This window comes from Pelecanus crispus, chromosome 1, assembly GCF_030463565.1.
Source record: "Pelecanus crispus isolate bPelCri1 chromosome 1, bPelCri1.pri, whole genome shotgun sequence".
In the NCBI taxonomy this organism is placed as follows: Eukaryota; Metazoa; Chordata; class Aves; order Pelecaniformes; family Pelecanidae; genus Pelecanus; species Pelecanus crispus.
The window spans coordinates 115,921,023-116,065,201 of record NC_134643.1 but is presented as its reverse complement, the minus strand read 5'-3'; the positions used below and the strand labels follow the sequence as shown (position 1 = coordinate 116,065,201).

Genomic DNA, 144,179 nt, shown 5'->3' with positions numbered 1-144,179 from the left:
TTGCAGAATTAACCTTCCACAATTAATTAGCCTTCTGTGCTCTCACCTGAAAGTAAAGTTGAATGGGATGGGATTGCTTAAGTGCAATGCTACATACATGTAGAAATATAGTTATTAGGATTGATACAAGAATACACTATCCAGATGGTCTGATTCCTATCTTAAACCGCAGGAATGGTAATTTCAGATTTGTTTATTAGGCAAAGATGACTCAGGAAAGAATGCAGAAAAAATCACTATTGGTTCCATAATCTTATTGTACAGAGCAGTATTTCAGAATATCCTCCCTGCAAAGTGTGACCCAGAAACCTATGCTATTTTTTTTATTTGTCAGACTGCTGGTTGCCATTGCACAGGTCAGTGCTTAAATAATGCATCACTTCAAGGGTTATTCTTCCTGCTTCATTTCTCACAGAGAGTAAGTTCTGGTATCATGGGAGTTCTTTGTTTATGCTATTAATCTCTATTAAGTTCACTGCTGAAAATGGAGAATAATCCTGGACTGTGGAGAAAAAAAATCTCGAAGTTTAAGTATTTTTCTGGGCTTCAGATATTTTCAGCTTTTTTTTCCCTTGAAAAATCTCTATAATGTTTATTCACTAGACTAGCAACTCCTCATACCTGATTGTTTCTTTCTACACCCTCTGCAGTCTTATTCTTTAACACCCATCTCTGCAAGCAATTCAGTTTGTTTAGAAGTATTAAGAACAGTGTGTTGCCAACACGTATTAAATGGACCAAAACATCTCATTTTCTCTTCATTTTCTTATGTCTGTCATTATTACCAGTCTCATACTTAGCCTGGACCTTTTTTATAGCTTGGGAGCTCTTTTTGTGTATTTGCATTTACTACAATGGGATCTTGGCCCGTAATTAAAGATGCAAAAAACTACAGTAATATAGGTGATGGTTAACACTAATAAAACAACCATTCCCAGAAATAGGTACCTCTTGCAGGATCATAAGAGAAGGCTAGAAAGAGAGAAACATAACTGTTCATAGGTACAAGACTTAAATCAAAGGTGCTCTGAGATACTCAGATATTATGTTCTATATGAAGAATGCGCAGGGGCTAAGAGAACATCGTAGCTTCTGTTGTATCACTAGTACACACTAAAGTGGTTTGCTATCATTTTAACATACAGAACATAACCACTGAGAATTCTTCCAGCCTTGAGTTTCTGAGCAAGCCACATTTATTGCCTGATCAAATATTGATATGATGAGAGGTCATGCTCTTTTCTGAAATCCCATTAGTAACCTGGGTACTGTGGCAGGGGGAACTCCAGCATTATTTTTAAACTTGACCACTTCAGAAATTCTTGGCTAAGATATCTATAAATAATACATATCTCAGGCCCAGCCTAAAAACATCAAAATCACTCTGAGATGCTGGTCTTGACTAAAACCAGATTGTGAATGGTGGAGAAGGTGTGATTTGCTCAGACTTCTTTTTCAGGACAGCTCACAGCATTATGGAACAGAAATGCTGATGACTTTCAGATGATCTCATTTGAGAGTTAATGTTCAAAACTGACCTTCCCAAACCTGACAGGGGAGATGAGCCCGTTGAATATTAACCAGCTTCTGAAGTATGGGCAGGGACTGCTGGGGGAAGGTCTAAGGATGCAAGGGATTGTCATCTTTGATCACAGAGTTTAAGGCTGAGTAAATGAACAGGAAAAGTAAAAAACAAATTGCCCGCTAGGCCAAGGACAGGTTTATTTATTCTACAGGCAGTGCGGAGCATGGTGCATTATAAGCGTGTTTAACAGGTTGCTTGGGAACCATCTCAGACTTTTATAACATGATATGCCAACCTTTTCTCAAATTTGTGCAATACCAGCCTGGTTGCAGCTGTTCCAAGGGCTCCTTATCTTGCCTTTCCACCTGGTCTATGAATGCAGCAGTCATTAACAACTTTACTGACCCCATGGCTCTTGCTACTAATGATAACTAATAATAAAGTTAATACGAACATTCAAAGTATTATTTGTTCTAAACACAATACCATCTATGCTCCAGAGGAATGAGAGGTCCTATTTTACAGAGCATTATTGTCACAGTCCGTTTGAATATCTCAAATTTACAGGACAATGTACTCTGTAAATTAAGCTTTATTTTATGAACTCATTAGCAAAAATAAAACCAAACAAGACAGTGTCTCAATTCCCTTTGTACAGACTAGTCTGACACCTGAATTCACTAATTAATTATTTCTTTAATTCATGAATTCTCTTGCAGGTTCTTTAATTCCTAACTCACGTCTACAAGCAAAATGGTTCCCTAGCCGACAGTGGGAGTGCTTATTCTTCCTCCTCCTCCCCTGCATTGCTCTGGGAAGCATGAAAGCCTCAGCAGCCTGGCTGCTGTTGGATCCGCTTCAAAAGCTGTTTTGGGTAAGCTGGTGTATTTATATCTTCCAGCTTGGAAGTTTCATCTATACCATACCCATTAGTTAGTGGATTCTGAAGAAACTTCCAGACAATTACTATGCAAGAACGTAGAAGGTGATACCTGCAGGAGACAGCAAGCTGCTGGTGATAATGGCTGCATAGTGACCTCTATCCCTTCCTGTCCACTGTGTCTGGCCAGCATGTTGCTCTGGCTTTGACCTAATGGTGCTCCACCCAGCATACATCAGGCCTCAGCATGAGCTGTGTGTTCGGCCAAAACCGAAGCAGGAGCTGAGTGAACAGAGTTATGCAGTCACGAGGTGTTTCAATAGCCCAGATCCTGGAAAGAGAGAACTTGCAGAGTTCATGTTTTGAATATGACTTAATGCAATGTAATGGCTAAGTAATGTAGAGAGCAAGAACATTCAGTCAGGAAAAGAGACTAACAAAAAAAAAGTGTTAGTCAAAAAAAAAGAGGACCATATTTCTCTGGGAAAATCATCTTGAATTTTAATGGAAACAAAAGTGGTGAAAATCTTCGGTGAAAACTGAAAATATTTAAGTGGAACACTTACATACAAAATCCAGGGTCTTGTCACGCTGAAACCCTGACTGAACTGTGAAGATATGATTGACCTTTTCCAGAAGTTGTATCAAATGGCATAGCTCATTCAAGTCCTGAAAGACCAGAAGATTGCCAAGAATGCTAGCTTAAAATGTCTTTGAGATCCATCATTTAGATATGTGCACATCTAACATAAACCTTACTAATTCTGTATAAACCTAGATTTTGCTCGTTCTGTTCAGTAACACTAAAGCCTGTCTTCCATGAGTCACCGACATTACTAATATTATCCATCCACCTGGACATCTTAATAAAGAAAGATAGCAAGTTATTTTGATGAGACTTAATTCTGTGAATGTAGATGCAACTGGCATTGAAGATCATTAGACTATTCAAATACTTGTGTGCTAGCTTGAGTGATCTGCTTACCAAGGTGCCCCTAAAGAATCACTAGCCAAAGAAACCCAGCAAACTCTACAGCATTAGTGCACTTATATTTACACTGTCATTACATTTCCAGAAAGAATTTGTGGGGCAGCTGGGGAAAAATGTCTGAAATCCTGTAGCTGGTAGACTGTGCTAAATTTGTAATTAATGTAAAAATGCCCATCTGGCAACCTTTGGCTTTTCAGATAGTTAGCAAGTGTGTATCTCAGAAAGTATATCATATCCTTCATTATTTTGCACGAAAAATGTAGGTAGTTGTTTGTGAACTTTATCATGTCACGTGACCTTTATGTTGTTAATGATCTTTGGAGTGGGGATTATAAGAGAAGGTACTTTATCAGAGGATAGCTCAATAATCACCACATCCTTGCTGAGTGCCTGAGATAACATTCCTGGTTTTACTGCAGTGATAGACAGTTTTTTTCTTCCAGTGGTTCCCCAGTTAAAGTACCATACTTTCCAAAGTCTAGTGGGATAAGTGTTCTATCTTACATAATTCTATTTTCTGTGCCTATGGATTGAAATGAAACAAAATGAAATGAAAACTTCTAAAAATAGGCAAAGAGATTGATGGTCATTATAATGCTTTCTCTATTCAAATGAGAATTCAGAAGGACATTCTGTTCTTCTGTAGACCACATAGGAGGGCCTATATCTAGTAAATTAGCCTCAAATGCTTTGGAAGTGTCTAAAAGATCGCCAGATAGCCACTTCAGCCTCTTCAAAACCAAAGCCATTTTAGAAGTAATATTCAAATACAGTATTCTGTAACTGAGGTATCGTAATTGACCCAGGAAATTCTGACCGAGAAAATTCTGACCCAGAAAAGCTGGAATGACAGCTGGTCGATGACTGCTCAGAACTTCTGTGACAGGAGCTGCAGGTCTCTGCTACCATGGGTAATGCCATCATACATTTTCTTCATAGACTGATTACTTACCTTTTTAAGACAAGTCCACTTTTGCCATCTCTTGACTATATTTGGAAGACCCTCTCACAGAGTAATGTCTATGCTTGTTAAAAACTTTCTATTGATTTTAGTGTGTACATATTCACAGACAGTTTGTACCTGTTTGCATTTATATGGGTGAAAGATTGTTATTTTTCCTGCAATGGCCACAGGCTGATCAAAGTAAATATTTTTTATGTAGTTAGTGGTAGCCCAGTGAGTGATCTTCCTATGAGAGAGGGGGAAGACTTGGAGTTGTTCATTGCATGATTTTGGGGGTAGGAAGAAAGAAAGGGGAAGGGGAGAGAAAGTTTTGCCAAGTTAGTGTCCTTTTTTGCAGTCTGAGCTAATTTATTCTTCTAGATTCATTACTGACTGTACATGCTAAATCTTCTCTTCCAAAGATTTGTTAAAAAAAGGTAATGTAACATATTATTTTCCATATGTACATCTTCTGGATCCACTGATGGGAGTAGCCTGACTGGAAGAAAAGCTGTTCCTGCTGCTTTGCAAAAGGTAACTAATTACAGTGGGTTTAAAAGATATAAAAAGATTTTTTTTCATTCTACTTCTAGCTCTTAACTTTAGCAAAAAATGAGCTTATCAATATAAAATCAGGTATCTCTGGTGTTTCTTCAGTTTTTCTTCTGGTTTCTAGAAAGCATTAGAATGAGTTGGTGTTCTAATGATTACTCCAGTAATCAAACCAGATGTCATTTATATTGGGAACAGAATATTTTCTTACTGTAGCCAATGAAAAATTATTTTATAACAAGCCCTGAATATATTATCGTAAAGTGTACATTATATTTAGAGATAGCACAAACAAAAAATGGCACAGTCATTACTAGGTGAGCCTTAGGATAACCTCACATAACCCACCAGAACTGTCAGTAGTATGTTTTTCTTATAAGAGTTATGTGCTTGTGCAGGGCTGGGCCCGGCTGGGCTGCCCTCGGCCTGAGCGGGGCTGAGCTGGGTTTACCAGGCGCCCCGTGGCCAAGTGCCCATGGCCCAGCCTGGCTGAGCTCCAGCTCTGGGAGTGCCACCGGGGAAGGGGCTGGCAGCCCCAGGCAGTGCCTGCCGGACAAACGGCCCTGGGGTGATACTGGGGGGCTGCAGGGGCAGCTTTCACCCCTTCCCTAGAAGCAGGAGGGAGGGAGCAGGTGGGGAAAAGAAAATTCACCATCGGCATCAGTCTCCTGAGAAGAATTTGGGATGCTGATGTCACCCTGCATCCCTCCGCTTTAAGAAAACTGTCACCATTGACCCTAGCAGCCAGAGGAAAGATGAGCATAACACATAAGAGGCATAGATAACTAGAGGGACCTTTCCAGTTATCCAACAGAGAGTTACAGCTTCAGTATCCAAAGCCTTTAAAAAATGGCAATATGAGCAAGAGCAAGTGCGAAACAAGAAACAGCTGTGTAGTCAGAGTACAACTGGATTCACTTATCTTTGAGAAATTGTCTCTAGAAATGATTTTTCAAGCAGCAATTTAATTTGGCAATTAAAATCAAAAAACTAACTAGGGCTACTAGTTCACAAACAGGTCATCCATTTTCTAGTAATCAATACCCTTTTTTGAAACCTTTGTGACTGGATCAGAGTTTCAGGACCATAACTCTTTCCCCAGGACAGCTCTCATTCTGTTCTGCCCAGGAATAATGATCTACATAGAAATCTCCTCTGTCATATTCAACCTTGTTTCCCATCTACCACTGTTGATGAGCTTGGTTGTACTTTGTTAAGAATCCTGTAGAGGAGACCACATTAAATTGTGCATAAAAACCCCACCATGCTGGAGATGTTACCATCTTAGAAAGCCTTCTGGGGTATTTCTGGGTTTCCTAAACAAGGTTCCCATGAAGAAACAATTTTGAAGCTTTATTTTTCAGTGCTGGAATGCCTCAGTGATTATAATCCATTGTACCCCCCTTCACACATTTAAAGTTGATAAAATAGCAATATTTACACAGGTAGTGGTAAAGCAGAACCTAAGAAATGCTTGCCTCATCTTCACATGCAGTACTGAAGGCGAGAATTAATGCTGCAAAAAAAGTACCTCTGTTTCTCTGAGTAAAAAACACTCTAGCTTTTACCCCTTTTTTTATCTTTCTTAAAATGAAAGATTTCAACAAAAATAATCTGAATTAATTCTTGTTAGTATGTTACTTTGTTTTCAAGGATTTGAATAGAAAGTCAGTCTTGCAGATACATAGGTGCATGCATTACTGACAGTTTCATACCCAAGGAGTTCATGCAGCCATCTGGAATGCATTTTTTTTCCTGATCTTTTTATGAAGATGCAATCATTTTATCAAGAAGCAGAATTGTTCTCGCATAGCATATGTGATCATCAGTTTCCAAGTGAATGAAAGAACCAAGTAATTTTGTAATTACTCAGAGACCAACACGTAATACTTAAAGCATAAGTGGAACAATTTCTGGTAACTGCAACTTTTCTCAGAAACAAAGTTTGTTTGCAGTAGTTTTCTAAAATTTCATAACTAACAACAAAACAGAACAACAGTGCTCTGGAGCAGGGAATCAAGGCTGTCACTTTCAGAAATATACTTCATTGTTAAATTCTTCTATTTTGTGTAACTCAAGCTGAGATCTATTATTTCTATCAAAGTTGCATAGACTCAATATAGTCAAAACCAGGGTGAAACTGTAAATTGTTGAAGCATCCCCAAAAAGCTTACATGTGTAATGTATAGCTGCCTACCCACTGGTTAATTAACTACATCCAGAACATAGCTTACTGTGGGAATGTTTCTGTGCATTTTCCCGATTCTAAGCTGTTGGTGCAATACTAGGAACAGCAGTAAAGGTGCTCTTTTCAGAGTTGCACCCTGAAACCCACGTTTGTTATGCGTGTCCTTTCTAGCTTCCAAGTAGCGGAGGAAAAAAAATGATTCATGAAGAGCAGCACTGCCCTCCGGTGGCCAGATTAATCCTTCACAGAGGTAAGGATTAGTTTTTCCTTCAACACCTGGAAGAGGTTTATTTGAAAAGCAGTGCCTAGAACAGTACTGCCAGTAAAACATATATGCATGGGATTGAAATTTCCAAGTTAGAATTTGAAATATGAATAATGAAAACCTTTTTTGTTGTTGCTGGAGTTTTTTACAGAAATCTGTAAAATATTTCTATGCAAGATTAGAAATCACTGCAAAAGAAAAGTGGAGTAAATTTGTCTTTAGTAACCTATAAACACTATAGTGTCAGTAAAGATGAGTTCACTTGCTTCATGTCTCATTCACTGTCTCATGAGTTTTATTCACTGTCTTGTGAGTTTTCAAATCTGAGATGAAGCATTTAATGGCTTGCCACTAATCTGTTTAGAATAAAATATTCAGCTTTTTGAGATCTTAATCTTTTAGTCACTGGCCAAAACACAGTGGACACTAGCTCAGACAAATGGCAAAAATATTCCTATTTGAAGCTAATGAGAAACAAAGCAGGAGAATAAAATGTGTATATTTTAACTTTGCATATACACAACTATGTTTCCATAGAAATAATGTTGCTAAGCAGTTGTTTCTGCTTAAATGTAATCCTTATGAAACCTGTTCACAGGCATTCTTCCAGTTACCAGACCACTGATGGCAGCCTTCTGAGAATGAATTTTCAAAAGCTTTGCATCCACCTTGCAAAATTTTATTATGAGAAATTTTCATATAAAACAGAATCAGAAGTCTACTTAAGTCAAAACATCTGACTGACCCAATCTACAACCTCTGCTATCCTAGGAAAAAAAAATGAATGAGATTGTTCTGAGTCAATTGTTCTTGAAATCTTCATGTTCTAACTTCTTTGTTTTCCTAACAACTCTGTTTCATTTAGGATGCTTACAACTAGTTGGAGCATTTTTTCCATTGTTTTTTGGATGTTTGTCCTGGGAATTGAACCTGCAGTGATAGATTTGTGGTTTTCAGCCAGTTCTTTCCTTCTGTTTGTAAATATATTATTACATGATAGTCCTTCCGCAGTCATTTAGCATTTGTATTTTAAGATTCCTTTAGAGAGGTGTTTTGGATTTTTTTAAATACCTTAATAAAAAGTTCCTCAGAACCAGTTAGCCGAAAACATCTAATTAATCCAAACTACTCTCTAACCTGTTTCCCCCCACCATATTTCAGGCTGAGGCCTTTACCCACTCTTGTTAATATTCACTTCTTTAGCCATATGAACATGGCTGAAATTTCTAATAAAGGAGTAATATTTACTCCTTTGCTCTTTTTATTGGCACATAATCCCTTACAAGTGTATTTTTCAAGCTCTAACATCGCTGGGTAAAGAACTGGTTGGGTGGCCGAGCCCAGAGGGTAGTGGTGAATGGAGTTAAGTCCAGTTGGCAGCCGGTCACGAGTGGTGTTCCCCAGGGCTCTGTTTTGGGGCCAGCCTTGTTTAATATCTTTATCAATGATCTGGATGAGGGGATTGAGTGCGCCCTCAGTAAGTTTGCAGATGACACCAAGTTGGGTGGGAGTGTCAATCTGCTGGAGGGTAGGATGGCCCTGCAGAGGGACCTGGACAGGCTGGACCGATGGGCCGAGGCCAACTGTATGAGGTTTAACAAGGCCAAGTGCCGGGTCCTGCACTTGGGTCACAACAACCCCATGCAATGCTACAGGCTTGGGGAAGAGTGGCTGGAAAGCTCCCTGGCAGAAAAGGACCTGGGGGTGCTGGTTGACAGCTGGCTGAACATGAGCCAGCAGTGTGTCCAAGTGGCCAAGAAGGCCAACAGCATCCTGGCTTGTGTCAGGAATAGTGTGGCCAGCAAGAGCAAGGAGGTGATTGTCCCCCTGTACTGGGCACTGGTGAGGCTGCACCTCAAATACTGTGTCCAGTTTTGGGCCCCTGAATACAAGAAAGACATTGAGGTGCTGGAGCATGTTCAGAAAAGGGCAACAAGGCTGGTGAAGGGTCTGGAGCACAGGCCTTATGAGAAGCGGCTGAGGAAACTGGTGTTGTTTAGTCTGGAGAAGAGGAGGCTGAGGGGAGACCTTATCGCTCTCTACAACTGCCTGAAAGGAGGTTGTAGTGAGGTGGGTGTTGGGCTCCTCTCCTAAGTAGTTAGTGATAGGACGAGAGGAAATGGGCTTAAGCTGCGCCAGGGAAGGTTTAGGTTGGATATTAGGAAAAATTTCTTTACGGAAAGGGTGGTCAAGCATTGGAACAGGCTGCCCAGGGAGGTGGTGGAGTCCCCATCCCTGGAAGTGTTCAAAAAACGGGTAGATGTGGCACTTCGGGACATGGTTTAGTCTAGTCTACCCTTGATTGGTTTAGAGTGGACTAGGTAGTGTAGGTTAATGGTTGGACTGGATGATCTTAAAGGTCTTTTCCAACCTAAATGATTCTATGATTCTATGATTCTATTTACCCTTATATGGTCTCCCTGGCTCCACAGAAATTCCTCAGAGGGAGGATTTTTACTCCCCTTGTTCTTCACTTAGAGACTGACTTGACTTTACCAGATCTATGCCAGTAGTAAGACCGATGGCATTCCTGACTGTGACATGAACTTGTGTTTCTTGTCCATCTAGATGCCATCTGGTTTACATCAAGAAAAAATAAACAAACACATTGCATATGATCTTCATTTTCAGACAGATCTTTAAGTCTGCCATTATCATATCACTGTCTCCTAGTACCTTAATTTTCTTGACAGATTTCCACTCCCCCCTGCCCATCTTCTCAGAAGATGTAAACTCATACTTGAAATTCTTATGCTGCAGCATCCCTTTTCTTAGCATGTTCTCTATTTTAATTTATGTTCGATGCACATTATAGACAGGATTAAGCAAAGTATGATAGAACATGCTTAGCTTTAAGCATATGTTTCCATGCTTTACTGAATCAAAGCTAAAATTATGAATCAAGTTTCATTTTCTCTTGATGATTTTCCAAATGTTGTGGCAATATGTTTCCCCCAACAACTAATTTGTTTACTATTCATGAACGTGCAAGAGATTTTAAAACTGTTCTCAAGTTGATCATCAGCTCATCCCACCTAAACACTTTTTAAAACATGGGACTAAACTTCACTGGTTTTTAAGTAGACTGATCAGTCAAAATAATGTAGAGACTTTTACTGTGGCTTAGCTTCTTCTTAAATATTGACAGGTGTTCAAAAATAAGATGACACTTTTATAAATACAGTAACTGAATGATATGCATTACATTTTGTTATAAAATTACTTTACAGGTTTTCTAAATGGAATATGTATTTAAGAAGTTGTATTTGGGTATAGATTTGAAATACCACTGAAATCTGGGATATTCACAGTGAATTTAGATTTTAATTAACTTCTAGAAATGTGTAATGCAGTGAGATTCAACTGCAAGTATGATTTTTTTATATATTTTTAAAATATAATCACCATTCTGTGATCTCCTAGGGCTTGCTTCACAACCAGCTGATATCAGTGATGGCAGCAATGGTGATGTCAGTGAGAGTGTCCCCATTTGAGTGGGCTTTGGATCAGGCCTATCAACGACAATTTCCAACTATGACCAACTGGATTTTTAGAGTTAGTTGACATAATTCTTAAAAAAGCAGTGGGCTATTCCTAAAGAAACAAATGCACTACAACCCTAAGCTTAGCCGATCCTTCCAGATATTAGAACAGGTAACCTAATTTCTGTTATCTGTCCATTTTGGGTGATAAAAGGGACATATCTACTTGCTATCTAAATGCCAGTATACAAAAAAAAGACCTGATGAAGCTGAATCCACAGCTCTAGGAAAGAACATTTTTGTTCTATTGTTCTGCAAAATTGCAAGAGGACTAAAATAGCCTGAGGATGATTATAAAATGAATTATCCTTAGCTGCACTTTCCCTTATGGCCTGATTCCAAAGCAAAGCACTTTCCTTTCATTCCCTATAAATATCTTTTCCTGTCATCCCCTGGTTTATTTTACTTTAGGGACATGATCAGCTTTTATCTGCTTTTAAAGATCCATTTCTGGTAACGGCATTTGGAACCTTTTACCTTCACTATCTCTTTAGACTTTTTGTGCCATGAAATTTGGGTTTTTCCCTTGTTAGTTTGCTGATAGTGAAAGCTGATTCATCAGCCTCCTTGATGTTTCCCATTGGGCACCAAGAGATGACCAGGCAAAAAGCCAAGTCTGAATAAAATCAACACAGAGACAAAAAGAAATTCAACAATGTTGGTTTTTCCTCAACTTTTCATTTAGCTAGAATTACATATTGACTCTACAAAGTAGGAAAGACAGAATCTCCAAAACCACTTTATTTAACAACCGAAAGCTAAGTTCTCCTTTACTGTGGATGGAGGACACACTCAACAATTAGTTTAGTCACTTTGCATACTGTGATGCCTAAGTTCAAGGGGGCAATGAATGATTCAGGGTGCTTGCAGGGCTGCCAGGCCCTGGTTCCCTATATAGTCCACTGAATTGATTCTGAATATAGATCCTGAATTTATCTCCTTTATCCATGCTACTTAACCTATGTATCTGTTCATCAGCACCAAAATCCCCTGAATCAGCTGCCTGGATACACTTTGATGCTGGTAGGCAGTACCAGGAGGCCATGTGCTATGTTCTGTGAGCAGTTCAGTGACACGGAGTGAAGGATTAATGCTCTCTGAGCTCTCTTCAGTCATGTCTGGCATAGCTGAGCCAGTGCAAGGAGCACAATTTTAATCTGATACAGCCTGGTTAAAAAAAAGAATTAAAAAAAAAAAAAAATCTCCTTTAGAGAATCCAGAAAGCACTTAGAAACCATAAAAAGTTGTGTGACTCAGAGAAATATGTCTGGGGTGCAGTTCATATGGGCTTTACCTAAATCTGCACTTAACCCTTATGAGTAATAGAAGGACATCATACATGGTCTTAGTACAACCAAAAATAAGCTGTTTCTCACTTACATTGAAAGACAGCTTAATATTCTATTACATATTATCTTTGGGTACTGCTTATGTTACAGAATGAAAAATTATGCCAAGAAAGGTGTAAAAGAGACAAGAAAAGTTAGATTAAAACAATTAATAATTTCTTGGAGAATATTAGATTTACAAAGTGAAATAAGGGATAATTTTTCATTAACATTTAATTTTATGTTCATAATTTCTATTTATTAAAGATTTTTTAAAAGTTCATGTCCACTTAAATTATAATCATCACAGTATATATAACATGCTATGAAAAATAAACACATTGATCAGAAATAGATAACATTTGATAAAATTTCTAATTTTGAATTGGTGTTAAAGACAAAAGCATACTATCACTGAAGTAACTGTAATTATTAACTGGATTGAAGTAATTGGGGTATGAATAAGAAATAATAGAAAATGAGAAAGTAAAATTTGCATACAGAAAATTTCAGGAAAACATTTGAAGCTTTCTGGTGTGTATTTTTCTGGGAAAACTCTCTGAATTTTTAGTATACGTGATAATGAAGAGAAATGTTTGGAAACTTTCAGAAGGTCTTGGAAAAGTTCATTTGACATTCCAGGAGCCTAAAATCTGTGTAGATTAACCATTCCTTATAAAAGAGGGCTTTTCAAAAGATATATCTTGAGGTGTCTGAAAATAGGCTGCTGTCAGGCAGGTTCCAAAATCATCACTACCGAAATGGTGTTCAGTGAGCACAGCGTACATGCTACAGTCAAGTGTCTGTTTAAAATCTGTAGTATCAGCTTCACTGTGCAGTGAAGCATCACTATGAAAGTTAAACAGAAGAGATGGTCAGTGTAACCACTGTAGCGCAATGCAGAAATCCTGGTGGTTCACACAGTAGTATAAAACCTCATCACTGAGAATCAAAAATCTTGTTTTCTAATCATGGAAGAAGAAAATTATGTTTTATTTGTCTGAGTTAAAATAAGAATAATGTGCAAAGAATAAGATTCAACAATAAACAAAGTGGCTGCCTCCAGATACCTAACGTGTTTTTCCCAAGGGGTGGCAAATCAATCAAGGAGTGGGATTTTTAACCAAGGAAAGACTCTGAAATTGAAAACCAAAAATGTTTTAGTTTGCCAGAAATGTTAAATCCTCTTTTGCAGTTGCAATAATGTGCAGAAGAAAAGTCACAAGAGCTAAAGAGCGACTAGTAAGTAGTTCTCTTTTCCAGAACAAGGACCAGAACTAAAGGTTTTGGTGCAACTTCCTGAGAAATGAAATTTAACTCTGTTGCTTAACAAATTATGAGTAACATCTGACATACGTTAGTCTTAACACTTTGGATTTTAATGCCTTAGAGCACATACCAGGCAGATTTTTTTTTTTATGAAGTCATGGTAAGGGCTATACATAAAGCTGGAAAGTGTATCACAGTGAGTACATGTAAGTATATCAAACAGCCTATGGGGCAGAGAAAGGAAGCATGGGGTGAACACAGATGAAAAACTGTGTAGTTTTTGTTGCAATCGTAACTATTCCACTCTTCCATGTACTGCCATATTCAATATATGAAGTTATTTTATATATATACATCAGTAGCTTCCTATGTGAAGTGTGGATAACATAGGTTAGCAAATTATCTGGCAGTAGAAGAGCAGCGATAAACTAGCTAGCATGTATAAATTGTATGATTAAATATTAAGAAAAGGCAATCTGTAAGACAGAAAGTACTAATTCAAATTATGAGTAAAGGCCCAACATATAGGGCATGAAATTAAAAGTGCATTTTAATAACCAAAGTGCTGAGTAAGATTACATAATGTTTCTGTACTATAGTGTCATAGAAGAATTATCTTGTCACATCATATATGATCTGTTTTAGTCATGTTAAGTGGTAAGGAAATGACATAAAAGAGAAGAATTAACCAAGCACCATCCACTTGTAACTCTGTTTCATTTTATCACGGGATTTTTATTGTGAAGTCATACATTACTCACACTAAAACTGTCTGCTGTTTAGGTTCAGATAAACTCTTCTGTTTATAATGCATTTCCCCTTCCAGCCCAATCAGAAATTATTTTTCATATTTTGAAGTCTGGGAATTTTCTGTTTTAACTTGATATAATTAGTTCTATTTTCAATACCTTTTGTAATGAATTTTTGTAATGAATTATGTAAACTAATGGATAGAAAGTGACAGTGGAGAAAAAAAGCCCTTAAACATGGGCAGATTAGTGCAAAGTAAGTATACAGACTATGATGAGCCCAATATTCTCTGCTAACTCTTACACCCTTTGCCAGCTGTTGCAAAAATGTAAATATACCTTTTCATAATTAGTTACTAAAAAATACAATTGAGAAAAAATTATTTTATCTTAATGAATGTTCCTGTAATTTAGAGTTGTACATTTGAAATTACTAAGCACCAGTACTTTACTGGTTCTGCTGAATAAGTAAAATACAATTTTAATTGATACATTACTTTCCATGGTAGGCATTTTAAGGAACCTAACAATTAATGAAACAACCCTGGTCATGTGTCAATACAATTGAATCTTATGTCTAATCATAGAATCATAGAATGGTTTGGGTTGGAAGGGACCTTCAAAGATCATCTAGTCCAAACCCCCTGCCATGGGCAAGGATATCTTCCACTAGATCAGGCTGCTCAAAGCCCTGTCCATCCTGGGGCATCCACAATCTCACTGGGCAACCTGTTCCAGTGTCTCACCACCCACATCATAAAAAATTGTGCCTTATACCCAATCTAAATTTACTGTCTTTTAGTTTAAAACTGTTACCTCTTTTTCTATGACTACAGGCCTATTAAAAAGTCTGTCCTCATCTTTTTTATAAGCCCCCTTTATATATTGAAAAGCTGCAATAAGGTCTCCCCAGAGCCTTCTCTTCTCTAGGGCTGAACAACCTCAACTCTCTTAGCCTTCTTTCATAGGAGAGGTGTTCCAGCTCTATCATCATTTTTGTGGCCCCGCTCTGCACCTGCTTTAATAGGTCCATGTCTTTCTTTTGCTGGGGACCCCAGAACTGGATGCACTACTCCAGGTGGGGTCTCATGAGACTAGAGTAGAGTAGAGTAGAGTAGAGTAGAGTAGAGTAGAGTAGAGTAGGGAAATCACTTCCCTCCACCTGCTGGCCACACTTCTTTTTATGCAGCCCAGGATACAGTTGGCTTTTGGAAGAGATAAGGGCTATAATTTTATATCAGAGGAAATAAAATCTGCACAAAGTCCAAAAATTATCATCTTAGGAGGCAAAAAATTCACGCAGCAGTCAACATTCAATCAATTCCAGTTTCCTTATTGAATGTTTACAGTGTGCAGACTGTCTGGAAGAATATGTATGTACATACACACTAACTGATTAAGTCAGTCTCCTTAAGATCTGCCAACTGTTAGAATTAATGCATATGGTTACTGAACCAACCAAGTCAAAAGTAGCTTTTCTAAATCATGGATGTAGATATCCATCAAGTATGGATCTGTGAGGTCACTTCCTTGAACTTGTGGGAATGATCATGCTGTGCCTTTTTGACTCTGAATTCACTAAATAAAAACGTCTTGAATAATAAGAAGCTTCCTGTAAAATTGCACTGTTTATAGTATCTTCAGCTTTTCTTTTCTATTCTGCATAAAGTTTCTAGTCCTGAATTTTCATCTGGTATTTTTAGAGGAACACAGTTCAAGCGTAGGACTCAATTTTCAGAAGAGCTCCATCTTTTAAGTGTGAATATGACATATGTTAGGTCCTGTGTAAAGTCTGAAAGCAGGTTATGCTGTTAGATTAATATAGCCATAGTCTGCTGTTTGAGATCCCAGGGTATTCTGGCCCATCAAAGGATGAGTGGAGTACAACTGACTGTTAGCCAAGTCTTCCTCCCTCATTTGCATCCTACAAAACTTGCATTTCTGTTCTCTTCAGCTGTCTGCCAGCATCCAAACCTACACTTTTCATGAAGTTTTAGAGCTAAGAAGTGTGCCATCATTATGGCTTTAGGTCAGTAAAGTGAGTTGTAAAAGTAATAAACAGAAGGAGTTTTGCCTATGTGTTGATTTTTATTCTTTTTTTGTCTTATAAAGCCACTAAAACATGGTAGGTGTAGTTGGTTGTGCTTTAGACAGGCTCTTATTTTAATCCAAATTCTAAATTCCCATAGGCAAATGTTATCCGCCTATGGGAAAAGTACATTTGCCTCCTGGTTTTCAAAGGCTGAAGAAATATCTTCATTTAAAAAAAAGGTGAGTTCAGAGCTGAACTGATAAACTCTAGTATATCACTGCTAGCTCCCTGAGCCCTTTCAGATAAGCCCCATCTGGACTAAGCAATTTAAGAACCAGAAAAGGAAGGTTAAAGAAAGCCTACCCCCCCACCGACGAACAAGAATGCCAACCTAGTACCAACAGACAAGGAGAAGGCGGAGGTACTCAACAACTTCTTTGCCTCAGTCTTCACCGGCAACCTCTCTCCTCGCCCCTCCTGAGTCAATGGACCAAAAGATAGGGACCAGGGGGGTAAAGCCCCTCCCACCATAAGGGAAGATCAGGTTTGAGACCACCTGAGGAACCTCAGTGTACACAAGTCTATGGGACATGATGAGATGCATCCCAGAGTCCTGACGGAATTGGCTGATGTAGTCGCCAAGCCACTCTCCATGATATTTGAAAAGTCATGGCAGTCAGGTGAAGTCCCTGCTGACTGGAAGAAGGGGAATGTTGTGCCCATTTTTAAAAAGGGAAGAAAGGAGGACCCTGGGAACTACCAACTTGTCAGCCTCACCTCTGTGCCTGGGAAGATCATGGAGCAGATCCTCCTAGAAGCTATGCTCAAGCACATGGAAGACAGGGAGGTGATTCAAGACAGCCAGCACGGCTTCAGCAAGGGCAAGTCCTGCCTGACCAACCTAGTGGCTTTCTATGAGGGAGTGACTGCATCAGTGGACAAGGGAAAAGCAATGAATGTCATCTCTTTGGGCTCCTGTAAAGTGTTCGACACAGTCCCCCACAACATCCTTCTCTCTAAATTGGACAGATATGGATTTGATGGGTGGACTGTTTGATGGATAAGGAATTGTCTGGATGGTCACATCCAGAGGGTTGTGGTCAATGGCTCGATGTCCACATAGAGACCGGTGACAAGTGGAGTCCCTCAGGGGTCCATACTGGGACTGGTGCTATTTAATATCTTCATCAATGACATAGTGGGATTGAGTGCACCCTCAGCAAGTTTGCAGATGACACCAAGCTGAGTGGTGCCGTTGACACACAAGGATGTCATCCAGAGGGACCTGGACAAGCTGGAGAGCTGGGCCTGTGTGAACCTCATGAGGTTCAACAAGGCCAAGTGCAAGGCCCTGCACCTGGGACGGGGCAACCCCTGATACCAATACAGGCTGGGGGATGAAGGGATTGAGAGCAGCCCTGAGGAGAAGGACGTGGGGGTACTGGTGGATGAAAAGCTGGACATGAGCCGGCAATGTGCGCTTGCAGCCCAGAAAGCCAACCGTATCCTGGGCTTCATCAAAAGAAGCGTGGCCAGCAGGTCGAGGGAGGTGATTCTGCCCCTCTACTCTGCTCTGGTGAGACCTCACCTGGAGTACTGTGTCCAGCTCTGGGGCCCTCAGCACAAGAAGGACATGGACCTGCTGGAGCGGGTCCAGGGAAGGCCACAAAATGATCTGAGGCTTGGAGCACCTCTCCTACGAGGCCAGGCTGAGAGAGTTGGGGTTGTTCAGCCTGGAGAAGAGAAGGCTGCGAGGAGACCTTGTTGCGGCCTTTCGGTACTTAAAGGGGGCCTATAGGAAGGATGGGGGCAATCTTTTTAGCAAGGCCTGTTGTGACAGGACAAGGAATAATGGATTTAAACTAAAGAAGGATAGATTTAGACTAGACATAAGAAAGAAATTTTTACAGTGAGGGTGGTGAAGCACTGGAACGGGTTGCCCAGAGAGGCAGTGGAGGCCCCATCCCTGGCAACATTCCAGGTCAGGTTGGACGGGGCTCTGAGCACCCTGATCTGGTTAAAGCTGTCCCTGCTCACTGCAGGGGGGTTGGGCTGGATGGCCTCTAAAGGTCCCTTCCAACCCAAAGCATTCTATGATTCTATGATTCTAAGAACAGTAGAAAGACTAAGTTTTGTATTTTGTAGTAAAAGTTTGAGCTATAGGGTATATCCTTTTTGTTTCTTATGTTACAAACCCATAATAAAGTCATGCATTATCATTTAAAAGCTTTCAAAAGGCTAAACAGAAAGGCCTATTTCCTCACATAAGCTTAAAAAAATAAATCACTACAATTTTAACAGAGTGCAAAACTCGCTCATCTCTGTGTGCTGCTGACTCATAAAATCAGCTTTCCAACATACCATACAGAACTACAATAGCTCATTTTCCAAGAGACATGGAATATATCTTGCATTTTTTTAATTAAATTTGCTCCACAGTTGTACAGTAAAATGCTTCAGTGCTCTTCTAGTCATTGGCTAAGTTAAGGCCAACTTTGCAAGTGCTTTACTTATTAAAATTTGGCGATAGGCTTTGTTCCTGTGCATTACTCATATCCTTTACTTGAAACATTTTAAAAGATAAAAGATATAACATGAAGCCTATATGATGTTTTCTTTACATCTGTATCTATTTCTTGCTATTTTCTTCTTTCCTTTGGTTGACAATAGCAAGATCAATCCCAAGTAACTGGGTAGATTTTACTCATGCAACATCAGATGTTTTTTCATGTCAAGCTATTCAGTCACCTTTGCCTAACATTTCTCTTCCTTCTATAATGATATTTCTTCCAGTGCAAGCTCTGAACTGTGCAATTTCTTCTGTGAAGACCTGAACCACTTTCCCTTGATCTTTCTTTTCCCTGTTTTAGCTGGTTTTACTAGTAAATTTTGTAGTTCTTTTTTTTCCTGAGATACCTATTTTTTCATTCTCATCTTTCTCACTAAAATTATTATCATTTGTATTCAGAAATACCCATAGCCTCCATGTGTTGTATAACCTGAAAAAAATACCCAGAAGAACAAACATTCAGTAGCAAGATCAGTCACTATCTTGAAGGTGCGGAATGCTTCCTTTTATTTTCCCGCATTTTTTTTTTGCCTAGCAAATTACATCCTGGAAAAGAAAGCTAAGCAATTGCTGCCTATTGTCTGAAATCAGTCTTGTTTGCTTTTATTATGGTAATGTCTAGAGATGTTGTGAGTGAGATGCTATCTTGCAACATTCTGTGTCTGTCATGATGTCAGAGGTCACAAAATTACTTCTATTCAACTTTTTTGTTTCAGTGTCAGTGAGGTTTAAGTACATATTTGCAGATAGGTGTGAGCTTATGTGCTCTTCTAAATTAAGGTCTTAGGCTCTGCTTCAGCAATCTAAAAAAACCACCCATGTAGGTGTATAGTGTAATTGTCATGGCCACACAGTTCTCTGCTCACAGCACATGTGATTAAATGCTGAAGTCTTTGCTGAAAAATTATACTGAAGGTAGAATGTACACAACTGTAGGCAGATAACTGTTGTTCTGAATTCATTAGAAATGGCATGTATATGCTCAAAAAAGAGAGATATGTCTCTGCAGCCCTAATTAATAGTGGGTAATGTTTGAGTAGATACTGGATTACTAAGCAAAAAATACATTTGAAGGGACTTTTAATGAATGCTTGTAATATATACTTTTTTTCTTTCTTTTAAAAATATACAATTTTAATAATTTATTTTTATCACGCATGTATATATATATATAAATATTTCCACACAAGCTTAGTGAAGTGGCTTACTACCCAACAGTACAATGGTTAAGAAGTTATTAACAAAAGCGAATCCTATCCCACAATGGATAGCATAGGGATTTTTCAGAAAACTAACAGAGCTGTAACCTCCTCCACTCTCTCACTGCAATATGCACTCAGAGTCAGAATGTTCTGCTAGTTTTTCATTCTGTGTTTGTTGAGTATTTTTTTCCTAGTTGTGGTTAGTCACCTAAAGGCAACTTCAAATTTTACATCCTCTAAGTTATGAATACTTCAAATTAAGGGTTTATATCAAGAGGATCTGGGGGTACAGAAGATAACTTAAAATTACTTTAGCCTAGATTCATTTAAATCCACTTTAATAAACAGATGTTCTCATAGCTAATGGAAGTTGATTATTGCCTAGGGAAGGAGGTAAACAAATCCAGGTAACTGAAAAGGGAGTCAATGGGTTGAACAAAACAAACTCTAAGAAAAATATTGCTAAAACTGTGGTCTTAGCATTATGTGTTCACTCTGCTCATAATGACAGACAGTGACTTAATCAAATTCCTGTCTGATGTGAGATGCATAAAGCGGAATGCAGAAAAATTCAAGTAATGTATACTTTGTAAAAACCACAACAAAAAAACTAAAGAAAAAAAATCAAGTCTGTTCTCTCTACTCAGTAAGCTGAAATTATCTCATTTTCTCCTGCAAGACTGTGCAGTAGAATAAAAAAAAAATTCCTTTCTATGCAAGAAAGGGGCTCCAGTGAAAGAATATGCCATATGAACAGAAGCTTTCAAATAGTACTGCAATTTCTTGCAACTTTTAGTTTTGGTTTAATAAGAGAGGGGATATGATTCTTCCTTGGGTACAGTAATGGGAATACAACCCTAAATTCAGAGTTTGTAATAGCCCTGCTTTTTATTTTCAGATGGAACAAGAACTCCCACCACCCCTTGATGAAAGAAAGAGTGCTGAAAGCCACAGGCTTGGGAAGGACTTCTAAATGAGAAGTGCTCATTTAAGGGAGCAGCAATGTGGCATCCTCTCTGGGGCTCAGCCCTCCCAGAGGAGCATTTCTTCCACCTGGCTTGCTATTGTCCACTCTGTCCCAGGCTGAGTGGCTTGTAGCAGTTATTTTCCATAGTTTCCTACTCCCTCCAACCCCGATCCCAAATAAAGATTTCCAAAAGGCTTTCTAAATAGCATAACAAGGAGAAGTTTCTAATCATAAGAACTGCAGCTATAATAATGCCGTTAACTATCAGCCTCTACCTCCACTGCGCTCAGATGCCCACTGCTGCTACCACCATGATAACAGAAAGCAATGAAAGTGCTCTTTGGTCTTCACCAGCTGTGCTAATGGAAGAATGCTTCCAGTTGCAAATACTTCGCTCCACTACCTAAAGCTATCTTCACCTGTGCCGCTCTCTCAGTAGCACATACTGGCCTGCATGAAAGATTTCTAACTAACCCCCTCTGGTTTTTGTTTGAGCGTTTTGTTGTAAGGTTATGGGCATTTCCTTCTTTGTTTTTAATATGGACTTGATGGTGAAATCAACATTTTAGGCTATGACTTCCCAGAAAACAGCTTTTGAGCTTGGTGATTGCAATAGCTTGAGGTGTGTAGATTTTACTTTAATAAAAGTGAACATGAAGTGTTAGGCATATTAAGACCATATGTATTTCCTCAGATTCCTACTCTGACACATCCAGACAGGAAGAGGAGGAAATATTTGGCTGCACTGTATTACAATGATATATTTATAAGACTAGGGTCAATATTATATTTTTTAATCTGTTTTCTGCATCCTTTTTCCTGAATACTGCTAAGATTATGGGACCTTCTGTTTGAGTTCATTTGTCTTCAGAGGCTGAAACTGTCATGTGTGTTATCATGTGAAGAGAGCCTGTAAGCCCTTGCTAAGCCTCTTAACAGTCTATGACAGCATGGAAAATAAAGTTAAATGCAACCAGTTATAAGCCAGTTACTACCCAAAACTATGAGCAATACCTAACAAACCTGCCATTCTTTGCTGAACAGTAGTTCAGCAGAATCTGGTTTTACTCTCAGGGAAAATACAGTGTTTGATGATTATGTAACATAAGTTGCACATACAGTATGCTAATCTTCTCTTTGGTAGCAGTGTGCCAATTAATACAAAATACAAAGTCTTTTTGTTGAATACTATGATCAAATATGTGAAGCTTTTTTTAACATGTGAAATACAGTTGATGTGTTTCAGCTTTTTTGTCTCTGAAAATGGAGAATACATTTCCATTAATATAAAAAAAATTGAGTATCTTATAGTCTATCATATACTTTATTCCATAAAGCAAATAAGATAAAGACCTTTTTTCTGTTCTAGTACAGATTTACCAGAAGGAGGATGAGGTAGACTTTGTGTCCCTTCATAGCATTCATCTCTTTGAACTACTGTGACATAGTTTCTTTATCAGCTGAAACTGTATACATGTTGTAATATGTATTTTACTAGTATACTAACTACTATACTAGTAAAATTCCTTTCAGAATTGTTAAAAATACATCTCCACATGCAGTCACAGAAAGCTTTATTTAGACCAAATTTCTGGATTCTTGTAGAGAACAGGAAGTATATATGTTCTTCCTTCATCCACAATATCAAGATTCACAGATTTCAGGTCTTTTCCTCTCGCAAAAGGAGAGCATATGGACTTACAAAAAACTTCTTTGAAGATGAATGAGTATTCTGCTTGTTAAAGAAATTTAGGATCAGAGCATGTGTGATTAATAATTGTCGTCTTCTGATTATTGTGAATTGTATTCTGTTAATTTAAGCCCTAATGTCTAAGCCAAAATTAATTTGTCAAAATAGCTATTTGAAGGGACTATATCTCCTGTTTCATTCAGGAGATACAGAGCTGAGACTACAAAAATGAGAGATCTCATGGAGAAGAAATTTGATCCAGGGAGTTGTATGCCTCTTTCTTTCTTTCTTTCTTTCTTTCTTTCTTTCTTTCTTTAACCAAATATTTAACTTCTGTAGTCTTGGGCATTTTAAAAATTTAAAATCACACAACTCTCTACTGTCTTTATTAAGAGTATTTACTTTTACCTGTTTCTTTGGGAAAAAAAGTTATTTAAAATTAATTAACAAAAGGAGTCCTTCAAATGCTAAGCAAAGCAATTAAACAGAGTTAGACTGTGAATACAAGAATATACTGTTATTCTTTGTAAAAAATGAAAACAAAAACTTATTAATTCAGCTTTAGGAAAGGATTGGTTTGGTTATTTGATTTTCTCTTTCCCACATCCTGCCCACCGTCCACTGTGGCAGAGTACGAAAAGGAAAAAAGGACAGAAGAAGAAAGCTTAGAGGCAAATGAACAGGAAAAGTGGCATAAGGAACATACTTCAGAAATAAGTATTTTTCGACAGAGTCTTGAAAAACACACTTTAAAAATTTCAGAGCTTTTTGAAGGTGAAATAATTTTAAGTAGAACAGTCATATATTTTCACAAAACATCTCTATCAAGTCTGACAGGGTCTACAAATTAAGAAGCAGACATACTCAGTAAATTGAATATATTTTGCAAATAAAGAGTATCTGTAGCACTTCAACAATCTGCTTTTCAGAAGTTACTGCTATCTGGTAATGTTTGGTTATTTTCTCTATATTACCTTTTGTTGCACACCATAGAACTGATTTAGAACTTATTCAGAGTAAGACATTCCGGAAAGTTAACTTCAAAAGAAGTCTTATTTCATTTTTCAGACCAAATCATATCTAATACTCTGAAAATTAACAAAATGTCCTGACTTATTTCAGCCATGATATGGGTCTGGGCCACCACTTTTACCTGCAGGCCTAGTAGACGTTAGTGTAGGAGAATGCAGAAAATTCTATCATGCAATCATTTCTACACAGTGGATAATGATATTCTTCAAACATTACCGTTGTTATTCCACAGTCTTTGTTATCTTATACAAAATACTATAAAACAGAATAGGGAAGTAGATTAACAGTAGCTTAGCACATATAAGCACCACAACATTAAGTACCCAACAGGTATCTTGTGCCAACACAGCATTAGGTTAGGCTAACTGGAAGCGAAATGGTCAGGAAATACTAGAAATATCAGAAAGACGTGAATTGGAGCTCTCCACAGGTAAAAAGGTCAGAATAAACAGCCTAACTGCAAAGTAGCCCATAATTTACAGCCTATAAACTTATGTGATTCCCTATATAGATTTAGGTAGTTTTATATAAGTGCTTAAGATAATAAAAGAAAGATCTGGCATGACAGTATTGGTCTGACCTTGAGATTTGTTAATGCAGGGGTTCATACCTTCTTGAAACTTCTCAGAACTGAGCTGTTAGTTAAGAGTTTCCTCCCTAGGAGGTTAAAATTCCCTACTACCTAAGTAGGGTTAATTGTTAAAATAATGACTTTTATATTTTAACTTTTTTCCTCTTTTTTTCTTGTCATTTAGTACCCACAGTGTCACCAACTGTCACCAATGTGTATGCTCCATATCACTGTATTAGATGTAATGGTTATCATATCTATTTCACTGTTACTTGTTTACTCAGTACCTTACATCACTAGATTAAGTAATATTCTTATTATGTATTGTACTGGGTCTGGCTGGGGTGGAGTTAACTTTCTTCACAGCAAGCTGTATGGTTCTGTGTTTTGTATTTGTGGCTAAAACAGTGTTTCTAGGTCACTAATATTTTGGCTATTGCTGAACAGTGCTTGCACAGTGCCAAGGTTTTCTCTTTTTCCCATTCTGAACCCCCCCAGTGAGTAGGATAGGGGTAAGCTAGGCAGGGACAGAGCCAGGTCAGCTGATACAAATTGGTCAGAGAGATATTCCATGCTGTATAACATCATGCTTAGCCATAAAAATACTATAAATATTTGTAACTAATCTTACCTGGGAGATATCATAGAATCATAGAACCATAGAATCGTTTAGGTTGCAAAAGACCTTTAAGATCATCCAGTCCAACCATTAACCTAACATTACCAAGTCCACCACTAAAACAATTAAGGGGAGAGTAGCAAGTTCATGTTTCCTGGCTTGGTGGCTGGATTATTTATAATGAAAGTAAAAACTAGGAATCATTAAGATTGGAAAGGATCTCTAAGATCATCATTCCAACCATCAACCCAACACCACCATGCTTACTAAACCATGTCCCAGAGTGCCACGTCTACCCATTTTTTGAACACTTCCAGGGATGGGGACTCCACCACCTCTCTGGGCAGCCTGTTCCAATGCTTGACTACCCCTTCCGTGAAGAAATTTTTCCTAATATCCAATCTAAACCTCCCCTGGCACAGCTTGATCCCATTTCCTCTCGTCCTATCACTAACTAATTGGGAGAAGAGCCCAACACCCACCTCACTACAACCTCCTTTCAGGTAGTTATCAGGATATCCTTGAATTTTTCAAGGATAAATATCCTTGAATTTTTGTAATTCTTTGCTACTGTTTGGAAGTGGAAGTGTCAACAAAAGAGCAATGGCACCTCTGTATGTCAAGATAAGTCACTGGATGTGATGTATTTGTCCATATCCAACCGTGCTGCAGAGATGGCATTAATTTCAAGAACGTCACATTCAGGAAAGGAAATTTTGAGCACCTTTGCATAAGCAGATCACTCCTGAACATTTAGGGTCCTGACTGTACGCCTCGCTTTTCCCATGTCCCTCAGGAGCGTGAACTCCACCAATGCGTGATCACTGCAGCCCAAGCTGCCTCCAGTCTTGACATCACCGATGAGCTCAGTTGCGTTGATGCTTTCCATGCAAATGTTTAGAGGTGAACATGTTTCTCATTCTTCACCAGGTCAGCATCATCCAAATTCTGTTGAAGGCTCAGTAAACATGTAAACTTGGGATCATTACTGGACTTGTATTTAAAAAATAAAGCAACACAATACATGTATATAAAGTAGGCTTTTAAAAAACACAAGGCATAAACAACTTTTTCAGACCAATGGTCCATCTATCCAGGTAATCTCATAGGATGCTCTGTCTCTCAGTGGGAGATGCCACATAAGAAGCATATAGAAACCTGGTTACTTCCAAACCTAACAGCTTTTGTTGCCCTCTTCTGTACCCTCCCTAAGTCTATTCTGTTATTCTTCAGATAGAGAGAATGGTAACTGCCCATTCAGCAGAAGCTACACTCAAGATGAGAGTGCCCTAAGGGTTTTAAGTAGCATTTTAAGTCAATTTTAATAATATCCTCTTTATTGTTGCCATTAACCCTCTTAACAGTGCCCTCAATATTTTCTTTGCTCTCCTGGCTCCCACCATGCACTGAAGATTTCAGATTACTGCTAACAATTCTCCCAGGATCTTTTTCCTGATTTATAACTGCTACTCCCAACTTTAGCATCATGCAGTCTTATTTTAGATATTTTTCCCCCCTAGACGTATGGTCTTGCATTTAGCTACACTGAAGGTCACGTTCCACCATTTTTACCCACTAACTCAGGTATGAGAGATCCTTCTAGAGTTTCCTGTCACTAGTGTATCTGACAATTAGCCAAAGCTTAAAGTCAGCAGCAAACTCGGAGATTTCACTTATTCCTCCTTTCTTTAGGTCACTCCTGAAGAAGCTGGACAAAAACCAATCCCAGCATCAGTCCTTGAGGGACTTCATTACACTCTTCACTACCTTGAAAAGTGAGAATTAAGCTCTCCCCTTTCTGTACATAAAACGGCTTTATGGCTCCCCATTAAGGGACCTATCCACCAGTTCTGTGGCAGCTTAGTTTTTTTAATACTTCTTCATGTGGAATCTTGTTAAAGTATTTTGAAAATTGAGATATTTCCACCATATCCCTTTATCTAAATGCCTAGTGACAACCCCACAGCACTTATTTCCGAAATACTGACTTAAATATTCTGCACAACTGTTTCAAAATGACACATACATTTTGTTCATCCAAAAACATACATTCAAAAACATTGACAGTAATTGTTTGCATACTTTCCCTCTTACATTTTCAGATTTAAATCAACAATCGTATATTTGTATCCTTGAGTTTATCTACAACAAAATGACTTTACACTCAGTTTCTTTCAACACATTCTTTTAAAAATTGTTTCCTAAATAATTTTGTCATTGTTACATGCAAAATTTCACATTACTGTAGAGAAATCAATGAGTTCCTTTAAGAAAGAAAAATTGTAATAATTAATGCCTGAATTACTTGTATCTGACAGAAAATATTTTTTGTACATTGTCACACCTCAGTCTATGCATTGTGGTGCTTTTCAAAATTCATGAGGCTTTTTTTACTTTTTTTTTTTTTAAAAATACTTTAGTATTTCTGGTATTTTTTACTTTAGTTTGCAGGATTTTTACCTGGATTTTATTTTTCTTCTAAGTTTCTGGCATGTCCTTCCAACATGTTCCTTAATTTTCATCTCCGTAAATCTAAATCTCACTTTGACAGACTATCTCCTAATTCTCTATATTTTTATTTTTCACTGAGGATTGATCTTTTCAGAGGATGTTATTTATTAGAAATAAGGGGAAAATTCAGCTTGTGTACTTTATTTAGCAAATGGTTGTCTCCATCTCTGTGACTTCTGAATGAGCAGGTGTATTCTGTTGACTTTCCCAGGGGCAGTGTAAATGCTTTTAACAATCCCATCTTCACTGTTTCAGAAGTGTCATGTTCTTCATGCTTTTTTAGAATTCAAAAAAATGTATCTCTAATTTTTTTAATGTTTCACATAATTCCTAACCAAAAGAAAACAAATGACATTAGACAACAGCAATAAATGCTATTTACAATTCCATTATCCTTTTATTTCTCAAATTATTACAGTTTGTACAAATATTATTGTTTGTATAGTTGTATCATTACACCATTTAATAGACATTTTATTAGACTGCTTCACCCTGAAAAATTGCCCCTTCTCTTTGTATTTGACTATTCATGTGATCACATGTGACTGCAGTGAAAATCATTGTTCTGGGAGATTATACTGTTTTCAGCCTCCACTTAACTTTTTTTTGAAAACACTGCAAAATTGCATGTGATGACACAATTTACCTTTATAATTTGTGAGTTCCTTTTCCTCTTGGATAAACTTGATTTCAAAGATAAAGTCTCAAAAATAACCCACAAGAACAAATATTACTGGGGGGGGGAGGGGGGGGGGGGGCGGGGGCCAGGGCGGACACGACCAAAATGCATACTGGTACAAGCAGGACACTAGTGCCCCAAATGAAACTCTAAACTTATTGAAGAAAGTCTTGAAGAAAGTCAGATGTTTGCTACAGTGTACACAAATATTTTAAGAAGAAAGAAAAAAAATTCAAACAAATTTAAATAAACCAGATTTATTTTTCATGCCTGTTGTTTTAGGAGGAGTCACCTATCATGATTATTCTTTGTTACTTCTGGAAAAAAAATAGAAACTCAGGTTTAGTATTTGTTATAAAAGATGTGGGACTCCGCTAATTCAGCATTTACAGATTCTGAATGTTACGTCTGCATTACCCTGCCACCCTAAATCTCTGAAAACTTGTTAGATCTATGTGTCCTTATTACTCCAGAACAGAGTCTTGGAGACCAGTTTCTAGCAGACTGCTAAAAACTTTTTGTCCCCAAGACAATAACTCTAATAACTCTAAATATATATGGGGTTTTTTTCAGTTGGTAGTAACAGAAAAACCTTGCAATATAGTTGTACCCTAACAATAATGCCTTAGAATGTATGTACAACTCAATCTAATCTCTGAATTTTAAGATGATTATTTTGTGACTGAAAATAGTTTAATTTTCCATTTATAGTTTAAAGAATTGACAAAGGTATGAGAGAAGGAATTAGATTCTTTTTTATCAACACAGTTGCCAGCTTGGTTCCACTTCTGTTATCTTTTATCACTTCTATATGTAAATGAAAAAGAACAGAGATCTCAAATCCATTTGCAAGGCTAGTACTTAATAGGACAAATTTTTAAAGGTAAATTAATTCAAAATGAGTTGCTTATGCAAAGTTGGGAAAAATCCAGGGGTTTTATAGGCAGTATAGTGATTACAGGGTTTTGACATTTCTACTGCAATAATTGACATATCTCTTAGCTGAAAATGCTGAAACTCTTGCATACTTGTATAGCAAAAGTAAGGTAGATAAATACAAGCTAAAATGCTGCTACGTTTGCAAGCTAGAATTACACTGAAGCATCCCCTTCCCATTCCCTGTCCCTCCTTTCCCATGAAGGAAAGAATATTTTACGAAATCTGAAATATTGTTCTTATCTATAAGGAAGTTTTTAAGGCCTGATTTTTGGCAACGTTGCAATTTGGTCAGTTTCTAATATTTTTTCTCGCCATGTTTCAGACTGACTTAACAGAGCAACTGTTTTTCTCTTTTTGTTTTTTTATTTTCATCAAAAGCATATAAAATCTGCCAGAGTTGATTTACATTTGTATGTAAATATTTGCATGCAGAGTAGTCCTCTGTCTCAGTTGTCCAGTTTTCATTGTTTTTTGAGTGGCAATTCTGATTTTTAAATGAAGACAAATTGAGGCTGAAAGATTGTTATAGAAAAAAGCTATACAATTTCAAGTATCATGGTTAGTACTTCATGTTCTATTTGATATCAGGTATTTTTTTCCCATTTTGCACAGACATTAAAATAAAGTCATCAATAGTTCTAACAGCAGAAAGTTCTAAAACTTTTTACCATTTAGCATCTTGGGAGCATTTAAATTGTTTTGAAAGAGATAGTCTTATTTTTGTAGCACTCACAATGGGTAATGAGGAACAATATGAACACAATGACAAAAATTTGAACTCCTGTTCAGATAGATGAGTCCAAGTATATGAACCTTTGAGAAAGTAATTAGATGCTTAGTTGACCTCATTTTCAAAATCCAAGAGCATTTTCCTCATCCTTCTGTGTTATCTGTCAGCTACTGTTAAAATAATTATAAGGAAATAAAATAAAAATAAGAAACCCATTGTACATTCTTTATTTTGTTTCTCCATCATCTTGTCAAATGTCCAACATGAAAAGTTAATTTGTGCAAGAAGCTAAATGGATTATCATAGAGGTCTAACCTGGATGCATTTCCACATGCACTTAAAATAATATAAATTATCTCGTTTGGCAGTTATTTTGTGGGTCAAGCATAGAGGACAAGAAAAATAAGAGTGATCAAATCATTCAATGAACTAACTTTTGATCTATGTTATCTTGTTTGGGGGATCTTGAAACATAGAGTACAATAGTTCACTCATCATCCCTTTCCTCCAAAACAAACATATAATTTTTGGCCTACTGTAATGCTAGGTGTAAAGTGGGATTTTTCAAAAGATTCTACACTGATGTAATTCTTCTTCTACAAGTCAGGCTCAGCTTCTACTGAAAGTTTTACTACAAATTTCAAAAGGAAAGGAGCAAGTCTGAGGCCGAATGTTTTTGGAAGGATGTGCAGGGTATTTTTAACATCAAAGAATGTCACGCTGTCAAAATGCTTTGTAATATGTGTATTTAAAGAGAGCAAGCTTATGCTTACACTTGACACATTGAGCACTAGGAAAATGCTTAGCAGTGCTTTTTTATAGCTTCTTTGGCCTCAGCTTTCTCCTCATCTTGTGCACTACTTATATGACTGAACCCCAAGGATTTCAGATATATTTCTTCCTATCTTCTCCTTTAAATTGAGTATTCTCTGTCTGACCTGTGTATCTGATTTTCCTTTGCTCTAGCTGACGTGGTCAACCAGAAATAACCCCTATGAGATGGCAACAAATGGCATAATAATGGAGATATTTGAGGGTTTGTTTCTTATGCTCTGCCTTTCAGAATCTCAGTCAGTTAAGAGTGCTCTCACATCCATGATATAGCTACACAGGAATATAAAAGTCTCATAAAACCAAATTGGATTTCATATACAGATTTCCATGGTGCTAATAATGCCAAGTTCACAGGTTCAATCCCTGCTTACTGCAGGGGGGTTGGGCTCGATGATCTCTCAAGGTCCCTTCCAACCCAAAGCATTCTATCATTCCAAAGGCTTATGGACCAACTATCTTGGTCTTTGTTGTATTGATTATATAGGTTAGAAATAGAGATAATTACTACTGCTTAGGCATTTCTTACACCTTCCTGCTACGGAGATATTTATGGCTAGGGTTTTCCAGGGCTGTAAGGGAAGAGATCCATTTTAAATATGACTTCGCCCAAAAGAGCCAGAGATTTAGCAAGATGACCTGGAGACTGGGACTTTTAAAGTGCTTAAATTTCAGAGAAACAGGTGCTATTCCCATTTTTTATAGTAAAACAATGACCTTGTAAGTACTTTCAGCTAGCTGATCTGCAGAACAGGGGATAGTAATGCTTATCAACTTCCAAGATCTGCAGTCAACAAAATGTTCAGTAATTGAAATAACACTCATGAAATATAGGTCGTAATGCATGAAATTTTCCATTTTTCATATTTTTTGAGATGCAAATTTTTGAATATATATCATGAATAACAGTTTGCTAACTAGCATGGACAACCTTGGAAAAAGTTGCTGGAGACTACACAAAAAGATGAGGATGCATTATGACAGCTGTTGACTATTTAAAAGCAGTATTTTTCCCCATAGTTTGCAGAGGTTATACATACCATGAAATGGTTTACATAAGACAGAAAGAAGTTAGACTAGCCCATAGCTAAGTCTTTGTTTCAGACCTTTTCCTTTTCTGTGTTTTGTGGCCCCTTAACTTGCAAACAGATACGATCTTTTTATTGCAAAGCTTCTTTAGAAACAAATATGTACAGACAAAAACCTGTGTGTCTAATATAGAAAAAGTAGTCTGCATTTATTCTATCATTCTAAATAAAAGCTAAGGAAGACAGAGGAGAACCATTCCCCTGGAGTTTTAATTTTCTTCTCAATGCTTCCATATTGGCCCATAAGGCACAAATCTATATGCACAGTAATATTGCTGTAATTGCTTTTATTCATAGAAACTATTACATTGTGGTAAATTTACTGCTTTTTTACAGCTACTGTTCCACACTGGTTTTTACATTAATTCAATCAGAGCAGCAATAATGTTGCTACTTCCTCTTGACCTTTGTCTTTTACTTGCTTATTTTGCCATTCAGTGTTATCACTTGAGTTAAGACCGATTCTTTCCCATGTGTGCCATACCTGTTCCTGCCTCGTTCTATTTACTTGTCACAAAGAACTTTGCATTGGCATGCTCTTTTCATTACTCAGATGGTTCATGCTATTTTCTGTTTTCTTCTGTCATCAGCCTCCACTAACTACTGTTTTATTTATTGATTGCTATTATCTTCATTTTGTTCCCACGATCCACACCTTTTTTCTGCTAATAATAAGGGGGAATATAAGGAAGCATGTGCATCTAAGGGTGCAAAACCAGCTAACTAAGGCAGTATGACTAAGTAACATTTTCTGAATGGAAGGCATCACGTTAGCTCACCTAATTTTAACTACCTAAAACCTAGACATTTACGTTAAAATATTTATTTATGAGGTTTCTTTAGCCAATGAACATTGGCTGTCTCCAGAAGAAAATTCTTCCCCTCACTGTTAGATCTCTAAAGTTAGGTGAAAGTCTTCCTTTACTCTCAGTGCTAGCTGCTAGCTCTGTGATCACTTCTGCTGAAGTAAACTGGATTCATCACAGATTTCCTTTCTGGATACTCTTAATCTGCCCCACCTTGTTTTACAATCTATTAAGAAACACATCTCTCTGATTCTGACCTAAAATAGGATTTTCTGATTCTGTGTTGGGAACTGCTGGAAAAGTAAGTGAATGTTGAGCTGCAGCTACCCAAAGTCAGACGAGGTATTGATTGATCTGGAAAGGAACCTTGATGCTGTCCTGTGGAATATTTCTGGGTGTGCTTAAGCAAAGGAAGTTATGATTTTGTTGGTGCTGGGGGGGGGGGGGTTGTGGGTTTTTGTTGTTGTTGTTGCTTTTTTTAAAAAAAAGGTCTTCCTCCAAATTGTGGGAAAGGTAATATATTCTACTTTTGCTTTCTGTGCCAATTTTTCTTTTCACCAAGCCAGTCTGAAGAATTACATCTGCTAATGACAGCAGTGCATTTTTAATTACTTTCCTGATATGGATTGATTAACATAGAGACAGAGTAATTCCCAGCAATCCATTTGGATCATTTCATTGAACAGTTAATTTTAATCCATATTTCTGAACCCTCTTCAAGGGTTGTACAAAATCCATGAGGGTTTTATGCTTTTTTCCCCTTTTTGTTATAGGCTCATTGGAAGTCAGAATTTAATTAAATTGTGAATGCATAAAACAGCATAGCTATTAGCTCATGTGATAGGAATCTAAAGCTCCTCAGAACCCTTTGTCAGAGTTTCAGTATGGTCTTCCGTATAAAGTAAATGTGTCAGTTACTTAACTGCATTCAGTTACCCATTACTGTATTATTTAGCACATCATACATCCCATCTGTTTAGTGATCACCCCTGGGAAACTTCTTTCTTGTCAGGTGTGTATGTGAAAGTTCTTGGGTAGTGTCTTAGAGCAAACACCCTTCTCAGATGACTCCATGAGCAGATCTTCCCACTACCAGTAAATCTTCCAATGTGGTGAGACCTACCAGATATCAACTCAGAGTTTTCAATAATTGTTATTTCAATATATACTTAGAGCCCCAATTTGGGGAATGCTTAGGGACTGAAGGCAGATACCAGTGTCCGGTTCCTTCCCCTATCTTCCCACCTTTGACATACCTTAGCTTAACGGAGACCTATAGTACCTAGGATTCTGAGCAGTTGTACTTTTTATATGACCCTGAAACACGGCTGTGTTTTTGGTTTGGTTTTGGAGAGGGTTGTTTGGTTGGTTGTTTTGCTGGTTTTTTGGTTTGTTTTTTAATTAGCTCAAACTATATGACTTTGTGGGGAAAATGGAGACATTGTTCATTTATACCTTTCACTTGACTAAAACACAGGTCTTTCCAAATTTGTTCAACATTTTTGTGTTCTACAGCACAGTTTTTTCATCATCTCTAGTCCAATTTAAAGAAAAGAAAATTACTCATTACTTACATCTTTAATACTGTATGCACTTTTAAAATTTTGTGATCTTGTCGAAGAACCTCAAGATAAGAAATACCATCCTAGAAAACTGAAGATTCAGCAAGGTGTCCAAGTTGGATTATCCTGGAAAAGGGTGAAAACAGGGTGTATACAAAGACTATGCAGTCCTCTGCTAAGTTATGACTCCTCTGCTGAGCTATGTCTTGCTGCGTCAAACGTGCATGAGAAGATGTTTCAAGAGAGAATAGCACATAAGTGATGTGTATTATGCCACTCCTAGTCAAGCAATATTAAATAATGTATTACACAAAGAATCAGATCTTTTTAACTACTAAAAATTCTGGTAACTTATTTAGTAAATGAGGTCCATGTTTTTCATTTCATATAAAGTTTGACAGCTGGCTGACGACTACCATTATCTTCCTCATCCGCAATACATGCACTTGGATGAGTTAAAGGTAATCAATATGCAGGTTCTGGATTTTTTAAATATGGCATTACTGAGAAGTTGTGCTTCCCTACGAGCTCCCTTTTAAACTTCTCTTTATGTTGTAATAGTAAAAATAAGCTCATAGTCTGTTTCTGTACTTTCACTGCAGATCCATTGATTTGGTTTTCTGCCTCCGTCTATGGAAGTCTGCATAGCAAAAGGGACAAATCACTTAGACATCTGAAAACAGCTGCCATAAGAAAGCTGATTTTCATTTCTTTTTGATAGGGGAGGACAAATCTGTGTGGGTAACCAAAACATTTTCCCACAAATAGCTAGCTATTAATGGAATGTCAGGCTTTAGGTATGTTTGTGATAGATGGTATTAGAGGAATTATCTGAACAAAACATGCCCTCCTTTCTATGTCAGCAGTCTTTTCACCCTGTGCTGGAGATTGATTGAACAAGAAAATAAGAGCTAGGGCATAAATTCAGAATTTAAAACGCAGTGACATCTTTGCATAATATAGTGTTTATCTTTCACTAATGATATACGATGTCAATGATACACATAATTAAATTATGCAAAATATGTCAGAGGAATCCAAAGTCCATCTGAACAAAACTCAGGTTTGTGATAGAAAATGTCTGATTATGAATAAGACAGGAATAATCTAGTATTGTTTCACGCAGCCTGGATGATTGCAGTGAGTTAACCTTGCCTGGCTGCCAGATGCCCACCCAGTCCCTTCCTCACTCCCTCTCCTCAACAGGACAGGGGGAGAAAATAGGAAAGGAAAGCCCATGGGTCAAGATAAAGACAAGGGAGATCACTCACCGATTACCATGACAGGCAAAACACACTTGGGGAAAAGTAATTTAATTTATTACCATCCCCAAGTTGCTCAGGGGGATGGGGACTGGGGGGCTGTGGTCAGTCTATAACAGCTCCTCTCTGCTGCTCCTTCCTCCTCACATTCTTCCCCTGCTCCAGTGTGGATCCTCCCCATGGGTTGCAGTCCTTCAGGATAAACCTGCTCCAGCCTGGGCTGTCCACAGGCTGCAGCTCCTTCACGAAATATCCACCTGCTCCAGTGTGAGGTCCTCCATGGCTGCAGTGAGGATACCTGCACCACCATCGTCTCTCCAGGGGACGCAGGGGGTCCCCGCTGGGGCACCTGGAGCACCTCCTCCCCCTCCCCCTCTCCCCGGGGTGCCCGCAGGGCTGTTTCTCGCACTTTCCCCTGGCTGCCGGGCAGCCTTGTGCCCCCCCCGCGCGGGCCCCCCCCGAGGCGCCGCCATGTTGGCTGCGGGGCTCAGCCCTGCCCCGCGCTGGGGCCGCTGGAGCCGGCTGGAACCGGCTGTGTCCGGCACCGGGCAGCCCCGGCCGCCCCGCACAGGGGCCGACACGCAGCCCCCGACAGCCACCGGGCACCCGCAGCCAGTCCAACTGTCACGTAATTATGTACTTCTGCTAGATGTGGAATAACCTGACATGTATAACTGAGCAAAGTGATGTATTTAGAGGTATTCTGAACGCCTGTGATAGAGTGAATGTTCAGAAAAATATAGAAACTTAAATCCCTTGTAATGAGGGTTGTCCTGGTTTGGCTGGGGTAGAGTTAATTTTCTTCCTAGTAGCTGGCATAGTGCTGTGTTTTGGATTTAGGATGAGCAGAATGCTGATAACACACTGATGTTTTTAGTTGTTGCTGAGTACTGCTTATGCTAGTCAAGGACTTTTCAGCTTCCCATGCTCTGCCAGGTGCACAAGAAGCTGGGAGGGGGCACAGCCAGAAGAGTTGATCCAAACTGACCAAAGGGCTATTCCATACCATATGACGTCATGCTCACTATATAAACTGGGGGGGGGTTGGTCGGGGAGCAGCGATTGCTGCTCGGGAACTGTCTGGGTATCGGTCGGCGGGTGGTGAGCAATTGCATTGTGCATCACTTGCTTTGTATATTATTATTACTATTATTATTATATTGTTATTATTATTATTTTACTTTATTTTATTTCAATTATTAAACTGTTCTTATCTCAACCCAGGAGTGTTTCTCACTCTTACTCCTCCAATTCTCTCCCCCATCCCATCGGGGCAGGGGGAGTGAGCGAGCGGCTGCGTGGTGCTTAGTTGCTGGCTGGGGCTAAACCACGACAAGGGGTATTAAAAGTATTGCTGAATAATCACAAATAGTTACAGAGATACTACTGTGCCACAGTTCAGCAAGTTTCAGCAGTACAAATGTAATCTGCTTTTATACACACATAAGTAGATATATATAAACACACATTTATATTCATATGTATGTGTGTGTCTCATACACAATATATACAAAACCAGTTCTTACTCTAATTCACCTAGCATGATGACTCAAAGATCTCATCCATTTGCAGGCTACAGACTGAATTTACTCTTGCTCTGTAAGGGCAATATGATTAAGCTGCCCTGAATTTTGTTTTAAAAACTTTAGTTTTAGGTAAATCATTATTTAGTGTTAGTAATGGGAAATATTACTGAATTTCTTTCATTGTGTTATAATAATACACTAAATCAAGGATGCTGCTGTCAGGCTAAGATTTTGATTGTGATTTAGAGTGCTTTAAATCTGATCAGTGGTGTTGCAGATGCCTTCAAATATCACAGTTCTCAAAGACTGGGCAGAGAATTTTTATGTCGTCCGAGAGTCTTATTTCAAGACTTTCTAATTTCTTCCCAATTTTTATTATTTCTATTTCTGTCATTTTACAGGTACCTAGAGCCTCTCTCTTCCAAAGTTTGACTCAGACAAGTTTCCCTTTCTTTCTACATGCAGGAATAGGGCTGGTTTGCTCAGATTCTCCAGTTCCACAAGGAGAGCTGAGGAATGTCATACCATAAATCTGGATTTGGGACCTCTGATCCAGAGACAAAAACAGTAGCTCACAGGACACAAAACATAAAATCAGCATGACTTTACTCTTCTGGAGCGGATTTACTCAAAAGTTCTGACAGATTAAATTTGTAACAAAAAGGTTTGGACTGGATGGTGCATTGTTTGTTTAATTTACTCTTGCTTTATAAAGGATGCGGCACTGGCCATCCACAATGCTTTAACTTTATCAAGGGCTTGCAGCTCATGGCACATTTATGCATGGCAAGAAAGTATAAAACAAGCATACATTTCATAATCTCTTCTCTGGTTAGTTCTCCAGATATGTGATCAAAGAACCACGCCTTACAAAGATTAAATTTGTACTGCTCAATTACTGTTCAGTGCTGAACACGTTGCTGAACTATGGCACAGTACTAAACAACTCATTCGCCAGCATTTCCTATATACATAAAATTACTTTTAAAGAAACTTAAGCATAATTATGAAAGATATGCTATTGTCCTCATAACTGCACTTGTGAAGAATTACCAAAAAAACTGTATAAGCACTAAATCCAACAGCAGTATTTTATATTAATTTGCACTTAAAAATATCAAATGACAAGAAGTAGTGCAAATCTAGTCACCAACCTTACATTTTGGTGGTTTTGCTTATTCTTTATCTGAGACATAATCTTAAATGCTTCCTTTCTGAAGAGATTTCTTTTCTTCATATTTCCATATCTTGTGCATGAATATGACCGTTAAAGAAAGTTGTAAAAACCTATGTCAATGAAGTTTTATGGTGTAATTAATTTACAACTGTCTCCTATAAATATCTGTTCATGTGAATTATCACCCTCCTTTTCAGGTTGTGTCTTTTGTCAGTCCTTAATTCATACAAGCTTTCAAGACAGAAATGAAGCTGAAAAAATCATCTGATAAGAAATATGTTCCTCTTAGTTTCTATGAAATTTTGTTTGCTTCTCTGCTTGCAGTTTTTGTGTGTGTTTGTGTTGGACTGATTGTACTTTCATGGTTATCAATCCGGGAGTTAGAACGAGGTGAGTAGCCAACCATTAACGTTTTCAGAAGTTCTTCAGTAGACGTTCAGACTTTGAAGCCACTGGTATTGTCATTGTAATTATATTTCATATTTCATGCTATGCTTTTAATGCTGGGGGGGGTGGTTTGGTTTTGGGTTTTTTTATGTTTTCCTCCTCTTCTCCCCTGGAAATTTGAACAAAATAAGCAAAAATACAAGCACTTGAAGCATGTCCTGAAGCCACTGAAAAGGATTTTCATGGTTTAGACTTTAGGAGAGGTCCCTGGAATGCATTCCAAGCTATAAAGCTTTGGTTATTCAGCTGTATTCATCAGCTGGAGAAAGTAATATGGCAAAGTGTGAAATTTTGCTTTTTTCTCCATGTATGAGGTTTGACTCAGAAAGACATTGATAATCCACTGAAGTCTGTGGGGAGCTTTAAGTGTTCTACAGCTCTTGGAATCTTTTTGGTTTTATATAAAAAAAAATATTTTAAAGTCATTTATTGGTGTGAGAGAGATCCTGCATTAGACAGTCAGCTCCCAGCCCTATGTAAAGTTAAGGTAAAGTCATTCTTAATATTTAGCCAATGCTCAGAATGTGATAGAATGATGCTACTGATACTCAAAGGAAACTAAATTAAAAAATTGACTTAGGATGTTTTTCAAATGGAACTGAAATTTGGTTTATTGATCTTGTGTACCTGGAGTACTGTGTCCAGTTCTGGGCTCCCCAGTACTTGAGACATACGGAGCTACTGGAGAGAGTCCAGTGAAGGATTAATGATATTGTGGAGTCTCCATCTTTAGAGATATTCAAAAGCCGTCTGTACATGGTCCTGGCCAACTGGCTGTAGATGGCCCTGCTTGAGCAGAGGGGTTGGACCAAATGACCTCCAGACCTCTCTTCCAACCTCAACCCTTCTGTGATCTAGATTTTTGATTGGAAGGAAATGTATTTAGGTCTATGGAGCCCTCACAGCTAATAGCAAAAAGGCATTTTGAAGTGGAGTGAAGGAAACAGGTTAGGCAAAAGGTTCAAGAAATATATTTTTTCATTATAGTGATTTTTGTAGCTGAAAAAATAATTCTGATACATTGAAGTTTTTGGTGCCTTCGTTAACCAAAAGTCCATACTATTTCATAATGAAGCACATGAATACTGAACTAGCTATAAGCCATATTTAAAAAAAAAAAACAAAACTGTTTTGACATGTTTATTCCTTTCATTGCTATGTTTTTCATTCCAGATTTTAAAACTTGTTCTCCCTATTGACTTTCTTCCCCACTTACCAGACTACTATCACATTCCAGTAAAATAAAATGAGTTTAAAGGTAATGATGGTATATTATTGCATCGAGTTAGAGACAGGCTTTGAATTAATTATGTAGGTTTTAGAAGAATAAGCAAGAATTTAATCATGTACAAATAATAATTATAAAACATTGTAAAAAATGATATTTGACATATATAATAAAAAAAAGGCCTTTGCTATTTAGAAACATTTGTTTAAACAGATTTGTAATTGTAAGGACAAATGTTGTAAAGCTCAAAGTGGTCTGCTGTTACTAGATGATAGTAGCAAATTGGTGTCACTAGGCTGTGCCTTCCATCACAAGATGTTTATTAGAGTATTTATTAGTTATCTGCTTTTGTGTTAAAACTCGTTTTGGATGTTAATGCCTTCAAACACAACCTAAAAATACCACTAGTATTGTAACTGGTAAGCAAAAGGCATTTTCTGTCAACCAACCACATTAATTCAGGTCTTATCTGAAAATTTCCAGTGTGTTAAGCAGTGAGGAAATATTTTTAATGTATAATGAATTGCTTTATGCATACCTTTTATGCTGTAACATATTAAAAATCAAGATTAAATTTGCATTAAAGACCAGGTATCTAGTTTCCTCATAAAACCTCCCAGCATTTCATGCATGTATTGGTAAGAAAGGTCAGGTCAAAAATAGTTTAACTAGTCTGATACTAGTGTTTCCAGTGCTGTCATCAAAACCAGCATACATTTCTATAAAAAGTGCACAGCATTTAATACAGAAAGTGTGAAGTAGTAATTCTTAATATTTTTAATCCAGAACATACAAAAACCTCATAATTCACTAACTATCATGCCTCCCATTTATCTTTGTCTCTTGTGTTAGACATAACTGGACATACCATTGCTGAATTTATCCATTCACTGTGCTGCTGGAAAACAGAATTTAAAACAGAATTGAAAGTACTGAGAACCAAGGACAAATAGTAAAATCATAGAAACATAAAAGCATGATTACAGTTGTAACTATTATAAACATTGAAAAATGTCTATTCCTTTTTTAAAATCAGCACTAGGCAAAACATCTCCGATTACAAAGCGAAACAGCTAAAAGTTATTGTGTTGATGATCTGTGTGGAATAAAATCTAATGTAATATTTTTCATTTATTTCTATATAATTCAAAACATTGAATTTTATTTTTAATTATCTAGCTCAAACAGATGGGAATAGTCATGGCTACATGGGAACATTTAAAATACTCTCTGGGACATCATTCACTCCTGCTTTGCAAAACAGATCATCAGCTGATTTCAAAGTTCTTGCCTTTGATGTTGAACAATTGGTAAGAACCTATTGGTCTCTGGTTAATTCAAGAGTCTGTGGTAGGTACATTAATGGCCTAACATGACCTGCTGTTGATAGTTTTTTCCTCTCTCCAAAATGAGATATTTCAGGTACTAAGCCTGGTCAGAACTCAATATATTCCTTATTTGAGAAAATCAGTGAGGCATCAAAGAAAAAGTTTGCTTCTGTAGTCTAGATTTGTGAAGGAAAAATTAGTTAGTATTAAAACAAATGCAGTGTGCAACTGGCTGTATTTTTAATTACTGTATTGGTTCAAGATTTCTCTTTTCCATATAGATACAGAAAGTCTTTCAAACAAGTGATCTGAAAAATGAATTTGAGAGATGTGAAATTTCCCATTTCAAGTAGGTACAGTTTAATTAAACTTTGCAAATAAACGTCAAAAGTCCTCACTTAGCTATTTCTCTCAGGAGTGCTTATGAATACCTTGCTTTTCAAGAGATCCTTGGGAACATCCTATATTATTCCTTTCACATCTTACGTCTTCCAAGTGCTGCTATGGGAAGTTTGACACCAATGTGTTTCCTTGGGCAAACTTTATTCTTGGACTCCTGTATGCCCATGCCTTGACTAAACTAGTAAGGCTGAGCCCTAAGACCAACTCAAAAACGTCTATATTTTAAAGGATTGCTAAAATCTTTTTTCTTTTTTTTTTACACAAATCTTGTTAGTTGTGCTGTGGTTGCAGGGTTGCTGGCCCTTGCCATCTAGAAGAAAGTTCATGTTAGAGATCTACTGACGTAAGCTGAGATGAATGGAAATACACTCATATGTCCCTACTGACATGGATCCACTTAACTCATATTCCTTAGGGTGTTAGCAAGTGAGGCTGTCACTTGACACCAGGTAAAGCTGCACCCTGTGTGTCCTAAAGAGTCCATAAAACACGTACAGTAAGACCTGCTTCAAAAGCTTGTTTGACCTCATTTTTCAATATCCTGTTATGTTTGTTGCCCTACTAAAAGCCAGCTGGCAGAAAAGTCCGGTATATGCAGTGCAGTCTGTAGTGTTAATTCCATCTGCACTGTTCTTAATAAGGTCCTGATTCACCAAAACGTGTAATACTGTCTCCCATTATTAAACAGTTTCAGAACACATTTCCATCCTGTCCACAACGTTATAAACTCAAGGGGAATCATATGCTTTTGTGTTGTGTTTTGTTTTATTGTTGGGTTTTTTTTACAGGAAATCTGAAGATGGACGTGAACAAAAGAAGTCAGAGACTGGGTAATTGCATATGACAAAGTTTGCGTAAAATATGGGCAAGAGACAATAACGCTATTAATTTAGAACGTTCTTCTGGAGACAGTGAATAGATGAAAAAATACATCTTTAGAGATTGGATAAGGCCCTCTAAAGGGCATATGAAGCTTCAAGACATATCTTTTCTCCAAAAACTTCCTTTAGTATTAGAAGAAAAAAAATGTAATAGTCTTGGGACTGTCAATTTAGAAAGAAAAATGGCAAAGGTAAAGACAGTGAAGTAGGTAGGAAACTAGCTGGAAAGGAAGGGATATTAATGGTTCCTAGTTTTTACTTTCATTATAAATAATCCAGCCACCAAGCCAGGAAACATGAAATTGCTACTATACCCTTAATTTTTTTAGTGGTGGACTTGGTCGTGTTAGGTTAATGGTTGGACTGGATGATCTTAAAGGTCTTTTCCAACCTAAACAATTCTATGATTCTGTGATTCTATAATATCAGTTTGTGCTGAGCTTGCTTGTGGAAAGCTGTAGACGGGGGACAGATCTCACATTATTGTTAGTAACTTAAGCTTTAAATAAAGAAAGGCCTGATGACACACTATGATAGGCAAGAACAAAACAGAGGTCAAAAGAATAAGATTCTAGAAGAACTGGAAGACATTGAGAAATGAATGATATAGTTAGGTGTCTTATAGGTGAGACCACAAAATGAAAGAAAAGCGCACATTATACGACAACAGATGATGCAGTTCTGTGATACTAGCTGTTCTTGTGATATGAATGTTTTCTGTAAATACAAAGTGGATAAATACTCAGAAGAGAGAGTTCAGTAGAATGCCCGTGCTTGCAAAAGAAAAATGGATATTAACCAACTGTGAATACATGTATGTTGAAAGTGGGAAGGAGATTTGAATTGGAGCAATCTTTTTATTGGAATAATGAGGGCTAGGAAGATGGAGTATGATCACTTTATGAAGGGTTTTATAACATCAAGGGAATGGAGTACACAGTGGTAGGAGTAGGTCACTTCCAGGATTTTGTCCTTATGAAGGTAGATCCAATCAGCACAATTTGGTTTCTGCACATAGAATGGGACTATTCTCATCAAAATTTGTGCATCAAAGATGGCGGCTTCTCTGAGGAGTTGCTCAAGACTCCGTAAGTGATGGGTTTTTAGAGTTTTTTCATCTGGTCACTTTAGGTGCCTTTTTTAGGACGAGATCAATTATGCCAAAGAACAGCTTATTTCTTTCCATCAACTACAATGAGAATCTAGATACCTGCACTGTAAACATCTATATTTGGTAAAAACAACTCCACTCCTGCATCTTGACACAAATACCACAGAAATCACAGAATATCTGATGTCAGTGAATGTTGGATCTGGATTTTAATACATCAGTAAGGATCTGTCTTCATTTCTGCTTTGAAATAATACTTGAAATATTACTTTCTATCAGACATTATTTTCTAGTTGACTCTTTTAATTTAAAAAGTGTTTACCCCTTTGGGCAGTCTCCTTGTTATTTCACCCTTGAAACTCTACTGAGTCACAAGGAGAGCAATAAAAGCTTTTGTTTGCTCAGCATGGCCTAGAGGTTATCAGAAACATGTAAGAAATTAAACAGGACAGTTTTTCCATAGATTGCAAACTGCAAACTATGCTCAGCAAAATGGCAGGATTAATCACCCCTTATCAAAAAGCACTGCTGAGTCAGTAGCAATTGGGTAGTATAAATGCTTAAGAATAAAAAAGTTTGCACATAAATTTAAGTAAATGGAGAAAAACTTTAACAAGCATCATACTTTGACACTACCTTAATCTAGCTACAAATATAAAACTTAATAATAGTATCTAGAAGGGATGGGAGGGAGCAAACAGACAACACTATGGATAAAATTCAGGCCCAGTAGAAGTTAAATGTAGTTTAACCACTGATTTCAAAATATCTGTGCTTTCAGCCCTTACTGTTGCTTTATGAGAATCCAGACAGTCACACAGCAGATCCTCACAGATGCAGAATCCACAGATGATGTTTGCTTTATAGAAATAATCACTTTGTATTATATTTTTGTAACATGAATATATTATATAATTTTCATAACACTTCAAGGTTCACCATTAGTAAGTTAAACTAGAAGAGCTGTTGATTAACAATAAATCTACTTCTTTAGTTTATTCAAATTCAGATCCATTGCAGCAATTGATATGAATGTTATTTTTGTTTTTTCCACAGTGAAAATAAGAGTAGATAAAGAAAAAAACCCTGTTTCTCCAAGGTTCAAACCTACCTGATAATTAAGAGGTGTTTCTTTATGTGTCATTTTTGCCAGCCAACACCTAAAGATACTCTGACTTTGCAAAAGGAACCTGTATTGGAATGAAATATTGTCTAGATGATGTCTTATATAAGATTTACTTCATTAGTTTGTGTAACTAATCACCTTCTCTGTTTTCTATTGCTAGTGTTGTTGTGATCTTCAACCTTTATTTTACCCAGATGGTAACAGTTGAAAAAGTAAAAAATGAGCTTGTTTTGGGTATCAACGCAAATAAAACTGATCTTACCCAGACTTTGAAAATTGATGTGAACAGTATACAAGTCACAGGTAATGTTAGTAAACACTTTTTCTCCATATACACCCTTGAGAACTACAGGTAATGTGAATGAAAACTTTGGCTCCCAAACAGCAAAGGGATTGTTACTTATACATATGGGTGCCCTCCTTCCCCATTATAGAGCTTTCAGTAGGAGCTGAAAGAACCATTTATAACCTTGTCAACTAGACAGTATGAGTCAGCACTGTGTGTGTTCACTAAGGAGGAAGTAAAGGACAAAGTAGTGATTTCCCAGTGAAAACCACTCAATTTTATCTCTTTTATGTAGCATAACATTTGTAATTTTGTTATCCCTCAAATTAAAGCAGTTAAGCCCCAACTGTGTTGTTGCATAAGTAAAAGCAATTATCATTTTGTTTTGCTAAAGAATAAGGAAAAGGGCTCAGCCTCACAGTGAGTGAAGACTCATTTATTGAAAAGATGTCAGTAAGAACAACAAACTGAATACAGAGTGTGGCTTCTGGAGAAGTACACCCAAGAAACTGACTTCGTATTCCTCTAAAGCTTAGGTAAAGTGTAAATGGAAAAAAAGGAATGTGGCTTTAAAGACTAGGTAGTTTTAAATTCTGCAAATATACAACTATAGTGATTTTATCTAAGTACTAGAAAATTTATCAAAGCCTACGTGGAAGCCCAACAAGATCAATGGGAATCCTTATTTTTACCTCAGTAAGCTTCAAAACAGACCTTCACTGAGGATGAGGATAAAAAGTAATTTGAATCCTTTGAAGTGGAAGTTGATTAGCTGACATTTGAAGACCTGCTGGAGATACTATTAAGTAGCAACTGATTGCTTTAAGAGGAGTGGGACATCTGGTGTGCAATGTCTGTTACTCTATTTTAAAAGGTGCATTTTTTGCTAAGTACTTCAGATATTCAAAGGCTAAATTCAGAGTCTTGACATCTTTATTTCTCTTTACTACTTGCACCAATATAAGAAGTAGTTCTAAATAACTGCACATCACTGTGGAAAGTGATTGCTCATTATACTTCAAAAATGCCACTGAAGAAAATTATGAAGAGCTTTTTAAAGGTTGTATATCTATTGATGAACTTTGAAGTAGTCAAACTTTTCTTTCTGTGAATCATTAAAATGACTCTTTTCACATGAGATATCATCTGTCCATTCCATCGGGGGTGCTTCAATAAAATAACAACTGTAACTAATTAACAATCATAGTCATATATGGCACTTTTCCATCCTATATTTCAGTATGTTCTGCAAGAGAAGGCTTATTCCTATTTCAGAGAGGGAGGGAACTAGAACACAGGTGTGACTTGCCTGAAATCACAGTTTTCACACTGATTAAAAGTAACTTTCTTGCAAATTATCCCAGGTTAATTTTAACTCATTTATCTGATCTAAATACTGTCCTATAAGACACAGCTCCTCTGAAAATCTCCATGGTATAAAAAGTGTCAAGACAGAGATTTCCCAGATGAAGACATTTTATATGCAAAACAATGAGTAGGGATTGAGGATTGAAAGGGATTAATATAGACTTTTACTCCTTAGGAAGATCACAGAGTTTGAGAAAGGCTGGGAACAGGGTGAGGTGATCAAAAAGAGGGAAACAGGACACTGCTAGTGATTCAAAGAGAAATTCACAGCTGGGTTTTGGGTTTTTTTTTCACCTTTCTTTCTCTGAGTTGTATAAAACTCAATACTGTGTTATAAGAGGAGTTTATAATGAACGTGCTTTCTTCCAGTAGCTGCTGAAAATCTTACTACAATGATGCCTTTAACTTCGTCAGGTCAGTATCTTTCATAAAACAGAAACTATTTTTTGTTACCAATACAACATGAAGAAACGTAAGACTTGCTGTTCAGTTGGTATAACTTAGTAAAGCTGTCTTGGCTGTAGTTAGGGCTTGACAGCTAGGGTCAATTCAGTGATAGTTAGCTGCCCTTCATCGTTTCTGACCATTTGAGAAAGTAGTGATCTGAAATCTGTACAAAAGCTCTTAACAGTGCATCAAAACAAAACTTGAGTCTCCATCAACCAGCTGAGTTGCAAGCTGACTTTTTAACAGATTTAGGCAGGTAGATGAGGCTGGAGAGTCCTGCTCTCATGCTGTGGTTATCAATATACCGAGTGTCCTGGTTTCGGCTGGGATAGAGTTAATTTTCTTCCTAGCAGCTGGCGTAGTGCTGTGGTTTGGATTTAGGATGAGAAGAATGCTGATAACACACTGATGGTTTAGTTGTTCCTAAGTACTGCTTATGCTAGGCAAGGACTTTTCAGCTTCCCATGCTCTGCCAGGTGCACAAGAAACTGGGAGGGGGCACAGCCAGGACAGCTGACCCAAACTGACCAAAGGGCTATTCCATACCATATGACGTCATGCTCAGTATATAAGCTGCGGGGAGTTGTCCAAGGGGCAGCGATTGCTGCTTGGGAACTGTCTGGGTATCGGTCAGCGGGTGGTGAGCAATTGCATTGTGCATCACTTGCTTTGTATATTATTATTACTATTATTATTATATTGTTATTATTGCAAGTACTATTTTACTTTATCTTATTTCAATTATTAAACTGTTCTTATCTCAACCCAGGAGTTTTCTCACTCTTACTCTTCCGATTCTCTCTCCCATCCCACCGGGGCAGGGGAAGTGAGCGAGTGGCTGCGTGGTGCTTAGTTGCTGGCTGGGGTTAAACCATGACACCATGCAATGTTGATTAGTAGACTTTCCTTCCACTGTCACTGGAAGTCTTATGACAGTAGGGTATGAAGCAGACACAATTCCTTGGTCTCACAAATTCACTGAGTACAAACCTGCCAAAAGTCACTCAGACAGCTGAATAATACAATAGGTGTTTCATAGCACTAGATGCAGGTACAGTTGTCGCATACAAACTGCATACAAATTGTCACATACGAATTCTCCAGGGCAGGGCACCAGACCAGGAGAATTCTTGTAAGCTAAAGAATGGCACCTATGAATATAGGAGCCAAATATTTACTGATAGTCTAATTACAGCCATAACAATGAAAGAGTTATTATTAGTCTAGTTACAGGCCTACTAACGTGTATAGTCCAAAGTGTACAGCTTATTCCCAATGTTCCAGTTAAAACTGCTAACATACAAATTTTCTCCTATCTGTCCCTTCCTCTGGTATGCTATCTCAGTGCTCTGCTGAGTTCTAAGTTCAGTGTTGCTAATCATCCTCAAAAAGAAATTGGGAAGTGGGGGGCAGGTGCCAGAGGAAGGAGAAAGGGAGTTGGGAGTTGTCAGCACCTTGGGCTGGAATGGGAATAATGTTCCTGGTGTGGATTCCTTACCCCTTGGTCTTGGGTCTGCTTGGGGTTGGTTTTGTATGTTTGCTAACACTGTCTGCTTCCTTGCTCTTTCTGTTTCAGTCCAAATTCCACAATACACCCAAGTTTTACCATATGTGGTATGTTTACATCTGCTTGGCTGCTTGGGGTTTGGCTCTGTTGATAGTAAAACCATCTTTATCCACCTCATATGTTACTTTAGTGAAATCAAGCAGTAATTGACCATTTGTGTTTTGTGCTTATACCATTGATGCCTCTGTCACTGTGCTGTGCTTTTCCTTTCATGGCTTTTGCTGTCAACTTGTGCATGCACTTTTGGGAGTGCCTGTAACAATCCCAATTTTTTCCAACAGTCTTCAAGACGTAGCTTCCTGATAATTGTTTTCTTAGAAGTACTTGCTCATGCATGCATCCATGTATTAGGTCTTTCAATGTTTCATTCCTTCTAAAACAGTGATCCTTTAGAAAATATATAGACAGATATGTAGGTAGATGCATATGTATATAACACTTTGGAAACTACGGTGAAGCTATGAATGAAGCTTCCTTCTCTAAATGTAGCTGTGTGAGAACAGTCCATCCAGCTGCACTCTCCCTGCACCTTCTACTGGGCTCTCCTCTCTTTCTGCCAGAGGAACTGTGTCCTTAAATTTGCTGACGTGGAATGCTCCATAATCCATTTAATACAAAATGGCCTAGCTTAGTTTAATAGTATGTGCTAAATCAGCATGTTTTGATAGAAAATTGTCAGGAAGTCCTCATGCAAATATGTGCACTAGTAGGTCTGGGAGAGCAGGAAGATCTAGCAAAAGTAAGTCCGTAATGGCCAATGATCAGCAACTTCTGCCAGTAGAACTGATAGATGACCAACTATAGAGAAGGCCTCACTACATCTCTCACTTTACTCCTTCTGGCCCTTCATCTTATAAACTAAGGGACAGGATCTGCTAACTGTAGTGACATGGAGACCTTTTTCAGCTGAGGGCATCATCACCCTGCTCACATATTTGAGTCTTAATGTAGAAAGTAAAAATAGTAAGCAGGATGCTAATGCAAATTCAAAGAGGGAAAAAAAGACTATTTGGGATCTGGAAATGCCAGGGGCATCCTCAGTGATTGTTATTAAAAGCACCACTAAGTGGAAGTTGTGTTGGAGCAATCACAAATAAGCATTCCATTTTTCTAGAATGTTTTGCAGTTCACTATCACTAAAACAAATCTACTTATGTACTTAGGCATTTGTTCATGTGTAAATATGTATACACGCAGGTATGTATGTATGCCTGTATGTAAATATACAAATACTAGACAGGCTTGAGGCTCCTCTCCTCACACTGTGATAACTGATTTGTTGAGCAATGTTATTTATACAAGAATGTACATACACATTTTAGTACTAATATTAAATTTGTCATAAGTTTTCTTGTTTCAACAGATCCCATGAGTCCAATTACAAGCTCCATGACACCAACTTCACCAACTTCAGGTCAGAACTTTTACATACCAGGGCAAGACAAGAAAGCATTGCTGTTACTTTAATGGGAAAAAAAAAACCAAAACAAAGTCGTTTGAAGTTATTGAAAAGCATTTGACTAGAGCTGAAAGAATGAGATTTAAAGTACACTTGGGTTCCACATTATTTTTCTTATGTTTAGTGTGACATTTGACCTTCAAGATCAAGCCACTCAAGCTGGCGTTACCATATCATTACATAAACTGGGGTTTGCAGATACAGCAAATAATGCAGATATAAGAGCAGACTAGCTGCTGCTTAGTTCTGCCCAAGCAACTGCAGAGGTGCTCCCAGAGAGCAAGCAGTAAAGTGTTAACCTTTGGTTGTGTTTGCCCAGGTTCAGGACAACTCACCACAAGCAAGTCCTCAACAACCACAGGTAGGTAACTACTTATGGAGCGAAGCACGGGGGTTATACAAAACAGTCTGAGATCTTTGAACTACACTGTTTGCATACAGCCTCTTCTAACGTCATTCAATTCTCGCATCCCATTCCTACAAATATGTGATGTGTGGGTTTACCTTTGATTTGGCTAAGGACACCTCTTCAAAGAGAAGGGAATTCTAAGACTCTACATTCTACAAAAATGGTATATGTGTTGTGTATATTGATGTATATATTGACACACATACTGACTGCTCATTTTTGTTTCCTATTATTTCTTGGGGCTTTTTGAAACAAACAAAAAAACCACCAAAACCACAACTGTTAGCAAACTCTCACATGACTTCCAATGGACAAAAAGCCAAAGCTGTCTAAATCTTTGAAATCCTCCCCTAGCCTTATTAAATGGTGACATATATATGACATTTATGAGCATTTTCAGATGGGTTTAATGTATTTACTGACATTTTTTAGTTGAGTATAGCAATTACATTGCAATTTAGGGTAATTTCCTGTTTAAGAAAAAGTATTTTACTAGAAAATGTTAATTTCTTTCTATCCAGTAGGTGGCAATGCTGTTTAGTTTTCTGAGTTGAAGAATAAAAATAGAATTGATCATGTCGTATGTAAACAAATGTTTTCTTGCATATTGGGCTTGTGCAAAACATATTCCTAGATTATTGGTTGGGTTTTTGTTCTGGGTCTAGAATGCACAGTTTGTCTCTGCTCATCTGTGGCAATTCATTTACTGGCACTGTGTTACCTCCAGCACTTGACTAAAGTATGTTTGGTTTGCTTCAATTACCAGTTGGATGCAAAATGGCAGCTCTTTTGCTTACACTGTCTGCATTGCTAACACTGAAAGTGTTTTGTAAAGCACTTTGAAATGCTACAATACATCCAAATCAATTTCAGTCTTTGTCACTTCCACTGATAACATACAATACAAGATCATACAAGCATTTACTTTATCTGATTACAGAACTAACAGTTTTATGAGCAAATAAATCAAGCAGTAATGGTTAGAGGCTGCAAGGTCAGTTTTACAAATTAATATTTTTCCTTCTCGCATAAGAAATTTTGACCTTTTCCAGTAAGCGTTTACTGTAAAAAGGAACTTTGTGAATAGTGCTATGTGAATAATTTCCATAGAATTTAATGCAATTTTCAAGAATTTTGAAATTAGTCATTATCCAAAGCTTATTTTAACTGCATGGTTTTGTTCACTTTAATAGGACCTCCTTGAATTCCACAGATGTCTAAGATCAAACCCACCTAAAGACAAAAAGAGCATGTTTGCAGTGGATGAACATTTATGCTCTAGGAAAATAGTATTAGTGAGATTCCACAATTTTAAGGATCTGCCCATGTATTGCAGAAATTTGTGAATCTGAAAAGAATAGGGTTTCTGATATTCCTGGTATTTCAAAATCCAGTCTTAAAGGCTTTCATTTTCAAGATATGCTGGCTAAAAAGGAGATTCTTTAGCTTGACAAAGTGCAACATTGTTATGTGTTGAAGTTGAGGAAATCAAATTAAATTGTATTCAACTAAAACCAGAGATTTTTTTCCCTGTTATTTAAACCAAAGTACAGTTTTCTCATGTTATTCAAGCACAAGAAATTGGAAAATGTCATTTTTTTAATTACACAAAGTAGTTTATTTGGGTAGAGGAAGGAAGTGGGAATTAATGGAAATTTTCTTCCAATCCTACTTCAACTGTAGTTTCAAAAAATATGTCACTGCTGAGAACTTCCTCCATTCTGTGCCAAATTTATCTTTCTAGTATGTGATATTTCATTCCAGGCTTCTAAAAATGCAGTTTTTAGTGGCTGATTTGATTTGTGCTAGAGCAACCGGAGGTAAGTCAATTTTCCTTTGTAGTGAAAGTGCATTACTGCTGTGCTGTTATTGCTGTTGTCCTTATTATTTCAGCTGAGTGTTTGCCTCCTGCTGAACTTTGTGATGATGGTGTAACCTGCATTAGAAAAGATTTATTTTGTGATGGAGTCTTGCACTGCCCAGATGGTTCAGATGAATCTGAAAAAAGATGTGGTAAGAATGGAAACCCCTGTAAATCAGTCTTTTTAAACATACTTAAACCCATCAGTAGGTTGTAAATAGTTTACAGGCAATAGACTACACAGTGAAGTCCAAATCAAGTCTACTAAAAATAATAACAAGAATGATTGTTATAATCTTTATCTTGTAAATGGAAAGAATTTTCTTTGAAATTCTCATTAATGAAGAATATGCTTAATTAATATTAGAATCTGGCTATATTAATATAAAGTAATATAGAAGTTATTGTTTACTATATAAATATTAAAAAGATAAATGTAAATTATAAAATAATATAGAAAGTTCATATGAAGTTTTGTATCAGTAATATCAAATAATGTTCTTTCCAAATAAATGAAAATTATGACCCTGTACAGATACAAAGTCACATTACCTCCTATCAGAAACCACGTAATGGCATACTTGGAGTCAGAAGAGGTTTCTCTTTTGATTCCAGCATTAAGATTATCATCATACAAAACATTACAAACAGCTTTTCCCAGGTTACTATGTTCACTCGGATACATTGATATTGTACATCCAGAAACTTAGATGGCGCGGGACGGGGGGTTGGGGAGCGGGCAGTGGCAGCATTTTGCAGCCAGGGCAGGCGAGTGTGACTGCTGCCACGGCAGCATGGAGCCCTGGCAGGAGCTCAAACTCTGTTTGTTGGCTGCCCACCTGCATCTCACTACACCGGGTGCTAGGGAATGGGAGTGTCTGTATGACTGACACAAATGTTTGAGTTGCTGGCACCACAGTGAGAGATGCAAGATGATGTGAAAATCTGGTCAACCAGCTTGAGCAGGGGGTTGGACCAGATGACCTCCAGAGGCCCCTTCCAATCTCAACCCTTCTGTGATTCTGTGAATATCTTACAAACCTGAAACCCATTTGGGTTTTAATAGAAAAACTTTATATCCCTCAGTGCCAGTGAGTTTGTTTGCCTTTATCTGACTGCCTAGTTTCCCTGAGCACCTTTGTGAGCAGAGCAGCCACTGCTCCATGTAGCAGGGAACACTGTGAAATTGTACCAAGGAGTCTGACTACATTGCTGCTTACCAAAGTGCACGTGCAGCTTTTTGGTGGGGGGGCATGTGTGTTAATGTTGCTCTTCAAAGTCTCAGCTCTCAGTTAAAAGTCTGTAAAGTTCTCTTTCAAAGAAATCTGGAAAGCTTATTTTCCCTTCTGCTGTGAGAACAGCCTTCTGAGCTTGCCTGAGAATAACAGTGGGGGCACTCTGGTCTGAGCTTTCAGAAACACAAAAAATGCTTGGCTCTGGTTTAAAAACAAACAAGCAAGTAAAAGACCAATTTTTTTTAAAGAATCTGCAAGCCTGATTCTAAGGCTGGTGACATGCTGACCCCTTCTGTCAGAAGTAGAATTTTCTTCAGAAAAAAAAAAGTGAATTGCAGACCTGCCCATTACCTGCATTTTTCTGAGTGCAGCCACCTCAGAAGGGAGACTTAGCTGAACTTTTTTAGGAGAATATCCATCAAAATACTTCAATAGAATACCCACTTAAACACATCCAAATGTCTGTTTAGCATAACAGCTGCATCCAGCTAGATCATAACAATGATGGGCTCTGAGCAGGTCCCTCTACAGTTGAGGAAATCAGAAGGTCCTAAAGTAGCCTCAGCTAGACCTTTGTTCCACTGCAAGCATTAAGGTACCACAACCCCAAAGAGTTATTCAGTCATTCATTTCTACCATCATACTGTTGTTTTGAGACATGGATTTTGTTTGGGGTTTATTTTGTTTTGTTTTATTTTATTTTATTTTAGATATAGCTAAATAAATGCAGAACCTTATAGTTAAAAAGTACTATTATACATCTCATCAAAATGAATGCTTTTTAGTTACTATGAATGATTAGGTCTGAGTTTACAAGTTTTGCTCACGTTTTATTAAAGATATTACAGTCAGACCTGTTATATAGGACAGAATTTAATTGATATTCATACATTGGTAGATGCAGACAAAAATAAGCTCACCTACTTGCAGTCAAAGCTATGTAGACATGACTCGGCTGTGCCCTGGAGGCTACACAGTGGTTTAAGTTATGAATTGTGCTTCAGTAGAGTTTTTCAGCTGAGGTGTAGCCTCTTACACATATGGATTTTGGATCTGATTTGCATCTCTGCTTGAATCTCTACCAAATATAAGTTGTGAATGCCCTGCTCCTTTGTAACTGAGGATATTATTTCTTAATCAGCATTTTAACAGTCACTAAAGAATACGCATAACTGAGCAGAAAATTTCAGGAATGTGAATACAAGTAAAAATAGGCAGAATGTCCACTTCAGGGAACAGAATGATTTGCCCCTGTTCATCTTCACTGATGCCTGGTATTTCCAAGCAATTCATTCAGTTACCGTTAACTTAGCAGTTTCAGCTCATAACCTTACAGAAATACAATTCTGGCTGGAGGACAAACTGTTGTTCCATGACTCTTATGTTACATTTTCAGTCTTAACATTTTCTTTCCAAAAACTCAGAGCTTTTCTAAATTTATATATTTAGGTTTCTTAGCAGACTTTGCAAAATCAGTGGAATAAGTGGCAATAAGCCATTTGCGTGTTTGGGATACCTGCCACCTCTTTGATTTTTCAATTACGTCCCATCCCTAAAGTAACTTAATACAGTCGTATAAAAGCTAAAATTGTCTAGATTTTCAGAAGTGCTTCAGTTTCACAATGAGATTTACAGCCAATTCATAATTCATGCTACAAGAGCTCTTGCACACAATGGAGTTGCTGCCCTTTAAACAACTTGGTTTGTTTTTTCTTCTTGATTATTATTCCCTCCAGTACTTCTGATTTTAGAATATGTTAGTGGTTTTAAAATATAGGATAGAAGGGTGAATTTGATAGTCTCTTCCTTCATTAGACAGAATTCAGTAAAATCTCAGATTCTCAGCAGAGATTCAGGCAAATGGACACCTTTTTTTGTTTTGTTTTGTTTTACTGAGTAAAATTATCTTGAAATGTTTCTTTCTGGCTCTGCAATGCAGTGAAGTAACAAAAGGCATTGCAAAAGTGCAGTTAGCAATTTGAATGAAAGGGTCTCTAGAGAAATGTGAAAGTCTGAACAGCATCTATTAATAATGGCTGGCATTGCTGAAAAGCAGCCATGTAGCACGTAAGTGTAAGGAAAGGGAGACTGGAGGCTGATCCCAGGAGGTGTTTCTCTCTGCAGACTCTCTTTGCCGTTATTATATGTCTAGGCTAACATTTTGTGATTACCTACCTCACAGCATCACTAGAGTACTGAGAGAGATTAATGATGCGTAAGCCAGGAAGTAATGTACTGCCCTTGGCAGAGAAGGGTCCTGTCAAGCGAAGTATGTGGGCTTGATCTGACTAGTTCAGGGAGCTTCTCCCTGCAATTCAAGGATAACAGGATTAAGCCCTCCTAATGGGCCCTGTATGCAACATAAGTAAATAGAAATGGACAGCAAGATGCATGTTGGGGAAGCAGTGAAAGTGGTTCCTACAAAAGATATCTTCTGTCTCATTTGAAGAACAACTGAGGCTTTTCCGAGGACTCCAGGAGGGCAGAAATGTAATGACTTCTGTGACCCTGCCCACCTTTGACCACAGCTGCCTCCTCCCTGCAATGAGGAAGCACTGGGAGGTTCTTCAGGGAAATAGGACCAGTCCCAGCTATGTTCCTGCTCATTCTTGAGACACTAAGCACTGATTATTGCTAGGCTGTGGATGAGCAGCCTAAGGACTTTTACCTGAATCTTTCTGTCCTGTTTCAAGTTACTCCCTGTCTCTTGAGAGATAAGAAGAAACAAATAAAAGGAAACAAGAACAGAAATGGATTGTTGTCAAGAGCAAACTTTTGTCATTAATTTTATTAGAACACTATGCTCTATCTCTTTTTATTACTGCCAGTGCTATAAACTCCTTTTTAGATCAGGATGTGTCTTGCTAACCACTTGTCAACAGTACCACTTTCTTGCACACTTCATTAATACCAAGCTGGGCCCTTTCCTTCTTCTCACACTGATTTTATTCTTCTCAATGGGAAATGGTTGTAAATATTAGACCATTGGTAAGGACAGGAAACACATGAATTAAAATGGACAGAAAAAGCACTTCTGTATCAATACCCAGCTCTAAAGCTGCAGCCTATTCTGATGAAAAGGTTATATAGAATAGTAACTCTCTCTGTCATGGACCTTTTTTCTCTATGTATTTAAAATATTTTGTGTTCTGTTTTCCTCTCAAAAGCCATGAAGATTGCAAAAGGGAATATGTTTCTATTCCAGCTCATACATTAGACATATCAACGTTTGTGAAGTTCGTTCTGCACAGTCTTTATTAACAGTGCATGCCTGAGCCTGATGGAAACAAAGCTCAATTTTCATGTTGTGTTTGTTACGGTGGTAGTCAGAAAGAATTTTACACTTATAAAATGAACAAACAAGGAGCCCTGATTTATCATTTTATATATCATTCCCCAGAGGAGGACTATGCTCAATATAATTTCCATTTAATTTTCAATATGATTGATTATTTATCATTTCAATAGTCATTATAGGTATAATTTCATTTCTGATGTTAATGAAAAGCTCTATCTAATTTCTGATTATCTGCCTCAAATTGATGAACTTGTCCTTACCTCTCCAGATAACTATGTGTGGTAGTGAATTTATCTTTATTTTAAAGCTCTATGATGCTTTCTGAAAAACTGAAAAAACCCATCATCAGACAGATTCCTAACATAATGTTCAAGAAATGCAGCAAAAGCTTCAACAGTGCTTCAGTGTCTGCAGAAATAAAATATCTGCAAGAATTAGCACTTCCCATCTTGCTGAGGCTTAGAAATATATTTTTTAAAAAATAACTTATTTTTAAACTGAAGAACATGATTGGAATGGAATAGCAGCACCAAGGAAACAAAACTAATAAAAGCTTTTTGAAAAAATACGTGATGATGGATGACATTTACCTCAGATGAATGAATTCGATAGCTGGCAGGAAACTTGGGATATCCACTTATCTCTTTGAGTACTTAGTAATATATAAGGTGAGGAACTAGTCAACCGTATCCTTTCTTGCTTTTATTCACATATCAGATTGTTTCTGGTAGTGCAAACACAGTTTTCTGATTTAAAGTAGCTGTAGATAAGAACTGTTAAGGCAAGATCATGTTTCTTACAAATGTATAAGATAAAATGAAAGAAAGAGAGTTGGAATAGTTGAATCCAACTGTTGGATTTGAATTATTTGGACTGGTTTGGACTAGTTTGGATTAGTTGGATTGTCTCTAATTTAAAAGTGAAATATCTGTACTGCTTTTCTTCTCATACAGTACTTTGAGATCAAATAGTCATAGGAATTAGAAATGGGAGTAAGTTGGTAGTGTGTTTTACTTTGTCTTCACATTGTTGCTCACGAAGCACTTCCAAGGTAATCCATGTAAACCAGTATCTAAGGTCACCCGCATTTTGGCTCTGATTCTGTTTTTCAAATGGCATTTTGACAAATGTTCTTCATTGTATCTTTACAGCTGCAGTTTGTGATGGAAAATTTATGTTGACTGATTCCTCTGGGTTTTTTCACTCTATGAATTATCCAAAACCATACAATGCAAATATTGTTTGCCAATGGATTATATTGTAAGCCATTTTCCAATAATTTTCTACATAACATTTTTTTGATTATGCGGCAATATTGTTTCCTGCACATGAACCTTATGCCTTTTGTTTGTATTCCCAAATATCCCAGCATGGAAAATATGTAATAGTATTTTCTCTTTTGTATTTATGTAACTCTTCTTTAAAATCTTACATGCCTAAAACCCATAACTATGTCTGTAATTTTCCCACTTATAAAAATTCTTAGATATGATTTTGAGAAAACTTGTGTATTATATGCATGCACAGGAACATATTTGTAAGCTCGAAATAAATCACATAAAATAATTGCAAGATATTTGTTTCAAAGTATTACAATAAATACTAGTCTTTAGGTAATAATTTTATATGCTATAATATGTAAAATAAGTTTGAAGATTGCAAGTTGGAAGCTCCTAAAAATCCCTACAATGACTGCCAATTCAGAAGTTACTGCTTTGAAAGGCAGTAATTTTTATCATGGTTTTGTAGTAATGCCCATTCTTTGATTCTGAGAAGTATTCATTTGGTAGAAGAGTTTCAAAGCAGATTAAGGAAATGGCTTTAAAATTGGGTAAGATTTGGACTTCGCACTCCCAAGGCTCCTTGGAGTGCTAGCATTTGAGTTTGTTCAGGACTTTCGTCTTCACCTTGACACTTCAGGAAAAGTCATGGTTTTCCTTCTGTTTAGTACCTTTGTTCTTTCTCATCTTCAGCAATACTATTCACCAATAATTACTGGCTACACCTGGTTTTAAAATATAGGTGTGTCAAAGGAAAAGCGCAAGATTGTATTGTTCAGAATATAAGCCTGACTTGTTCCTCAGTTCAAGGTGTCACAGAATTTGAGCACGATAAAAAATCATGTCTCAAGTGTAATACTTCCTTCCAAGCTGTTAATTTTGCTTCAAACACTGCTATAGCTGCAAGAAGCATTGTATTAGGTAGATATCTATACCAGGTATGTAGCTAATAAAAGTTTAATTTTGGAAAGAATCATGAGTAATTGCAAATAATATAGTACAGGTGCTGCAGATCTATGTAATTACAGATTGATCAATGACAAAGACAACCATCTGGTTTTATTTTCCAGTTATCTGCTTTAAATAAATCTAGCAACACGGACAGTAAAGGCCTGAAAAATTCAATGTGGTACTCAAATTTTGTCTCCCTTTAGAACAAAATAGTTTCTATGAGGGAAAAATGCTGTCTCCCTTTAGAACAAAGTAGTTTCTATGAGGGAAGCTTTTGGGTTTTCCAGTAACCGATGAGAGATATTTTGTCCTATTATTTTTATTATCCCTCTAAAAGTGTGTTAAAAGTCACCCTATACTACATCCAAGCTTTGATTTCTCTTCTGCCTTTCTTTGTCTAGAAAGATTTCCCCATTACCTTTAGGAAAAGCTTTTACATTTTCATCCCATTTGACTCATCCCATTTGACTCCTCCCCACATGAAGATACCATTTCCTCTCCTTTTAAAAGTAAGAGCAGTATGCTCAAGATTTCCCTGAAAGATTAGCTTCCTGAAAGATTACCTTTCAACTGTATGTTTTACTCTTTTAAAATCAAGGATATTTTTTCCTATGGAGAAATATATAACCAAAAAAAAAAAAAGCAAATGTAAATATTCAAATATTTACTTCATGCTTCTCTACTAATCAGTACTGATAAGTATCAGCAGATTGCTGTTGAAAAGCTCTCTTCATTGGATCTCTCAATTCCAGAAAACAACAGATAGTGGTATAGGAAGATAAGCTGATTGTGATAGTAGAGTTTTACAATTTAGCCTATCATATATGCTTAGTGGAAAGGCAATGGGAGAACTACTTAAATACAGATTACTGAAAGAACAACTGCAGCAAAATAAAACCCAGCATTTTTTACACTTTCGTTAAAGTGACTTTTGTTAGTAATCTTACTGGGTGATGGTTAGATTTGATAACATGTTCCCGAACAGTGGGTTTGAGATACTCAAATCTTCATGCAAATTGTGTTTTTGTGATAAGAGACATTATTTTGGACTTTCAGGAGACAGATTTTGATACCTTGCTATTCTTATTGATACGATGATACCATTCCTCTGACTTTAGGAAGTCTACCTGAGCAGTGAGGTGTTTTCTATTAGTAACATGTATTAAAAAGTTATTATACATTAATGAGATGCAGAGAAAAAAAAAAAACCACAAAAACTGTTCAGCTGAATATCACATTCTAGAGTTCAGAAGATTCAATTCCTAAAATATACTTAACTCCAGTGAGTAAAGGAGTATTTGTACTGTTACAAAAGGTTTATGCCCTATTCCTTTGATAATTTTACAAACTAGAAGTTAGCCAAATAAGTCATCTCAATTAATAATCTTGATTAATGTAATTTCACATTGTTTCTGAACTTAACATCATTCAAGCATGCAATGAATTTACTACAGTCCAAAAAAGATTCCTAGAAGACGACTTTCAGTTTTGATGTTTATTTTTCTCTTGTTATCTTAGAGTGCCTCAAGGGTTATCCATTAAACTGAACTTCACTTCTTTTGATACACAACAATATACGGACATTTTAAATATTTTTGAAGGTATAGGACAAAACAAGATTTTAAGAGGTAAGGTTATTTTTCAGGTAATCTTATTTTTCTGTTAATAAAATCTAAGTGCTAAAATAAGCTTTTTGAAGTGAAAAAAATTGCATGCCTGTGTTTAAGTGGAAGAACGCATCTGTGTAAAGTTACCATGTTAGACAAATGATCTTGATATATATATATCTATTCTCATGAAGTGACCAGATAAATGCTTCTCTAATATATAAATAACCTCTACTTTTTTTTAAGATCTTATTTGACCAATCTTGATAAATTGACCAGAGCCATGGTCTTGTGGGGTCCATGTTTCATTGGAAATATATTGTCAGAAGATCCTGTATTACACACAGTAACATAAAATGAAAGCATCTAAACTGAAACTGCTGGGAGAAGTACTATGATACTCCCTGAAATTCATTACAAGCATGGCATTTCTTTCCTCATACCTTGAAATATTGATGATACCTTATCTCTGTTCCTATATTCTATTCTGGAAAACTGGGATTTTGCCCATTTTTCACAAAACTCAGTCTACCCAGCTGAATTCCATCAGAGGTGGAATACAGATACTTGAAGATAAATATATAGAGATGTCAGAAAAATATATTCTTATTTATCCTTATTTTTGGAAGCAGGGAGACAATGGCAATGAGAAATAGTAACATACTCATAAAATGTAGCATGGAGAAATTCTACCCTTCCAGTACTGCTTTGAATTTGACCCCCTTCAGAATTTCAATTTAGATGCGAGAGATTGCTTCAATAATATTCTCTGCAGCAACCATTAACTTGCATGGTTTTAAGGACTGCTGTGGGGATGACCAGTCATACCACAAACACAATGTTAAAGACTGTCCTTCAGTGGATTGCCTAAAACTTTGCAGTTTGAGGGATAGATTTCCAGGTATTACAAATACCAAATATGGAGGAAAGAAGGGCTACAAGACATTTCCAGATTAAGACTGTCCACTTAAGTAAGTAAAAGTACCTGAGAAGGAGGAAGGAAAGTAATGCACATGTAATGAAAAGTGTGAAAGATTATGCCCATTGTCTTTCCTTAATAATTCGGCACCGTTTCAAATATATCGTATTACAAGTAGGGAAATAGCTCCTCCTCAGAAAAGCAAAGTCTCTCTAGCTGTGCAAAATCAGGCAAGGACTTCAAAAGAGAAAGAGTGGAGGCAAAAATGTTCACGGAACAGTGAGGAATTCAGGATTTTCTTTATCCTAAATACAGTTACTAGTCTAACTGTTGTTACCTGGCATCATATCAGCTTTAGATGGAGGAGCAACTATTTTACTATATGATGACTTGTATCCATCCTTTCATTTCACACGTATGGAAGTTAAATGAGTGAATTTAAATTAATTTAAAATTTAAAGTCAAAATTTAGATACGTTGTACTGTAGAATCATAGAACTGCCCAGGTTGGAACGGACCTTGAAAGATGCCCTGGCCCAACCTTTCATGGGAAAGGGAACCTAGGTGAGATTATCTAGCACCCTGTCCAGCTGCTTCTCAGAACATTGCAATTGCTCCTGTGCTATATGCCTTCATGCATGCATCACAAAAGGAAATTCCTATGTAATTTCACAGTTTACTTAATGTGCTAATTATTAAACTGTGACAATAAGTATATATAGCAAAAATAGGTAATCAGTACTGTGATTCTAGAGTTTCAGAGTGCATATCTGTAAATTTTGAGAACATTTGCAGCATAATAAGCATGGATATGAAGATTATAGTGTTGAATATGTGTACTATAAGAGACATTTCTCCACTAGCTGATATCCATATTGATGGATATGAGAGATGGGTTATGCAGAATACTTCTATGACAGCCAAACAGCTAAGTGCCTTCAGGGTTTTGAACCTATTGTAGGCAGGATCATAGTACAAGAGGAAAAGCATTCTTTAAGACTCAAAAAGCTAATGCACTGTATTTTTGTGACAGCACTGGGGATTTTAATGCATTTGGGATTGTTTTATCTCTGACTATATTATTCTTTATTTGTTCTCAGCTTCTCTGTCAGGGACTAATCCTGAGACAATTTACATTTTTTCTCATGAGGCTACAGCACAGTTTATATCGGATTATTCTGAAAATTACAATGGCTTTAATGCAACATACACTACATTTAATGCAAATGGACTAAGCAGTAAGTGTTCTGTGTGTGTGTGTGTTTCTTTGTTATCCCGAAAGTTTGGTGGACCTATATTTTCAGGTTGACAAAATGGAGATAAAAAGGGAAGCAGTATTTTCTAGCCTCAGTCCACTAACTAGATCCACTTTGAGAAATTTCATACGATTTTAAAGATCAAATCATTGATTTCAATAAGACTGTCCACAGGTTTACAGGCCTGTATCTAGCAGTAGGGTGATGCCTTACAAAGTTAATCTGTTTAAATAAGAGTAAAACTCCAGCCATATCTCCATCAGATTCCTCTCAGCCAGTTTGTTCACTAATGAACACCGTTGAATGACACTAATCATTATTCTGTGATCACCTGACAGCACCTGCTCTCCAGAGTTTCTGATGTCCTGACTCATTGCCACAATAATAGTCCCAAATGGCAAAACTAACATTCAGGAAAATACCTGCTTCAGTAAATTGGCATTGGAAAAAGTCCAGATGCAGTACATCTACAGTGACAACAAAATGCAGCAATATGATTCATGCATTGGTGTTCTTTAGTAGTCGGAAAAAATTTAGATGCAGATTGGACAAGTGGAGGCTTCTTCAGCTGCTAAATTTTGAGCAGGATGTGAATAAGGGATGTGGCTGGGAAGGGATATGCTGCAGGAAGCACCCAGAGTGCCAGCAAACTCTTGTCATGTGGAAGCCCTTGCTGGAGGCTGACCTGCACTTCAAGGCACCATGAAAAGACACTGAGCACAATATCATGGGAAGAAAAGTGATAAGGATGTTGCAGCAAATATAGGTGAGCAAAGAAGGAGCAAAGGAGAAGGACAAGGAAAGGGGCCTCCTTGGTGCATGGAGCACAGAACTTAGCTTCTGAGCATTCAGCTCCAGTGGTGAGCCCTTTCAGCTGGAGCAATCCAGGCCTTGGCAAAGAAAAGAGGAAAAGAGCAGGGACAGCCCTTGGTGTTAGCTATGCAAGGGGTCCTCTCTCATCACCCCACCACATTACTGGTAGAACAATCAAAAAAGAAGATTGATGAATGAGTGCAAGAGCATGTAGGGCCGTCTTAAGTGATAGTGTTTTGTTAACAAGTACAACTGACACATTTATTTGAATAATTATGTTGCATTGCATAGAAGAAGAAATTGAGTCACCATGGGCACCAGTTTTCAAACTTATTTAAAAATTTACATCGTTCGTCACTCATGTAATTATGAGAAAATACTTAACGTCTCTGTCATTTTTATTTACTAGAGGTTCTTATTCACAGATTATGAGAAAGTCAATTGCACTTTTGAAGACGGCTTTTGTTACTGGTTACAAGATTTAGATGATGATTCAGACTGGGAGAGAGTTCAGGGCCCTACCTTTCCCTTTATGACTGGTCCTGATTTTGATCATACATTTGGCAACATGTCAGGTAAGAGCAAACACAAGTTGCTTGCAGATTAAAGGAAAAGCTTGACTTAGCTTATGTGATATCACTGTACAACAGATTCTTCATAACAGTATTATTGGGATGTAATTTTACTCTGCCATAAAAATGAGTCAGGGCTACCAGACAAAATGTTTTATGCTACTGATTGTCATCTTGTGGAAATATACCAAAACTAAAAGAAGAAATAAAGGAATATATAAAGTGATTGAAGTGTGAGGTATTGAAAAGTTTCAATGCTATTGATATGCCAAAGTGCCTTATCCGAGAAAGGAATTTCTATTATGCAACAGTGTTATCGATCAACTAACTGCATGTTTACCTTAAGGAAAAAAAACAAGTATAGTTACATTTTAGGGAAATCACTTCTATTTCATCCCTATCTACTGGTGACATCCTCATGGTTGTCACAGAATAATTTTGATTTAACATAAAGTTGACCTGCAGGGCATGTAGGGCACCTATGTCCCCAGTTAGAATCGCACACCATACACATTAATTTTCAACACATGTGCAAAACACACAAACACTGCAGCAACTGCTATAGCAAAACAACTTAATTGGAAGAGTGATCATATCAAATGTGGGTTTTAATTAAAAAGACAATACTGATAGGAATCAGATTTTTTAATGTGTATCATGAATGCTTGTCCCAGAATTAGACTGCAAAAATTTTCTTCTGCTTCAACAGCAAAACCAAGCAATCTCTTTCTCAGCTGATTTGTCAGTCCAGCAAAAACCAGTTAACATAATTTGGATTTTGCAATGGTTATATATATTCTATGCAAGACTTATACAGAACTTATTCAGTGACAAATAACTGGGAAAATTGCAAATTTTCTGGAAGATGTTACTCCCAGGAAAAGAAAAATATTATTCAGCACGTTATTGGGTAGAAATTATTCACCTCTCCCTGAGTAAATGCACATTTTCTAAACAATCTTCAGAACACTGTTTTATCTTCCCACTTGACTCCTAAAATACAAATCAGATGAAAAAAAATAAAATGGGTTTAATAAAACATTTCACAATGATTCCCAGCTCTCTTGAAAATGCTAATTTATTTTAGGTGCTCTCTGTTTCACTGTGCTTGATCTAAGCTGATGTATGTAATGTTGCTATTATGTTGAATATTCAAATTTCTACAACCTGTGTTTGAAGTAAAAATATAAGCTGCATCATTAATATCTAGCTATTATATACATTCAGTAAGAGAGTATATTTTTGGTTTGCTGCTCTTGAAAAACAAAGGATTTAATACATACTCCACAACTGATTCTGAATGCTCGGAGAATTGATGAAACGGAGAACTGTCACTTTGACTATATGAAGACCTTTTCTGAAAAAGAATGCTGTGCTCATTTTCTTAAAGCTAGACACCATGTATATTTCAATGCATGCTTTCTAAGTCAACACAGGAAATGAAAGGCCTGATTCAGATTTCAGACTAATTTTCAGGTACTTCAACGTCCCACATGAAAAACCTAGGTAATCTAGAAGTGTAAATAACAGAATATAGTATATATCATTTAAATTATATATTTATATTTATTTGTAGATTCTATGAATATAATATTTGCATATAGATGTATTAGATAGATAGATAATAGATAGATAGATAGATAGATAGATAGATAGATAGATAGATAGATAGAAAGAATAAAATTGAAGATTACAGCCATGATTTCAATAAAGCAAGAATTTTATTTTAGGACTTTTAACTCTGCCTAATTTTGCTTTTCTTGTGACAAATCACAATGCTTCTGTAGCCTGGCCTCACATTATATTTCCATATGGCAGCAAGAAGTCCAAATTCCCAGCTGCAAGGAATTAACTCAGAAAAAGCTAAAAACCCAATTTCCCCAAATAATATATTTTTCTTGTTTATAATGCTTCACCTTGCTATAAAACATTCATGTAGTCATTCTCTCACCCCCCTCAACATGCAACCTATATTTCCCATTATTATGTGGATAAAAATTATAAAAATGTCAGGAAATTCTTCTGCAAAATCACAGGCAATGTCAAACAGGAAGACATTTTTATAAACTAAGCAGAAATGGCTCAGGTGAATCACTGCCTTCACTAAATAAAAGGCAGATCTCCACCTGACTTCAAAAGGACTAGTTTCCCATTTCATGTCTAGTTCTGAGGAGTGTCCGACAAGCTTAAAGCTCATTTTAGTGTGTTGTTGACTGATGAATATAAGTTGGGATAATCATTAATGTTTATTGTTTCAGGAATCTTCCAAGTCATTCAACGCTGTCTGTGCTTGATATTATTTATATTATTTTTAATGTAAAAACTCTCATTTAAAGAAAAAATCAGTAATTCTGTACTGACTAAAATGTGCCCATTATCTTGCAGGATTTTATATTTCAACACCCATAGGACCTGGATTTGGAGAAGAGAGAGTCCGGATTCTGAGTTTGCCTTTGGTCTCTTCGGATTCATCTTGTCTAAGCTTTTGGTATTCTTACATAATTCCTAAACATATACTTTGTTTAAGAATAAAACCAAATATTTTTCTTTCATATATAACATTAATCCAAGTCAGTGTGCCAGCAATACAAGCCTGCTTCTGTTTGGATTTCCATGATCAGTCTCAACTCCAGGCCTGAAACTTTGACTCCTTTATAGGCTTGATTTTTGCAGTTAGCTTTATGTATTTTCTTTTTCACTCTGCATCCAATATTCATTTATATACAGAAATTACATTAAAAATCCCTGAAATATTTTTTGTCATGTCACTAGGTCTCTGCAGAAAATATAGCAGTGCCAAGTAAAACTTCTATGTGTAATCTAAACATATGATTAATTTTATTTTCAAGTTCACTGCAGATTAGTCCTAATTCCATAAAACCATTTATAACATAAAAAGCTTGATATTTTTTAATTAAATTTAACTTTGTTCTAATAATGCCAAAATTGCTCTTCCCCCTCTAGGTATTTCATGTACGGTACTAATGTTTACCGTTTAAGAGTTAGCATAAGTAATGAGCATGGTTTGGAAAAGATCATTTTCCAGAAAGAAGGAAACTATGGGAACAACTGGAATTACGGACAAGTAACTTTAAATGAAACGTCTGATTTTAAGGTTTGTTAAACTGCTAGTTCTTTTAAAATTTATTTTAGCTAAACTGATATCAGAGTTTTCTGTGAAATTAACCCAATGATCCGCAGCTCCAAAGAGAATATCTAGTGCTATTTACTAATGCATGCCATTAAATAAATGTTAAATTGCTGGACTGGAGTCCCCATTTGAACTGTAACCCCCCCGCCCACCCTTTCCCTATTCTGGAATTTAAAGTATTATTATTGTAGAAAACAGACAACCTTAACGTTGTTGTGGGACAGTCAATGTTATCATGAAAGAGAGCTTTCCAGAAAACAAAGATGTTCAAAGCCTATCAAAATCTGATGTGGAGTGTAAAATCTGAACAGTGAGAGTGATATGAAGCACCTAGCCATGACAATATTTAAATTAAGTAACTTCAGATTCTGAAACAGTATTTTCACTAATCAATTACAAAATAATTCACTGAAAGTGTGTTCCAGACAGAAATGTATTTGGTGACTCATGGTTAACAGCTGACCTGTAAACAAAAGGAGGACACTTATGCTAGATAATTCCTTCAGCAACCCTCTACTGAAAACAGTTTCTTTTGTAGGTATTTGGGATGGCTTGTCCTGCTATAGTAATTTTGATTGATGCAAAAGCACTGCCAGAAAGATGCATTTACCATCTGAGGAAGTAAATGCATCTGTGACCTGGCTGCATCACATTTCCAGCAAATGTGTGTTTTATGATCTCTGGAAGAGTGCTATACCTAGCTGTATTTCACCAGAGTGAATTCCTTGGTAGCAGGATTACTTTAAATATGTGGATATTAAAGCAATAACAAACAAATGAGATTAATTTCCATTTTCCATGGAGATACGCCATTAGATCAGGAGAATTTTGAACTGATGAGTGATACAGAATTTGTGTTTCAAAAATTACGTGTATTTATATATGAAAAGTAAAGTTATTGAATAGTTTTAAATCACGTTCACCGTTTATACAAAGAAGTTCCTGCACTCTTTAGAATGATCCACTTGGTTTCAATAGTGCTGTTTTGTTTTGTGAGGAGTCCTGCCTCATTCCTGATGCCCTCCCAGTGTAGAATACAGTAGAAATAAGAGCATTCAAGAAAGAAGACAGAATCATTTGTCATAGGACGCTGAAAAGTTTTTCATTAAATTATAAAACTAATTCTTTTGCATGAACTTCAGGTTATTTTTGATGCCTTTAAAAAGCGTGGTCCCAGTGATATTGCCTTGGATGACATTGGTTTGACAAAGGGAAAGTGTAATCAAAGTATTTATGTAGACCCAACTGTGATTCCAGCTGTTACTACTGTCCCTTCAGTTCCTAGTAAGTAAACACTAAATTACAGCTGATTGCAATTTCCTATTACTGTATTTGTGTATGAGTGATTCAGAATTTTCAGCCTTCAGTTTTATAAAAATCTCTCTTCAGCCTTATAAAATTGTCTTTGGGATAACATACTAGGGATCAGGTTCCCTGCCCATGACTCCATTGATAGCAACAGAACTGGTAGATATACAGCTTAAGCTATCAGTACAGTATCTTCCAAAACTGGAAGGGTGGAGGATAATTGAAGAATTCAGAATTTGTCTCTAAAAGGTTTAATTAGTAAAGCTTCCAGGAAGCCACTGAAGGGGAAGGAAGAAGGAAGAGAAGGAAGATTATAACCTCTATATTTGAAACTATAAGTAATGTAGCAGGGGAATAAGAGAATGAGCAGTGTCACATAATACTACCACTAGAGGTCTCAATGGTAAAAATTCACCAAGCTCTGAGAACACATGCACACTGAAAACTCCCATATTTAGGAGAATGAATCTATAATAGGGCCAGAATGGCTTAAGAGTGGAGCAAGGTGTATGTGAGTGTCTAATACCCAAAATGGAGGTATTACCTGGAACAAGGCTTGCAGGGAATGACTTCTTTCCAATATGCATTTGGCCATATTGTTATTCCTGCTATATCTGATTACATTAAAAAGGAAAAAGAAGACAATACTTGCTTTGAAAAAAATTTAAATAGGGAAACACAAAAGACAGGACATTTAGCAGTCCTTCTGGTTTCAGAAGAAATGAGTGGACAAAAAAGCCCCAATCTTCCCACTCCCTGATCTAATGAGAGGGTTCAGTATTTGCATAAATTATGGAATGTGTCAAAATCTAAGCCTGATTTCTTCAACTTTGCCTTTGCTAATTCTACTCTTCATGGTAAGGCAGGAGTGATGAATAGGTGCTTGCTCTAGTAATAACGGACAGGGCTTTTTTCCTGCTTGATGGGTCTCATCTCATTTCATCTCACTATCTTCTTGGCACCTTTTCTGAATCCCAGGTTCAGTGGGGAACTGGAGGAGGGTTGGTTTTGTTTGCACATTTTTGCCATCTTCTCCAAGTCAAGTAGTAAGTTAATGAAACATGAAACCTATAGCACATATGCACTTCTCCAGACAGGTTGTCCAGCTTGATCCAGACCCATCATATTGCTGAGTCTTTTAAAGAAAAGCACAGAGATTTAAGCTTCCTCAAAACATACGAGTTTCACAGAGCTAGTTAGAAGAACCTCACTGAGAGAAAAATGAAAAAATACCTGTAGACATCATTGTAAATCTGGAAAATGTATGTAAAACAAAGAAGAAATATTGCATATGATGTTAACCAGGTCCATGCACATTCAAAGCAAAAACTGGTACACATATGAATAGAGACTTTGGGAAAAAATCATTAAAATACCTGATAGGGCTTTGTAATTTATTCTGAAAGAGGCACGAACATTTTGGCAAAAAAGAGATTTCTACAAAAGACCTATTCACAGATGGCTTAATATCATTAAAACAAACAGTAAGTATGTTCCAGGACTGCCTCCTATTAGATTTACTGTCACTTAAAAAGCACAGCTATTTGCTCTCTTGACAGCATATAATAAATAAAAAATGGTCTAAAATTAAAATAATAGAAAAAGACTGTTTGCATTGTATTCATGTTGAAGTGCTGTGTACTAATATTGTCATTCTATCAAATCTACCACTGCTAAATCTACTGCATCAGGACAGGTAAGAAAACAAAACCTTCTAAATGTAAGAGCAAAATTCAGTTTTAGAGCTCCATCGTGAGACACTGGGAGGTACAGTTCAACAAGATGTCTCTGTCAGCAGAATTAAATTTTAATAAAACTAGTAATTTCAGTCATAATGTACCAAAGTGAGTTTTGGAATTTGATTGCAGTTTTCATTAAAGCAATATTGTGAAGAGGTGCTGATGTCTGCCACCTCCAGCCATCTTTCAGGTACTGTGGGTAAACATACCTCACAAGCTAGCATCAGTCTAATGATTAGTGGTAGAATGACCCTGTGGTAAATAGCAGCTGAGTGCTGCTGTCAAAACACCAAAGAAATGTCATTCAAACTATAGATCTCTACCCAAAATACAGTGATAAAGTTTTAATAGTCAAAAAAAAGGAAGTGGTCATGTGGCATATTACTTCTTATGAAACAGATTAGAGAGGATCCATACTGTCCTTCAATATGATACAAAAGCACAGTCTAAGCTGTCACTGGGGAAAAACTAACATGTTTGCATAACTTTGTTGAGGCGTGCTATGTACATGATATCTGTAACCTGCTGAAAAAAAGTGAATGTTATCAATCATCTTCAAAGAAGTATGAAATTGCTTTGATGGATGTGGTGCAAGCTTACTAACACTAATGGTTTCACTACAAATGTCATGTCTATAAACAAGAGATGAAAGAAGTTGAGCTGAGCCAATTTCTTTTGCTAGACTTAGAGCTTCAGTAAGAGGCACTGGCATCATTCACAGTGACACAAAAGCTCATTGAAAAGTCACAAAATTTTGGTGGTGGGATAGGGAAGCTAGATTTGTTTTTGTCTTTTGCAAAGACTGTCAGCTTACACTTTCATCTAAAACAAAGATTTCTTTCATCTTCATTTATAACCTGTCTTTTAACACAAACAACAGTGTGGAAATTATAGTGTATGTCAATATAATATGTGTATGTCAATATAAATTAAAGTTTTGGCCAAAGCACAGAGGAATTATTTTATGAATATGTCATATAATTTTCTACAATGTTGAGAAAATCGTCTATTATGCTCAATGAAAGGACCAAGATTATTGGTGCTGATTGCTATTTGGTTCTCTAATGAGTGACAGCTATATGAATAACTCCATATAAATTTGTGTTTAAAGATCACTGGAAATTTTTAAAGCATTTTTTCCAGACATGAGTAAAATCAATTATTTCTATTGTTTTTCCACGCAAGAGAAAGAAGATCATTACTAATGTGCTTTACATGTAGTCAACACCAGGTCAGATTTCCTAAGTTGACCCTCTTCTGCTATTAAGAAAGTTGGTTTTGCTCTGCTCATATCACCAGAAGGTACTGGTTAAGAATCATACATTCTTCATGCAGCTTTACAACACCTGTTTGTAGGTGCAGTAATGTTCCATAAAAAAAGCCAATGTAATCTTTGTTGTTAATGGTGGTTACAGAAAGTAGTTCTCATTGTGAGCCATACGGCTGAAACATAATGTACTTGTTAGTCAGTGTGTGATTGTTAACAGTTCCTTTTCCTTTCAGAGAGTTCGGCTTTTTTTGCAGGAGTGATTTGGTGAAATAGTTCTGTAAGATCGCTGTCATAAGAAAGTTCAAATCTTTCTTGTATTTAGTGGAGCTTCCTCCCAGTAGGATTCAATGGGCAAACTCAGTAGGACTTGTAGATTATGCAGTCCCCAACCAAGTGGCTCAGAGTATGCAATACTGACAGACATAATGAAACGCAGAATTTGAGCTATTGGGCGGTGGAGGGGGGAGCAGGAGCGGGGAGTGTTAAAGTTTAGCCAAAGTCTGAAAGTTAAAAAAATCAATTGTAATTCAAAGAATAAACCAACAACAAAACAAAATAAAAAAGGTAGATTTCTTCTGCCTTAATTTCTATTTCCTGAAGCAGGTGGAGGAGCACTGTTTATTTTTGACTAAAGTAATTGTGAACAACAGAAGTGGGAAAACATCGAAGTTCATTCTGATGGTACAGCTGAAGTGAAAATAAATAATATTTCTCAATATGAAGTAAAGTTTTGGAATATGAAGCTGACATATTTCAGATGTAAACCACCATCTAAACTATATATTGAAAGAGAATATTGTATATATAAAGTGCAGTTAGCTATGTCTATGTGTATGAGGGAGTGTATGTGTGCACATACATACGTATCTATGATTTTTTCTTTTAAATAAATTTTATTCATTTTCATATATAAATGCATATACATGTTTATGATAAAGACCTTTCTTATTGGAGCAGTTCTTTCAAGGAAAAAGCAAATGGCTACTTTTACCGTTTACAAGGTTTAACTGTAAAAGTTTTTAGGGTCCTGATGAAATCAAAGTAACAATATAAGGGGTTTTTTGCTATAAGTTTATTTGCTAGGTGACCAAATGGGCTTTATACTTGACTATCTCTGCTAATGCTGCAAGATCAGTCAGATAATAAGCAAGGCGTATACAAGCTAAGTGCATAAATAGGTTATATTGGGGGGGGGGTGGGGGGGCAGCTTTGGTGTCTTTCTTTGACATTTTCTAGCTTTTACATTAATGTACTAGTAAATTATACAGTTGACTGTATTACATTCTTTTCTTCATATTCTCTGTCATGTGCACAGCTTGCAGACCAATAATCACCAAATGAAAAACAGTCTGTGTCCTTCCCCTAACTATCTGGGGAAGACTTCTCATAGCACCATCATGAATACAGTTGTGCACCTGAGCACTAGCACTTCACAAACAGCAATATATGAACAATAGCTGTAGATAACACTATGGTATCAATTTTATGTGTCAGCAGGTCTGACTTAGACACTGTAACTAATCAGGACAGTGAATTTCTTACACACCTTGTTTCCTCAATGCTCTGTGCCCTTACTCTGTGCTGGCTTCTCACAACTCATTGTTCAAACTTTATACCAATGGCACCGTAACAGAACCTTTCCAGTAATGAATTTAACTTGAATATCCTCTTCATAAAATTACTTTTTCCAAATTAGCCTTGTTACAATGGCTTGCAAAAGTAAGATAATAGGTTAATTATGGTTTTGAAATGTTTTCTTTTTCAGCTGACTGTGGAGGACCAGTTGAACTCTGGGAGCCAAACAGTACATTCAGCTCTGAAAACTTTCCAAACAATTACCCTAATCAAGCTTTTTGTAAGTCATTCTTGTCCAAGTCTTCAGGAAAAGCTTAGCCATATAAAAGTAGAGATATTAAATCTGCTTTCCCAAGTCAGATGCTGTCAAGCAAAAAAGATCTAAGCTATGTACAGTGGGATCTTTTAACTAAAGTCTATATGGCACTTAGCAGAAGCTAAGGAATTGTGTGCCAATTGATTAAAAAGTGATGAAGACAAGCATAATCCCTTGGAATGGGTTGAGACAGGCCAATTCCATCATGTCTATTATGTCAAATATCTTTAGGTCAAGGCAACAACAGACAAGGTGCTGAAAAGTCCCCATTTTACCATTACACCTGAATGTATTTGCCAGGTTAATATCATCATCTCTTCTGTTAAATAGTTAACCTTTCCTATGGGCAAAGAAAGTGTGCATGCATTTTGCAAGGGATGCTCTCTTTATTGAATGTTTCTTAACATACTAGTGAAAATACATCATTATTCTACTGGTGTTACTTGATTTAGATTAAGCTACAGCTGGCAAAAGTGAAAATGTTTCAAAGTGGTCCACTAAGTGCTGTTGATGGATGAAGCAAGGAAGACAACTTTGCTTCTTAATGAAATTTTAATTATTTATTACTTCACTTTTAATTGGAGAATTGTGTTGCCATGCTAATCACAGGAGTTGTAATTTTGTGTTTCTGTCCCACCTGAGATATGGCTCTCATTTCCGGGTATTAATTTCACAAGATCCCAAATGTGATTCCTACTAGTGAGAAAATGCTTTTCATTCTATGAACAGATAAAAAACAGTTGCTTGTTGGTTTTTTTTTTTTATTTTCTTTACAAGATATCCATAGTATCCACACTTACATAGATCAAATATGATAAAGCATAGGCTAAACAGAAGCAAATACTTCTTCTCTAAAAAGACATCTAACCTGAAAGACAGGCTTCTGTGACTGATTATAGAAATTATCCTACCATCAGATAAGACTTAAGTGACAAGACTATTTGCCACATTCTCAGTTACAAAAGAATTAGCTTTGCTACTTTAGGGAAACTCACAGCTGTCATGAATGATAAAAAATGCATGTGTGTATGTCTTAGGAGCCTAAATCCCATTTTCAAAAGTGTTTTAGAGAATGAGAGTCAATTGAATTTTGGATACTGACAGCATAAGTTGCTTTTAAAGATAAGATTTAGACTTCTAAGTCTCTTGGGTGATTCTTAATAGTTTACCAGAGATATTTTTTCCCCAAAATCCTTCAACATGAAAATGACACAGTGAATGTAACAACCAAAAAGGTGATTTTTGTGTGTATGTTATTACTTTCTAGGTGTGTGGCACTTAAATGCTGAAAAGGGAAAAAACATTCAACTTCATTTTCAGGTTTTTGATCTGGAAAATATTCATGATGTAGTTGAAGTCAGAGATGGCAGAGGACCAAATTCCTTACTTTTGGGTAAGTAACAGCATTGAGTACTGAAGTGAATGTAGTCAGACAGCTGGAGCAAACTGATGGATATAATATAAAGGAAATTATTTCTCTCTAATTTCATTCTACACTTCTTCACATTTTTGGGTCTCAGAAATTAGGAGGAAAACTTGAGAAAGCATGCTGTGTGTGTGACGTTGCATTTCCCAAATGTTTGCACAGACTCAGCTTTCTATGCAATCCAAATGAAATTAACTTCTCAATAAATAAGACTGCTCATGTATGTGGACAAACAGAAGCACAGTCTCTTAATCGAACCTTATTTTTCTATACTGATGTGTCAAATTTGGGGTTAGGCGTTGATCATTGCAGTATGATAGCAGTTAGGTTTGGGGGAATAACTGTATTCATGTGGTAGCAGTATTTGCTTTTGAACCCAAAACATTTTGAAATACATAAGAACAAAATAGCTTAAGTATATTCATGTTCTCCTGGAGAACAGCTGTCTATACAGGACAAGACCTACTGCCAGATGTCTTCTCTACAACAAACCAGATGACAGTAATCCTCCTTACGGACAAGTCTGCAACAAAGAAGGGATTTCTTGCAAACTTCACTACTGGCTACCATCTAGGTAAGCATATGAACCCTTATATTTAAGAGGTTATAACAGTGGTCAAATACATTTGAGAAAAAGCGGAGAGTGGAAGGTGACTCTCAGCCCTTGATCAACAGAAATATGAAAAAGTTAAAGAGAAAAAGCCCAGCAGTTACCCATCTGTACTTTATGTTTTCTAGCATGAAAAGTGATGTTTTTGTTGCTTTAGTGTAACTGGACCAATGTCGGTATCATCAGCAGCTCTGTGTGATATGTGAAAACTGACTCAGTATTTTGACCAAAAACTGTTCAAATGTTAAGAGTGCAAATACAAACTATTTCCTGCACAAGGCCCAGAAAAGAACACCACTTTGTGACTCATTTGAGGGTGTCATTAATATTTAAATGCATTTGTAAAATATTTATTACCGACCACATCCACTAGAAGAGAAAACTATATGGTAACTCTGATTAATGTTTGCAATATGGTCCTTCTTGCATCTTTAAAAATTTGGTCCTTAGCATGTGAAGGACCTGGGAAGAGTTAGTCTTTTAAACATTTGGACAGCAGTGTTTCTGGTCCCAGCTCGTCCCCTTCTGAAAGACTCCTGGCTTTGTTGGGGACTGCAATTAGGTTTGTCACTCATATAAGTAATTCAGCAATCAGCTCTCCAAAAACATGCAAAATGGAGCCAAATGCTAAACTGCATGGAACAGCAATATGCTTACCAGGACAAATACTTACACTAACTCTAGGCCAAATCTTGACGGAATTAATTTGAGGCTTTGTATTACTGCTGTGGAATTCTGACAGCAGAAAAAAGAGAAAGAAAAAGCAGTATGTATTCAGAGATGTGTGAAGTACCATTCATTTGCATGGACAGAAAGTCAACATGAATCTATGCTCTTTTTCTTATTTTAAATATCATAAAAGGCAAGTGTCTCCCAGCACGTTGAGCTAGCTGCAGCTTTTTATACATTAACAGTAATAATAATATTAATCTTCTTAATCTTTAAAAAAAATCTTAACCATTGATTTACCTTTGTAAAATCAATTCCATTTAGTCCTGTTGTGCAAGACTGAGAGGTAGGCTTACATGGACATACGACAACTTTGCTGCTTCTTGTTCTGCGTCCTCTATCACATTTGTTCAGTCTGACAACACTATGCCTTTTTTCTAGCAGGTTCAGCATCTTTGCTCAGCTTTGCCCATATTCTGTTGTAAAATAAAAATAAAGCTTAGCAAGGCAGAGTGCTCAAAATGACCATTGCCAGTTCTGGTTAAATATATTAAAAAGGTTCCATTTGCAAAAGAATTATGCTTATATGATCTTTGCAGCCAAGGGACAAAGACTAATATCATTAGCATGCAGGCCCAAGGATAAAAGGTTTGTCAGTCAATAAATTAATTTTACAAGAAAAGCAGATTTTTCTTTGTATTTTATTTTTCCATGAAGTATTGAGTTTTTGAAAAGGAAGCATAATTGAAAAAAAAAAACCTTTTTGGCAATACAGAATATAATAAAAAACCTGTTTAAGTGATAACTAAGTTCTGTGGAAAGTATGGCACCAGTTATGGCCACTGAATGTGTTAAAATCTGGCTCAGGCCTTTTATAAACGAGTATTTTTTGCTTACATATTGTACAACAGGTCATACTGACTGATGAATGAGTCATTTTATAAGAATATTAAAAATTCAGAAGCAAAGCAAATATCTTGCCTTAAATAAGACTTCTAGATAATTAAGTGTTTAAAGTCAGTAAGTCCAGGAAGGTAAAATAGAGAAAATAAACATTTTTTCAATAGAATTTAAGTTTATTACTGTATTAGTGCTTATTTCCTGTAAATACCTAGAATGGTACTATTAAAAATACTCCTTGTCAATAGAAAGAATTATAACTTTATATTTACTCTCTACCTGATCTGCTTTTGTTACATAACTGATACTGAAGTAGCTTAATCCTACATTTGTGAATGCTTTCTTCATTCATTTCTGTTGCTTTTGTCTCTTCCGTCTTTACTACCAGATATGTTTCAAAAGGAGACTCTTGGCTTTCAATGTCTCTTCACTTGTATGTTTGACTTGACATACTTTAAGGTCTCTAAAGTTTTGTGAAAGCGCTGAACAACTGGAACTTGAAATCGTTAGTCACTTTTGACAGTATTTGATCAGGATTTGACTTTTCTCATCCCTCCAAAGTTTATTACATGTAACAGAAGAACACTAGTAACTGAGCAATGCTAACTATAGCAGAAACTAAAAGACGTAATACCATAGATTTTATTCTTAATTAGCTCCTATTTATCTGAAAATAATCGTTATTTTGAAGAAGAGTTAGATAGGAAAGGAAAGAAAAAGAAATCAAAGGTTCTGCATACTATCCACTCAATTTTTTTTCGGGTGAACTGTATGATCTCCAGTGAACATTAACCTTCCTCATAATTATGGATTAATTTTCCTTTCGTGTTTTCCTTCAGGACCTTGTGCGATTGACGAGCATCAGTGTGGTAGCGGGGATTGTATACCATTGCATAACCTTTGTGACAACCTACCTCAGTGTGAAGATGGCTCTGATGAAGCAAAGTGCGGTAAGGTTTCCTTCAAACAAAGAGAAGGAATGCATGCATGTTTGGTAGGAATTACCTAGGAAAACAGCCACAAAACCTCAGCTAGCATAAACCACTGCAGCTGCATGCAGGCCATGACAATTTACACAGCAGTATCTCATTGAGTTTGTCAGGGCCAAAAAAACAAAGTCTCTTTTCTGAGATAGTGTATGTAAGCTGGTGAAGATCTCTGGAAAAGGTAGGAAGTTCCTTGATGCTTAAAACTGTGGCTGCTTATAATGGTCTCAGAATTAAATCAAAATGCATTACATGCTTTCCTTCTGTATCCATTTTGTGTTCCCAAATTCTATCTCTTTTTGTTACAATTAATTGAGTTTCACAGCAGTATAAATTGTGCAGGCTAGAGAATAAGAGTCTTCTTGATGGAAATTCCTAGGTAGTTTTGTGGGTGTGAAGCCAAACTGCAGCACATGGCACCCTCCAGCCTGCCTGGACTCCATCTTGTGGAGGCACTGCCATAGGGTGAAGGGATGGCACAGCTGCAAAAGCAGCATCCTTTGCTTGTAGCAAATGTTCATGTTCCTACAACAAGGAGACCAACAGCTGCTATTGCTTAGTCTTCTGGTAAAATGGTTCTTTCCAAAATGTAGGAGCACAGTATATAGCTTCATTTCACATAACATGGAAATAGCATTCTCTAAACAATAATTTAAATGTAAACCTGATGTTAAAATCATGTTGGGCCTAGCACAGAAATTAAATTGCTGTTTCTGACAAAGTGCTGTTCTGACAATCTGGAGCACTTAATGGAAGAGTTAAAAGTGGGCTTTTAAGCTCAGTACAATATCATCTTTGTTTTAAAGAGGACTGCTAGGGATCAGATAGGTCCTTGGATGTGTGCTGACAGTTCTCATTGGTTTCAGCGTCTTTTACATGTATATGTATATATGGCATATATAAATATATGTATACATTATATATGTCCGAAGGCACAGATTCACTCTTCACATTAGTGTAATTAGCTATTTTGTTGCAAACATATGCTTCTTTTAAAATGCATAGAATAAAATTCACTTCAGCTTCTTCTTAAGCAAAGATGACTTGAATGGGTTTTTCCAGCCATTGCTAAAGAAGATCAGAACAAGGTAACTATCACCTACATTAACATTATGTACATTTTCCCAAAGATTTATTTTGCAGTAGATTGTCTATTAGTTCATAAAAAATTGCCTCACATTAAAGGGCTGGGAGAATTGTTTCCAAAAACCCTTTTAATCCAAACATTGGCTGTATCAATCTAAGCCTTAAAATAAAATGAAAACTCAATTAGACATCCTCACATTGAGTCTTTTCAGTGTCCAAAAGTCTTGCTTATTTTCCTGAAACTAATTTCAGTTTTTTATCAGAAGTGGCAATTTGAACTAGACAAACTGTCATTTTTAAATACTCCAACTTCTGAAACTTCCCACAGACTGCAAAGAAAAGGCATAGGATCCCTCTTCCTTTGCAGAAATCTAAAATATATGACATTTGAATTAAGCAGTTGTTGAGTGCTCAACGACTCTCTTATTCCTTACCAACAACATATTTGGAGAAGAACATGGATCTGATGAGAAAGGAAAAGGAATTATAGTTCAAGTAGAAGAGTAATTTGGAGAAGTCTCGCAGTGCAAACTATTCTGAGATTTTTCAAGACTGCTCGAAAATTTCTCATGACTGAGGATTACCATTAATTAATCACCGCATATCATTTCTTTCATTTATGCACTCTGGGTATCGGAAGAAGCATTCTTAAAAATCTAATACTTTTTTTTTTTTTTTTTTTTCTATAAGGGTACCCTTTTTGTTCTGAATATTTTGTTCTGGCAAAAATTTTGATAGAAAGATTGGTTTTCAGTGAAAATTCTCATAACAATTGGAACTGGAAATTCCAATTTTTCTGTCAGCTCTGATTTAAACCTTATTTCCAATCAGTGTTACTGGGCATCATGTAGCTAAAGCTTCACACAGTATCTGGAAATTACATAATGCTGGCTAAGAAAAAACGTTGGTTAGAGTTGACGGAAAATGTACTGTTTATTGTCTATTCATGAGGCATTTACAAAACACAGTGTATGAAACTCTCCTGTGGCAGAAATATAGAAGGAGACAGCAATAATATTTCCTTCCTGTGGGAACACAACATCCTGGAGATGCTGGGTTTATTACTGCTGTAACATTTTGACTTTTATTTGTTCTTTGCTGGCAACAATAAATCTGTTTATATTACATTTCTGTTTGTTTGCGGTGAGGGGAAAGGTAGTTTACCACCTATCTAAAATGCTTCTGTCTGGTCTACAGTGAGATTGCTTAATGGTTCTCTAAGCACTGAAGGGCTGGTGCAGGCCAGGATTGGGCAGATGTGGCACCCGGCATGTGCAGATGATTGGAATGAACAGATTTCAGACAGTGTTTGCCAGCTGCTGGGGTTAGGGTGAGTGAAAAATATTAATTTGTCCTTGTAACTTGTTTGCAGGTTTGTTGAGTCTATATATTGGTACTTTCCTCATCATTTTACTGGTGTCTTTACCATCCAAAAAAGGGGCAAATGTATTTTTCTGTGGCAAGTGAAGTGCTTGGTGTGCCAACAAATTTGTAAGTGTTGCAAACCCTGTTTTGATGGCATTCATTACAGGATAGGTGACTCTGAATACGGCAGATTAGGCATGAGGATGCATATTGGAGAACATTGGGAGACTGATGTGGAGGTATTAGTCTTTTATCACTTTGTCATCGTTTATGTCTTTACTTCTATGAGGATGGCTCAACAGCAAAGCTGGAGCAAACAGCAGCCTTGGCTGCTCTGCTATTGTACTAATGTTCGTTTCAAGTAAATTCAAGATAATCACTTGGGTATTCTGCTACTGGGCTCCCAATATATTTCACACCTATCATTAGACCTGAGCTGTTGGGAGAGGAAACTGTATTTCTCTTGAAGTATACTTAGAGGGGGGAGGCAAAAGGGAAGTATATGACTGAAAAAATAGATTTGGCTTCAGTCTCTGTTCAGCAGAATTTCCAGGGAAAAGGTGGGGAGGGTTGGGTGCAGAAGTGTTGTCTTTTTCCATCTATGGTAAAATTTGTGGCCTAAATACTGGCCTGACACTGTATGCAACTTCACTGCCATCCACTGAATAATAAATAGCTTTTCTACAGTGCTGAGGTTTTAGGGGAATGTCACTCATCCAAGTAATAATCAAATTAAATTCTAAGCTTGCAATTCATTATGTTGGTCTCTGGCCAAAGTAGGATGCCTGCAAATGCCCTTCTGATAAATTAATTGTAGAAATCACAGCGTTAGGAAGACTTAGTAAAATATCCAAGTGTTATTTGAAAATACTTTTAATCATTGGATGAATGTTGGTTTTTTACTTTTTTCCCTTCAGGTAGGTACTGCATTTATGTAAATATCAGATACCCGCAAGCACAAATCCTGGCTGTAATTTATGTATGTAGTTATCTCATTTACGCATGCATATAAGAACATATAAACTATGACTAAATGTTCTTCTAGTCAAATACCTTGTCCTTTACAGGGGCCAGTAGCCTTCTTCCTCTGATTCTTTCTCCCCCTCCTTCTTTCCCTCTGTAACTTCTGGACACTAGTCATTTTGTGGTCTATTGGTTTAATTTACATTTATATTTGATAGGCTTCATGAACTTTCTCTTCCATGGTACTTTCTACTATCTTTTAAAAATTATTTATGCTTTTGTCTCCATAACATTCTGTGGCAATATGTTTCAGTTTCTCATAGATATACATATGTATAACTTCTGTAAGCATCATGCTATTTCTGCCTTCCACGAATCCCCCTGTAGCAACATACTTTTAATAAGTGGCACCATATTTTTTATTAAATGGATGTTTATAATAACAGGTCCTGAGTAGGCTATAGCTCATGCTCCTATACTGAATAATTACCTAGCATCATGCTTTATTAGAGAAAGAGGCTAAGATTCATCTAGGACAATTTAGTTTTGCTGTTAATTGCTTATACATTTGCTAGTCTCATTTACTGTTTAATTTATGAAAAGGACTGAAATGATAGGAGTCCTGTAGCATATCCTGATTATTCATGTAGCTGAGCTAGAAGGTGCAGTGTTCCACACAGATTCTAATAAATCACACATGTGAATCCTTTTGCCTCCATTTTTCAAATATGTGACTGTTGCATCTGTGATTATGTGCCAAACATTTGCCAGGAAGCAAATCTGAAGGCATGCCTATGTGTTCATCTACAAAATATACGTTAGGCAAATAAGTTAAAAATATTCTTAATGAGTCTAGAGTGCAAAGTGTACAAGTTGGTGCTCTTGAGAAACCTGAACAAGATCCTTTGCTCAGCTTGCACTTGTAACTGTGTGCATCTGACAACACTGTTAAAATCTGAGTATTGTTTGCATCACTTCCTTGAACCAACAAAATCATGCATTGAGCTTTTCACCATTCTACTGGTCCAGTGTGAAACACGCTTGTTTCTCTGGGACCAGAGCCAGCTGGGTCTTTACTCAATTGTACCCGGGAATGGGGGTGGACCTTGCGATTTTGCCATACCCAAAAGTCCAACAAGTACTGAGAGTTTAGGACTTGCTCTCAATCCTGCAGTCTGTTTTCTTCATGAACTTGCAAAATTCTTGAGAAGGAAATTAATTCATTGGAATACAATGTCTTGTTTGAGATTTCCAGGTCAATTCGGTTTTCATCTTCCCCACTTATGAATGGTCAGTAGTAGCTACATGCCTAGTTCCTTGAGACACCTCAGAAAACCCTGTCTTTGACTGTCAGACCCAGGTTCGTCAGTGTGCTGAGAATATAACATATGGCATGAAAGGGGTGGAAATGATCCCCCAAAATTTGTGTGCAAAAAAAATTTTATTCTGATGGAGAAATTAGGATAATAAACAGCATGATCTTACTCTGCTGTAGAGCCAATGAGACTCATGTGCTGAATGTAAGAAAGAATCTGGTTCTCAGTGTGTTCAGGCTGTGTTTGCAGCATTGAGGACCAGAATTAGGACAGTCCTAATAATTTCACAATAGACTTAGTTTCATGTCAGTTGCCACCAATTAATAATGTGCACTTTGACCTGAAAACCACAGGAGGAGTCACAATGATTTTTTTTGGATTTGTCAGTCCACAGCTTCACTTAGGATCAGACACTGCTAGTAAGCTTGGCTTAAACCCATTGCTTAAGAAGCTTCATTTCAAATCCAGAAAGTAGAGAGAGGTTACTTTTATTTACCATTTGCAAATTTTCATATAAAAAATTGTGTGCACGCAAGCATTTAGAAAGCAGCAGCTCTTCATATGAAACCACATGTGAACAAAGCTTTTCATGCCAAAGAAAGTGTTCGCTATTTGTAATTTGCTACTATTCTTCATTGGGTTTTTTTCTGTCAGAAAATCAGTGGATGAAACAGAAACACTGCCCTGTGTCTCAAACACAAATTAAACAAACTGCAAACACCTCACAGCCTGAGAACTAAACAATGAATTACAAAATGTGTGAACGTATTTTCTTCAAATAAGAAATGCGTTGGGTATTTAAAAAAAAAAAAAACCAAACCACAGGGAAAAGAATTACAGCTATCAGACAATTGCACTTCTATCCTTATTCTGAATATTTTTTTCAGCGTGGTACCACATCATCTGAATCTTTCCCAACATTTACTACTGCTTATTGTTACTGAGCACATCTGAGGCAGAGTTAGAGACTGAAATCATAGTGATCCATAGAGTATTTAGGTACATGAGGACCAATAATACCCGAGGAATTTACTGCACAGATATCTCCATACATCTGTGTGTAAGAAACTTCTAAGACTATTCTCTAAATTTTCTGTAAGTTTTGCCTTGTAAGCATGTTGAATGGAATGAGGGTTACTTAACACCTAGGTTAGCCTCTTAAAGGCCATTTTTGTCACAACCTGCAAGATTTCTAAAAGATCATTTTCATTAACAGAAATTGGAGAGCTGTGACACTGTGTTTCTGGACCTGCAGAACAAACTATATTCTTGTTACTAAACTGAATATTTCCAGGAAAAGTGTATGATTTCTTATACTTGCAGAAATGCTTAACCCTCATCATTTACCAATAAGTTAATTAAAAGAGCAGCAGATTGATTTTTGCAGTCACTCATAAAGCTTAGAGTTTTCTAGTTGTGTGTGCTTCAGCGGACTAAGAAACCAAATGATATTATCAAATGTTTTCTCAAAAAGGGGCTTAGATTTTATTTCAAAAAGCTGGGGAAGCTTAATAAAGCCCCTCTGGTTACAGAAAAGCTCAGAGAAGTTCCAAACCATAATCCAGAAATTTCAGCACTTGTAAAAAAAGAAAAAAGAAGAAGCAGAAGGGTGGGAAATAGTTTGCTCAGTCTTTGCTGAAGAAGACAAAGATGCTGAGGTGAGATGAGAGATCTTCACAAGTATTATGAGGTTGGTGGAAGCTTTGACTTGGAAGGTCTGTAGTGTTTGCCCTATTACAGGGTCTGTTGCAGTAATCTAGTAAAACACACATGTATTCAGTTGAAGTTTCCTGGTATAATGTGCCATGGAAAATATAAGCCAGTAATATTCATAACTGTACATACTCTAAGATTTTCCTGGTAGCATGTTCATTCTTCATGTTGGTGAAAGCTCCTGCTCACTAACTTTCTCAGGAAACAACTTAGTGACTTAGTGACTTTTACACACAAGTGCACGTGCTCAGTGATTAGGCTGGTCTCAGTGAAGTTCCTCATTGTAGAATTTGACTCTACCTACCTGGGTTGACACTTCACTACTCTCCCAGACCATCTAAAAGGTCAAGTAAGGGTTCTGGGGGAATCTCTGAAGTACATATTAGTATACTCTCTCCTCACCCCTCCCGAGTCGATGGACCAAAAGATGGGGACCAAGGGGGGTAAAGCCCCTCCCACCATAAGGGAAGATCAGGTTCGAGACCACCTGAGGAACCTCAATGTACACAAGTCTATGGGACCTGTTGAGATGCATCCCAGAGTCCTGGGGGAATTAGCTGTTGTAGTTGCCAAGCCACTCTCCATGATATTTGAAAAGTCATGGCAGTCAGGTGAAGTCCCTGCTGACTGGAAGAAGGGGAATGTTGTGCCCATTTTTAAAAAGGGAAGAAAGGAGGACCCTGGGAACTACCGACTTGTCAGCCTCACCTCTGTGCCTGGGGAGATCATGGAGCAGATCCTCCTAGAAGCTATGCTAAGGCACATGGAGGACAGGGAGGTGATTCGAGACAGCCAGCATGGATTCACCAAGGGCAAGTCCTGCCTGACCAACCTGGTGGCTTTCTATGAGGGAGTGACTGCATCAGTGGACAAGGGAAAAGCAATGGATGTCATCTATCTGGACTTCTGTAAAGTGTTCGACACAGTCCCCACAACATCCTTCTCTCTAAATTGGGGAGATATGGATTTGATGGGTGGACTGTTCAGTGGATAAGGAATTGTCTGGATGGTTGCATCCAGAGGGTCGTGGTCAATGGCTCGATGTCCACATGGAGACCGGTGACAAGTGGAGTCTCTCATGGGTCCGTACTGGGACAAGTGCTGTTTAATATCTTCATCAATGACATAGTGGGATCGAGTGCACCCTCAGCAAGTTTGCAGACGATACCAAGCTGAGTGGTGCAGTTGACACGCCAGAAGGACGAGATGTCATCCAAAGGGACCTGGATAAGCTCCAGAAGTGGGCCTGTGTGAACCTCATGAGGTTCAACAAGGCCTAGTGCAAGGTCCTGCAGCTGGGACGGGCAGCCCCCGATGTCAATAAAGGCTGGGGGATGAAGAAATTGAGAACAGCCCTGTGGAGAAGGACTTGGGGGTACTGGTGGATGCAAAGCTGGACATGAGCCAGCAATGTGCGCTTGCAGCCCAGAAAGCCAACTGAATCCTGGGCTGCATCAAAAGAAGCGTGGCCAGCAGGTCAAGGGAGAGAAGGCTGTGAGGAGACCTTATTGCGGCCTTTCAGTACTTAAAGGGGGCCTATAGCAAGGATGGGGAGAATCTTTTTAGCAAGGCCTGTTGTGACAGAACAAGGAATAATGGATTTAAACTAAAGAAGAATAGATTTAGACTAGACATAAGAAAGAAATTTTTTACAATGAGGGTGGTGAAGCACTGGAGCAGGTTGCCCAGAGAGGTGGTGGAGGCCCCATCCCTGGCAACATTCAAGGTCAGGTTGGACGGGGCTCTGAGCAACCTGATCTGGTTAAAGCTGTCCCTGCTCACTGCAGGGGGTTGGGCTGGATGGCCTCTAAAGGTCCCTTCCAACCCAAAGCATTCTATGATTCTATGATTCCAGTGTTTTATACTGAAAAAAGTCTGTACACTAGGCTGTACATATATCTAGAGAGAGAATTAAGTGGGCTTTGTCATTTCCAGGTTGAAAAACACTGCAGCAGTGACGTTTTCAGTAGGGTGGGTCATACAGCTCTCCAAGTGGCACAGCAGGACTATTGAACACCTTCTTTCTCCTATGCCTAGTGTCACACTCCATACACAGCAGATTTGCAGGCAGATTCTAGACTTCATACTTCCCAGGAGGATGAGATTTACTGCACTTGAAGAGAAGAGATGGTACTTCCTTGATACACAGGTGCTCCCTGTGTATTAAACCTGAACAAATGGTTCTCTTCTTGCTCCTGAGATATGTGTGGCTAAAGGGTCAGATGGGAGTAGGCTGTCACCCCCCAAAAAATTATGTAGTCTGACCACAGCTATCTTTTTTCCCCACGCTTCCTCAAGAGAAAGAAAATGCGTTTCTTGAGTGTTATAGGTGGGTATTTTAAATGTAGTTTCATTTCTTCTCTAGGCACAGAAGTATAATATCAATGTAATTTCCACCCCTCAAAAAAGCAAAACTGTGGTATTCCAAGGTTCAACTATTACTCTTCAGTTTTGTGTACTAAGTTTTAGCTCCATATATTTAAGAATTGGTACTGCAAACCCTTCATTGTGGCACAGAAAAGCAGAAATTGATAATTTACTGCTATTAACATAATTTCTGTCTCTCAATATTATTGTAGCATTAGGAATCTTAGAATAGGATGTAAGAGTGAAAGTACGTGAGTCGTATTTTAATCCATGTGAGTTTCAAGCCTCAAAAATCTCCTTATAAATAGGCATTATTTCAGGAAAAAATATGATGCAGTTTGTTCCACCAGCATGATAATTTCCCAATTCCTAAATTAGGATGAATTTCTAAAAATATGCATGTGTGTCTTTTCCTTCCAGGGATGCAAATATGTCATCAACTGTATTATTCACTGGAGATGGCCCGTTTGTCAACATCACCAAAGCAGCTAACGACAGCCTAATATTTACAAAAAGGTGCGTAGAGTGAGGTTTCTTCCTCATATAAAGGGTAACTTAAATTATGGTGGTGATCGTTTATACACTAATTTCCAGCTCAAGTTTATCTGAGGCAACATGATTCTGCATGACATCTGGACTATAAACATATCTAGGTTTTATTCTCTGTCTATTGCTGAATTCTGTGTAACACTGGGCAAGTCACTCTTCTCCCTTCCATTCTTGCCCATCTATTGTAAATTTAAAAGGACAGAAATGCTTGCTACATTTTCAGCTAGCATTCAGTACAACCTTAAGTGAAGTCTTTATACATTTACTAGGAAATGATAAATACTGCTATTTTTACAAAACATTTCTTATCTAGAAATCACTAAATTATGAGTGTATAATATAGTAGAATTAAAATGGAGTGGCATTCACCCATGGTTATATAGTGGTTACCACACTAGGTTCTCTCTGTAATCAACAGAGGAAAAATAAGCACTCCAAATTGTTATCCATCAAGGCATCTCTTGAAATATGATGAGTCACACTCTATAATCCATTGACTTGATTGATACAGACTTAGGACTAAGTGTGGATTGCTAGGGTAAGCAATCCACAGACAGTTATCTATACTTAGACAAATTAGTCCCACTCAAAAATGACTTCTGGATTTATCTCCACATTCAGAAGTGAATCGTTAGATGAGATGATCCTCGGAATACATTTGATTATATTCTAATCTTTCTCAGTCCAAATACAACTGAAGTGATTCTGAATGGTCCTGCAAACTGGTAGAGTTTCTTAAGATTAAATGAAAATGTAACATTAGCACAGGATTATATTCTCAGGATATTCTGGGATTTATGGGATTTACAGTACATCTCCAAAAGGAGAAAGGCTTGCCATCATCAAATAAAAAAAATATATAATGACTTCAATTACTGTCTTTCTGCTTATAAGAGGGCTTATTATACACATTTTCCTGGAATCCTACCAAAAGCACTGAGGCAGAAAATTACTGTCTAACTGCTAAAATGCTGAAACCATTTTGAGGATGGCAAGAGTCCATGTTCTTTGAGGTTTCCGTTATAAACATACTACATAGTCACAAAGCAGGAGAGAATTCTTAATTTGCTATGCTGTATTTTATCTACAGTAAAAAAAAAAATTTTAAAAAAGATACATTTTATGTTCTAATTGTACTCTGTTAATCCCCAACATTTATCATTCTCACTGGTGGTGAAAGTATCTTAAACTAATGGGATATAATTGCAAGCTATTTTTCTTTTTTTCCTTGAGTGGATGTCTAAACCAGCATTGCCACAGGAGGTCTTAAAGAGCAGTAATGATTTAAAGATGTCTTCTATTAATATCTGTTAAACACTAAAAAGTGATTAATGCAGGAGGAAATGGAATAAGTTCATTCATCTTAGTTGTATTTCTGTTGCAGAAATAGGTATCTTCTACCATGTTTCATCTGGACAACTGATAGAAATCATTTTACAGGGTGACACCATTACATATTCGCACTTTTTTTTGTACATATAACGAATGATAGCAAGATCATACAGACTTGATAGTTCTAAAAAAAAAAAAAAAAAACACCAACCCAAATTCACTAACTGGTAATCACATTATAAAATGTATTTCTCACATTGTCTTTGGTCTTTATCCAAGCGTAACTATGACTGAAGCAAAGGAGGGCACATATAATAAGACTTGAAAGCTGTGGTGACAGAGATAGCAAAACTGTTCTCTGATGCCCTTAGGTAATGTATTTCTTAACAGAATAGCTTTGTAACAGGACAAAATCCTGCCGCGAAGATATATGTGAGCAGATTCCACAGGCATGGTTGCTTTTGCCAGTCGTAACTGAAGATCATACTCACAGATGTCCCAACTACTCCAGATTTCTGCCTGGCATGCTGCTTCATAGATGACACTCAGAGGCACATAGAATGGGTGTTCAGCATATGCAATCCCTCTGTTGCCTTTTGGACTCTCCTGTGCTGACCAAGAGGCAGCTGAGGACTGGTGAATTGAAGTGCAGGCAAGGAAGTGCTTTTCATACTGGGAGATAGCTTCAGAAAGAAGAAAAAGCAGAGGCCTATGAAGTAATTTCTACTAAAGCAATCAGTGGGTACCGGTGGTGGGACAAAGACCCTCATTACATGCGACTCCCTGCTTCAGTGTAAAAAAATAGGGACCAGTTTGACATGTTGGATGTTAGTTTGGCTAGGTTATGCATCTACCTAAGAGAAAGTGTAGGACTGGATAAAGGAGGTAATATACAGTACCACTTACAAGCCATTTAAAGCCTAGGGAGGGAGCTTGGTCAAGAGTATTTAGTTGCTATGAAGTTTATGCAGAAGATGGTATTAGTTTCCTGTGGGTTTATAAATTTCTGGTTGTCCTCCCTGATGTTTGTCTTGCTACCAAGGGATACCCTTATGAAGTCAATACAGATTTGAATACAAATTACAGAATTTGGTTTCCACTTTTTAAATTACAGCTTTAAAATTATGCATCTATCTTGAAGTGGAAAATGGCTATGTGAGAGTATTCAGAGCTGGAGGCATATCTCATGCTTACCCCATCTGTAGTGAAGATTTAATTGGGAAGATGGGGGTGGCTACAGTTCCCACTTGCCCTTCCTGCACCACTATGCCATTGCAAAAATGCTGGGTCACGTCATGCATTATTTCCCTCACAACAGATACCAAATTCTAGAGCAAACATAGTGAGGGATACATAATACCATATCACATGTAAAGTATCCTTCCCTTTTTCTATTTAAAAAATATGTGGAAACGCATACTGTAAAGTAGCCATTGGCAGACTTTTTTTTTTTTTTTTTTACTGATATATTTCTGTTTATATCAGATTTAAATTGCTAGCACACACACTGTCCCAAGTGTTCAGGTTCATTACAAGCTACGAAGATAATCTTAAAACTTCTGGGTATCAGAAATGCTTGAGTAGTTTTGATCTGTGGTCTTGTGCTCTTCAGGCTCTGACTTTATATCTCTGCTAAATAACTTCTAACCCTGTATATGCACCTATATAATTTACAGTGCATTATAATCTTAGTAAAAAGATACAGTGATATCAAACTAACCTCTTAAATTCTTTGGTCATACTGATCTCTAGTGGTAAGGTATTGAAAACATCTCAAAAGGTAGAAAAAAATACCATATGCAGTTATAATTTTATTGAGAATCTGTCACAGACAGATGACTCATTTCCCTAAAACACAAGGGAATTATATTTTTATCTCCATAACATACACCAGTTAAGTGTCCATTGAAGAGGAATATGTACATTTAATATTATATTTAATATAATGTTGTCTGTTTATAATTAAAATATAATTAAAACATATAGGAAAAATATTATATTTAACAATGATACTGATAAACTAATGTACTTATATATATGCTTATATACATTTTTTATATATATGTGTATGTATGTATATTTCACAGTCATTTAGTGTTACCTGGTGTGCAGATACTTGTGATTTAATTGCACTTTCATTCTAGAGAACACTGTTTGAACAACCTGGTGGTTCATCTGCAGTGTAACATTAAGCGTAAGTACACATACACTGGGAATATTTCACACAGACATCAAATTGTTCAATCTATAAAGCCTAATGTTTATAGTTTGAATTGAAAGGCTAGGGAACGGACTATAAAAGCTATACTCATAATGATATAAACACAGGAAAATTTACAGTCTTCACTTGTTTTCAGAGTTAAGTATACACTAGAGATGGGTCTATACTGAAAACATGTATTTAAAAAAATCCAGAAGGTATGAGGAAAGAACACATCTAAATCCAAGTTATAAAGTGGCATCTTGATTTCAGCTATAAAACACCAAACTTTTTTCCACAGTAATAGTATTTTTAATAGCAGTTCAGATACTATAAAGTCTATTTTTTCCAAGAATATTAGCAAGTCCAATAAAACATGCTATATCCCCCTAAAAATATACAAATATTTATTTTTAAATTTTTCTTCTTTTTTATTAATTTTAGCTTGTGGAAGACACCTGGTAACTCAGAACAATGGAACAAGGATTGTAGGCGGAAGTGATGCCAGAAGAGAGGCTTGGCCTTGGATAGTGTCACTCAGTTTTAATACCAGACCTGTTTGTGGAGCTTCCCTCGTCAGTGATGAATGGCTGGTGACAGCAGCACACTGTGTATATGGGTAATGTTCATTGCACTCATAAGCTAACACATTCTGATACTGCCACAACATGCAAGTATCCAAATGGTGGATAGTCATCAGTAAAGCTGCACTGAAGTATGACCTGAGCCATGGATCAATCTGTAGAGAGCAAAACACACTTTAAAAGGATCATACTGAAATCACTGGAGAGCAGCACTTTTTAGAGGGTTTCTGGATGTTTACTTCAGAATGACATATATATAAATTCACGAGTGCCTCTTTCTCTCCACTGACTCCAGGGCATCTTTCCAACTAGCTGAGATGGCCATATGACATCCACGCCATGTCTTTTCTTTTTGATTTTAATGATGATGAAACACTTATTTTATGAGCAGGTTCACTAAGGAAGCATCAGATTATGAATAATTTGTGACACTGATACAAAAAAATTAACAACTAGCTCACTGTTTAATTACTGTGTTTTGAATCACTTGTGGATTCAGCTAAAGGCTCCTTTACTTTCGGGTAAACCCTCAGTCCTTACTTTAAAGCAGAGAACCATGGAAACTAAGCAGCATTTTCTGAACAAGAATTGCACTTTAAATATGTGGTATTCATACTGAGCATTCGCACTTAACCCATAATTAATGTTGTCCCCCATTAATTGCATCTCTGCCAGTGGTACGAAGGATGACATCATACCTCATAGAGGGAAATTCAGTGTTGCCTGTTTCTCCTGTATATTATCATAGATTGATCAAGATTTACTGTGCATCATTGGAATGAGTCTTGATTTATGTGCATTGATTAGGCAATATTGGATATCCTCCATATTATTGGATGGTGTTATTTGTACCACACAAAGAAGTGATGCATATTTAAATATTTTCTAGGGTTTGCTTCCATAGCGTCTATAATAAAAACTAGTGCTGTAGGAGACAACTAGAAACTGGAATGGCAAAAAATGAAACATTAATATTCAAAATTACAGTAGAGCTTTCATTATAAATAGCAAAGTAGTAAGGCAGTGGAACCTTTGCCAACACATTAATGCTGCCTCATTGCATGACAGGAGCTATGTTCCACACAAAGTCACTGAAATGAGAAGGATCAAGCTCTCTTAGTTTTCACACAATAAATCCACAGCTGTCTTTGTACTTCCTTTTTACTTAAATCACCTTTCTATTTTCACTTAAATCTTATTTTATCATCTTGACTTTGCTGGAATTTTCCTAAATGTGAGCTTGCAGTTTCACACCTTAATTCTGAACATTTAACTTAAACACTCCTAGTTTAGAACAAGAAAACCTGTTGATGTTAAACCAAAAGATCTGCAGAAACCAATTCGGTACAGCAATCAGGCTGAAAACATATTTTTGAAACTATGAACTGGTTGATTAAAAAACAGCAAATAATTAAGTTCTTTACTTAAATACAGCCTCAATCCAGCATGTGTAGCTCAGCAAAAAATGCAGATTATGTCATATTTTGTCTTAGCATATCTTTTTCAATTTAGATTAAAAAATTAAGAGACCAGTTTTCCGAGTCTATGAGCTGCAGCATTTCCAATGACATTTTAGACCTATTATTATTTAGATATTCCGTAATAATTTTCTAACTGGGACCTGTATTAATTGCCTGGTGGGCAGTAAGCAGTATTCTTCACAGTGTTTAAAAAGCCATGGTAATTTAGTTAATGTATTTTCCTCCTCTGCACTACTGTCTGATTAATTCTTCATAAATAATGCATTACAAGCTTAACATAAAAAATCAACTACTTGTTCTACAGTGTGGATGTTTAAGATAGTATTACTATCACAAAATTGGAAGCACATCTGCTACATTCTATTTATTTTGACAAAATGTGCAAATGCTATGAATTACCATTAGATTAAAGATTAGCATTTTACCTAACATATTTTTCAAAACTTACATTAATCATTCATAATTGCGAATACTCCTTGCAACTTCTAGGAGGCAATTAAAACCATCTCAATGGAAAGCAGTTCTTGGCTTGTATGACCAATCGGATATGACACAACCTTCAACAGTAGTTCAAAACATCGATCAAATAGTTATAAATCCTCATTACATGAAGCGTACAAAAGATAGTGATATTGCTCTCATGCACCTTCAATACAAAGTGCAATATACAGGTGAGTTGTTATTTTCCCATAAACCAGATTTACTCTGTTATTCAAAACTCTTAACTGTGCTAAGCATATGAGGGTGATGGGGTGGCTGTACATTTTTTACAACCTAATCGTTCTGGAGTCAGTCCAGTACTTCCTGGATACCTTCCCCAAAAAGTGGGTTTGAATTAATGAATATTTTCTTACGTGACTTCATAAAAACCTGAATACAGGGAAGAGGTTGAAACTGATTGCTTGTATCTCATTCACAGATTACATACAACCTATCTGCTTACCAGAAAAAAATCAGCGGTTTTTACCAGGAATTAACTGCTCCATTGCTGGCTGGGGTAGCATTATGAACGAAGGTGGGTCATCTGCTTGGAAAATTATGACAAGCATGAAGCCGTGAGAGCAAGCTTCCTGCTGATTCCAAAGGGGTTGCGAAGGTTGAATAGTTTACAGACGTACTCCTCCATATGAAAATTTGGGAACTATCCCCCTCTACTGTTCCTTCTCTAAAGCAAAGTAATAGAGTTACAACATATTTATTAGGAAAAAAATATACAATTAAATTATGAAAAAACCTTATTGCATCCCCTTAGAAGTGATGATGACTACTTTTCTCAATATGAAATATGTACATCTTATTTCCAGATATTGGGTGGGGGAGGAGGAAGATTAGTCTTTCTGATGATGTGCAAATGATTTTCCCCAGAAGTCAAGAAAACTGACTATAGTGTGAACTGTATGTTCTGTTTGTATAACATATGCTCCAGTTTTGGAGTCTCCGTGAAATAATAAGCATGCAATTTCACTTCCACAGTTCCTTGAACACATTTGCTTCTACATTTTCAGAATAAAATTGGGTAGGAATTAGTAATAAATTTTTTATAAAAACTTGAAATACTCAAAGTTACACAATGAATAGTGAGGAAACACTGGACAATCCAAGCTCCTAAGCCCTTAATTATCCCTTAGATCTCCCCACAGTGAGTTCATAGTCATTGATTTTAGTAATCTTGATTTAATTATAACCAAATTCAGTCCCATTACACAAATGAAAGACAGGATTCAGTTAATGAGCACTGTTTAATCAGTGACTGCGTTACAGGGGTATAAGCCTGAATAATACAGCGGTGAGGCAGGGCTTCCTGCTGCTTGGTAGTGTGCCCAGCATGCTGGAACAGGACCAAAACCATCGGTGTTCTGAGCAGGATGTACATATTTATTACAGTGGGTAAATGTACTTTGTATTCTCATCAGGTCCCACTTCAGATATATTGCAAGAAGCAGAGGTCCCTCTCATTTCAAATGAAAAATGCCAACAACAGATGCCAGAATATAGTATTACAGAGAACATGATCTGTGCGGGATATGACATAGGAGGAGTAGATTCCTGTCAGGTAAATACAAGTGACTCATTTCTACTGCTAGCATACACCACATCTAATTACTGAATAAAATGCTCCCTGATCCTCCAGTCATTAAAACAGGACAATGAATGTCCATGAATGTAATTTCTACTCACAGTATTTTGCCCATTTAATACTTTATCAAGATACAAGTTGAAAAGATAAAAATCCACTTTGTATCATCTTGATATAAACAACCATGGAGGGAGATAAATATGATGACTGGAAATTTTCTGCACTGAACTTTGAATAATTACTGCTGAATAATTCCATGAAGGGAAGAGGGACATGTTTAGGGAAAAGCAGAGTGCAGAGAAATAAATATGAAATAGATTGAAGTCTCAGAAATGCTTTATGCAGAGAAAAAGAGAGAGCAATGATGCTTTCCCTCAGAATCTGTAGACTTTGGAGACTTTTTCTAAGTGAATGCCACAGTATTTTGAAGAGCCTGCCTTTCTGCATTGATCTCATATGCTGCTTCCTGGGGATCTAGTTTTTGTCCTTTCCAGCTCTGCTTATAACACACTGCTTCTCTTTGAGGATGTAGTCAGAGTTGGCTGTCACATAAGTTTTCTTCCTGCAATATAGTCTATGGCATGGAAACTGGCTGGTTCTCCTCAAGGCTGATGAGGAGCACTCTCACATAATTGGTCTTGCCTCACTCGCACAACCTAAGCCTTCATCAGATGCAGTGACTTTAGCTAGTTTAATCTAGAAGGAGGAGTGTATGCAAGTCTAATTTCACTTGCCATTCCTTCAGCCTCCGTGGCTTTCCTCTTTCCTTTTTGCCTTCTGAACTTCATAATGAAAAAAAGCAGTGTAGCAGTGCAGGCTGATATAGAGTGCAAGTGACCAGCGTTGTGATCAATGACCATTCAACCATGAGCAAAGATGAACAAGTGAGTCCTGATAGTGCTTCAGCCTTTAGGCTGCTGTCACAGCCATTTGAACTTTTGCAGATGCCCTGGAGTTATGGGCAGAAGTATTTTAATGGCCAAGTCCTTGCAGAACTCTCCCGTAAAGCTCCATTCACAGGGCCATGAGAAGACAAAAATAATACTGGTTCAACTAACTCAATAAACAACGAAAAATAGTCATTGTTTTCTTTCTCGTCAAACCAAGACGCTCATGGCTGACTCATCCCCCGCTCAGGCTGTGGGATGAATCAAATTTGGTCTCCCACACTCTATTGCAATGCTACATCTGCTAAACTATTGAGAAGGAGGTGTGATAAAAGGACACCTCCTCTTCTGGCAGTCTTGCCATGTTTTTCTCTAAATTTGAAATTGCAGAAACACTAGGGTGACCAAAAACAGAACTGCATTTTGGCTGAATAGGTTCCAGTAAAAAATAATCCTCTACATTTACCCAGGCTTTGTGAAAGATGAAGGGCTAAACATAAAAGTAACAAGCAAAAAAAAATAATTTGAAACCCGGTCCTGTATTGAAAGACTGATAAAAGCTTACGATCACATCTTTAACAAAAAAAAAGAAAAAAAGGAAATTGATTATCTCAAGAATTTCTCCACATGGAAGACTTCATATTGATCTCACTTCTGATGCGCAAGACATATAGCGATACAATGTCTACGATTAAGGATCAACACGAACAAAACATTATAAACAGGCTCTGCTTCGGAGTTGACACTCTTCACTTTTAACTTTGGATTTTGTATTGCAGGGAGATTCAGGTGGCCCTCTGACATTTGAAGACAGCAACAAGTGGGTTTTGGTTGGTGTAACATCATTTGGCTATGAGTGTGCACTTCCCAAACGACCAGGAGTGTACGTTCGAGTCACCATGTTTGTGGACTGGATCAAAAAAATCATCTATTAGTTTGATGTTTTTTAGTGATAGAAATAGAATTTAAAGGTTGAAGGTAAGCCATTGTATAATGATGTAAACAAGACTGGCATTCCCATCTCACCATTAGAGAAACTGAATAAATATTTAAATTTTGGGGAGGAAAATATTAATAATTGAGAACTCCATTACCAGTTGAGAGCAATATTTTAGAACAGATGCTGTGGTTTTGTTAATGAATAGTTTTATCATTTTACTTTTTCTGTGAGACCATGGGGAAACAGTTTCTTTGAACACCAGTGCATTAAATGCACAGTGGAGGGCTTTGCAAAGCATGGGCAGGGGGGGAAAAAAAAAAAAAAAAAAGTTTGCAAACTGCAAATGCATTATTGAAAAATGGTCTAAACTATTACTTTCAGGCCAAACATTACCTGTTCTTATGTTTTTACCGTGTATTTTTCAACATGCATTTTCATTTCAATGCATAGTCAACTCCTCTCAGTGATCTCTCCACGTCAAAATGAAGGTATGTGTTATCTGTTTAAACTGGGCTCATGGGAGTTCTTCTGTCTTCTCTATTACAAAAAGCTCTGGAATGAGGTTTATGAATTGTGCATAAAGGCTGATCGTGTATCATGCTGCTTTCTAATGAATAAACTGAATGTAAGCCAAAAGTTCTGTCTTGAGTAATTCATTTGGAATTAATAGAGTTAAATAAGGTTTAAATACAGCTTTTTAGTTTTCTTTTTAGGCAAGTGTTTTGGCAATTATTCAAGCAATTATAGATATGTGCTTGTATACACCTAAGCACAGACTCACAATACTGCAACCTTCTCTCATAAAAAGTAATGTTTTTTTAAAAACCTCTGACAATAACGAGTATCAGCTATTCCTAGTGAATAAAAAATAGTAGGGTTCCTTTGATATATTACATGCTTTTTCTGTACTGGTGACTTTTAATACTGATTTTGTGCTTTGTATAAAAACTATCGTGATAGCCCATTACAGCATTCCAAAGGGGAAAAAATATGAAGAAAAAAGGGGTTTTCATCTTCTTGAGCTCTTTTCTAAATAGGTTTATATTAAAATATAATTAGCTACTTGTTGAAATGTCTTAAATTTAATGGTGTCTTAATGTTAGTGTAATAGGATGCATTTCCTTTATTTCTGTTTTCAGCCTAGTGTAGGAATTTAACATATTTTTAATTCCAAAGTACTGCATGAAAATACAAAATGCATTCTACCTTACTGTGTATGACTATCTACACATATACACATAGACGTATGATTTTTGTAAGGAGCTCCCACACTTGGTGCTTACAATGCTAAATGCAGATATGAAGTGCTCAAAATACAAGGCTAGCTTGATAAAAAAAATCAAGTCCCAAACTGTTTTCAGGTCTTCATAAGCATTAGAGGACTAGGTCCAGACCAAAATATTTAGCTTTATCAATACATCTGTGACCACAAGGAACACAGCCCCATGTAATTAAGTCAGAGAGAAGATAAAAGGTGGTTTAGACACCTTCTTTCATATAAACCACACAGGTTTTAACATTAAAATGCTGAAGTTGCAAATCCTATCTTCCATAGTGGACTACTGTTTCTCCTGTTACTCTCCTTCACTTGAAAACAAACAGCCACTGAAAATAAAGTGCATTCTTCTATCAGTATAAATTGATTCAGATGAATCAATTATGTTAAAGTGCTTAATTAAAATGTGACATGACTTCTGCATTATTTACCATACATCACTATTGTAAATGGTGTTTCAGTCTGTTGATAAAATACCAGAGCCAACTCAAAGAAGATCCAGTTACTAGAAAATGTGCTTCCCAGAAATCCAGTAATATACTTCTATTTATGTGTACTTTTTGCTTCCCAAAATGCAAAGCGTAGATGTATTTTGAGGTATACATAAATAAAAAATCCCCTCAGACTAAAAAATTTCCTATTATAAACTCTGGCATAGAAACATATATGTAATATAGACTAGTATAATAGAAAAGAAATATTTTATTTCAACTAATTTATGTCTAGGTAAAACTAACATAACCTTAGTCGACTACATTCTAGCCTTCATTCAGCATCCATTACTTCATTTGCCTGCATATTAACGTGTGGAGAAACCAGTCGTTACTGTGTTAAAACGTGGACAGAATGCATTATTTTCAGTTGAGTCACAGGTCTAAGATGCTTTGAAATGGGCAGTGGAAGCTTTATGCTGACTTCCACTTGCTTGCACCCAAAAGAAGTTTAAAAGATTAAAGAAGGAAACGAGCTTTCTCTCTCAGATGCTTCTTCCTTGCAAAACGCTAAGATCACTATGGAAAAACAGAAAAATCATATTCCCTGGGGAAAATAGGGGTTGTGGGAGTATAATGTTTTTAAAATGCCAAACTGAAGCCATGCCATCCATCTGAGGACTAGCTAAGGTTTACTGTTCATAGAATCACAGAATGCTTTGGGTTGGAAGGGACCTTTAGAGGCCATCCAGCCCAACCCCCCTGCACTGAGCAGTGAGCAGGGACAGCTTTAACCAGATCAGGTTGCTCAGAGCCCCGTCCAACCTGACCTTGAATGTTGCCAGGGATGGGGCCTCCACTGCCTCTCTGGGCAACCTGTGCCAGTGCCTCACCACCCTCATCGTAAAAAATTTCTTTCTTATGTCTAGTCTAAATCTATTCTTCTTTAGTTTAAATCCATTATTCATCCTTTAGTTCCTTGCCTCACCTACTGCTGCCATTTGGAAGAGATTTAGAGAGTCAGTGAGCAGAAGAGAATGTGGTCACTGCAAGGGGACCCCACAGCCGTACATGAAGGCCAACAAGCTTATTCAAAGTGAAATCTGAAATCTGTCACCTAAAATTGGAAATCATTTTCCTTTCTCCATTCTGTAGAATTTAATGTGAATATGAAGGACAAAGAGGGTTGGGGTTTTTTGTTTTGTTTTGTATTTAAATAGCAGTTCTGTTGCCACTAATGGATCATGTCACGTAAATACCTGTTTTTCTGGAAGTCCCAACAAAATCCAAAGGAAATACTAGCATAGTCTAATTTCTAGGTATTCTCTCTGCAAGTGTGAAACATGCCTATCTTTCCTCCTTTCCTCCTCTACCCTTACTGCTATCTCTCTTTTGTGTGTGGAAATAAGGGAAATAAAAATGAAAAAATTTGTGTATCTGTGGGATTTGTATGTTTTACATGGAATAGAATCACCTACTTAACAGTGGAAGTCATAAGACTGTAAGTTTGATTTGTACACTGCTTGCAGTCTTCTACACAGGATTTTTAAGATTGTTTAGATTTTACCTGGTGTCTAGGAACAACATCCTAAGCAACGGAAATACATCGAAGGAAACTATTTCCTTCCCCTAAGCAGGTGATACGATACTGAAATATTTTGTCCCAATAATCAGTATTTCAATAATCAATATAGAATCTGAGTTCAGTATAATAAAAGCATTGCATGCCACTTTCCATTCTTCCTTCACACAGAGTTTAAGACTGGTCCATGCTGACAACTGCCCAGCAATCACCTTCACCCTGTAAGAAAGACATCCGAAGGTATTTGCATTCTCCTAATTGCTGCATGGAAATGACTTCTATCAATGCTGCTGCATTAATCAGAGTATCAGTTGCTACACGTTTACATGTCCTTTGGAAGCACAAAGTATCAAGAAATATTTTTATGTAAAGCTTCACTCTCCCTCCTTCCCTATTTTCCTTGGGGAGTTAATCCTTCAAGACCATAAAAAAAAAAAAAAAAAAAAAATTTTTTACTGCAACTGTTCCCAAGAAAGAGGAATCTCTTTTCATCAGTTGAGTTAAGCAATACTTAAGTTAGGAGAAAAACAATTCTGGTCTTGGTGATCATGCAGGATCATACTTTCTCTCTATTTACAATCACTACAAAGGAAATTGAAGTAAGGGACTGAGCAAAGAAAGAAGTTGTGACTGACTGGGAAAACTACAGAATATTCTAAGTAGGAATAGCAATACTTAACCTGAAGTACAGAAGATGGCTTCTTCATAGAGAAGTAAAAACATGGGAAAACAGCAACTTTAAGATGCTTCCAAAAGGGCTTCAGCAATAGCATTGCACAATTAGCACTAGTGGTATTGAACTTGAAATGTTTGGGTTTTTTTTTTTTTCCCCTTTACTCAGAAAAATTGCTACACGTTTGTCCCTGAAGTTCAAAGCTGTGGTCAACATCAGCTAGCACAGTGTAGGCAACGCAAAGAGTAATATGCTTTTGCTTCTGTCCAGCTCTCCCCAACTTTCACCCAGCAGTAGTTTTGCATCTGTGCTAACGGAAAGCCAACTAGCTTGGATTTGTGCTCTTGAACTCTTGCTGCAACTGCAGCAAAATCCCCTATCTATCTGCTACAGCACCAGACTGCCACCAACAATCCGCCAGAGTGCTATTACTACCGCCCCAAGATCTACTCCTAATGACTGATAAAATCATTCTTATGGCACAGAAAGCTCTTAAGGAACCAAAGAGAATGGACATTAATGATGTTAATAATAACTCTAAAAGAAGACTTTAAATGCATCAAGCTTACCTCTAAATCTGTCTATCAATTAACATAATTAATGCTTTTCTAGCTAATAGTCTGAGTAATGTTGGGATCAATCTATTAGTTCCACTTCCAAGAAAAGCCATTTGTCTTCTTTTTGATCCAACTTTACATTATTCTTCAGAAACTATAAGCTGTATTTAAATTATCTTTAATGTCTTTTTTACATAGATTTACTGAAACAAGTAATTTTAAAATCTTAAACTCTTGCCCTTTGTGATATTATTTTTTTTTCCTCAGAAAAAATAAAAAATATTTTACTTGAATAACAACTAATGGCTGCCTTCAAAGGACTCCTCATTAATGAGGTATCACTTGCCAAGTGATTTTTGTTGACCAATATGTCAAAAAGTTACGGTCATTCCCTGGCAAAGTGGATTCATTATATGACATCAAATGACTTTTATGAATCCTTGAATTGTGCTACATCAGGTCAATGTCACAACATGGTGGCTATCTCTGCTAGTAACCATGTTAATATGTAATAAAATAATTTGTGTGCCTGATGATAAAAAACTGTGTTAAGTGTGCAAATAAATACTAAACAAATATTTTGTATCAAACATTTATGCAAAGATAAATAATTGTTACACTGTAAAATTGTCAGTTCCATTTCCAGTACATCAACTACGTTACAATGCATGAGAGACTAAAGGAAACAAAGAGGGTTTGTTTAACTACAAACAATCTTAAAACTGATATACATTGTAGATATTTCCCCATAAAAACTTCAAATGCTCTGCTCATTTCATTGCTTACAACTAGCTAACTTACATCTCTCAGCAAAATAAACACATACCCTTTATTTAGCATGGCATATTTTGTTACTGAATTAATAATCAAACTTTATATAAAAATGATCTGAACATTGGCCTCAAGGGGGAGCTTACAGTTCATTCTTGTAGATCCTTTGCGTTTTCAAGCCATTCCAAGCTAATGTTCTTTGAAGACATTATAATACAGCCTGACTGGAAAATGTTATTTTTGCTTTGTTTTCAGTCAGTAAATCATTATACCTCCATGCTACTGTCCTTCCTAGGCGTCTTTGAAATCCATAGTGTGGACTGGTTGGGACTGGTTTTTGTTCTTCCTTTACTGAAAAATAAAAATATAAACTATTTTCAGTGCATGTGTGCCTTTGCAGTCCTGATTCAGGTTTGTGATCAGACCTGGGTATTTCATCCCCTCTTTGAAGGCCACCTTTGTTGCATAGGTTCCCCATCCACAAAAGGTCATGCCCATGCTGCACCAAGCATAGCACCCCAGCAGTGGGTTGAGGTAACCGACTGTTACCAAAGTAACCAGACCACCCTGATAAGCAGCGCTCCTCCCAGGAACGGAACTGACTTGGCCTGTAGTTTTTTGGTTTTGGTTTGGTTTGGTTTTTTTCCAGTTCATATTCATCCACACCTACTCATACAGAGTGGTCTTTTCAGAGATGGCGTGGACACTGTTTGACCAGGGTGGTGGGAGGCTGGGTGCTTCCCTTGTCTGGGGGAACGTATGGGGGACCGGAGCACACGCACCCCCGAGCCCACGTCCAACGTGCTCAGGGTGCAGCCCACCCACCCCAGGGGGCTACTGCAACCCTGCCCACACACATCCTGGAGCTGCACCCCCGTGACCACAGTAGACTAACGGGTGCCAGTGTGTACCGGTACTCCAGAAAGCCTCTTCCCTACAGGGCTTGTCCTAACTTCTAATGAAGTAATGGTGCATGAATCAGACTCCTAGCAATGAATGACTGGTAGAAAGCTTCCTTAGGCCTCGTTTTCATTCAAAACTCTCAACAGTAGTTTGTGGTTTGGGTTTTTTTTTTAATAAAAAAGATAAAACTGGTTCGAGAAGTACTTGCTCTGCAACACTGCAAAAATTTTCACTCTAATCTTTACAGGGAGCCCTGTAAGTCGATGCCAGTCTTTCCGCACGGCTAGCATCTCTGCTACGACCGCTGCAACACACCACCTTCCCTCACTTAGATGGCAGATGACAGTGCACCGCAGTCTACTGAAAAGAAAAGGCACTTCATGAGCCGCTGCAGCTCCATTTCAATCAAAATGTTTTCGTCTCTGGCCAGAATATTTAACACTGATGTTTTTTTTCTAATTAAGTAAAAGCCAGAGAAGGAGAAGTAGCCTTACATAATTCTGTAGGTTGGAAACCTGAGCGTCAAGATCCCAACAGTCCTATACATTCAGTTTTGCTCCTTTCCTGGTGTGTAAATGTAAGCAAGTCTGAGTTGATTTAAAAGGCACTTTGAGGGAGCTGGACGGTACAGTAGTTTTTAGTTCCTCCAGACTTACCTCTGAAGTCCTACAAAGTAATGCATTATGTACCTGAGCCCATTGGAGTAATTGAAAAGACTCCCATTGGTTTCAGTGGACTTTAGATCAGGCCACAATGCTATAAACAAAGCAATTGCAATGAATCAAGTAGTTTCAGCACTTCTTTCTTTAAGAAACTGATCCACTACTTCCTTCCAGATTAATACAGCAAAATCAAGCATGTTTTGTAAATTAACTATGAAATGCTTTGACTGGAGATTCCTTGCCACACAGCAGGAACAATTTCTAAATACCTTGGATCAGAACTTCAGCTGTATAAAATGAGCTTATCTTCAGCGAACCTATGCTGATTTTCACAGCTACACATCTGGTTCAGGAGATAGGTTTTAGTAAGAAAGGTAAGGAAGATGCAATAAATAGCTTGAGCGTATCACTGTTTTGACCATAAATGCAATCATAGAAACTGAGAAATATACCAGGTTGGAATTTAAACTTTCTGCAAGGCATTCAGATGATAATGGAGATGGGTCTTTGAAGCAGTTTCTCCTTGCTTCCCTGGAAGAAATGAAAGGGAGAGCATCTAAGCATGAATGAGCTGATCATTTCTACTAGCTACAGGGAAGATGTTTTGCTTTGCCTTATTACTACCCTTTAAGAGCCCAACGCCAGGCAAAATTAGTCATGACCTTTCAAGCTAGGCATGTCCTGGTTGGCCATGGATTGTGGCTTTCAGAGGAAAGGTCACCATGTTGTGGAGGCCTAAAAAAGAATGAGAAGTCAGGTTCATTTGGAAAGTTGGGGATCCCTCCTTCCCCAGCAGGACAGAATCCCTTTCCTAAAGCTGTACAGTGTCCAGATGATCAGTTCAAGTGGTTGCCTATTTTTTTGATTTGCTTTTTACCCAAGAACTGTGTATTTGTGATGAACCAAATGATTCGCAAGGTAGGTCAAATGTGGAAATATAACTGAAAATAGATGGGGAAACATTTTTTAAAAACAAAGTTCTCTTTCAACAAATAAAAAAGAAAATACTTCATTTTTGGTGATACCAGAATATCCTCTTTTCACTTAAATGGATTTTAAAGAAAATTTGTTTTATTTTCTTTAATTAAAAGCTTTGGTGCAACCCAAAATGAACATTCTGAAAAAAACATATGTTTTGATTCAAATCCATTTTCTCCCTGATTTTTGTATTTAATCTACGAAACTAATCAGCTAATAGAAAAAGTACAATCTTCCAAGCTGAATTTCCAATATCTGTGTCATGCAATTTTTAAGTCTTGGAAGTTCAGATTAATTACTTCTGGATGAACAGCTATAGCATCAAAGGCCTGATCAAAGCCCACTGAAGTCAACACTACTATTTCTATTGATTTCAGTGGGCCATGAATCTCTCATTGTTTTCCCAGGAGTATTTGAGAGCTGAACCTTTTGTGGGGAGAGAAAGAGCTGCCAGAAAAGTTATGGACACATGTGTCATACTTACCAAGAAATCCAGGTCCATTGTAATAAGGGTTCCAGAGTTAGATTACTTAGATAATTGCTGTTGTTATACATATGATTCTTTTATTACTTTTTTTGCTTTGAGTTTCCAACCTTCTACAGTCCCAGGGCTGAGGTTTGGACACAACATTTCACAACAATGAATTTGCCTGCCGTAAGACACGTTGGAAAGTGCACATTTTCCTTTTCTTTATAGGAAAGTGTGTAACTTAAAGACACAATCTAATTTATGATGCAGACCTTATAATATATCTTTTCTTTTCTTTACTGTTCTCTTGTTTCAATGAGACACATCACTAAGGAGTGCTGCGAACATCAGTGTACACTCACTCATAGAGATATAAGCAGACTTGACATTTGGAGTGTTTTCTCACTTGAAATAAGGTATTTCAGCTGTTTGCAGAAAATGCTAAATAAAAACCACAAAGAAAAAATAAAAAAAAGACTAAAAGTAAGGAGGACTTTTTTTTTTCTAATTTTCTAAAACAGTGACGTGATACTCCTTACTAGCATTCGTGCTCTTCAAGAGGGATAACAGCTTGTGAATCTGTTTATTACTCCTGTTATTTTACCAAAATACTGTTTATCCATAAAACGTATTTCAGTGTAAACTTTTCTGGATTACATTTACTTGAGAACGCTTCCTGAAAAAAAACCTGCAGAATGAAAAGTATCCTTGAAAGTCTCAGAAAGATTAGTTCAGAAAAAAAATATTATATGTTGTCATAAGTTGGTATATCATATTTTGAGAAAGATAGAAAGTCCAAATAATTTTAAAGCATGGATCAAAACATAACCTGTTTTATAGGATGAAGTGTTTCCTATTTACATAATAATACATCTGTTTGATACTACATCTATGCACACATAGCGATTTACTATATGCATCTTCTTTGACGGATACATGATGTACAAAGGAGTTGCACTGGCGTGTGGCTCAAAATATGTTTTTGCTTTTTGTTTTCAATTTGTCTGCTCCAGTGGCCCATCTGTTGCTCGTATGGGATGTGCAGTGAAACAGCATTAAACAGCTGCTGGCCCCTTAGCTTTATCCTTGGAAAAAACTGCACTTTTGGTCAGAAATTGAGGGAGTCCTTGAGTTCACCCTGTATCAGTGAGGATCCCACTATTATTCCCCAAAGCCCAGATTCTGTATAGGTGGTAATCATGACAGAATAGCTGAAGTAAAAGTGCTAACAGTAGCTCAGCACATCAAATGGTCAGCAAAGATATCTTCTTCAGAAACCGGTGAAGTCCTCATGGCAAAATATTTTGAGAGACCTGGAACTACTTCACTGTGGAAAAGCCTGATGGTGAATGTTCAGCTGTAAACTACTTGGATTTTAATAGATGAAAAGATGCTTATTTGCATATTTGGGGACAGATGGAAGCAGTCTTTCAGTATGAATAGCTTGCCAATGGAAATATGAATTCTGCATTATAAGACCATTTTGGATTAGTATATTTTACCTTTTATGAAGCATCTGGAAACAGCAAGTCCCAAAAGCCACCAGTATCAACAGCAGTAGTGGTATAGTGGGTATTACAACATAAATTAGATTTGGAATTATACCTACAAGACAAAAAGTTCTCATTAATGGCTCCCATGTTGAAATACTCTTAACTGTGTGAGTAAAAATTTGGAATAAAATATCAGGAATACATTAAATTACACAAAAGAACATTTCTACTTTCCTTCTATAGGAAGAGCTCCAAAAAGATGACTGAACAATATCAAGAATAAAATAGTACTTCTCCAGCAATGTGCAAAACATATCTTAAGAACCTAAATTCTGTTATTTCCTATGCACATCAATGCAAGATTTCCAATTTTAGAACTGAAAATTCAAATATTTGAAGAGAGTATGTTTCACAGCCTATTATTTTTACAGTCCATATAACCTGTCTACTCAGTGGCCCTTACATCTAGGATTCCCACCCATGCAGGACCACAAAAGGAAGAAAGCCTGCTCTTGTCTCCCCATTCCGCTTAAAAGACAAATGTATATTGTCCTTGACTAATGAAGAGAGAGTTAAAGATGCTCCCCTCCGGGTCCCTGGGCAAAAGGAGTGGGAAGTGATACAAGCTGGCACTCTTACTATCTGCCTAGAATAAAGGATGGGGTCTACAACTTCCAGAAAGGGTCTGACTGTTTTTCAGTAACTATATGCCCACGTTTTATAACAGTATACATTTAACGTACAAATTGTGGAGACCTTCTTACCCACTGTCCTCTTTTGAACATATTTTCACTAGCAAGAATAAATGTGAATGTTCAGGTTGGGTTTATTTATGAGTTTCAGAGAGAGAGTCTTTGCATAGTTTGTAAAAATAGTATTGTCGATTTCAAAATACAGTTCATCAGTATATCCATTCCTCTGGAGTTACAATGGGAACATCAGTTAGGAAAATGGCTCAAATCCAGCCAACAAGTGTGGAAAGGGAGCGCCAGCTTTCCATAATCCCATGCTGTAATTCTGTAAAATCCTGAGTTGCTCCTCAGAGATGTTCAATTCCTTGAATTAAGGCCATGTTACAACTCTTCATGAACCACAGGACTCCATTCAGGACATAAATTGCTAAATGAAGGACCTGGGAGCATTGCAGCAAGTTCCAAGGCAGTAGGTATCCATTTTCAAAATATCAAGTGCCATCTCTGCTAGAAATCTCAGCAAAGCACTCCACTCCTCTTAGCACATGGTATTCCTTAAAACACAGGGTACTTGGAGAAGCTATGGCGCAGTGCTTATTCTGCAGATAACTGAAAACCTCATGCCCTATCTGTTAGGAAAGATTCATTTGTGCCTTTTTTGTGAGCCCCAGGTATCAGATATAAAAAATAATGTATACACTGTCTGTTTGTTACACAGGTTGAGAAAGAGGTGGGGAGGAGACAGAGAGAGGCAAGGCATGGGGGACCACAGCCCTAGAAGGCGACGCTCCAAAGCTGGGTGAACACCAGTGACATGTTGCGTCTTGACAGAGGCTCACCACGGTCAGAGACAACGGTGCAGATTTCAAGGACTGCTAAACTGCAGATTTGGATCAAAGTTTGGGAAGACATGGAAATAGTTTGTTTCCACAGTTATGAAGAGGACTGACCAGAACTTCTGAAATGTTACTCAAAAGTATACTTTTACAGGGCACTTCCTGGGGAAACAGACTCCTTCCTCCCATTGACAATAATGGAAATTGTTAAAGATTAATTTAACTGAGTCCACTGTTAATATTTTTACCAGAACACTCAATTCATATGAACACATTACCTGTTTCAGTAGCAATAACATGATACTGATCTTCTGGTTTGCTCGTGTCATAAGAATTTCCTGCTGGCGCCGTTGGAAAAACACCTGAAAAGGATATCAGACATTTTAAGAAAACAGTGAGTAGAAAATATGGCTGTTATGTTGTTAAATAAATTAATAGTAATTACATCTTAATTTATATTGGAAAAATGAACATTTTCAGGATTGATTAAACTGCTGGATATAAACAAGTAAGCAGGATTTTATTGCAAAATTAGGATTACATCTGGAACAAGAATTATGAGCAGTGCTATTCTGAACAATAGCCATATATTTGTAGTTATTGCTCTCTAAAGGATTCATTTTTCCTATGTTCCAGTTCTAAACCATAGCTGTTAAACTTGAGTAATTCTGGAGGTTCCTGTAAGCTGTCCTTATAATTATGTATTTACCATTGCAACTCAATTTAATGTTTCGAAATTTCTTACCGTAATCTGGCTCCGCTCTGTCTCCTAATTCTTTTTCTAAGACATTATCTGTTAAATCAATATTTGAAATAAATTGTTGGAGAATGAAAAGTGTGTGTAATAAAACAGATGTTTTCATTATTTTGCATGCAGTATCACAGAAATGGATACCTTCTCCAAAAAAATAATCACTTAATTCTTCAGCATTTAATATTCTTACCAAATACTATTTGCAAACTAGTATCGAATCACTTCTAGTTTGTACATTTTTGATTATTAGAAAAGGGCTATAGTTTATTCTAGTTCCAATTCTTGGTGGCCTCTGCTAGGCTACTGGCTAAATCACTGAATCCTTTAATTCCTTGTGCCGAATAAAACTCCTAACATATTCAAAGTTTCATTTGTGCAAAGGATCCTAAAACAATATGAGAGGAAGTGTTATTGATTAATACTTAAATCCTATTCACATTTTCAAAATAATGCTTACAGAATGTTGGCTATGAAGCAAAACAAAGCAGCACAAATTTGTGAGATTAGATGTCAGCTTCATATAGTTTGGTTTTGCAACAGGCAGCCCTAAAATACAAATCATGGGCAGTGGATACTAACACATCACATAAGGAAGTGAAGTTACCACAAAAGGAATGAGAGAATCACATTTCTTGTAATGCATCAGAAACTGGAGAACCACCTCATGGCTTTGAGCTGTATTGCAGAGGCTTGCAAGTTTACTTATGGCTATTGTTACAACTAAGATTTACAAAGATTACAGCAATAATTACTTCATATTGAAAGGATGGGCATAGCAGTGGAATCTGCATGAGTGTTTGAATACCATGCCTTTATCATAAGATTATATTAATAATATAGTGCTATTAGCCTGCAGTTCCAAGTAACCTGATAAACACAAAATATTGGGAGAAATCGAAGGAGGAATAAAGCCTACTAGTACAAAGGCAATTATTTCATCTAGTCTGGTAAAAACTGGCTGTGTTTGGCCATATATAAAGAAAGATATCAAAATACCACAAAGAACTGAGTTGCTGACTCTAGACAGCAGAAGAGGAGATAAGATTTTAATCTGATTGCATAATCAAACCTACAGGAGCTGGACAGGAACTAAATGTGGTTGCAATTACCAACCTATAATTAAATTTAAGATCGCTGAATGATCAATATGATCTAAAGCCAGACTGAACATGGCAACAGTAAATGCTCTCAAGGGAGATACTATAGAAAAGACTTCGAAAAATGGAAGTGACTACCAGAAATGTAGTTGCTGCTTGAGTAAGACTGCCTAATAAGCACTGCCCTGAACTTGCTGCAGATACAATTACATGCAACTTCATCATGGTCACCTACAACCTCTGCATTTTGGACTATGACTGGTATCATACACCATATACTCAAAACAGACAGGAAAGTTGTGAAAAACAACACGCTCAGATAACAAAGTGAAATTCAATACGCATGTGGCACTTCAATACTCTTGGTAAAAGGGATGTATTTTGTATTGCAAATGGCTAACGTTGAAGCTATTGCAGTGATTTGGGGGGAAAAAAAGGTCATTTGTAAGTCTCACTAGCTTTTAGATAGCAAATGTAATTTCTTACAAACACTGTGGTACTTTCTTCAGGCAGTGAAAGAAATGTCATATACCTATTTATATACATTTATGCATCTACTCTTCTTCTCCATGTGATAGAAAAATACATTTCTGGAGAATAGCTTCTTTTCCTAAAGAGCACAATTCCAACAGCTTGAAAAGTAAATAGCTGCAATTCAGCAGTACTGTATTTAGCTGAATAACAACGTCAGTCCTAATAATAATCTACCTATATATTGTTTGCTTTATTATATGCCTCATTATATACTAGTAATCTATTTCTACATAGTGAAAGAAATATAAATTTGTTTTCATTGTTACTGTTATCACTTCATTTTCTGCCAGTCCAAAATACTCGGCATTTTTCAGATGGTGAAAGCAATAGGAAAAAATAATTATCACATCACAACTAGCATGGTAAGTAGTTCACTATTACAGAATAATTATTTCACTTAAATTTGTTTGGTTTTAAAGATATGAAATATACTTGAAACTAAGTCCTCTTAATCAAACCTGCATTTTCTGACATAAAAATGATGTTATTTTAACAACTTAAAACATTTTTATTGTGTTCTCTTACATCAAAATAATTGTGATTATGTGTAAAATTAATAAAATTGTATACATCACAGTTCCTTGAACAGCCTGTGTGGCCAAGATGATAACTGATCACCATAAGACAGTGATAGTCACTAATAATTTTAGAAGCAGGAACAGATTTGGGGGTTGGGGGTAAAATGTGTGGGTATATCAAGCTTTCCAAGTATTTAATATTTGCTTGCAATACTAATTGCCAATAATATCTCTATTAAGATACTAGACAGTGAGAAAGCTATCAATCCACCAAAACTGGAGGAGGAAAATGGCCTGGATCTCTACAGACAGATGGATCTCTACAGACAGATGGATCTCTACAAAGAGTGTGATTATTGCTAGATCATGAGCATAGAGAAAACAGGTAGGAAACTGCAGAATTAGGTAGGTCAAATAGCTGCTAAAAGTGGGATTTTATATGCATTCTGACTTCCAGCTTAGTTTTTGAAAAGCAGATACACCATAAATTATTTGAAAATATTTGCATGATCCTGCTGAAAAACATCTTTTCATTTGCTGTAAGTGCCATCAAAAGTAGAGACTGTTACAGACTCTACTTGAAAGTTTACTTTTCACGTCCTTTTTCTGTTTGCACAGAGTTCTAGTTTACAGTTCATGTTTCCTCTACTGACATATACAGAACCTATGTCATGTCTGGAAGTACAGCCAAATTGCTTAAGATCTGGCTTTTTCTGTCACTATCTGAACTAGCATGCATCTGCTTTTCATATCTATAAATCTACATGTTCAAATGCAGAATTTTCTTCCTGCTGTTCTGGACTCCTATTTTCTTGCAGTAAGTCAAAACTTTTTGAAACAGCCATCACACATAAGTTGGTATAAAATGTCAGAGGTCTGAAAATGTGAGGACATTGTAATTTTTTTACAGTAGGACCAAGACATGTCTTGGTCATCCCACTTGATAACAAGCAAAGGAAGTAGTAAATGGCCACTTAAAACACTTTGTGGAGAATAAAATACCTAGTGAATGAGTTAAATCAAAGTAAACCTGGGAATGCATGACAGTGAAGCTAACATTGAAAATGTTCTTATTGGATACAGATAGGTTTACTTAAATTACCACTAGATTTGATATACTACATCCTCTGTTAATGTCAGCTCAGCCACTCACACACCAAAGGAATTAGTAGCACAGGCCACAAGACATTCGCAGATTCCTTCACAAAACAAAAGGCAATTGTTTTTCTAAGAAAGTGTCCCACCTGCAAAATATAACTTTAATTTCACCTACCTGGGCCGTACTTGCAGATAAAATTGTGCTTCATGTTGCATCTATCATCATTCCATTGATAAAGGTATGGCCCTCCCAGACCAGGGTTTGCAGTTGGCTGATGATACATCACAACACAGGCTTCACTTCCACAGGAAGGCTCATCTGTATACCAATTTCTAGTGGTACACATAAAGACAAACTTTCAGATTTTGAAGGTAAGGTTCATCAGGATGCCAAGGAAAGGAGTTTACATCAATGAAAACATGTCAACCCCAATGGCCCCACCCTCTTCAAAGATATGCTGCATTTCCTACAACTCCTCTGTGAAAGGAGTTTAGGGCCTGGGCTCCACCTCTGTGGATCTTAAAAAAAATTCTGACCAAAGCACCTCTGCAGAAATAACACCCTGCTGCTCTGCTACCTGTTTTCCTTCCTATCTGACTCCTACCTGTCCCATTGTCCTGAGTCCTGTGAGCTGCTGCTACTCTGGCCTTTTGCTTAATCAGGAAATTAAAGGCTTTTCAAAAGACAGGGTAGAAACAGAACAATTTACACTAAGTAACATGCATTAATTTACTTGGTGGCTGGCTCCCTAATTCAAGGCAGCCAGAGTCTTGCAGAATTTGTCTACCGGCTTTCAGACCACATCCCAAATCCTCTATGTGGGGCAGAAAACCTCCAAAAGCCATGTAGAGGCAAACTCATGAGATGGGAGCAAGGAAAATTGTAGGCTGAAGCCACGCTATGCCATCCTTTTACAGCTTCAAATTCAAAACCCTGGTTGCCAATTCCCCTTTATCTGGAGAAGCTAAGGAGGGATGCTACTAACTTCATGGGGCAGCAAGGCTTCAAGCATCTTTCTAGAAGACTTGCCAGGCATTTCACTCTCCATTTCTTTCCATGAAACCTTCTCAATAAGCAGTTTTACCGACTTACCTGAATGGTGAAATACTTCCATCAGCCCACTGGTAGAGGTCAGGGCAAGCACCTGAGGTGGCTAGTCCATCACCACTTCTCCACAACCCAATCCAGAAATCACCATCAGAAATCCCGGAGCCTGACTTAGTGAGGTTTTGCAACATGTTTTCTATTAATTGCTGTTCAGCTTCACTTTCCAGGCTCAGTAAAGCCCCACCATCAATTTCACAAGCTTGGCGGGCCTCCTGAAAGCCCACACGTCTAGACAAGTCCTGGAAATAAGCTAACTTGTAACAAGAACGCTTGAGGTCACCATAGCACACCTTTTGACCTGAAAAATATAAATATTGAGAGTGTTTAGAGTATATCAATGAATATCACAACTGAAAAAAAATATAGCACAGCATGCATACAGTGATGGAGAAGGACAGTAGGTTTTTTTTCTTGTGCCTCTCTATGAAAGGGCTCACGGTGGTACAGTGACACTGCTGAAAACCTTATGAAAACCTTAATTTAAATTGCAAATTTCATACAGTTCATGGGAATCTATGGCTTTCTTCCCAAGGCCTGTGAAACTCTCCAAGACACCGAAAACTCCCACTAACGTCTAGAAGAATATTCTCTACTTCAATGACTGTACCTTCAGGACCCTCTGTTAAAGCAAGGATCTGTTTCAGGGGTATTTTCTATGTCTAAATAAAACCTGCCAGGCTGTGTGGAAAGAGAGTGTCTATGCCTTTAAAGGTATCTGGTCAACAGCTTTTTCATAGAATCATAGAATTGTTTAGGTTGGAAAAGACCTTTAAGATCATCCAGTCCAACCATTAACCTAACATTACCAAGTCCACCACTAAAACAATTAAGGGGAGAGTAGCAAGTTCATGTTGCCTGGCTTGGTGGCTGGATCATTTATAATGAAAGTAAAAACTAGGAATCATTAAGATTGGAAAGGACCTCTAAGACCATCATTCCAATCATCAACCCAACACCACCATGCCCACTAAACCATGTCACAAAGTGCCACGTCTACCCGCTTTTTGAACACTTCCAGGGATGGTGACTCCACCACCTCTCTGGGCAGCCTGTTCCAATGCTTGACTACCCTTTCCGTGAAGAAATTTTTCCTAATATCCAACCTAAACCTCTCGTCCTATCGCTAGCTACTTGGGAGAAGAGACCAACACCCACCTCACTACAACCTCCTTTCAGGTAGTTGTAGAGAGCGATAAGGTCTCCCCTCAGCCTCCTCTTCTCCAGACTAAACAACCCCAGTCCCCTCAGACGCTCCTCACAAGACCTGTGCTCCAGACCCTTCACCAGCTTTGTTGCCCTTCTCTGGACATGCTCCAGCACCTCAATGTCTTTCTTGTATTGAGGGGCCCAAAACTGGACACAGTATTCCAGGTGCAGCCTCACCAGCGCCAAGTACAGGCGAACAATCACCTCCCTGCTCCTGCTGGCCACACCATTCCTGATACAAGCCAGGATGCTGTTGGCCTTCTTGGCCACTTGGGCACACTGCTGGCTCATGTTCAGCCGGCTGTCAACCAGCACCCCCAGGTCCTTTTCAGCCAGGCAGCTTTCCAGCCACTCTTCCCTAAGCCTGCAGCATTGCATGGGGTTGTTGTGACCCAAGTGCAGGACCCAGCACTTGGCCTTGTTGAACCTCATACAGGTGGCCTTGGCCCATCGGTCCAGCCTGCCCAGGTCCCTCTGCAGGGCCATCCTACCCTCCAGCAGATCGACACTCCCACCCAACTTGGTGTCATCTGAAAACTTACTGAGGGCACACTCAACCCCCTCATCCAGATCATTGATAAAGATATTAAACAAGACTGGCCCTAAAACTGAGCCCTGGGGAACACCGCTCGTGACCAGCTGCCAACTGGACTTAACTCCGTTCACTGCTACTCTCTGGGCTCGGCCACCCAACCATTTGTTTACCCAGCAAAGAGTACGCCCATCCAAGCCATGAGCTGCCAGCTTCCCAAGGAGAATGTTATGGGAGACTGTGTCAAAGGCTTTGCTGAAGTCCCAGTAGATGACATCCACAGTCTTTCCTTCATCGACCAGGTGGGTCACCAGGTCATAGAAGAAGATCAGGTTGGTCAAGCAGGACCTGCCTTTCATGAACCCATGCTGGCTGGGCCTGATCCCCGAGTTGACATGCACATGCCTGTTGAGCGCACTCAAGATGAACTGCTCCATAATCTTCCCCGGCACCGAGGTCAGGCTGACAGACCTGTAGTTCCCCGGGTCCTCCTTCCATCCCTTCTTGTCGATGGGCGTCACACTGACAAGCCTCCAGTCATCAGTCACCTCCCCTGTTAACCAGGACTGCTGATAGATGATGGAAAGTGCCTTGGTGAGCTCCTCTGCCAGCTCCCTCAGTACTCTCGGGTGGATCCCATCTGGCCCCATAGACTTGTGAGCATCCAGGTGGCATAGCAGGTCATTAACTGCTTCCTCCTGGACTATGACCCGATTCTGCTTGCCATCCCTGTTTTCCAGCTCAGGGGGCTGAGTACCCTGGGGTACTCAGTACAAAAAGGGATAATAAGAAAAGGAGGAAGCTATATATAGACACAAACCTAACAGGAAAACTTAACAGAGAAAATGACAAGAAAAAAAAAAAAACCTCATCAGACACTAATTGGTGGGCTATCAAAAAAACACAGACAAACAGGACTTTGCAACTTCATAAGGATGCACAGCTGGGGACCCAGGACATTGCAGGGGTTGGTGAGACTATGCAATCTGATGAGGGACCATGCAGGGTTAGGGAATGGGGAGGAACAAAGGGGGAATAGACAGAAAGGGGTATAAAAGGGGCCAGTTGTGTGTAAAACGGGGGAACGTGTGCATCTGGACATGTGCATTCCCTATTGACGTCCATCTCTACCAGCCAACGAGCAGAAGGGGACTTGGCTGTCTATGTTTAATGTGGGTCCTGCATGAGGGCTGTTGAAGGCAGCACCTTGTCTGTGGCAATCTGTGCGATGGCCGTGTCATTGTCCTGTCTGTGTGGCACTGGTACGCCTGCTCAGCTTTGCTACTGGTTGAACCAGCAAAGGGGAAAGCAGCAGCCACATCCCTCAGCTCAGAGAGAGGCCCTAGGTACCAGGGTGGGCACCAGTGCCCAGGCAGGAGGGAGTCCTGGGACTGGAGGTGCTGGAGCAGGTGGTTCACACTCTTACCATCCCTTAACACAGCCAACAGAAACTCCAGATATCACAATACTATCCAGAGACCATAAAGAAGCCCTGTGATGCTTTCAAAAAGCACTATACCTATTGCATTCACACCAGTTTTTCCTTGCTCTTCAGAGTTACGTCTGTGGAAAGAATCAAAAGCCAAGTGACAAAATAATGATTTTTTTTCTTCCAGTTCTTTGGCTGAGAAAGACACATTCCTTTTTCCTAAAAAGGAAAGTAATTCTCATCATCTTCAACTAGCGAGATTCTCTAGAGTTTATTCAATATATACAAGACATGGACAAACTCACTTATCAGCTGCAACTGAACTCCAGTATGTTTATTTGAGGACAGGAAGAGGGTTCTGGATAGATAGATACAAGGAAATAAGCTAACCATCTCTTAAAAGATCAAGTTTTTTTTTTTACTATGGAAATTTATCATTGGAGAAGAAAAGTAGAAGAGTTTATTTTGCTAAGTAAGAATTACCGAAGGATACCAAAGTAATAAAAATTACCAGGTATTATCTAGAATGTTTAGAAATCAACAAATTTTATCATTTTACTGGAAAATTTGGCAAGGACAGTATTTTATTTTAACATGTTAGTTTTGCATTTGAAAATCTTCTATTTACTCCCACTCTTATGCAAACCCAGATACACAACTCATGTAAGTAACCCTTTGGCTTTTCCTTTGAACAGGTTTTATCCTGTTTTACCTTAAAAATAATTTAATTTGTCACTGGGAAACAGCAACATCATCCTATAACTTAAGCTGTACTTAAGTTTTTTTAGGCAATGTTTTTCTATACACAAATAATAAACATAGACATGAACAAAGCAGCTAAAAAAATACAATAAAATTAGTTCTTCTTACTTTAGTGTTACTTCATTTTCATGTTTAATGAGTAGCACACTTCCAATAGCAGATTGCATACAGTACAAGAGCTAACTGAAGACTCTTCTATACTTGCACAGAGCATAGTTTCAAGAATTTGCAGAGAATAAGCAGACTGTATCAAAGTTGCATGAACATAGGAATGTAAAAACAGGATCATCTCATGCTTTTTAGCTCAATCTGAAAGTATCTCTTTTTTATTGTGAAAAGCTATCTAAATTGTAGGGGCAGTAGGAATAAACTCTGTTTAGTTTTGTAGTGTTTCCTATGAGTCTTGTAACGTTTCTCAAAAAAAAAAATCTCTGAAACCTTTTCTTTATGACACTCTATTAAAGTTCATCTGGGAGAAAGACTGTCAGTAAGAGAAATGTCTTTGCAGTCTCATTCTTATTTAGGCTTGGCAAACAGACTTCTGAAAAGCCACTTGTTTATCAGTAATTAATCTGCCAAAATAATACAGGACTAAGAATAACCTAATGTAAGGACAAGCTTGTGCCACAGATATCTGTGGAAAAAGCCAGGCTCTGAAACCAGGAAGAGACCACCTATTTGGACTTTCTCTGATAACATCCTGACAACGCTGTGTATGTCCCAATTCCTTTCCTGCCATTTCCTTTTATTCATATAGGTTCATAGAATCATACAATGCTTTGGGTTGGAAGGGACCTTCAGAGGCCATCTAGCCCAACCCCCCTGCAGTGAGCAGGGACACCTTTAACCAGATCAGGGTGCTCAGAGCCCCGTCCAACCTCACCTTGAATGTTGCCAGGGGTGGGGCCTCCACCACCTCTCTGGGCAACCTGTTCCAGTGCCCCACCACCCTCATTGTAAAAAATTTCTTTCTTATGTCTAGTCTAAATCTATTCTTCTTTAGTTTAAATCCATTATTCCTTGTCCTGTCACAACAGGCCTTGCTAAAAAGATTCTCCCCATCCTTCCTGTAGGCCCCCTTTAAGTACTGAAAGGCTGCAATAAGGTCTCCTCGCAGCCTTCTCTTCTCCAGGCTGAACAATCCCAACTCTCTCAGCCTGGCCTCATAGGAGAGGTGTTCCAGCCCTCGGATCACTTTGGTGGCCCTCTTCTGGACCCGCTCCAGCAGGTCCATGTCCTTCTTGTGCTGAGGGCCCCAGAGCTGGACGCAGTACTCCGGGTGAGGTCTCACCAGAGCAGAGCAGAGGGGCAGAATCACCTCCCTCGACCTGCTGGCCACACTGCTTTTGATGCAGCCCAGGATTCGGTTGGCTTTCTGGGCTGCAAGCGCACATTGCCAGCTCATGTCCAGCTTTTCATCCACCAGTACCCCCAAGTCCTTCTCTGCAGGGCTGTTCTCAATCTCTTCATCCCCCAGCCTGTATTGATATCAGGGGTTGCCCCATCCCAGGTGCAGGACCTTGCACTTGGCCTTGTTGAGCCTCATGATGTTCACACAGGCCCACCTCTCCAGCTTGTCCAGGTCCCTTTGGATGACATCTCATCCTTCTGGCGTGTCAACTGCACCACTCAGCTTGGTATCGTCTGCAAACTTGCTGAGGGTGCACTCGATCCCACTGTCTATGTCATTGATGAAGATATTAAACAGCACTTGTCCCAGTACGGACCCATGAGAGACTCCACTTGTCACCGGTCTCCATGTGGACATTGAGCCATTGACCACGACCCTCTGGATGCAACCATCCAGTCAATTCCTTATCCACTGAACAGTCCACCCATCAAATCCATATCTCCCCAATTTAGAGAGAAGGATGTTGTGGGGACTGTGTCGAACACTTTACAGAAGTCCAGATAGATGACATCCATTGCTTTTCCCTTGTCCACTGATGCAGTCACTCCCTCATAGAAAGCCACCAGGTTGGTCAGGCAGGACTTGCCCTTGGTGAATCCATGCTGGCTGTCTCGAATCACCTCCCTGTCCTCCATGTGCCTTAGCATAGCTTCTAGGAGGATCTGCTCCATGATCTCCCCAGGCACAGAGGTGAGGCTGACAAGTCGGTAGTTCCCAGGGTCCTCCTTTCTTCCCTTTTTAAAAATGGGCACAACATTCCCCTTCTTCCAGTCAGCAGGGACTTCACCTGACTGCCATGACTTTTCAAATATCATGGAGAGTGGCTTGGCAACTACAACAGCTAATTCCCTCAGGACTCTGGGATGCATCTCAACAGGTCCCATAGACTTGTGTACACTGAGGTTCCTCAGGTGGTCTCAAACCTGATCTTCCCTTATGGTGGGAGGGGCTTTACCCCCTTGCTCCTCATCTTTTGGTCCATTGATTTGGGAGGGGTGAGGAGAGAGGTTGCCAGTGAAGACTGAGGCAAAGAAGTTGAGTACCTCAGCCTTCTCCTCGTCCATTGATACAAGTTCGCCTTTCTTGTTCATCGGGGGGGTAGGTTAAGAGCCTTTCTACCAATGAATGTGGTAAGAGCCATGGTCTTAGCTTGGCAATGATCCTTAAGAATCAAGGAGCAGACCCTTTGTTACAGATGCATATAAAATAATGGGTTTCTTCATAAGACTTCCTGGAACAAAAACTACCCGTATTATCAAAGTAACAAATTGATAACTAACTGCTCAAAAGCTGGAAGTGCAGAAATGAAAGTTGCATGTGAAATCACAGCTCATTCCATTCATCTATAATGTTGCAATTCAAATTTTGCAAACATGATCACAACCTTTTTGTTTTCCCCAGGAGCTCTGTCTCATTGACAGGATAGAGTGTACAGTGAAGGAGGAGCTGTTCAACATTTTAATTCTCACTGCTGGGTGAGTAACTATGGCTTATTGCCAGACTACATATGGCAGTGCAAACATCCACGGGCTAGCAGTGAATTATGTAGGACACTAATCATTTACAAGGAATAGGGACCACACCTCTCACTGTAATTAAAGATTGGAATCAAAGCATTAATTCAAGATGTACCTGCAGAATTATGGAGAATCCTTTGTCTATTGTCTTGTTCTTTTTTATTTCCCAGACATTTTTTAGAAATAAACTCTTTTACAATTCCTTTCATTCTGTGCACATACTCCTCCTTGACACCAAGTTAAGTTATGAGCAAATTCAGGTATCGAAATATCCCTGTCACAATTTCAGTCATGCAGGAACGTTCAATCTGAGATGAGTGGTCTGGCCACTACCGATCTCAATTCCGGCACTGCACCTCCATTTCATGGGAAAATAGCTAGCTTTCCATCTGTAACACACACATCCGCTCCCCTTCCCTGTGTTTCTCAGGTGGCTGAAGTGCCCCCCTCACTCTCTGTTCTCAGGCACAGTCTCTGCTCTTCTGTGACTGTCCCAAAACCTCAAACGACCTCTCCAACAGGACAAATGGGTCCTTGCTGGCTAACTGACCAAGATTCTTCAGTATACTTATCTTCCAGTGAGCTCCTGCACAGAGACTCACATTGCCCAATGGCATGTGCCTTTTCTGAGCTGCTATAAGGATCGTGTCTGTAAGCCCTAAGTTGTGCTGTATACTGGTCCAACACGGAAGTTGCATCAGTGTTAAGGCTCAGGTCCATCACCCACACCAAGCTGAGGAAACCAGGTGGAACTGTATGGAGCTGGGAGGGGAAGGACAGGCACTTGTGATGCACAACAGCAGCAGAGCTGCTTGATAGGTGCTACTGCAGCCCCTAATATGTGCCCGTTCTGTGGAGTCCAGTAACAGCTTGCCCCTGTTGTGCACCAGCGCAGGAAGCTTCCTTGGAGTTATCCAGAATACAGATGAGAAAGCCTAATCTGTACCCAAGAGTTTATCTGAAAGGGTTAGCAAGCTAAAATCTTGAAACTTTGTGTGAAGACTTTTTTTTCTTCCCCTAAACTGATTGGAGTAATTTTTGAGGATACTATTGTTATTGCAGATGTTTGTGCAGGGTTAAATAACTCTAAATATTATGAAGTGAAAGAATTGAACAAGTGAAAATTTGCGTGCAGTCCAACTCCTAAATTACTTCTCTTTCATTTGTTGATCTCTACACCTGTGGCAAAAGAAATAAGTTCCTCCTTACAGGCTGATCATTTGTGCAAGAATATACCTCCAGAAAATAACAGAGAAAACAAGAAGAAACCAAGAAATATTTGGCATTAAGACCTATCCAGTGTGAATGAAGTATGTGATGCAGGGTCGAAAGCTTTCTGGAAGAAGCTGTGAAATTTTTTTGTTCTAGTTAATTTAGTCTCTGTGTATAGGTAATGACCTACTCTGAATCTTCTCTTTCTTCTTCTGAAGGGGACTTTTATCTGCTGTAGCAGAGCTAGTTCAATGTGTTAATGGAAAACTGCAGTTGTGCCTTAATAGCTGGCAAAGTAGTTGACGTTTTAGTGCTGCTCTTGGGGCACACTGAGATGTCAAGTTTTCAAGCTTCATTTTTTTACAGCTTTCTCTCACTACTTATTTCTCAACTACAAAGCAGAAATAATTTACGAGTGAAAAATGACAAAATGGACCACATTGTATAGCAGACAGGGTAAGTATGGAAACATTAACTATGGGCTATTTTACCTTCTAACAACTTTGCAGCAGACAACATTCCACTGTTAATTCTAAAGCAACATTTGCTATTTCAACTGTAAAAATTGAATTCCAATTCTTCTGTCAGTTTACTAGAAACTAGATTTGTAAGCAAGTCTATTGGAATGAATCAGGCTAAGATACTATGCAATGTGAATATATATAGGCGAGTTAGGCCTTTACAACCTTCCCACAAAATCTGCCCTGTGCTGCTTGAGAGATGAAAGAAAACATGAAGGAAAACATTGTTTCACCACAGGGTATCCAGAAAGGAAAAAGAGAACAGCATGTATTTAGTCCTCCCTTCAGCATGAGACCCAAGATCTAACTAGTTAATTTAATAAGATCTAAGAACTCATTCTTACTGTTTTCCCTTACAAATGTTCAGACAATTCGAGGTTTCAACCACTGTATCTCACTATCTGCAGATGTGAAGGTGGAGTGCTTGAACCCTTCCTTCCATTTAGTATATCAGCTCCTTAATCCTTGACCCACCTATCCTTACCCAAGCAGAACAGCCCAGACCCTGGTCAGAGGTAGGCATAGAAATAGGCAAAACACACACTTGGCTTCATGTCATGAACCCACACCTTACCTTTTCATCAACAACTGCTTTCTTGCCTGTTGAGTGCTGTGTTGAAGCAACAGCCAACTGACAGACAAAGACTGTTCTTCTCTTTTTTCCCAGATGCAAAACTGCAAGATTGGGTCTCCCAAGTTTCCTTAACGGAAGTGTCTCCAGGTTTGTTCTTTCTACCTCTCCTGTGTACACCAACCATACAACACAGCTCTGGCCCTACTCCCTCAGCCTTAGCAGCTCTAGTTGCCTGCTGCGGAGAACCTGAACTGACTGAAATTCCCCTGCACTCACTTTGCCTCTCCACCCCATTAAGTAAAGAAAACAAGCGTACAGTACTTGCTCTAAGAAATGCTAGCTACCATTTCTATCTATATGGATCAGTTTTCATCCTTGGGTGTCACACAGCAGCTTCATAGTAGAATGTTTTGATATCAACATTAAAACAAAGAGAGCTTTTAGTTGAAATACTTGATACTTAGTTAAAACATTTCTGCAAATAACGCTGCAGGGGGAAAAAAAAAATCTCCTTCAAGAGAAGGAAAACCAAGCAAATTCTCAGCTGGTATTTCAATCAATTATGTCTCCATTATGTTTTAATAATGACACTTCATTAAACAGAAATAATAGGTTCCTTTAGGTCTGTCACGACAAAAGTTATAGCAAAACATCGTTTAGAAGCAAAATTACTGATAAAGTACCTAGCTCAAAGACTCATCTCCCTAAGGACATCAGGCTCAGTCCTAACTACACACCCATGGGCATGAGGGACACAAAGGTTATCTTGAGTAACAAACATGACTCAGCTGGAGATTTTGAAGATGTCAGATAGAAGATAAGCTCCCTGCTGGTGAATCACATCCCTCTTCCTTGTGAGCCTCATAAGCTAACCTACAGTCCAGGCTCCACTACCATTAGCATCCACCTAGATTAGTGGGGAACAGCAGCTGCATGTGCATAGCACATGTGAGGAGATAACAAAAGAATGCACAAAACCTGCTGTAGAAAAGTCCATTATGTTTTCATACTGTGACTTTTTTCTGTCCAAAATAATGGATTCAGCAGAAAACACAGAAGAGCATTTGGTACAAAGGAATGTGAAATATTTAACACCAACCACAGTCCCAAAGGTAAGCATGAGGCTGATGGAGGCCTCTGAAAATAAAGTAACAAAATAAAGACACAAGGACTTAAGTGAAAGTGATCATGAAATAATAGCAAGACAGAAATCTACATAAATAAACCAAAATATTCCACTAGCTAGATAATATTTCTCTGCTTGTGTTATGAAGACTAATCTTAGTCTTGAGCTTGTGTGAGCACATTAACCTCAGGGGCTGTGTAACCAGCACTGGGCACAATTTGTTTTCACCTGTCCCCATGTCACAGGGTGCTCCATGCCAAGTCCCAGTAATGAGCTTCAGAATGTGGCCAGTAAGAGGCTAAAAGGTATTAGATTTTCCTAATCACATTTTGATTCAAAGCTGATACATCTTGTCAACTGACCTTTGTATTATCCAGTCAGATTTTGATTGAGTTCAGCTGCTGGTCATGTTTTGATGTATTATGTTACTGCTGTTGATGTTCTACTGCATCGCATTTGTGTCCATCTACTGAATTTAATTTGGTTTTTTTGATGACTCAATTACTTTTTTAAAAAATACTACTGTGGTAAAGATTTCATAATTACCTTCTGTCTTCATTTATGATAAAAGCAAATTGCCATCTTCTCTCCCAAAATTTGTAATACTTAAGACACATCATTCTCTAGTTGAGTCAGTATTCAAATCACAGATGTTGCTCAGATCACGCTCCTGAGCAGCTTAAGGAATTCCATGTGCTAACAAATTTGTTATTCAAATACAAACTGCTATACAGATCATATGCCAGCCTGTATCTGTATGACTATCTTCATAGCTAACTCTTCCATACCTTAATAGGTACTTTTTCCTCCCACCCTCCTAATAACCAAGTCTGCAGAGAGAAGAGACATTCATTATTGATTTATAGTTTTTCTGGATTAGGACTTATGGCTAATTGTCAAAATACAGTTTCTCTAAAGTGATCTTTCTTTTGTGAAAAGCTCTCAAAGGTTCTAAGTCCCTTTTAAGGACTTATATAAAATAACTGAGGGCTACATTTGCCTATTAGTAGCTGTACTTCAGGCAGATATGTGTACAGGCAGACAGTTTGTATACATCATACCATATAGTCATTAGCATGTAGACAATGTCTAAGGTGGCTTAACAGATGAGTTGCTTAAGAGAGGTTGGAGCCAGCCTCTATTAGCCAGACTTCTTACATTAATTGTCATAATGGAGTCCCTTTCTTGCTAGATTCTTAGGCATTGCAATGTAAAAATTATAGATGTATAGACAGTATGTATAAAATGATAGGTAAAAGGCAAGTTCTTTCTATTCTCTCTCAAACACAGGCCAGATAATTTATCTTTAGCCATTAACCACCACATATCTTGTGAATTAGTAAAGACAATGATAGAGGTCCTCAGACACCAGCCAAAGAGCCATCTCTAGGATTAATGCAACTCTTGCAGAGAGAGAAAACAGGGGACGATAGAAGTTGTAATTAAAAAGAATGTACTGTATTATACCATTCATACAGAGATTTAGTACAGTTATGCAGAATATGAAGCTACACAAGAAGTGTTTGTCCCAGTCCAGTCCCTGTCATCTTTATTTTCTCTTTTGCTATGTGAAGTGATTTTCAGTTCATTTATTGCTGAAAATGAGTTTTCACCTATATGTCAGCCTTTTTAGTTATGCTGTTGTGTTTCCAAGTGCTTTTGGGGACAAGAAGTTGACTTGGTTATTTCTGAATAACAGCTGTTCTCAACAGACCCGTAATAGCTACACTTTTACAAAACCAAGCAATCAGAAAGGAGACTGTAAAGAAGCATTGGGCAGTGCTGATTTGAATATTAAAGAATATTACTTACCGCTAACACCTGGATTTTGCCATCTGGCTGAATACAAATGCAGTTAAAATGAAATCTGATAGCTTCCCTGCATACTGCAGCAAGATAGCTTGTTAGTAAAATAGGTGGTTAAAAAATATACATATGAACACTGATGACAAGTATTGCTCTAAATAGATTATTTTGGGGGGGTTGTTAAAGCCTCTATGTGTTCAGAACCTGCACTGTTCTAGGTCTTGGGAAGATGCAAGCAAGGATTCCTTGTCCTGCAAAACACAGGTAAGTTTTTCATTGTGTTGAATAAAGCGCTGCTAGGATTTTTCTTCCCTGGAGCAGACTACAAATTTGTCTGGATTTTCAAAATCAGGGATATGGTGTTTTAGAGACCGGCTTGTTCTTGTTATACTGGGAACTGGAATACCTGCCTTCATGAAAGGCTGCCATCTTCACCAAGAAGCGATAGGCTTATTCACTCATTTCACAAAGAAAATAACACACACATTTATTTCTTATAGTTAGCTTCTCAGCCCTGGCACACATGGCAGGGATCTCAGGCCACTGATAACGGAGCTGTAAAGAAGCAGCTTGATGTCTAAATCTTATTAGAAGCTAATCAACACTTCACCCTCTGTAATTACCCTTGCAGGAAAACATACGACTGCAATTATGTAAATCAATACAGGGTAAGTGTCTTCAACTGGCAAATAAATATCCATTTTTATGATACAGTTTTAGTCACTGATTCGAGTGACATGTCAGTGTCAAAAAAAAATCTATAAAAAAGTACTTTTTTTCCCCGCCCCCTGGTCAAATCATTAAAGTCCTGACAGTTTCCCTTTCTTCTAAGTGAAACATACCTACTTTTTGGCATCAGCTCTGTTTCAGATATCTAGCACATCATAAATTAAAGCCTGAGATCCATTTAGCTTTTCCTGTAAAAACAGTTTTCCTCTCTTCTGATCATGTGAACTTTATGGGTATATATCACCAGGCTGATCATGGCAGAGCGCCACTTGCTTCTATAAGGGGCCAGTGCAAAACTGCACTGTCCTAGGGGTTCATGCAAAGTGCCAACAGTGTTGCCAAGACAACTCTGTAAAAACTGCAAGTTGCCTTCCCTTTTCCCATGTTAAGAAGGAACTGAGACTGGTGTCAGACCTATATTTTTCCCTTGGCTCTCTTTGAGAGGTCTAGCAACATTGTCACTGTGAGCAATGCAGGCTCCTTGGCATCACTGACCATGATGCGGACAATGCACTTAAACTTAGCACTGGCATCTATAGAGATGATAGGCTTGCATTTCAATGGGGCACAATATGCACCTTCTCAATTGGCAATAAGAAAAAAGTCACCATGAGCATAGGACATGGAGCATAAAACATTTTCTTTTGCAATATATACACAAGACCTCAGTTTCCCTAACAATGAATTATGTTTGTTAAAAAAAATGCAAAATTACCCAAACTATAACACTCTTGATGGGTATAAATAACCCTATTCACTTCTGCAGACACAAGCAGGGAGGCCAATGATAACACCCAAATGTCAATGGAGTCTATTCAAGCCTCTTCAAAATTAGAGGAAATACGATGTGTTAGAAAGATCAACACATCTACAAGTCTGCTCCAGGATGTTGATCATTTACCCAGGACTTAAAAAACCCCCAACTTACTGCTGAAGCTGTTAGCAGTGTTTTTGCTTGATTGTTTTCATTTTTATGAAAAGTCTTCTATACACACACCAACATAATAAATTTTTTATACATCACAGCCTTAAAGACACACCAGAAGTGTTCCATCATTTCAGCTGTTTAATAAAAAAAAGCATAAATACTGACAGAAACACTGAAAAAAAAACTGGCAAATTAAGTCTCTTCATCAATAGTTTTCTGTGTAGCTGTGCGACCATAACAGATTTCCCAGATACTTTTAAGACAGACACAATATGGCAGCTATTAAGTTTCTGTTAGCATGTTGTGGAATAGACTTGACAAAAGCTGTAGTCTGAACGGCCTAAGTATAATGTGTGCCAGCCTGGGGGAGCAGGGAATAGTCTTATTCTCCTTCCCCAAACCAGCAGACATTTTCACACATACCTAATTTTACATACATCAGTAGACTCCCTCAACAGGATTTCTCACAGGCATAAGTTTAAGTAATTCTGGGAGTTTCTACTGATTGCTCGTGTCTTATTTTTGTCTCTAGAAGGAAGCAGTTCACAAATCTTTAGTCATTAAAATATACTCTTCATCAATCATTATCCAGAACAAGCATCATCCATTCTCTTACTCTTTTTCAGTGAAATTTGAATGCCTTTTTCCAAGTAAGTGTATTTTCATGGATTTTTTACCAAGATACCTGTATTTGCAAGACATAAGTAAAATTTACCTACCTATGGATGTGAAATTATATTAATTCCTTGGTTTATAGACTTAAAGTTTCCTAGGGTGGAACATCTTATATGCATCTCAGTACAAGAGCGCCCATCTTTTTGCAGTAGTTCCACAATTAAAAGAGAAAGCAACAGGCAAGTCCTTGCTCATTCACCTTCTACTAAAGTGGGAAAAGCCAGTCCACAGGGTATCTTAGAATTGGTGACAGTTCACTTAAGGCAAAAATAGAAGGGACCTTTCAGGGGAGGAGAAATAAGTTAGAATATTTTTGGTTTAGGGTAAATTATCCTTTATAATAAAGTAAAATGGAGGCAAAGCATAGTTGGTTCATTCACATCACATGTATACAAGCCTGTATGGGAAGAAACTGTTGAGATATATAGAGTGGGATTCATGTCGCCAAAATACAATCATTCCCAATGTACCTGTCCATATCTGAGCTGGCTCACTGACCTCACTGTGCAGACAACGGAAACAGTCATTTTTAGCGTGTATCTGCAGTATTTTCAAGATCTATGCTAAAATTAAATTAATCCCACTCTAAAAATACTGATTTTTTTCCTTCACTGCTTATAAAGGGACCCTAGAGTGATTAGCTGTATACTGCAGCTACATTTAGATTTGGTTAGAGCCATGTCAATTGTTTAGTTAGGACTCAGTATTTCTTAAGATTGCTTGGAACTGAACATCCTACTATCTGTCAGTGGTGGGAGTCAGGACTGCTTCAGCAAGAGACTCAATTTCTGACTAGTGAGTGACAGGTATGAGTATGAGATTACAGTGTAGAAATTACTATCAAGTCATTGCTTCATCTTACTTATTTCACATTAGCACTATACATTCTTTTCTGATCCATGAGAGATTTGCAAAAAGAAAGTCATTATGAGAATTAGTTTCAAAAAAATAGTGCTGTATAGAGCATTTTATATACCAAAGCATGTTTTCCTGCAAACAGGAAACACGCAAGAAAAGCCATGTGAAAGACAAGCAGACTATCATAGAATCATAGAATTATTTAAGTTGGAAAAGACCTTTAAGATCATCCAGTCCAACCATTAGCCTAACACTACCAAGTTCACCACTAAACCAATTAAGGGGAGAGTAATAATTAATTTCATGTTGCCTGGCTTGGTGGCTGGATTATTTTTTAATGAAAGTAAAACTAGGAATCACTAAAGTTGGAAAGGACCTCTAAGATCATCAGTCCAACTGTAAACCCAACACCACCATGCCCACTAAACCACGTTCCAAAGTGCCACATCTACATGTTTTTTGAACTCTTCCAGGGATGGTGACTCCACCACCTCTCTGGGCAGCCTCTTCCAATGCTTGGCCACCCCTTCAGTAAAGAAGATTCCCCTAATATCCAATCTAAACCTCCCCTGACGCAGCTTGAGCCCATTTCCTCTTGTCCTATCGCTAGCTACTTGGGAGAAGAGCCCAACACCCACCTCACTACAACCTCCTTTCAGGTAGTTGTAGAGAGCGATAAGGTCTCCCCTCAGCCTCCTCTTCTCCAGGCTAAACAACCCCAGTCCCCTCAGCCGCTCCTCATAAGACCTGTTCTCCAGACTCTTCACCAGCTTCGTTGCCTTTCTCTGGACACGCTCCAGCAACTCCACATCCTTCTTGTTGTGAGAGGCCTCCAGAAACTCCATGTCCTTCTTGTACTGAGGGGCCCAAAACTGAACACAGTATTCGAGGTGCAGCCTCACCAGTGCCGAGTACAGGGGGACAATCACTTCCATGGGTCCAGACCCATCTATCCATACTGTCCCACATGTTATTCATCATAGCTCCCTCCATGGTAGGTATTTTCTCTTGGGCCTGTTAGCCAAGCGGGGTACTGGGGCTTGGCAATCATGAGTTTGATCATTGCAATCCCTTCCTCTATCTTTGAACCAGATACTGAGAAGGAGACATTGTATTCCTGGAAAAGTAGCATGCTCCCCTGAGACAAAATGCTAGTATTTTTCATCACTCTTTTCTTAGCCCCTGAATAGAGCCACAGTCTGGCCATCCTACATAACTCTCCCCCATAGTCAAGGTAAGCTTTACAGGGTTGATAAAGGGGGATCACCTCTAATATAGAAGTCTGATTCCTGAAACTGATTTAAGTACTTTGGTATTTCTGCCCTTCTATGCGACTCATCCACCATCACACATCTAAGTTTATTAAACTATGTTCTCATAGATGAGTCATAGCAGTTTACCTAATACAAAGTGTCTTTCCACAGGGTATTATGGAATTTCCTCATTAGGAGCAAGGCATGTTTAGTAGGAACGTATTATATCTAAGAGTCATCACCTCATTTCACTTTAAGAACCTAGATCATTGATTTCTCCCCAAGAACACATTGCTCAGAATAGGTGCAGAAAGAGAAGAATTAATAAAGGAATCTAGGAGAGTTAAGTGCCCAACCTCCCTTGCAGTTCTCAAAGTCTCAGCTTTAGTGATTACCAAGACCTATAACTGAACAAAAAGATCGTGCACCATGTGGGCTTGCATGTCCATTAAAAGCTTTTCTAATATGGAACCGAATGCTGGGCATTCACAACAAAATGTTGTGTTCAATACAAAACGGTTGCATGTGTATCCTGTAGATGAGACTGGCGGTGTTTTTTCAAATTGTACTTTCTCAAATTCTGAGCTACAAGTGTAGTTTACAATTAACAGTCCACCCCCACCCCCCCCAAAAAAAAAAAACAGTAGAAGGTTTCATCTACAGAAAATACTTTAAGTCTGACAGACAGAACTCAGGTGTAATACACAGGCCAAGCCAATTGAACTAAATTAAATTGTGCCTTTTGAGAAAGGATTTGTTATCTCTATTCAATTCATTATCCATGAAGATACTTCTTTAATTATTTTTACTTTACAATACTTTATGACCAACTCGAATCCAGTCATAAGCTGTGGGAATGAACATATCCACATCCTTAAAGGCATCTGAAACAAATAAGTCTATAGTTTAGAGGCAACTCTTGTTTCATGACCCACCAAATGTTTTTCTTCATTTAGTGTTTTATGTATCCAAATACTTTTACACCAAAACAGACACATGTTGCTTTAAAATATTGTATCAGTATTTAATCTTCTATTGATGCATAGCGATAGCAAAAAGCAAAATTTAAAAAGCTATAGAAATACAAAAAGACAGCAAACAGCAGTCATTAAAGTATAATGTCTATGATTAATACATAGGCTGTTAAATGATTAGTAATAAGATTAGCTTGCATCTTTCCTGCCCAATAGATACTTAAAGTAATTGCATCTTTGCAAACTGCATTATCATCACTTCACGTTCTTCATGATGTCATGGGACAGCAAGGCAAACTCAGCAGTTTCTCCTGAGCCTGCTTTGATTTTTTTCTTTAAGAATCAATTCTCTGGCTAGATGTTCTGATATGGAGGCTGCGAGCACTGCTCACAAAACATCCATCTAACTACACAAAAAATTACAAAGCATTTGTATTATTTCTCTTCAACATTTCCCAAATTAAAGATGACAAATAAATAAAAATGTAAATTGTTTGATGCAAATAATTGTTTTAATTATATCCTAGGAAAATTAACATACTTGGAAAAAGAAACAGAAAACCTTTACCTAAGGAAGTAGCATTTTGAAAAGGTAGACCCTTCCTTCTCTGCCTTCTTGACACTGTGGTCAAAATGGTTGGAATCTCGCAATTATTGCTAGGTCTGCTGCAAACTTACTGCAGGAAATGGGAATCTTTCCACAAGGTCCAACCAGCACTCAAGTCAGTTTCAGGAACAGTTTCTATGTGGGTAATAGGAATTATATATTTAACTTATTTGGAATGAAAGCAGCGAGATTTCCATTTATTCCAGATTATCATGACTGAAGCATAAATTAGCAATTTTTCAGGAACAGGTCTGTTTAAGATGTAGACTTGTGATTTCAAATGTAAGCCTGCTTAAGTCCAAACTGTTGATTCTTATCCAATGTAGATGGATAAGCTAGATGGAAGTCAGGTGGACAGCACACACTGCCCGATAATTCAATAGTACTATTTCTTGTTTGAAAAAATGCCAACTACTACTGCTAGTACTAGACCTATCCATGTGCATCTGGCGGGATAGGGCTGTGGTCCTTGAGGGGGAGGGGAAGAAAAAAAAAAAAAAAAAAGAGTTGTCCTGCCAGTATATCAGAATATTCTGACATAAGCATACTAAATATTTTTGGCTGTTATTGTCTAGAGAATCTTTATCTAATCAATACAGCTTCAGCTAATACACCTGATAGTATATAAATGGTTCCTTCTGTAAGTGGCTTCAAATCCTCACGTGTACTCTACCAGCCCAGTATTAGCTGCATAATAAAAACAGTGACATGACACTCATCACATGTTTTGAAATACTTTGGGGAAATATGAGGCAGAGCCTGTATTCCTTCAAAACCCCAAAGCCTTATATGCATCTGAAACAGTTTGAGTAAGCAGTGTGTATACCTATTAGACATTGTTTTAAAAGCTGGACCTCTACTCAGTTTGCTGCATATGTCACTTAAATGCAGAAGCTTCAGCTAAAAGAGTAAGGGACTGGATTTCCTCAGCCACACATGGACTCATGCACTGGGACTACTAATGCAAAATACATCTCATGGATGAGTACTCTTCACTGTTCCTTAAAATAACGAAGTGTTACATAGAATTCACATAAACTGTTAAGCTAAGAGCTTTGCTGTATCGTATATACTATACAATTCACGTTATAACAGAGGTAGATGAAATACTCCAGGGTACATTTCAGGCAGGCAAGCTTTTTCAAAATGTTGGAAGTACTGCCACTTAGCTATTGTTTCCTGGAAGACACAGTTTCACCAAAAGCCCAAAAGCACATCTCAGTTCTGCACAAGAACTTGCTTCAAATAAGACATCACCAAAATGGTCACTGACTGTACTCCATCAGCAACTAAGAAAATTATCTAAATTCAGCAACCAAATGTTTGCTACAAAAGGAAACCCTACAAAAAAGTTTTCTTGACATGCTACCGTAACAGCCTCTGAAACAATTATATAGAAATAATTTGCATTGTTCTGGAATCTGTAGAGAGACATGTTCTTACCTTCATACACAGAGATTTAGACACGTAACTTGTTAACAAGTGCAGTCAAGTGTGTAAATCTTTGGTTCAAGACAAATGCCTGGATGCGCTCGCACCCACAACATGCCTCCGACAGGCTGTTAGCTTTAGCTTGGAGGGTTTGACCCAAAGTGCAAATAAAAATAGCCATTTCATTAAATTTAGTGGCTTCTGAGCATAGGCACCTGTGTGCTGGAAATACACAATGTGATCCTACAGCTCTTAAATTAAACATAAGCTCAAATATTAGATAGAGATTTCTGAACTATAGTTTTCCTCTCAGTTTTGAGAGTTGTAGTCGTACCCACACATAGCAAAACTATTGATGCTGTACGCTCTTAAAAGTTTGCTTTTTCCTCCTAACTATATTACAAACAAAGAAACATTCCTGTATAGATGCAGACAAATCTCAGCGCATAGCTGTTCCTCAGAAAGACCCTGTAGCAAGTACATCCCCTTATCTTTCTTAAAGAATTAAAACGGCGCTACATCACGCAGGCAAGCAATCAAATCCCAAAACTCTGCCTGCACCAGACAACGCCGTATTGGCAGGCGCTGACTTTAGGCTGCTGCAGGAGTTTGCCAGCCTAGCTTGCTGCCTCCGAAGACCCGAAACTAGAGCTGCCTGCAGCTCCGACGGCTGCCCCAGCCCCGGGCTAGCCCCGGCGAGGCCACGCTGCAGCGGCAGCTCCGCAGGCAGCCGCCGGGGCAGCGCCGCGCTCAGCAGCGGCTCTCAGGGCTCGCCTCCCGCGCGCGGGGCACCTCACGACCGGCTCCGGTCCCGGTTCCTCCCCCCCGGGTGGTCCCGGCTCCTGTGAGCGCCGAATTCCCCCGCCGGCCGCCGGGCACGATCCGGCCCCGCACCCCCCGCCGGCCCCCCGCACTCACCGCTGAGGACGCGCCCGGCCAGCCCCCCGGGCCCGCACAGCAGGGCGGCCGCCAGCACCGCCGCCAGCCCCAGCCCGCCGCCGGCACCCATGGCGGCGGCCCCGCGGCCGGCTCCCCTCCGAGAAGCGCTCAGGGCAGGCCGATGCCCGCCGGCGGTGAAGGGCAGGGCGGGCCGCCTGGCTCCCTCCCTCCCGCCCGCCCGGCTCCGCGCCGCTGCCTCCCCTCCGCGCCGCGGCCCTGCCTATATCTGCTCCCCCCGCCCAGGGCCGGCCCGGCCGGGCGGCCGGCACCGCCCCCGCACCGCCCCCCGCCGCCCCCCGCCAAGCCCCGACGGCGGCCGGACCCGGGCCCTGCCCCCGCCCCAGCCCCAGCCCCAGCCCCAGCCCCAGCCCCAGCCCCGCCGTGGGGGCGGGCCGGCTGCGGGGGGGGGGCCCGCCCGGTTTCGGGCGGGCAGGGGAGCGGTGTCCGACGAGCGCCCGCGGAGCCGGGCAGGGAGCGGCGGGGGGCCGGTGTGCGGCAGGCGGCTCCTGCCGTCGGGGCTGCCGGCCTCCGCCCCGGGCTCCAGGCGCTCGGAGGGGCGGCTGCCCCCGCCCGCGCTGCCCGGGCGTTCGGGCTTAGGGACCGTCCTGCCGGCTGGGGAAGGGGATCAGGAGCCAGGTCCGCCTGGATTTCAGGGCTGTTAAAGGCTTGGTCGACTTTCCCGCTCCGTGTTTTCCCTAGCAAGAACAGAAAAATGTACTAGTGCCGACTTAAACATGTATAAATGCGCACGCATATATACAGGTATGCCTTCTGGAAAGTGGCCTTTTCTCACTGCCCTAGAAGATAACTGTAGTCAAATTGCACATTACTGCCACTCTGAAAACACACTGTGGTAGTTCTTTTGGACCTCTCCAAAGGACCGCTTTAAAGACTTTGTTCTTCCGAGTCGTGTTGTCAAGGGGTTTTTTTACAGTCTGTAGGCTTCTTCTGCTACTTGTGAATGCTTTGCTTTCAAATGGGATAGATCATTATAGATAGGTTTAAAGGACATCTTGTATGCAAATTATTTGGTGGTTTGCCAGTCAACTTCATCTTTCTCAGAACTCAGCTAGAGACCGTATATATGGCATATTGGTAAGTCATTTTCCCTTTGGATGTTTATAGCCGAGTTTTGAAGTCCATACATCTCAGATTACTGTGGATTTTAAAACACCTGATGGATTTCCTAGCTGCCTTAAAGCTACCTGAGATCAGTTTCTTACTAAAAAAAGCCTTGAAGTTTATAAGTAGCAATGGAAAATTATTTCAGGCACTGCTGTGTTTTGCTACCAACTTTTTCGATTTAATAGCAGAATTATTTATTTATTTGACTGATACAGGTTTCTTTTCCATGTGGATTTTAGGCTTCCCAGCCACTAACTAATTTTTCCTAAATCTATAGGTAAGTTGAGCTGTGACCTAAAACTCCTCATACTGAACAATGCATTCTGAAATGGAGAAGTTACCTGAAATCTCCATGACATCTGAGATTCAGACTTTTCTTCATGTAAAGCTGATGGTATGCAGAAAGAAAAGAGCATGACCAAAAACTATGATGAATACAATGAGCATTTTAAAATGTTTGGTAATCAAAGCCTTTCAGCTCTATATGTTTTTAACCCACTGCTGTGTTGCAAATATGAGGGAGTTCACGTTTGTCTGAATTATTCTGGATCTCAAGTGATGCCCAGCCAAAGGAGGTGGGGAAAATTAGAAAGATGTTACAAGTTTTCCAGAGTGTAAAGTCTCCTACTGTCTCAGAAATTACACTCTCCAAACTGGTGGGAATCTGATGTTGAATACCAGCCACAGACACTGAAAAGGTCTTTTTTTCTTTTTCTTATGCCTTTGCAAAACTTTGTTAGCTTGCCAGTTCCTAAAGCCTTGCTGAAATAAAATTGCCGTATATTCTCACAGCTAAAGAAACTCTCTAGGCTTCCACACCGCCATCTCTTTTCCAGTGGAATTAACAGCATGCAGAGGGAAACAAAACAAATTCTGTCTTTAGTAAATTATGCATCACTTTTTTGACATGCTTTATGCTGGTTTATTAGCCAAAACTGTATATACAGTGACTGTTTCTGGCATTCTGCTGATCTTTGCTGCACTTCTCATCACACAAGTCTCTTGGGGGGGGGGGGGGGGAGGGGGGGAGAAGGGTAAGCGCAGTTGTGTTGAGACCAAAGTGCATTTTCATAATTATCTGCAGAAACTTTCCAGGCTTGTCTTCATCTCACTTGCAGCCACTTGCTGCTTTCTTTCCTAAAGAAAAAAAACACAGAGCCCTGTGATACTGCGTCAGAGGAGCTTTCCTTAAAGTGCCAATTCACACCAGCTAAGAAGGTACCTATTAATCTGTCTACTTCTCCCTGTCCCTTTCATAGTTGAAGCATATTTCTTTTTTTCAGGAAACAGTGATTTTACTTTCAGTTAAAAATAATTGCTTCCCAGACCTGGAAACTTCATAATTTGCAATTGTTCATTTGGGCATTCTAAATGACGGAAACAGTACTCACTGCTGGGACCAGGCTTATGGTCTTTATAATACATTCACTCTGTTGATGCTGTAGTTTCATCTGTAATGCATGTCCCATCTCAGAACCGTGCATAAGACACGGTGGCATTGTGAAGTGACTGAGCAACCTAGAATTTAAAGAAATTACAATTTTAACAAATTACAGTAATTGCATTACCACTCAAAAAACTAGCAATGCATATTTCAAAGTTCTGGTACCCAGAATATAACTAACTTCTAGTTCATTGAAAGTTTATGATGATTATTGCAAAATCCTAATACCTTGTATGTCCACGAAGCACCTCTTTGAAAGGTGGACTGCCTTTTCTCTGGCATCATTATTTTGCCACATTTGCAAGGTTTTATTTCCTAATCTGGAAAAAACAAAATTAGAAAGAGGAGAGTTTAGCTGAACATAAAGCTTTCAAAATATTGTTATCTTCAAATTTGGGCTAGGTACTTTTCTAAGGTAAGATTTAGTCTAAGTCAAGTTATTTGCCTAATCACAGAAGAAAATGGATAGACTTGAGCGCTTTTGTTCCTTGAGGTGTTTAAATCATTGGATAACTTAATGGTATTTAGCCTATGAATCTGTGAATAAGTATGGTCTTTAAATGTGGATGTGTTTCTCTTTATTGCTTTTTAAACATTTTAAAGACCAGATTTGGCCAATCTTAAAATTAGGTTACTATTTAGTATCACTAATCAATTTTCAAACATGCCTAGAAGGGGAAAAAAAGGAAATTAAGTTGGAACAATTGCCCTTTGGGGTGGCTTAAGAGTTCCTCTCTTTTACCATTCACCAAAGTGTATACTTTGTACTGTATACTTCACAATCATGAAGTACTGTTTAAAATCTGAGTTACGGCTGTTTACTCAGTTCATTTCTCAGCAGTGATCCCTTTAATTTTCTTTCTAGTTTTCCCAGTCATATCTACAATTCCTCTGTTATTTGCCCATGAGCCTAGATGATGCGGTCTCTAAAGTATATACCAGCCCTGGTATACAACTGAAAGTAGGAAGAGAAAAGAATTTTGTAGATTTACCATATGCAATGGCTTGCACATGGATAATTTATTAAATAACTTTGCTAGAGCTCTATCAATTTGATATCTCATTGGCTTCCAAAAACAGTTTAAGCTACATAGCTTCCCCTGCCAATTTTCTTGGGACTATAATAGCATTATATATTTTTTTTTCTGTAGTTATGGAAAAGAATTCAGTACAGATGCTAAAAGCATTTGAGAAGATGTAAATGTACTAGAGGAGGGAAGGGATTAGAGAAATTTTAAGCTTCCTTCACCTCCTTTTAGCAGCATCTGATGTCCCATCCACCCATAAAGTTGATGTGAGTCAAAGGAAAAAGAGCTGGAGAGAGGAGAGAAGAAAGGAAAAGTACCATCGTTTGTTATTCAAGTGTCTAAAAATCTATCTAGCCAGCACAATACAATGCTGCTTAGAAATTCCCAAACTGCCTGCAAATTAGTGGTCTACGTAGCTGGGGCCAGTGAGACAGACTGGCCTGAACTGTGATACCCCGGTTAGAATGGCACTGTTCCCACCTCAATCTGCCAGCCAGCTAATTCAGTGCTAACTCAGGTATTTCTGTATAGTGCTGCATTGCACAGTCCAAAATGCCATTGTGTCTGTACGCGCAATGCAGTATGACTGACAGTTACACCAAGTTCTGCCAAGGAGGACTAAAGTAATTTAATTTCCTTCGATTATAATCCATTTAGATGTAACATATAGCAGAAGTAGCTTTAAAAAAATGAACAAAACGTTTTAGATAAACAGGGTTTCTTAAAGGCCACAGGACTTTTTTTACATATTGGCACAAAAATTGTAAGTTCACAGATTTTTTAAGAATTCTTAAACTGTGATATCTTGTATCTACTAAAATAACATGCTTTTCCCCTCCCCCCTTTAAAATCCCATTAAAGCTAGTTCTTCCACAAAATCTTCATGGCTACAGGCCCAATTTATTAATATTTCTTGGGTTTGGATCAGACTAATCAGCAGAATGAAACTCTGTGCATGTTAATTAAGCCTGATTCTCAAACCAGATGCAAAATACTAACTAAGCGAGCAGCAGTTCTGTCCCAAACCAAGATAGTAAGTGGTGTTTCAAAATGCCAAGATGAGCATTTTGACAACTTTAAAGCTTTATTATGAAAACACATTCAAGGCAAGGAGGTAATTGAAAACAACTGTCATTAGAAACTTCATCTTTCTATAGCGGTAAAAATACTGGTTCACCAGAATTCACAGCTGAGTCAAATTTCTAACCATTTCTTTCTCTGTCCTCTCAGGGGAAGCAGCAAGTGTGCAGCAATATTCTCTTAAGACGTATGCCCAGCTTCAAAGTCCAGGTAGCCTCTACTAGAGGAGATTAAATTATTTCTTTGGGTGAGCACAAACATCTGTGTATCTTTACCCGATTTGCCTGAATAAGAAGTTAAATCCTGGTTATTGGTGTTCATCAACATCATGTAGCAGATTTGTGAGAGTAGAAATATTAAGATTAATATTATTCTTTCACTGTGTTACCCTGTTTTCCCTGTGTACCAGGGATGATGATAGGACCACATTTGGATGGTAGGGTCTCTATGTATTACAGATACCAGCAGTATTTATGTAAGTCTTGTCACTGTACCCCGCATGAAAGATGCACTGCACATTTCCTTTTTGCTGTGACCTTTGTTATTGTCTAATCTTATTTGGTGCTCATATATTTTACCAAAATCTTTGCAGTCTGGAATTTTCTATAGACTTTCTGGACAGCAAGTTTTTTCAGGAATGTCATGAGATTCACTCATTAAGTTTTCCGACCTTGTTTTTACTGTTTGCTCCTAACTACTATTCTGACAATTGAGCAGAACATGTTTGCTAGAGGGTCAGTCAAATGCTTTTGTGACTCATTAACCGTGTGAGAGGGAATACAGATTTTATCCTGTACTTCTTCAGTCAAAGTGTTCTTTTCTCCTAAAAGCTTTATCTGTTTCTTAAAGCATGACCACTAGGCCAACACACCCATTCTTTCAATCTCAGCTGCTGTCAGGCATTTGAAAAGAAAACGACATTCAAAGAAGATGTGGTAACCAATAAAGATTGATGACTATTAGGTCTGCTCAGTAGTAGAGGTTGCCTGACAGTCTCAGGATCCTTCCTTTCCCTGTGGAACCTGAGCTGTGGGTTGTGTTTGTGTTTTGCTGTTTCTTCTTACCATTGGAGGTATTTGTACCTACCAACAGAAGGGGTTTGTCTAGGCTGTCAGAGACAAAGTGAGCATCGCATATTGTTTTTGAGGATGTAGCGATGTTTCCTTTTAAGCACTTTCTTGCAATGCATTTCTCAGTTTTTCTCAGCTCTACCAATGCTTATTCTGTTCCTCTACTCCTTACCCTGTTATCCTAATTTGATAATTCTGAGTGTTACTGCAAGTATCCTGCAGTGTTACCCTGTCTCGACCCTCTTCTTTCAGCACTAGGTTTCCCTAACTCTGCTGATACTGAGGCCTGCAGCTCATTCTTGCTCCTCCTGAGAAGTCTGAGTCATGTTCTGTAAGCCCTATAATGCTGTGAAAGCAATTCCGTAGTGCTGTTAGTCCTCATCTCCTAACAGCAACAGTATGGCTACATGCGGAACCTTCTTTGATCCCTGCCACACCTTTGTTTTGTCTCAATTCACCAAGAAGCCTATTTTCCTTTTCAGGTTCTGCTGCCTCCTCATGCTGAGACATAGGGTCTACATGTCAGCCGAAGAGGTGAGAGTACTTAAGCAGCTGTGAGTGGCAGGGATGTCTTCTCTTCCTCTGGGAAGGACTTCATGTTTCTTAAGCAGAACAAGGAGTCCTACCTATCACTCAGTGTTTGCTTTTGTCAGTGTCTCAACTTTTTAATGACATAAGTAGCTCTAATGCAAATCAGCATTCGAGTAGAAGGGAAAAAAATCCAAACGAAAACACCTTTGTTTCACAACCTTGTTCTGTTTCCTAATGTCTTCTGATCAAATCATGCAAATTGCACAATTGTTAGCAAGAATTCTCAGCAGGCTTACAGCTTCGTGTTATGAAGTTTGTAGTGCACCTGCTTCTGTCTCTTCTAAGCAGAAGAAGAAAGAGGCAATGTTGATGCTGGCAACATTACTCAAAGTCTACCTCATATAAGTAGCTGTTGGAGTCTATTCCTCCTGGCCTAGATAGGTCAGCTCACATCTCTTAACCAGCCTGCCTGATGGGCTTGCCTATGATACAGAGGGAGTGAAAGAGGGTATCTTGTATGTTGCACCAAAGCAGACCAAGCTATGCTTAACATCAGGCTGGATACACTCACAGTGCAAGACATGAGTGTATGTGGAGAGATGATTTCTCACACCTCTGCTGGATGAACTACTGTGGACTGTAAGTTAATGGAGTCATTAACTTAATTAAGGGAAAAGGAGATCAGAAATAAACAGCAGCATGGTTGTCTCGTGTTGCTCCGGAGGCTGTTGTACTTGGATGTCAGCAGCTGATGTTTCAAGCTTTTCTTGCTGCCCTTCTAATCCATTCTTGCCAGCAATAACAATATCACTTAAAAAAACTCAAATTAGAAATATGGTTCCTGGGAGAAAATTATTATCCTTCTTTAAGGGCCACTCCAAAATTCCGTAGAAGAAGCAGCCTGACACAAGAAGGTTAGCTTACACTAGCACTATGTAGTCAGTGCTTCCCAACCTTGCTTGAACATCCAGGCTGGCAAGGCCTATCTCCCTGGGACAGAAACTGAAGTAAGAAATCCCTGAATCTCTGACCTGCATTTCCTTGTTGGCCTTGCAAAGGCTCATATCTTGAAATTTTTACATTGCCTCCCAGCTCATGACATCCTCATGTGCAGGCAACAGATCTGATCAACTTCTGTCACTTAAGTCCAAGTTTCCACTAAGAGCGAGCTCCATTTAGGCCTGGGAGAGGGTAACCTGGATGTTACTCTGGAGTATGGCTTCTTCGACCCAGATTTGAGGAGAGAGAGGCCAAGGTCTCAGACCCTGCAGGCTGTAGCATAACAGCAGGCTAAAGCCACAGGAAACCGAGGGATGGCTAAGGACTTCACATCAAGTGGCTTAGATATTTAATTCCTCTCTGTGAGAAAGAATCATCCTAATTCTCAGTTTTTAATACTGAGGATTAACAGTTAGGTGCTACTGCTCTTGCTACCTTTGTCTTCTCCTTCATTCCCACACACAAACACGTTTCCTGCACAAAACAGTCCTTCACAGCTCTGGCTTTGTTCCAACCAGAAGTCCTGCAAATCAGAGGCTCCCAAAAGCTGCCCCTTGCTGGAAGCAGAAGGGGTGGTGAGCGGTGATGTTCCTGTAGAATTCCAGATTTCTGGCCTACTGTCTTTCTGGTTCAGCTCCTGGCAACTGGATCCCAGGGCAGCTGGAGCTCAGCCTTTCTGCCTGAGCAGCCAGTATTTCAGAGTTGTGTACATTTGGGCTTTTTGTGTATGGATACAGTTTAAAAGGAAAATGTTTCTATAATGAAGATGTGTTGCTTGTATAAATACAGCTTGAGAAAGAGGAACAGGGTGAGGTGGAGAAAAACTTGGAGTTCAGCTCGTAGCTAGCTGCAAATAAGGCAAAACCTGCAAAGGAGTAGACTTGTTAGATCAAGCACACCTAACTTTTAGTATTCCAACTAAGGAAGATGCTCAGTATTTGCACAGTAAGATAATTGCCTTTCATTCCTATCCTACATTGCTATACCTATGGTGTTCCCTGCCTTGTTTACTAGCCTTCTGGCATTTCATTTGAAAGTTTAGATATGGCTCATTAGCAAGATCTAGTTCTCTGACTGGAATCAAATAAGCTGTGATGCTGAAGCTCCAGAAGAAGCTAAACCAAATGTCATATTGCTATTCTAACCTAACATGTAACACTAAAGCAGTGATCTCCATGGATTTGTTCTCTCGAACAAATGGTGGTGTTTTCCAGATGCAAGGTCTGTTAAGACTGCCTGCACAGCCCCTTGGGGGATTGCTTCTCTAATAAGGGGTAGCTTCACCATAGATCTCCCTTCAGTAAGGGTTCAGAACTACCATGGTCTCACAACTTTCAGTAATTCAGACTGAACTTTCAGTAATTCAGATGGCAGTAAGAGGGTATCAGTGACTACTTGCTGTTTCATGATTGTAATTCCTGGAGAGCTGGGATTAATTCAGTTGCAGATGTCAATTGTTGCTAATTCAGCTCTGCAGCGATAAGGTGGCTGATTCAGCAGGAGACAGAATTAATTTTCTTCTAGACACATAATGGTATCTCTTTTCATGAGTTAAGCTATTTGTGATCCTCCCTACCTTGCAGAAGCAGGAATGCCATTTATAACTACTGTTCTTGCATTCCCAATGAGGTCTAATCAATGTTAGGGATGCCAGGAACTCTGAAGGCTTGGCTCTCACGCTTCTGTCCAAAACTGAACTTTGGCAACTGATACCATCTGAACATGCTACTGATCCTAAATTGTTCTGTTTTCCTCTTTTCATTCCCTTCTCCCTGAAACTTCCTCAAGTGAACCACTTGGGGAGAGGAAGTCAATCCACACACAAAACACCCTGCAGCAGCTAGTTTAATGGATAACATGCATGAAATACAAAATCATCCTCTCTAGAAAGTCTAATCAGTAGATTTTACTTCGTCTTTACAGAGAAGACTGAATAATCTCTTGAGACTACATCGTTGAATTAAAGCTTCAGTTGTTTCAAGGATGGAAGGTTTTGTTCAAGGAGGAAGGAAAGAGAACTGCTGACATCTGCAGCACAAAAAGAAATCTAGAAATTTAAGAAATAAGAATTCCTATATGAAAAGTTTGATTAGTAAAAACCTGAAAAAAAGTGTATGTCTTTATAGAAGGAAAGAGGAGATGATTCTGTTCCTAGAGAACATTTGGCAAAGGTTATTTTTATTGCAAGAGGATATACTACCCAGGATACTACTTCAAAAACAAACATCTGGGACATTTTGTCTTAGCTAAACCTAAGCAAAAACAAACACTGGCATGACAAGAATGCTGGTTACACTTGCTACAATGAAAGCTCTAAGTAATAAGCTTATGCAATACATACTCGGACTTTAAATATATGGAATACCTTACGGATATCTCCTCGTTAAAATGATTCTTGTCAAATGGTATATTGCACAAGCTGACCCGTGGCTTCATGAGTTTCCAAACTTGGAATGCCTTCAGCTCTCTAGAGCTGAATGTCAAATGACAGGCTGTACCTACAAGAAGACGGGATGGAAAATGCTTCATGTCCTCTTGGTGGAAACTCACTGCAGAAAACTGATTTGAATGTTTATTTTTGCTTTTGAAGTCACGTGGCTGTTCTTCTGTATGTGTAAATTCTTGTGTTTAGTTTTGTAAACAGGCTGTAGAACAACTCAGATACTAGGGATTGTACATTACAGTTAGTATTACTGGAAAAGCTTCCACCATATGGCTAGTCCACAGGTGAGATAATTCAGGATTACTCTTAGTCTTTTCAGACCATAGAATCATAGAATCATTTAGGTTGGAAAAGACCTTTAAGATCATCCAGTCCAACCGTTACCAAGTCCACACTAAACCAATTAAGTGTAGAATAGACTAAACCATGTCCCGAAGTGCCATGTCTACACATTTTTTGAACGCTTCCAGGGATGGTGACTCCACCACCTCTCTGGACAGCCTGCTCCAATGCTTGACCACCCTTTCCATCAAGAAATTTTTCCTAATATCCAACCTAAACCTCCCCTGGTGCAGCTTGAGCCCATTTCCTCTCATCCTATTGCTAACTACTTGGGAGAAGAGCCCAACACCCACCTCACTACAACCTCCTTTCAGGTAGTTGTAGAGAGCGATCAGGTCTCCCCTCAGCCTCCTCTTCTCCAGACTAAACAACGCCAGTCCCCTCAGCCGCTCCTCATAAGACCTGTGCTCCAGACCCTTCACCAGCTTCGTTGCCCTTCTCTGGACACGCTCCAGCACCTCAATGTCTTTCTTGTAGTGAGGGGCCCAAAACTGGACACAGAATTCCAG

At 38.2% G+C, this 144,179-nt stretch overlaps 2 protein-coding genes across 2 annotated transcripts; one reads left to right on the top strand and one right to left on the bottom strand.

The window, feature by feature from the left end:
- Positions 1-38,270: 38,270 nt before the first annotated feature.
- On the top strand, positions 38,271-96,681 carry TMPRSS15 (transmembrane serine protease 15). Its single transcript, XM_075724359.1, has 28 exons — positions 38,271-38,415; positions 40,880-41,010; positions 41,310-41,377; positions 42,219-42,260; positions 44,709-44,851; positions 46,572-46,620; positions 47,284-47,286; positions 49,942-50,036; positions 51,978-52,097; positions 57,630-57,738; positions 60,228-60,337; positions 62,336-62,473; positions 63,730-63,879; positions 66,262-66,364; positions 66,841-66,991; positions 68,170-68,311; positions 73,110-73,199; positions 74,503-74,628; positions 75,104-75,235; positions 77,680-77,790; positions 80,110-80,242; positions 87,057-87,152; positions 90,662-90,711; positions 91,162-91,336; positions 93,272-93,453; positions 93,702-93,797; positions 94,696-94,835; positions 96,526-96,681. The coding sequence occupies exons 1-28, from the start codon at positions 38,271-38,273 to the stop codon at positions 96,679-96,681; spliced, it is 3,186 nt and encodes a 1,061-aa protein (XP_075580474.1).
- A 5,561-nt stretch (positions 96,682-102,242) lies between these two features.
- On the bottom strand, positions 102,243-133,678 carry CHODL (chondrolectin). Its single transcript, XM_075727642.1, has 7 exons — positions 133,588-133,678; positions 113,104-113,416; positions 112,186-112,343; positions 108,755-108,802; positions 108,288-108,371; positions 106,491-106,593; positions 102,243-102,327 (listed from the first exon to the last, which is right to left on the bottom strand). The coding sequence occupies exons 1-7, from the start codon at positions 133,676-133,678 to the stop codon at positions 102,243-102,245; spliced, it is 882 nt and encodes a 293-aa protein (XP_075583757.1).
- Positions 133,679-144,179: the final 10,501 nt, after the last annotated feature.

What these genes read in the sequence shown, in the direction of transcription:
- CHODL (XM_075727642.1), bottom strand. Translation starts at nt 133,678, where the DNA reads ATGGGTGCCGGCGGCGGGCTGGGGCTGGCGGCGGTGCTGGCGGCCGCC. An exon ending in CAGAGCGGAGCCAGATTACG is followed by an intron (nt 108,372 to 108,754) that starts GTAAGAAATTTC and finishes TATCCTTTTCAG; the next exon opens with GTGTTTTTCCAACGGCGCCA. An exon ending in TGTTATTGCTACTGAAACAG is followed by an intron (nt 106,594 to 108,287) that starts GTAATGTGTTCA and finishes TTTGTCTTGTAG; the next exon opens with GTATAATTCCAAATCTAATT.
- TMPRSS15 (XM_075724359.1), top strand. Translation starts at nt 38,271, where the DNA reads ATGAAGCTGAAAAAATCATCTGATAAGAAATATGTTCCTCTTAGTTTC. An exon ending in TTACCCTAATCAAGCTTTTT is followed by an intron (nt 73,200 to 74,502) that starts GTAAGTCATTCT and finishes ATTACTTTCTAG; the next exon opens with GTGTGTGGCACTTAAATGCT. An exon ending in TGCCAGCTGCTGGGGTTAGG is followed by an intron (nt 80,243 to 87,056) that starts GTGAGTGAAAAA and finishes TTTTCCTTCCAG; the next exon opens with GGATGCAAATATGTCATCAA.